The 136,904-nt window shown below is 44.4% G+C and overlaps 2 protein-coding genes, 1 long non-coding RNA gene and 1 pseudogene across 5 annotated transcripts; 3 read left to right on the top strand and 1 right to left on the bottom strand.

The window, feature by feature from the left end:
* Positions 1–20,158: 20,158 nt before the first annotated feature.
* LOC110343760 lies at positions 20,159–23,826 on the bottom strand. 2 transcript variants are annotated; one of them, XR_005881713.1, is made up of 4 exons: positions 22,789–23,826; positions 21,404–22,712; positions 21,181–21,274; positions 20,159–20,671 (listed from the first exon to the last, which is right to left on the bottom strand). It is a non-coding gene; the product is annotated as an uncharacterized LOC110343760 (long non-coding RNA). The 2 variants fall into 2 exon arrangements; XR_002386087.2 differs by having other exon boundaries at positions 21,404–23,826.
* Positions 23,827–39,885: 16,059 nt separating this feature from the next.
* Marchf6 (membrane associated ring-CH-type finger 6) lies at positions 39,886–107,886 on the top strand. 2 transcript variants are annotated; one of them, XM_040757692.1, is made up of 26 exons: positions 39,886–40,124; positions 63,521–63,617; positions 64,422–64,495; positions 66,802–66,945; positions 69,629–69,701; positions 71,959–72,127; positions 73,699–73,888; positions 75,631–75,692; positions 76,441–76,473; positions 78,115–78,166; positions 79,486–79,544; positions 81,263–81,343; positions 81,633–81,701; positions 81,783–81,857; positions 82,905–83,039; positions 84,025–84,144; positions 84,493–84,593; positions 85,496–85,633; positions 87,620–87,821; positions 90,713–90,782; positions 94,196–94,392; positions 96,259–96,393; positions 97,860–97,949; positions 100,108–100,240; positions 102,008–102,143; positions 104,612–107,886. In XM_040757692.1, exons 1-26 carry the CDS (start codon positions 40,106–40,108, stop codon positions 104,700–104,702), a joined length of 2,745 nt encoding a protein of 914 aa, XP_040613626.1. In that variant the 5' UTR covers positions 39,886–40,105; the 3' UTR covers positions 104,703–107,886. The 2 variants fall into 2 exon arrangements, with proteins under 2 accessions (XP_040613626.1, XP_040613627.1); XM_040757693.1 differs by having other exon boundaries at positions 39,887–40,124; positions 94,211–94,392.
* A 1,939-nt stretch (positions 107,887–109,825) lies between these two features.
* Ropn1l (rhophilin associated tail protein 1 like) lies at positions 109,826–118,815 on the top strand. The gene is made up of 5 exons (XM_005065470.4): positions 109,826–110,103; positions 111,983–112,106; positions 113,353–113,514; positions 116,774–116,949; positions 118,644–118,815. Exons 1-5 carry the CDS (start codon positions 109,973–109,975, stop codon positions 118,705–118,707), a joined length of 657 nt encoding a protein of 218 aa, XP_005065527.2. The 5' UTR covers positions 109,826–109,972; the 3' UTR covers positions 118,708–118,815.
* Positions 118,816–136,613: 17,798 nt separating this feature from the next.
* On the top strand, positions 136,614–136,845 carry LOC101840327 (annotated as a pseudogene).
* Positions 136,846–136,904: the final 59 nt, after the last annotated feature.

Here is a 136,904-nt window from a genome sequence, read left to right as displayed (position 1 = left end):
GGGTATCCAACACCCTCACACAGACATACATGCAAGCAAAACATCAATGTACATAAAATACAAATAAATAATTTAGAAAAAAGAAGATGGAGTGGTAGAGGCTTCCTTTCGCCCCAGTCTCCCTTCAACACCCCCAGGCATGGGCGATGAGACCTTAACTTTCCCATACTGTCACAAAGACGTTGTGGGTGCAGGCTCAAGGACATGGTTCTGGGCAGCCCTTATTTTGAAGACAAGCGCGACAAAAATACAAAATGACCCGAGGAGCATGTGTCTCTGCTAAGAGAGATGGATGGCATCAGAGGCCCATGAGCTCCATTCAGCATCTCAGATGGGGCAATAGTTCCTCTGTTATGAAACTGTCAAGAGATACACACAATGGAGGGGGGAGAGGTGCCCTCCATCATTTTTACACTGAAACAAACAAAAAATTCTGTTAAGATTGAGGGTGTATGTGTTGGGGGGTGTTAACTTGGTTTGTTTTCTTTTATGTACTTTTAAAATTTTGTGTACAGGTATTTTGCCTGCATGTATCTCCATGCCTGGCACCCCTAGAGACCAGAAGAGTGCAATGGACCCCTGGGATTGGAGTAATAGACAGTTGTGAGCGCTCAGACCAAGCCTGTGTCCTCTGGAAGAACCACAAGCTCTTGCCTGCTGAACCATCTTTGCAACTTCTATTTGTTTGTTTGTTTGTTTGTTTGTTTTGAGGCAGAGTCTCCCCATGCAATCCAGGTTGGCCTTGAATTTGTTCCTCTTGATGCTCCTGTCACTGACTCCAAATGCTGGGCTAGAGTGTAGTTGTGTCACCACACAAACTTTGACTTTTTTTCTCTATTTTCTTTCCTTTAAACTATGTATGTATGTATGTATGTATGTGTGAGTGTTTTGCCTGCATGCTGAACGAAATGAGGACACAACTACACCATGGTATGGATGAAGAGGTTTTTTATTGTAGAGATGAAGGAGATTATCCCCAGAGGCACCTGGAAGAGTCTGGAATGAACATTGCCGGCAGAATAGACCAGGCCGTGAGAGAGGCGAGAGAAGGCGGGGGGGGGGGGGGCGCGGAAGAATGGAAGAGAAGGGGGGGAAGCAAAGGGGAGGGTGACAAGAGAGGAAGACGCCAAGATGAGCTAAGAGAGAGTGAAAGACCAAGAGAGCACATGGCTGAAATCACAGGGTTGTATAGGAAGGGGAAACTGCGAGAAGAGAAAGGGAGGAGAGGGAAGGGAGGGGAGAAAGAAAGAGGAGGGAGGGGAGGGAGTCCCTGGGCTGGAGAGGTTTAGGGGAGGGGGCATGGAGAGGAGACTTGAGAGGTGACACGGGTACTGGATGAGCCTGGAGGCCTGTGTGTGCTTTGATACGCTCCTAGGCACCACAGATAGCCATTTGTCCTGAGTTTCTTCCCCATCGCACGTGTGCGTGAGGTCAGCTTGGTCTACACAGTAGTTCTAGGACAACCAGAGCTACACAGTGTGTCCCTGTCTCTAAATAAATATAAAATAAGAGGAATGCACTTCTAAGAATGGGAGTGGATTAGTATTCGGGGAACAGAATGGACTCAGAAGCTGTAAGAGTATTTTCAGGGACTAAGATTGTAGCTCAGTTGGTAGAGTGTCTGACATGCAAAAACCTGGGTTGGATTTTCCAATACTGCATAATAAAACCAGGAACGCTGGTATACTGCCTTGGTCCTTGCACTAGGGTTGGAGGCCAAGAAAAGAAAATGTTCTAAGTCCTCCTTGGCTACATGGAAGATTTGAGACTAGCCTGGGTTACATGAGACACCATAGCATTAAAAACAAAACAACTCAAACTGTTTTCAAGTATCCTTCAACATCTTTGAAACTCTGTCAACAAGGAAATAATAGATATGACTAATTACATATCATTTTTCTCTATTTGCTAAATTTAGCTCCTCAAGCATCAGTTATAATCTCTGATTTAATAACACTGTTATTAATAGATGGGATTTTATATTCTAAGGACTTTGCCTTGATAGCCTGTGGTGAGCCCGGCTTGGGGGCTGAGGAGAGTGCGGTAATGGAGAGAGGCTGTATCCTGTAACTGGGCCACTGCATCACAGACCATCTTCTGGTTGAGGAAAGCCTGCTCGTCACATGAGTCATCCCTGCTCCCACCCTGGGCCACCCAAAGAAATGCCTCTGCTCTTCGCATAGTCCCCTGAACAGCAAAGTCGGGGGATTACACTGGATTTGGCCCTACTGCTCTTCCGAGGGGAGGCTGGCTAAAATGCAGGGCTAAGACCTGACCACACAGATTCTCATCCAGGGGGTCAGACACATATGCACACACCACACACCTTCATTGCAAGGGTTCCGCTTGTTTATACAAGCTGGCTGTGAAGTGTTGCTAGGTAACCACATCCCTCCTTAAAGGCCAAGGATGACACCGGAGGTGGAGAGGTGGTAAGAAAAGATCGTGAGTCAGCAACGCCTGATGAACAAAAACCCTTGTTCGTCCTTGCTGCTTCTCACCAGGATGGGGAGGGGGTGTCCTGCAAAAAAGCTGTTTGTTCTTCATGAAACTAAACTCATACACTTGGGCAAAGATGAAGCACCCTAGGAGAAAGCCAACAGATTGTTGACTCTGCGGCTGAGCAGTACCACCAGGGAGCGCTAGAGGAAGACTACAGCCTTCGTCAGCCCGCCTTTCCAGGGAGCACATTCCTTCCAGCTCACCCACACTGGAAACACAAGCAAAGGGAATTCTAGGAAATATATCTCAGTCTACGACTGGGAACACATTGCCAAACTGCCACATGACGGTGGATGCCTCACCTGACCTCTACTCGTTCCATTCAGATGCTGATCCTAACTCTCGCTGTGACGGGATTAAGAGAAGTCTCAGGGAGGAGCTGGGAATAGTGTTAAATGCCCTAGAAGGGACCAGAGTACAGACCCAGCAATAAGGTTAGACCTCTTCCTTCTATCCTGCCTCACCTCAGGCTCACAGCTGCCTGAGGGATGTTTGTTGGGTCACTTACCCAACTTGGGGTGGCTTTGTCATGACTGTTTATATAACTGTTCTATGCCTGGAGACACATTTCGCATGCACAAATGCTCTCTCCTGTGCAGCCGGTTCACCTGGAAACAGAATCCTTCATATTCTAGTCTGATATGTCTGCAGTGAAGTACCTACTGCCTTGAGACTTGCCTGGAATAAAGGATAGGTATATTTTAGGGTTTGCTTTGCTGTTGTTAGTGGTGGTGGTGGTGGTGGTGGTGTGTGTGTTTTCTTAACAAGCTCTCATTGCATAACCCTGGCTGTCATGGAACTCAATAATGTAGGCCAGTCTGGCCTCAAACTCACAGAGATCCTCCTGCCTCCCAAGTGCTGGGATTAAAAGTGTGTGCCACCACTGCCCGACTGTTTTTATTTATGTGTCTGAGTGAGTGTGTGCCATGTATGTGTAGATGTCCATAGAGAAAAGAGCATAGGATCTTTTGGAGCTGGATTTACAGGCAATTGGGAACCCCCGGAGTGGGTGTTGGGAATAGAACACGGGTCTTCTGGAGGAGTGGCGAATGCTTTTAACCACTGGGCCGTCTCTCCAAACCTGATGTCTTATTTTTAAACATCTGAATAATGAAGAGAAGCCACCAAGATGGTACCACCTAGAATGAATTGAGGACCAGCCGTGGTCACACATTCTTTCCATAGGGTGGGGAGTAGGGTATAGAGCAGGAGTGGAGGTGTGGGGGTTTAGGGTGGGATCAGCCAAAGTGGCAGCTTTCTGGCCTCAGTTGCTTCATTTCAGACTCCACTGGAAACTCATCCCACAGCGAATATTTAACAAAGGCTGTCAAAGTCGTGCGGGTTCCCTGATGAGATCTCCCAGCTGAGTGAGCACCAAGCTTCAGGGTCCAACTCAGCAGCTGCAATGTTGTTTTGATTTTTCATTAGGAAATAAGGAACCAGATTCCAGGGACTGATGAGTCCAAGCTGAGTTAACAAAGGAACAAGGGCAAAGTTAAACAAAACTGCTGACCGGGCCAGCCCCTGAGAACACTGCCGCCCTTGACCACGCACAACGGTGGGAAAAGAGTTCCCCCGGAACCATGTCTCCAAAGAAATCTGAAACCAATCAGAAGCAGCACCTTTGTGCTTCAGGGTATCTGGGGAAAGTTCCTGAGGAGAGCACCCTTCACCTCAGCTGTTCCCACTTACAGGCTGCAGATGAAGAGAAGCGGCTAGGAAGTACCCCTCCCCATGTGCAGGGCAGGCATGAGGTGCTTCTCTCTCTCTCTCTCTCTCTCTCTCTCTCTCTCTCTCTCTCTCTCTCTCTCTCTCTTTCTCTCTCTCTCTGTGTCTGTCTCTTTCTCTGTTTCTCTCTGTCTCTATCTCTCTCTGTTTCTCTCTGTCTCTCTCTGTCTGTCTCTGTCTCTCTCTGTCTCTGTCTCTTTCTCTGTTTCTCTCTGTCTCTCTCTCTCTGTCTGTCTCTGTCTCTCTCTCTGTCTGTCTGTCTCTGTCTCTTTCTGTGTTTCTCTCTGTCTCTCTCTGTCTGTCTCTGTCTCTTTCTCTGTTTCTCTCTGTCTCTCTCTCTGTCTGTCTCTGTCTCTCTCTCTGTCTGTCTCTGTCTCTCTCTCTGTCTGTCTCTGTCTCTCTCTCTGTCTGTCTCTGTCTCTCTCTCTGTCTGTCTCTGTCTCTTTCTCTGTTTCTCTCTGTCTCTCTCTCTCTGTCTATCTCTGTCTCTCTCTCTCTGTCTGTCTGTCTGTCTGTCTGTCTGTCTCTGTCTCTTTCTGTGTTTCTCTCTGTCTCTCTCTGTCTCTCTCTGTCTCTCTCTGTCTCTCTCTGTCTCTCTCTCTCTCCTGTCAAATCTCTATTCTAGGGAAGTTGCTACCATGCTTTCTTAGAGTGACCCTATGGAAGGGCTTATACGACATAGCATGGCTCTGACTGCAACCCCAGCTCACATCTTCCTGAGGGAAGCTGAGCCAGGCCACTCCCAGAAACCTGACAGTCAGTGTTTACTGTTTCACCCCTTGAAGGTTGTGGCTAAATTTAGCCATTATTAGTATCTGAAGCCAGGTACTGCTTTTCCAAAACCTCACCTGTGGAAGTGGCTTTGGAACTGGATGAGAGGCCTTGTTGAGAGTGACTGAGAGCCTTGGACAGCCTCAGTAGGCTTCCTGTGCTTGCAGGAAAGCCAGGCTGAGGCTGTTAGAAATGTAAGCATGGGACCTTCTGAAGCATGCCAAAATGCTGAGTAGTGCTGCCTGCCGCAGCCTTGGGGACAGAGGCAGATGCATTGCGTGATGTAGTGAGGGTGTTTCAAATCAGAATGCTGGGGTTGGCCTGTTTCCTCCAGTTGCTTTAAGTAAGATGCTGATGGGGCACTTCAGCAGAAAAAGCAGCTGGCACTGTGTCTGGGGAGACATGGAAAAGTGTCTCTTCACCCCAGAAAGCAACCCAATGACAGATCAAACTAAGGATACCACCAAGGTCCAACCTGGCAAGCTAATGAGTTTATTGGCTAAAAGGTTATTTATAGTATCACAAATAACTCAAAGGCAGCTTCGCCATCAAAAGCCCACCCCGGCATGAGTAACAGGTCATAAAAGCTGAGCTCCGGAGCTCACCACACCACATGGAGACAGCTCAACAGGTTGGAGAGTTTCTTCAGGCAGCTAGTCTACTCTTCAGCAGTCTTTACTGTTCATCAAACCCTGGGGTCCAATCAGTTGCGATATGGTCAGTTTCAGGGAGTTTTGAGTTGTTTACTTGAGACTAACTAGCCTTCTTTAGAAGTCATTGGGTCTTAACAGAGGAAACTGCTACATAGCAGGACCTGGGACTGGGTGGCTTTGGAAACTGTCCGCCTTCTCAGAAGCAAACTATGTACAAGTGTGAAATGGCTTCCACGCTGAGATCAAATACAGAGAGCTGGAGGCATAGCCAGAAAACATGCATTTTTAAGATTTCACAAGCAGGGGCTGGAGAGATGGCTCAGAGGTTAAGAGCACTGGCTGTTCTTCCAGAGGTCCTAAGTTCAATTCCCAGTAACCACATGGTGACTCACAATCACCTATAATAAGATCTGGTGGCATTCCTGCTTCAAGCAGAACACTGTACACATAATAAATCAATAATTTTTAAAAATAATAATTATTTTTTATTTAGGTTAGAAACAATCTTGTTTCACATGTCAATTCCGGCTCCCTCTCCTTCCCCTCCTCCCTTGCCCTTCCCACCAGGTTCCCCAGTCCCCCAGCCAATCTCCACTCTGATCCCCAGGGAGAGTGAAGCCCTCCATGGTGGATCTCCAGTAACTGTCATTTCATCGAGGGCAGGACTTAGGACCTCCCCCAAGAGTCCCTGCTGAGAGGGCCTCCCATATTGTGGCATGGGCACTCAAAGTTTATTTGTACGCCAGGGATAAATACTACCAAAGGTCCCATAGATTACTTAGGCCTCCTCACTGACACCAACATTCAGGGGGTCTGGATCAATCCCATGCTTTCTACACAGCCATCAGTCTGGAGTCCAAGAGCTCCCCCTTGTTCAGGTCAACTGTTTCTGTGGGTTAAACCAGCCCAGTCTTAATTCCTTTGCCCATCAGTTCTCTCTTTCTGACACTGGATTCCAGGAGTTCAGTTCAGTGTTTGTCTGTGGGTATCTGCCTCTGCTTTCATCAGTCGCTGGATGAAAGTTCTGTTTCCTAGACTATCTGGCAGTGGGATTGTATACTGGCACTCCCCTGACTCATGTCTAAAATCCATGAATGAGTGAGTACATACAATATTTCTCTTTTTGTGACTGGGTTACCTCACTCAATATGGTTTCTTCTAGTGCCATCCGTTTGCCTGCAAATTTCAAAATTCCATTGTTTTTTTCTGCTGAATAGTACTCCATTATGTAAATGTACCACATTTTCTCTATCCACTATTCAGTTGAGGGGCATCTAGGTTGCTTCCAAGTTCTGGCTATTACAAATAATGCTGTTATGAACTTAGTGGAACAGACATCCTTGCTGTATGAATGTGTATTTTTTGGGTATATGCCTAGGAATGGAATTGCTGGGTCTTGTGGTAGACTGATTCCCATTTTTCTGAGGAATCTCCATACTGATTTCTAAAGTGGCTGTACAAGTTGGCACTCCCACCAGCAGTGTAGGAGTGTTCCCCTTTGTCCACATCCTCTCTGCCATTGGAGTTTTTGATTTTAGCCATTCTGATAGAAGTGAGATGGAATCTCAGAGTGGTTTTGATTTGCATTTCCCTGATGGCGAGAGATGTTGAGCACTTTCTTAAGTGTCTCTCAGCCATTTTAGTCTCCTCTACTGAGAATTCTCTATTTAGTTCTGTACCCCACTTCTTAATTGGATCCTTTGGTGTTTTGGAGACTTGCTTCTTGAGTTCTTTGTAAATTTTGGAGATCAGCCCTCTGTCATATGTGGGGTTAGTAAATATCTTTTCCCAATCTGTGGGTTGCCTTTTTGTCTTGCTGAATGTGTCCTTTGCCTTACAGAAGTTTCTTGGTTTCAGAAGATCCCTTTTATGAATTATCGATCTTAGTGTCTATGCTACTGGAGTTATGTTCAGGAAGCAGTCTCCTGTACCAATTCGTTCAAGGGTGCCTCCCACTTTCTCTTCTAACAGGTTCAGTGTGGCTGGATTTATGCTGAGGTCTTTGATCCATTTGGACTTAAGTTTTGTGCATGGTGATAGACATGGATCTATCTGCATTCTTCTACATGCCAGCATCCAGTTATGCCATTTGTTTAAGATGCTTTCTTTTTTTCCATTGTATATTTTTAGTTTCTTTGTCAAAAATCAGATGTTCATACATGTATGGGTAAATATCAGGGTGTTCGATTCCATTGGTCTACCTGTCCATTTTTGTGCCAATGCCAAGCTGTTTCCAGGACTACAGCTCTATAATAGAGCTTGAAGTCAGGGATGGCACTGCCTCCAGATGTTGCTTTGTTGCATAATGTTGATTTGGCTACCTTGGGTCTTTTGTTTTTCCATACAACCTTGATTATTGTTCTTTCAAGTTCTGTGAAGAATTGTGCTGGGATTTTAATGGGGATTGCATTAAATCTGTATATTGCTTTCTGGAAGATTGCCATTTTTACTATGTTGATCCTACCTATCCAAGAGCATGGGAGATCTTTCCACCTTCTGGTATCTTCTTTGATTTCTTTCTTTAAAGACTCAAAGTTCTTGCTATATATGTCTTTCACTTGTTTGGTTAGCGTTACCCTAAGGTATTTTATGTTGTTTGTGGCTATTGTAAAGGGCAATGTTTCTCTGATTCTTTCTCAGCCCTTTTATCATTTGTACATAGTAGAGGTACTGATTTTTTTGAGTTGATCTTGTATCCAGCCACTTTGCTGAAAGTATTTATCAGCTGCAGGCGTTCCCTGGTGGAGTTTTTTGGGTCACTTATGTAAACTATCATATAATCTGCAAATAGTGAAAGTTTGACCTCTTCCTTTCCAATTTGTATCCCCTTGATCTCCTTTTTGTTGTCGTATTGCTCTAGCTAGAACTTCAAGTACAATACTGAAGAAGTATGGAGAGAGTGGACAGGCTTGTCTTGTCCCTGATCTTAGAGGAATTGCCTTGAGTTTCTGTCCATTTAGTTTGATGTTGGCTGTTGGTTTGATGTATATATACAGCTTTTATTATGTTGAGTAAGTTCCTGTTATCCCAGATCTCTCCAAGATCTTTATTGTGAAGGGGTGTTGGATTTTGTCAAAGGCTTTTTCAGCATCCAGTGAGATGATCATGTGATTTTTGTTTCTCAGCATGTTTATATGGTGGATTACATTGATGGATTTTTGTAGGTTGAACCAACCCTGCATGCCTGGGATGAAGCCTACTTGATCATGGTGGATGAGATTTCTGATGTGTTCTTGGATCCGATTTGCCAGTATTTTATTGAATATTTTTGCATCAATGTTCATGAGGGATATTGGTCTGAAGTTCTCTTTCTTAGTTGTGTCTTTGTGTGGCTTGGGTATCAAGGTTATTGAGGCCTCGTAGAAAGAGTTTGGCAAAGACCCTTCTGCTTCTATTGGATGGAATACTTTGAGAAGAATTGGTATAAGCTGTTCTTTGAATTTCTGGTAAAATTCTGCACTGAGGCCATCTAGCCCTGGGCTTTTTTTAGTTGGGAGACTTTGATGACTGCTTTCCTTAGAGGTTATAGGTCTATTTAAATTGCTTATCTGTTCTTGATTTAATTTTGGCAAGTGATATCTATCCAGAAAATTGTCCATTTCCTTTAGATTTTCAAATTGTATGGAGTACAGGTTTTCAAAGTATGACCTGATGATTCTCTGGATTTCCTCAGTGTCCATTGTTATGTCCTCCTTTTCATTTCTGATTCTGTTAATTTGCATGTTCACATTCTGTCATTTGGTAAGTTTGGATAAAGGTTTGTCTATCTTGTTGATTTTTTTCAGAGAACCAATTCTTCTTTGTTACATTGATTTTTTGTATTGTTTTCCTAGTTTCTGCTTTATTGATTTCAGCCCTCAATTTGATTATTTCCTGGCATCTACTCCTCCTAGGTGAATTTGCTTCTTTGTGTTCTAGAGCTTTCAGCTGTACTGTTAATTCTCTAGTGTAACTATTCTCCAGTTTCTTCATGTGGGCACTTAGTGCTATGAAATTTCCTCTTAGCACTGCTTTCAAAGTGTCCCATAAGTTTGGGTATATTGTGTCATCATTCTCATTAAATTCTAGGAAGTCTTTAATTTCTTTTTCTATTTCTTCATTGACCCAGGAATGGTGCAATTGTGCATTATTCAACTTCCATGAGTTTGTAGGGTTTCTGCAATTTGTATTGTTGCTGAATTCTAATTTTAACGCATGATCGTCTGATAAGGTGCATGGAGTTATTCCAAATTTTTTGTACCTGTTGAGATTTGATATGTTGCCAAGTATGTGGTTGATTTTTGGGAAGGTTCCATGTGGCACTGAGAAGAAGGTATATTCTTTTTTATTTGGGTGGAATGTTCTATATATGTCTGTTAATCCCAAATGGGTCATAACTTCTATTAGTTCCTTTACTTCTTTGTTAAGTTTCTGTCTGGTAGTCCTGTCTAGAGGTGAGAGTGGGGTGTTGAAGTTTCCCACTATATGTCTGTGGGGCTTTATATGTGATTTGAGTTTTAATAATGTTTCTTTTATGAATGTGGGTGCCTTTGTATATGGGGCATAGATGTTCAAAATTGAAACTTCATCTTGGTGGATTTCTCCTGTGATGAGTATGAAGTGCCCTCCTTCATCTCTTTTTATGATTTTATTTTAAAATCTAATTTGTTATATATTAAGATTGCCACCCCCGCTTGTTTCTTGGGTCCATTTGATTGGAAAATTTTTTCCCAATCCTTAACTCTGGAGTAATGTCTGTCTTTGAGACTGAGGTGTGTTTCCTGTATGCAGCAGAAGGCTGGGTTCTGTCTTCGAATCCATTCTGTTAGCCTGTGTCTCTTTATGCGTGAGTTAAGACCATTAATACTGAGGGATATTAATGACCATTGATTGCTCATTCTTGTTTGTTTTGGAATAGTTGTTGTTGTTGGAATTATATGTGGGTTTCCACCTCTTTTCTTTTGGCTGTTGGCAAGGTGGAATTATTATTGCCTATGTTTTTCTGGTTGTAGTTAACTCCCTTGGGTTGGGGTTTTCCTTCCAGAACTTTCGGTAGAGCTGGGTTAGTGGATACATATTGTTTAAATCTGGTTTTGTCATGGAATATCTTGTGTTCCCCATCTATAGTGATTGAAAGCTTTTCTGGGTATAGTAGTCTGGGCTGGCATCCGTGGTTTCCTGGTGTTGGTAGAATATCTATCCAGGACCTTCTGGCTTTCAGAGTTTCCATGGAGAACTCAGGTGTGATTCTCATAGGTTTGCCTTTGTATGTTACTTGGCCTTTTTCCTTTGCTGTTCTTAATATTCTTTCTTTATTCTGTATGTTCAGGGTTTTTACTATTATGTGGTGAGGGGATTTCCTTTTGTGGTCCACTCTATTTGGTGTTCTGTAGGCTTCTTGTACTTTTATTGGCATGTCTTTCTTTTAGTTTGGAAAGTTTTCTTCTATGATTTTGTTGAATATGTTTTCTTCCCCTTTGAGGTGGATTTCTTCACCTTCTTCTATACCTAACATTCTTTGGTTTGGTCTTTTCACAGTGTCCTATTTTTCCTGGATATTTTGTGTTAGGGATTCGTTGAACTTAAGATTTTCTTTGGTTAATGAATATATTTCCCCTAGTGTATCTTCAACACCTGAGATTCTGTCTTCCATCTCTTGTATTCTGTTGGTTATGCTTGCATCTGTTGTACCTGACCGTTTGCCCAGCTTTTCTATTTCCAGCATTCCTTCAGACTGTTTTTTTTATTATCTCTATTTCAGCTTTCAACCCTTGCACTTTTTAAATTGTTTCTTGTAATTTTTTGCTTTGTCTTTTCCTCTCTTTCTTGCATTTGTTGAAGTTTTTGGTTTTCCTTTTCTTCCATTTCTTGCAATTCTTGCATTTTTTGGATTGTTTTTCCCTCCATTTCTTGTATTTTTTTATTTTTTTTTCTTCCATGTCTTTAAGGGATTTTCTCATATCGTCTTTGAGGGCCTCTATCATTTTCATGAAGTTGCTTTTTAAGGTCTTTATCATCTGCTTCTTCTGCAATGGACTGTTCAGGTCTTGTGGGTGTAGATTCTCTAGTTTCTGGTGGTGTCATATTGGTTTTTCTGTTGGTGGGTGTGTTCTTGTATTGTCTCCTTCTCATCATTTCTTCCTGTGGGTGCAGAAGGAGTCTCTTCCTCCCCTGGTGGGTATGTGACCATGGTTCCTTTCCAGTGGGTGGAAGCAGGTCCAATACCCTGGTGGCTTTCCTCTTGCGTGGATGGAGGCTGTCCTAGTATCAGGACCTTAGCAAACTCTTGGTAGGCTGGACCCTCACCTCTCCTGTCCCATGGGTGGAGAATGGGACTTGGAAGCTGGCAGTCTCTGAGTGGGCTGAATCCCATTGGGATCCAGATCTGCTGTGCTCAGTCCTCAGGTCTCCGGTGGATCTGCTCAGGCCACTGGAAGTTAGGCTTGCCTCACTTCCCCTGCCCCGTGGGTGGAGACTGGGACTTGGAAGCTGGCAGTCTCGGTGGACTGAATCCAGTCGGGCTGGGATCTGGATCTGCTGTGCTCAGTCCTCCCAATGAATATTTTTTTAAAAAAAGAATTTCACAAGTAAGGGAGATAGCTCAGTAAGTAAAGTGGCTACTTTGCAATTCAAAGACCTGAGTCTAGATCTGAAAAACCCAGATAGAGATCTGGGCATGACAAGAGGCAGCTGTAACCCCAGCCTTGTGGGAAGGGGAGCAGAGCCCGCAGAGCTGAACTAATGAGTTTCTCAAATCTCAAAAAATAAAGGTAGAGAGTGATTAAGGAAAGACACCCAACATTGACGTGGAGCCCCAACATGCATGTGCACATTCATACATGCACAGCTCACATGCACTTCAGAAATATAGATGGCATCACCTCAGACAACGCCATTCAAACAAATGGTCCTTCACTGAGATTAAGCAGTGCCCCCGGTGGGGGACTCCTCCCCAATGCCTTCAGGGCTGATGCCACGCTCAGCACACAACTGTTTCCAGAACTGGAACCTAACTAAGGGAGGCAGATGGGTGGCACTCCTAACAGTCATTTGATTTTTGTAAACGTGAAATGTAACTTTCACCTTGATGCGTGGGTGCCATTTTCCCTCTCTCCATCTGGTTTTCCCTCCTTTGTCAATCCACTTGCTTTAGGAGAGGCCAGTACCAAGAGGCCTCATGATGAAGAACTAAGGCTGCCAGCAAAGGCCAGCACAGAACTGAGAATTCTCTCCAACTGCCCACGTGGCTGTCCATTTGGAAAACAGATCCTTGAACCCCAGTAAGGCACCAAATGATTGCATCCCTGGATATGTATTAAAACTAACTTCCTGAGAACCTCTGAGCAAGAGCCACTGAGACACAAAGCTCAGGTGCCTGACACTTAAAAGGTATATGAACTATTAAATGTTGGTGGGTAGCATTCATTTGTTGAGAACCAAGGTCTGTCCCCATGGAGTCCATGCTGACTTTGAACTTGCAACCTTCCTGCCTCACTCTCCTAAGGGCTGACCACAGTCATGTACCATCATACCTGGCAGTATTTGTGCTAAATTGTGTGTTTCTGATGCTTTGGCAGCTGGGTCCTGGACACCCTAGATGTGTCCCTCCAGGGCTGGCTGATTCCTAAAGATGGGATAACTTTCATCGGCAGAGTAACCGATTCTGAATCAGAACTCAGGGTTCATTTATGAGGCACTGGGCTCCCATACTCAGAACACTGACCATCAGAGTCAGATGCTGGACACCTAATGAACGCCTGTATGTCTGGAACTCTCAGACATCACTCAGGCTGGTCAGTCACACCCTACCTTGTCCACTTCTTCCCATGGAAAAGACAAGAAAGGCTTTCTTCAAGGAGACATTATATCAGATACCAAGTGTAAGGACTCTGTCAATACGCTGGCCCGCCCCTGTCACCTGGCAGAATGCACTCAGGCAGCCCAGAGTTCCATATTGTGTAGTCTGCACGCAGATGTAAAGGACCCCTTTAAAAGAAAGACCCTGCCCACTTATGCTTTCTTTTCCAGCTCTCTTCCCATTCCTTCTTTCCCGCAGTCCCCTGCGGCAGACAGGACTTTTCTTGTTTCCCTCCTCTTCTCTTCTGTCTTCTCTTTGTGTCTCTGTGTCTTTTTACCTCTTTTCTCTTTCCTTTTCCCTCCCTCCCCTTTCTATAAAACTTACTCAAGCTCTGTCTGCCTGGCATGTGTGTGTGTGTGTGTGTCACCCCCCATCCCGTGTGTGTGTGTGTGTGTGTGTGTGTGTGTGTGTGTGTGTGTGTGTGTGTGTGTGTGGTCATCTCCCCCCCCATTCCTCCCCTTCAGTCACCGTCACCTATCATGGAATCCACCAAGGTCTCCCACACAATATCCCCTCCAGCTTTATCATAACACCAAGGACATTCAGAAATTTAGTAAGATATACTTTAAAAACTTACATTCTACTAAACTGGAAGAATGTTTAAAAATGCACAAATTTCTAGATTCATATAACCTATCTAAATCAAACCAAATGAGAAAAACAACTTATGTTTATGATAAGCAAGCAATGAGATCAGAGCAGTAATAAAAATTATCTTGGCTAAAAAAATACCCAGACTTTGGAGGACTGGCTGATCAATTCTACAGATTTTTGTTGTTGTTGTTTTTGTTTTTTGAGAAAGAGTTTTTCTGTGTAACAACTCTGGCTGTCCTGCACCTAGCTCTGTGGACCAGATCCTCTTGCTTCTGCCTCAGAGTGCTGGGATTAAAGGCATGTGCCACCACCACCCGGCCTGAGATCTGTAACTTGATCTTTAACAACTGACAAAAGAACAAAGATTTATGAATTTTATATATTGAAAATTAGTATCTGCACAGTTCAGTACTCAAAAAAAAACCCAACAAAACTAAACTGAACTCAAGGATACCGTAAGTCTTCTGTCAACAAATGCCGGTACCATCCCTGTCCCTCTCTAAACTAAACTGAACTCAAGAATACTGTAAGTCTCTATCAACAAATGCCGGCACCATCCCTGTCCCTCTCTAAACTAAACTGAACTCAAGGATACCGTAAGTCTCTGTCAACAAATGCCGGCACCATCCCTGTCCCTCTCTAAGGTCCAGCTAAGATGCATCAATTTACAATTCTCTTGACTCTGCAATGCTTCCCACAGGTCCACCTGTTGAAAACTTGGTCCTCAGTGTTGGGCACTCTTGTGCAGTTATAGAACTTGGCCAGCAATGGTAATTATTTGGGGGGTGGTTGTGCCCACTCCTGGTCCAACCTGCCTCCTAGTCCATCACAATGTGACTAGCCACTGCCTCACACCTGGCTATCATGGGGGGCATGATGGACTGAAACCTCTAGAAAAGTGACCCAAATAGACCTTGAAGTTGTTTCTGTCAGGCATGTTGGTGAAAAGAACACAAAGGAAGAAAACCACACGTTTTATATCCCCACATGATCTGTGCATAACTGTTGCACTCCAAACCACCGCCTGGCTTTATTTGTGTCTGTGGTATGGATATACATGACCTTGTGTTGTTCACAGAGGTGTGTTAAAGCAAAAGAATGGAGTGGCAGATCTCTGAGCTCTGGAGCTAGACTGAGTGCATCTCAGCTCTGCTCCTATGTTTAACTCAAGGCCTCTTTAGCTCATCCATAATTCCCATAGAAATGGTGCCCACACATGGAGACTTTTTGAGGACTAAATAATGTGATACAAAGTGCCTAGATCACTGCCTGGTTCTTGATAAGACTCCATAGATAATGGCAGTCCATGTGCTGTTTGCAAACCCCAGGGTCTCCGTGCTGCCCTCACTAGACGGTAAACTCACTGTGAAAGGCCCACCCACAATTTATCATTCTCTTTACCAAGGCTGCTTGGGGCTCAGCAGTGGACTGCGCTCCATGCTTGTTCAAACATCAGCTTTGGTGAACTGGCTGTGATAACAGCCCACTCCCTGTCCATTGGCTGAATTCCTTCCATATCTATGTAGTGAGAGGATGGCAATGCGGATGAAACTCTACGCTTCAAATGAGCTCCTTCCTAAAACCCATGACCAGTGTAAGAGTTACTGCAGTGTCAGTTTAAGCCATGCAGTCTACTTTGGTCAGACACTAGTCTACTGTGGTTGTGAAGCTACTTTGCATATGTGATAGCATTTGTTAAATTGGTTGACTTTAAATAAAGGAGATTAAGCTTGATAATGTGGATGAGGCTCATATTCTCAGTTGAAGGTAAGAGCACAAACTGAGGTTTTTCATAGTTGTATGACAGGGTGCCTTGAAGATTTCCAACTTGCCAGGCCACACAATTGCATAAATAAATTCAGGAAAATAAATCTAAATCTACCCACCTACAAAGCTTTATCTATCTACCAGGAGGACCATAGTTAAGTACTATGGATAGGGTGACTTCAACAATGGACATTTATTTTCTTAAAGTTATAGAGGCCAGAAGTTCAAGATCAAGTGCTATCATGGCTTGTGTCTGGTGAGGCTTCCTTCCTGCCTCTCACAGAGCTGTCTTCTCACATCCTCACCACAGGGCTTTTCTTCTGGGGACCTGAGGAAAAAGAGACACATTGTCTCTTTCTCTTCTTGTAGAGACACACTGTCTCTTTCTCTTCTTGTAGAGACACACTGTCTCAAAGGCCTCAGCTCAGGACCTCACTTCACCTTCCTGACTTCGCACAAGGCTCTACCTTCAAACTCAATCTCAGTGAGGGGAAATGCTTCAACATTTGAGTTCTGGGAAGGGGCATAATGCAGACAATCTCTATGTACCATCCTAGTGAACAGCGATGCTGAAGTGTAAGCCAAATGCACCCTTTCCTCCCCGGTTTGCTTTTGGTCATGGCGTTTCATCACAGCAAAAGAAACCCTAAGACAAGTTGGTAGCAGGATTGTGGGGTATTGCTGTGACAGATCTAGCCATGTTTTAAGGTGGATTGTGTAAGGACTTTGGAACTTTGATCTAGAAAAGCCATTGAATGTTGAGAGTTCAGTGAGCTTGGAAGATAAGAATGCTGAAAGCAAGGTAGAAGATGGAGGCCGGGCTTGTGAAGTTTCAGAGGGAAGTTTAAAGACTATGCAGGGCCTGGTGGTGGTGGCACACGCCTTTAATCCCAGCACTCAAGAGGCAAAGGCAGTCAGATCAAGACAAGCCTGGTCTACAAGAGTTCCAGGACAGTCTCCAAAACCACAGAGAAACCCTGCCTCGAAAAACCAAAAAAAAAGTCTTCTGGGTGTTTTGTCTATTTTGAATTAAGAGTCAGTTGTTCTGGTCAGCTGGGGCTAAAGAGCCAGTGTGATTAACAAAAGACTAGCCACACTGAAGCATTACTGGGACAATTGATGCTGGTTAGCTAGAGCTAGGAAATTAGTGGTGATTGAGAAGAAGTGAAATCTTCTAGGAAGGCTTTTCTCAGGGTCAGCATACACAAGCTGTGTTCCAGAAAGCAGCTGAAGTTGTACTTCGTGCTGGCAGCCGAACTTGGTAGTGTAAGTCACCCAGGTAGTGCTGGTTTGGAAGGCATGAAGGGATCATGGAGGACAGCTGAGGCTTGGTGCTGTGAGCGTCCAGGAGAAGCCCCTGGTGAAAGTGCAGCTCAGCTGCAGCAAGGGACCTCGGCATTTTGGAGATGCCAGTACCATGGATGACCACTACGAACAGCAACATTAGTGGGATGGAGCCAGCTGGAGCCTAGGAGACACCTGTGTGTGCTGCAGAGGACAGAGCTGGAGAAGTACACAAGCCCCTTGGAGGAGCTCAGAAGATCATGAGTGGATCCCAGATAATCAGACACTGACTTAGTTACACTGGTGGAGTTCGGTTTTGCTTGGTTCAGATTGTGACTTACGCCCTGGTTCTTCCCTCTTGAAGAAGATATTTAATTATGATTTTTATAGGAGCCCACAGCTGAAGGACTTTGGACTTTTAAAAGAGATTTTGGATTTTTTGAGAGATTGGATATTTTAAAGAGACTGAAATTTTAATATGTTTGAATTTGTGAAGGCTGTGGGACTTTCAGTTATTTATGTTTTAGTGTGAGATCTTGTGGATGAATAAGAAAGGAAAGGTGTGGCTTAATAGTGATGTGTCAAGTTGAGAGGGGTCAGTTGCACTGGCTAGTCTTATGTCAACTTGACACACAACTAGAGTTATCTGAAAAGAGACCAACTTAGAAAATGCCTCCATAAGATTCAGCTGTAAGGCACTTTCTTAATTAGTGATCAATGGGGGTAGGGTCCAGCCCATTATGGGTGGTGCCATCCCTGGACTGGTGGTCCTGGGTATGGTGATAAATTACTTATGATTTATTAGAGCTTGCTTGAGGATTCAGAAAGCAAAGTCAGCCCCGAGCAATAGAAGCCAGGCACACACCTTCAATCCCAGCAGCCAGTAGCTAGGAGGTGGTGATACACACCTTAAATCCTAGGATTTAGGATTAAGAGGTAGATGAGTCTCTGTGAGACCAAGGCCACACAGATCTACACAAGAGTGAATCAGTCTAAAAGAGAATTATAACTCACACATTTAATCCCATCATTAGGGAAGTATATAAGACAGAAGCAAAGGTCTCAGAGAGACATTCGTTTTTCAGCCATGGTGAGGAGAGGTTACAGTCTGAGGTTTGGTGAGAGCTAATGGAGACAGGATCAGCCCATTCAGCCTGAGGGAGAGGTAAGAGCTAGTGGCCTGCTGCTTTGCTTTTCTGATATTCAGCTTGAAGTTTGAAACCTAATACCAGTCTCTGGGCCTTTTATTTTTTCATGTTATACCTGGGTTCTATAAGAGAGCAGGCTGAGCAAGTCAGGGGAATCAAGGCAATAATTCCTCCATGGCCTCTGCATCAACTCCTGCCTCCAGGATCCTGCCCTGTTTGAGTTCCTGTCCTGACTTTCTTCAGTGATGAACAATGACCAAACAAACCCTTTCTTCCCCAACTAGCTTTGTGGTTATGGTGTTTTGTTGTAGCAACAGAACCCTAAAACAGTGCTTTTTTTCTGGAAAGCCCCTAATTGATAGACAGAATGGAACTGGATACTGTATCATACACAGCTGACCCCAGCTTTATAGTCTGTTGCCACACCGCAGTCTGTTTAGTACAAGTGGTCACACATAGCTATTTTTCAAGTGATAAAGCTAAGGACTGCTTTTTTTTCTTTCATATGTAGACTCTAGAAAAACAGATTATGCAACAGAAAGGGAACTGTTAATAAGGGATAAGCAGAAAGAGGACTGGAAGGTTGGAGGAAGACTGTCATGTGTAGGTGAATATGATGAAACATATCAGTATGAAAATGTCATAAGGAAAACCAGGCATCGTGGCACATACCTGTAATCCCAGCACTTGGGAGGTGACTACAAGGTCATCCTTAGCTACATAATGAGTTGGAGGTAGGTCAGCCTGGGCTATGTGACAACATGTCTCAAAACAAATGTAATAATGAAAATCATCAATATTTTTATAATTAATATACACTAAAAAGACATAATACTAAGGGCATAGTTATTTAACACTCCTAAAACCAGGAAGGTAAAGTTTTGACATGCAAAGTCAGACATTATAAGTGGCTGCTTAATATTTCTGCTGATAGTTTTGAAAAAACACTAGCTTTATGAGTTAAAATGAAGAGAGGTTTATAATAGCTCTATTTATAATTCATGTCAAATCAGAACCAACCTTAACACCTATTGAATGGATCAACAAGCTGTCGTACATTTGCACAATGAAATACTCCTCAAACAGAAAAGGAAACAAATTATTCACATAGCCTGGCATGAGCAGCTGAGCCAGCTGAGTGATCTTCAGAAAGTTTTACCTGACTTATCCCCCTACAGAGCTCTGAAAGCTGAGACTGCAGGGAGCGCTGATGAGGTGTATCAGTTCCAACAGTGTAATGTATGAATGATGCCCTGGGTTTGATTCCCCAACTGCTAAGTAGGCACAACTGCACACACCTGTAATCCCAGCCTTCAGGCGGTGGATGCAGGAGCCTCAGAAGTTTAAGGTCATCCTCCATCATGAGTTTGAGGTCAGACTGAGCTACATGAGACCTTGTCTCAAAAAACAAAAACAAAATCCAAGCAAGCCCTATGAAAGAAACACTGCCTGATTATGTTTTTCTGTAGGTTTTCTTTTTGAAATATGTATTTGTTCTTCAAGATAGAATTTCCCTGTGTAACAGTCCTGGCTGTCCTAGAACTCCCTTTGTAGACCAGATTGGCCTTGAACTCACTGAGATCTGCCTGCCTCTGTTTCCCGAGTGCTGGGATCCAAGGTGTATGCCACTGTGCCTGGCTATGTGTTTCTCTTTCCTTAAAGAATCAAGGTTTATCCTGCAGCTCTGACTTAGAAGAGGACTTGTAATTTAAATTCCTGCAGGAAATGTCATGCTATCAGGGAGGGAAGAGGGTTAGGGCCTGGCCACACCGCCTGGAGTACAGGTAAAAGCAGAAATGAAGGGCAAGCATGCAGTTCCTTTAACCGCTTTTCCTCCCCCCCCCATTTCGTTCAGTGATAAAATTCCACACGGAACACGTTGTTGTATTTATAGGCTTTCTCAGTCACTTCAATGGTGGGAACCCTACTTCACTGTACTGGAAAGCCAGGAGACATCTTTTGGTTTGGGTTTGGGTTTGGGACCTGGGCCTCACACACACCAGACAAGTGCTCCACTATTGTGCATTGTCTTCAGGCCATAAGGTCTTCTATGAGCAAAGGACCCCATTCCGGCACTGGCAGGACACCAGCTGTATTGGTCGTTTATTGCCGAAGTCTGAAAGTCCTAAAACAACACTGTATGGTGTCTGAGGTTTCTACTGCTCTCCCCGTTCAGTCAGCCCTGGGATGACTGGAGCTGGAGGGATAGGTCTGGGTCCTTGGTGTGACGTCAGCAGAGTTCATCTTGCTAGGAGGTCATTGCTTGTCTTCTGGGATTGAAAAGCTTCACATCGTCTCTCAAGGCCTGAACTCAGAGCTTGTGCAGTGCTGGGCTGCTTCTGCAACACTGTGTTTAAAGTGGGTTACAGGCCAACAGCAGAATGGCCCTGTATACAATGAGGTGATATATTGCAAAGGAGTAAAACATACAGGCACAGCATTCATTAGGCCCTAACTGTAACCTCCATTTGGAAAGAATGAGCTCAATTAGCTCTTTTGGTTTGTTTGTTTTATTTTTTTTTAAGACAGGGTTTCTCTATCAAATAGTTCTGGCTGTCCTGGAACTTGCTATGTAGACCATGAGGCTGGCCTCCAATTCACAGAGATCACCTGCTTCTGCCTGTCCGGTGCTGAGATTAAAGGTGTGTGTATTTAGTTGGGTTTCCTTAGCGCCTTCCTCCATTCCCCATCTCTGTGTCCCCTTCTGTCCCTTTCCACCTTCCTGTCAGTTAACCTCCCTCCCAGCTCCTTTTACTTTAGCCTTTTTCTTTCTCCTCTCAGGCCCCTGCCTGCCTTCCTGATCTCTGCCCACAATCCCTCCCACATAAATACACACTTGTAATTAGAGCCATATATGAGAGAGCACATTGATGTCTTCCCAACTTACCCTACTTACCACAACATTTTCCGGTCATATTCATTTTCCTGCAAAGTTCATGCTTCTTTACAGCTGAATAAAATTCCATAGTGACTGTGCACATTTTCATTGGCTGATGGACATAAAATGGGATTTTTCATTATGAAGTAATAGAAAATACTACAGAATCCATTCACTATTTTAAAATGGACTATTATTATATAATTGTGGGTCTACTCTCTTGGGTTTCCTGATATCTTACCATTCCCCAGTGTTGTAGAACCAATGAAAGGATCCAATTCCAAAAAGGATGTGGTCAAACTTGAACTTCTTGTGGGCTGGAGCTCTGCTACAGTAGGGCCCTGGTAGGCAGCACAGAGACAGACCTGCATGATCTTTCCAATTGTGTTCAGACTTATTGTCTCACACACCCCTATGTCCTGACAAGCCTTGCCAGACCAGAGCTCTAGCAATAAGGAGGCATGCTTGGATGGAGAGCAGCTCCACATTGACACTCAATCACCTCTGCAGCCTGGCTCATTCCAAGAAATCCCTGGAAGAAGGTACCATGCAGAAATACCAGTTAGGAAACCAAAGGCCAGCCTGCGCAATGGTTCATCCTTGCCAACTTCCTCCTTCCACAGCCTTTGTACTAACAGTTCTCTTTGACCATGAACTTGGCCCTCAAAAACATTTAATGAAAATCAAGATCAAGGTTTTGGAATTTTGTATTCTCTGGCCTCCCATTCAAGCCCAAATTTTAGATATATCCATCCATGGGATTTTTTTCTTAAACCTCTGACTTTCTGGGTTAGGATCCCTTTCTAGAACCCTGATCCTTAGCCTGAGCCCAGAGCCTGAATGTTAGAGGAGACATGATGTCACCCTGAGATGCCAATCTTTCGGGAGCTTTGGGCAGGTGGAGAGCAAAGGGACATGAAAGAGAAAAGAGGAAGAAAAAGGCGCAGGGCTCCTGTCCCCATGGCAGCTGAACTTGAGGTGCAGAGCCTGGAGGGTTGGCAAGTCCACTGCTGCACAGGGTCAGGGTGAGGGTGTGTTATAGAAGGAGCTCTCTGGAGCAGCTCTCAGCAAGGCAGATAGATGGGAAAGGTTCTTCCCCAAACTGAGAGCCTTGAGACCTCCCTCCAAGCTCCAAGCCTCCTCCTGGTGCTCACTTCTTGGCACCCTAGCTCACTGATGCTCTTAAAGCTGTACATTCATGACTCCTCGTCACCAGCATCAAATGACCCAAGGAAGCAACCTGAAGAAGGAAGAGTTTGTTCTGGCTCACAGTTTGAGACTAGAGTTCTTCCTGGAGGGGAAGGCATGGCAGCAGCCTGCTCTGTGGCACGAGGCACCGACTGTAGATCAGGAAGAGGAGAGCAGGATGCCGTTACCACCTGTTAAGGAGCCTAACAGCCCCCCCCCCAGGGTTCCCACAACCTCCCAAGTAGAGACCAAGTTTTCAAACACATGATCCCACGGGGACATTTTACACTGCAAACACAGCAAGCAGTTAGGGACCATACATGTTCCAAGAGCTGGGCCCATCAGACCAGGTTGTTCTTTCTCTGGAAAATAGAAACAAAAGCTTAACAAACCAATGTGACTCTCCTCATTTACTACCCTTTGCAGTTATGCACTTACCTCCTCCCCTTCCTTGTCTCCCAGACAGCAGCCTGGAGACACTTGCACCTCAGACTCCCTGGCTCTCTTCCTACCTCCAAGACCACCTGGATATGAGCCGACCACCTGCCCAGGGAAAATACACAGTACCAGGGCCTCTAGGTTCCAGTCTGAACTTCCTGGTGTGTCACAGACTTTGTGGCTCAGTTTACCCTCTTCTCACTACTGCTATATGCATAAAATACTTAGACATGGCTTAGTATTAATGCACTGTGGTCTTCTTTCCCAGAAGCCGCTTTTGTGAGTTTCTGCCTCTTTGGGAGGTCAAGGCAAATATTATCTCAGCTGCTGAGCTCCTCCCCAGAGCTGGCAGATGCCCCTGCAGAGCTGACCTCTGTTGGGTGTCCCCGTGGATTGCTCACTTCTAGCTAAAACATCTGGTATGGGTTATGGCTACAAGGTGGGGTGTCTGTCTCCCTCCTACCCTGGAAGAGGAGGGGATGCTCATTCCCTTGGCGTCCTTCCGCTCCATCTCCTCTTTCTAGAACATCTCCTTTCTCTTGTATTCTGGGATATCTATAGAGTGGCTCTTCTTAAATCCCCAGGAAGGAAGTTATCGGTGCTGTGCAGATCTGTTGTTTCCTCGTAGGTTACATTTAATTTTATTCAGTGTGTGTATGTGTATGTATGTGTGTACATGCATGTCATGGTCAAAGCATGGAGGAACTTGTGGAAGTTGGTTTTCTCTTCCACCTCAGGGATCCTGGGGATCAAACTTAGGTTATCAGGGGTCACACTTATCTGTTGAGTCATCTCACCACCTTTGTTTGCTTTTGAAATTGCCTCCTGTTCCCCAGGTATCTATAATTAGGTTTAGACGGTCCCTCAAAATCAGTCACTACTTGACCTCAGCAACTTTATTTCAAAGGTTAAAGCTAAAAGAACTAAGACATATCTACATCATTCAACCATGACTGCTATGATTATTCATAAGATGGATTGTGTCAGACTATGTAAGTGAATAAACTAAACCGTAGAACTGTATGCTTGCAAGGGAAGAGTGAGTCAGACCCAAGGGGGGGCTGTGAATGTTTGTAACTTATTGTCTAAATTAGGAGATCACCCAGGGAGACAGCTCCAGGCTTTTCCTCCATCACGTCCTCTTTACTCAGTGATTCCTGCTTTCTCATCTCAGTGGGGGGCAGTAGGGAGCTTAGAAAAGAGCTCCTGTGACCACTGAATTCCTTGGGGGGTGGGGAGGGGGCAAAGCCAGTAGAGGCCAGGACCTGCAACTCTGCCATGTTCCCAGGTCCATGGTCTTCAACATTTAAGAAGCTGTTTTCAAATTCTTGGTACCAGCAAATCAGACTCTGACACCTAGATTCCAACCCTGCTAATCTTGGTGGGAGTTCAAGGCTTGCCTGATCTACAAAGTGAGAGTTCTAAGCTAGCCAGGGCTACATAGTGAGACTGTGCTTAAAAAAAAAAAAAAGGTGAAGACACTAGTTGCCAAGGCTGAGACCTACATGGTGGAAGGAGAGAGACAACTCCTACAATTTGTCCTCTGACCTCTGCCTGTGATCTGCAGCATGATGCTCCCCACTCCCACATTCAAACAAATACATATATATATATATATATATTTCAAACAAATGAATATAAATATAATAAAAACCACACACACACACACACACACACCACTGGGGACTGGCTCAGCAGTTAACTATTACTGCTGCAGAGGACCCAAGTTCCATTTCCAGTACCCACATTGGGTATCTCACAACTGTAAGCATTTTGATAGATCAGATGGATGGACGGGAATGGATGGAAAGGTATTCTGGCAATCAGGAGCCAAGGACTACCACAGGTCACAGTAGGGCACAGCAGCTCACAGCCCTGCTTCAGGGAGAGGCTTCCCGGGTTTATCAGCTCTGCTCCAGCGGAGAGGGTTTCCCTGGCGAAGTTGTTACAGTTCAGCTCCAGTCCCCCAGGGAGTATAACAAGTTTGCTTTGCCAGGGGAAGGTTTCCCTGGGCGAAAACTGTTACAGCCCTGCTCCCCTCTACTCTGGGTCGTCTCTGCTACGGCGAAAGAAGGTCTCACCCAAACCTCATTCAAGAGATTTATTGGGAGGGAAGAATCCAGGAGAGTGGCTGCCCCCTGCCTCGGTGGCAGTGAATGGCCTGACAGTCCCAACAGCAAGCTGAACAGACACAGGGTTATATAGGGATTCCTAGGGGGTGGAGTTTTTCAGGGTGAGGATGGGTCAGATTTCAGTCCCCAAGTTTAGGATGGATAGATCTCCTGCTCAGGGACTGGTTAGTTTTCTGCACATGGTTACATTCAGATTTGGCTCTGGTTTCAGGGCCAAAGTGTATTTCTTTCTCTGGTCCTTTGTAGCCTTTTGGCTCTAGTTTTAGGGCAAGGGTGTATTTCTTTCACTGACTGATTCCAGGAACAAGTGTGTTTCTTTGGCACTGGTTTCAGGGTCAGGGTGCATTTCTTTGGTTCTGGTTGCAGGGCCAAAGTGTGTTTCTTTGGCTCTGCTAAAGGTGTGTCTCTTTGGCTGGACCCTTTCCCCTACAACAACCACTGGTAACGCCGGCTCCAGGGGGATCAAACACCTCTGGCCTCTGTGCACACCTGCACTCACATGTACAAACCCCTCACCACTACATAATTAAAAATAAAGTAATCCTTAAAAATATGTATATATACATTGAAGTATTTAGAGGTAAGAGTTTATATTTATAATCTTTAAACTTCTTTTTTCAATGACTTGATATGTTATTCAGATACTGAGAGAAACATTGGTAAAGAAAATATAAAATTTGGCCGGGCGTTGGTGGCGCAGGCCTTTAATCCCAGCACTCGGGAGGCAGAGGCAGGCGGATCTCTGTGAGTTCGAGACCAGCCTGGACTACCAATCGAGTTCCAGGACAGCCTCCAAAGCCACAGAGAAACCCTGTCTCGAAAAACCAAAAAAAAAAAAAAAAGTAAAATTTGGCTACTGTGGGTGAAAGGTCTAGAATCTGGACTACAGGCTTCAGTGTCCCTGTTAAGCTGGGAATTATTTCAAATGCAGAAGAGGATCAACTAGTGAATAGGATAGTCTCCTTGCTGAGGTGAAAGGAACTTGGCTCAGCAAGGTGTTTGTGTGAACACACACACACACACCCTACTGCAAACATATGGGGAATCTCACTGTTACAGTGCCCATGAGTTAAGTCAGATACAAAAGGTCTACAGTCTCCTTCTAGCCATGTAAGTTTCAAACCTGATGCAGCAGCAGGGTGGTAGTGGGAATCATATCCATGTTGAAGAGGTGGGAACTGAAGAAGGAAGGAGGCAACTCCTTGGGGACCCAGAAAGATGCTTCATTTCTCTACCTGGATCTGAATGTTGGTTGTAAATTGTCAGGGTGTGCACTCATGCTGTGCACTGTCTCTGTTCTTGTTGAGAAGGCTTAGACTGCCCTACACCCATCTTAGCACGGATCCACACCCTCTTGAAAAAATTGAGGTATTCATACACATTCAATGGAGATTGCATTTATCTTGTTATTTCGTTGCCAAGCAACACAGTTTAAGCTGCACAACCCAGTGAGGACAACCATTAAGAACCGACGTGGGGGGGCATGCTAAAGCCAGGCTCTAAGAATGATGGACTTTGAGGATTCCCGCTCTCTGCCCCCCCTTGTACTCTCAGAGGTGGGGGATGGGTTGGGTACATTGAGCAACAAAGGCCATACAGAAGGCTTGGCCCCTCCTGGCATGGGCTGCCTGTAGCCAGCCACTCTGCAGTGAGCCTGCCTGCTGCATCTATCACCATGGCAACTGCCTCCCTAGCACGGGGGCTAAAATGAGGCTCTGTGGGTGTCCAACAGTGATTGGATTCTCCTCTGACACAATGAACAAACTGATGAGTCACTGAAGGGAAGGGCTAATTCTCAGGCACTATCATTCCTAATGAAATGAGACAGAATGGAGACTGGTGGAGAGCCCTCAGAGAGAGGGAGAGAGAGATCATCAGAAGCCATAATACCTCAGAATGAATCACTAAAATTAGGTAAAAATAAACAAAGGCTACCTAAATGAGAGCAAGCAAAGGCTATTCTGTAGAGAAGGAATCCACCATTGGCAGAGACTGAAGGCAAGCAGAAAAGTGAAAAAACCTTTGTAACGAAAAAGAGGGAGGCTGGGGCGTGTAGGGAGGAGACTTGGCTAGAAGCCAGTGATGTGAGTGAGGTACAGCCGGGCTAACTAGAGTCAGGGCATTCCCTGTGACTGGAATGGGAACACATTTGCCTTTCTCTGGCTGGTCCTGAAGCAGCAGCAGCAGCAACAACAGCAAACACATACGGAGTCAGTGCTGTGGACTAAATCTTGACCTGGCTCCCTGCTGCAGAGGACGGAACACGGCTTTCTGAACTGGCTGCTACAGACTGTGGGACAGAGTTCTGTCATTACAGATGGTCTGGCCACCATCTGCTTGTTACATAAGCAGTGTCTCAGGGAGAGCTCCAGAGACTGCTCACAATGCAGTTAACAAAGAAGTGGGCCATGTGGGAGGAGGGTACAGGGAAAGTTTGAGGACTGTCCTACTCAGAGACTCATGGGAAAGTGATGAAAGAGGACAGGTAGGGAGGAGGAAGGCTCTTCTGACGTTAAAGGCGAGGTCCTTAATCCTCTGACAGGACAGGATGGACATGAACTAGATGGGGCCAGTTGGGCAGGACCTACAGGGCTCAGGTGCTCATGGCTTGCCTCAAGCTCCTTTCTTTTGTTCCCCAGACGTCTCAGGCATCTGAGTACCCGGCTCCCCTAGCTGGTGGCTATCTGGGGATGATTAGGAAGTGTGGCCTTGCTAAAGAAAGTATGTCATTGAGGGCAGACTTTGGGGTTTCAAAAAACCTGGTGCCATTTTGAGTTAGCTCTGCTTGCCGTTTGCAGACTGGGACATGAGCTCTCAACTGCTGTTATGGCTGCCAACCTGCTGCCAAACTCCCTACTCAATGGTGGTGTGCTCCTAGGAAACCCAACTGAACACTTCCTTCTGTTGCCTTGGCCACAGTGTTTTATCACAACAGCTCTAGCTAAGACAGGTAATTCTCAAGTGATCTTTGAGCTTCTGAACTACAAGTTAAAGAATTTAAAAGAGCACATATTGTTAAAATTATGAGCTAAGGAAATTATCAGAGGTTTGAACTCGGCATGGGAATTGTACCAGGTGACGGGTAACTGAACAGATCACAGTAGATACCTAAAATTGTGTGCAGGGAGGCATGCCAATTCATTCTGGGTGAGACTGTGTGTCTTTCCAGTGATGGGGGGAGGTCCATGGGGTGATTTCTATTATCTGGTGTGTGTGTTATTTCTTACTTATGTAGTTTATACACACACACACACACACACACACACACACACACACACACACACACACAAATCCACAAAGGAACTCACAAGGTCAGTGAGTACAACATAGGTACATTCATCCAGAAAGAATTTGTGATTACTCTTGTCAGGAGCCTAGGGACCTCACAACCCAAGCTCCTGTAATAAGATGTTTTTCCTCTTTTGGGGGCCCATCACCCAGCTTCTAAATAATTAACACTCACATGATGAAGGCTTATTATTACTTATGAATGCCCAGCCTTCGCTTGTTTCTTGCCAGCTTTACTTAACTTAAATTATCCCATCTACCTTTTCCCTCTGGGCTTTTATCTTTCTTATTTCTGTGTATCTTATTTTCCTTCTTACTCCGTGGCTGGCTGGGTGGCTGGCTGGGTGGCTGGTCCCTGATGCCCTCCTCTCCTGTTCTCTTTCTGCTCCACCTCTCAGTTCTTCTATTTATTCTCTCTGCCTGCCAGACCCTTCTACTTGTGCTCCCGCCTCACTATTGGCCGTTCAGCTCTTTATTAGGACCACCAGGTGTTTTAGACAGACACAGTAACACAGCTTCACAGAGTTAAACAAATGCAGCATAAACAAAGTCACATACATTAAAATAATATTCTGCCACAAGCTCATCTTCTTCTTTAGACAGGGTTTCATGACTGTCTGGAACTCACTATAGACCAGGCCGGCCTCAAACTCAGAGATCAGCTTATCCCTCTCAAGGTGTGTGCCACTATGCTTGGGCCCAAGCTTGTTCCTACAAACTCATTGCCTGAGATTATTTGATCACCAATGGCTGAGTCTGAGCTGTGGTGCATGCCAGGAGTGACTCATGAATTGGATTTGTCAGGACTATTTCTAACCTTCCCTCTTTCTACATCTTCATTCTCTCAAATGGAAATTGGGCCATTTTGCTCTTAACATCTCTAGTTGTTCAGTATAATAGACTGTCTAACCCCACCAGGCTTCTCTCGTGTACCTGCATGCTTTTCTTGCCCACGTTGCTTTTGGGTCTCACCTCAAGGAAGAGGAATGGTAAGGAAGACAGAAAGGAAGGGAAGATAGGAATGATGGAAGTGAGAAGAGGAAGACAGGGAGAGGAAGTGGGAAGGAAAGAGTTTCAGTTGCCCTCAGTAATTTGTTACTGTCAATGATTTCAAGGTTGTGGTAAGCCTCTTGGCTTAGTTACTGTACCTCTGCTTCTTCAGGAGAGTTCTGTGCAACTGCTGTAAGGTGATGGGTTGGAGACATACTTAGACTCATAGCAAAAAAAAAAAAAAAAAAGAGTTGAAGACTTAATGACAGTAAGAAGTTGCTAGTGCTAAACCTACAAGGTTTAAAATATGGAGCCCTAGAGTCAGGCAGATCTGTGTCTTAATGCTGCTTCCTTTTTTTCTTCGTGTTAGTTACCTGCTGTGAACCTGATGGTTCACTCATCTGTGAAACGGGTGTATTTACTTTGCAGAACTGCTATTGATATTCATTGGGCATAATAGGGACTTTGGTTAATTACTGTTATTATTCGTTTGCTATTGTCATAGTTCTTGCTCATAAAAATTATAGTGTATCCTCCCACTTGTCTCCTCTGAGTCATCTGCTCATCGCATAACAAAATACCCGACTCAAGCTACTTACAAAGAAAAAGGCTCTGGGCTGGCCAAGGCCACACAGTGAGACCATGTCCCAGAGAGAGGGATGAGGCCAGAAAAAAGAGGCTTACCTAGTTCAGTTCTGTAGGTTCAAGACCATGGTATCCTGCATAACTTTATGTCAGGAGAAGAACTCACGGTGAGTAGTTTGTCTGTGAGTGTGTGAGGGGGAGGGGGACAAGGAAGCCCTGAGTGAATACTTCAGGAGTGAATGAAGTCCTGAGTGAATGTGTATTGTTGACGTGAGCACAGCTGTGTTAAGGATCCCAATGCCTCAGCCCCATAGGAACTGACAAAGTCTTCCTGTCGGTGAGGCCCAAAGACATAGCAAAGACTTCCTCTGGTCCAGATGTTTTTAGGAGCAACTGATCAGGGTGTGCAAAAACTAGTAACTGCAGCTTCTTCCTCCAGATGACTGCAATGTGAGACAGCTTTGCTATTGATACCCCCATGAAGACTAGCCCACTCCTCCTTCCTGTGTTCGCAGTAAACACACCGAGGTTCTGGTCTAGAGATACCAGTTAATGGGTGAGCATGGCCCGCAGGATCCCTGCTTTTCTGCATGTCACCTGTCCTTTCTTCATTCCTGGTGTCCCACTCTGTGTGGGATCTGGCAAAGGAGGAAGACGCAGTGCGTGCAGGCGTGAGTGACTGCATCTGGAATCAGGAGCTGAAAGTGTGGTAGGGTTTTTCGTTGAGAACACCCAAAGAACAAACCGATATGGGCTATCTTCTGGTGGCACCCCAGTTACTTAGGCACCTGATGTTAGGCCCTGCCTCCCAAAGTTTCCAGCGCTTTCCAAACGTGAAACCTCCAGGTCCAATGACAGCATCCTTTTACACCACTAAGAGTAGTAAAATACCCTCAGAGCACAGTGAACAGTGTATTTCCACACACACACTTGGCAGTACCTCGGCCATGTTTGTGTCCACATCGTTATACACAGGTCCTACTTCATCAGCACAGTCATTAGGTTCAGGGAGGGGCAGTTTGCTCGACAAATTAATTGTTCTTCCCTGAGAGTTTTAAATTTGGGAATGGAGAACCTCATGCTCAAGTTGTGTAATGGTAAGGCAGAAGCTTTACAGCTGAGGACTAGCAATGGCCTTGTGTCCAGTCTCGTGGAAGAAGCTGGCTGGACAAGATGAACCCTGGGCCCCAAGGAGTCCTATCCTTGAAGTGCACACCAAGAGTGCTTTCCTCTTTTTAGCCTAAAGGTAACTAAGCTTCTGTCAGAGGCACCTGGGGAGGTCTGACTGGTTTACACAATTCAGCTGGCTGTGAAGACTGCCTGGCACACAGTAGGGGCTAAACAAACATTGCCCAATTCCTTCTAGTTTAATTAGCTGCACAATGTATTGCTATGTGGAAGGGAGACCTGGTGAAAAGTTCTTTCCCTGGAGTTCCCAAGAGAAAACAGATAATCAAAAGGAGAAAGCCCTCCACTCCGCCACCCAACCGTCATCCACGGTCAAGATGTTTACATACCTGCCCTGAATGCTATTAATAGGATTCCTTCAGCAAAACTTTCCTTCCCAGAATCCTTCCTCCTACCCTGACAGGCTTGAGTTCTGTGTCTCTGGTCTCAGCTGGTTCAAAGTATGCTGCTACAGGCCTTCTAGTGACTGAATTCTTATTGGAATCATGTGGGAAGGGTAGGGCTGGGGAAGGAGCTGCCTGTGAATATGGTTTTGCATTTTTTTGACAGTTTTTACCCAATGGCAGCACAATTCTCAAGGTCTCCATCACCGTGGCAGTACGTTTGCCTCGGGTAATACCGAGGACGCACAAATCAATGACTTTATTTAAGGGTTGCTGTCTTTTTGGAGGGCTCCTTCCCATTATTTTAAGCCTTACTCAGATTGAAAGACCCCGGCCCAGCACAGGTGGCTGAGGCCTATGGAAAATTCCTTTCCCCCACAGATCAGCCGAATAGTCATTTTTTTGATCAGAAGGAAGCTCAGCTCAAGGTCTTTACAGCTGCATAGTCACTACTATCTCTGTCCAGATAGGGGCCCAGGTGTCTATGGTCTGCACAGCCAGCCCAGAAAGATTGGGCAGGCACAGAAACCTTTGTTCTTCAGATAGGGCCAAGGCCGAGAATTGAGTTATGAGAGAAACCTTAATTGCCTCTCTGTCCAGATGAGAGAAACCTCGTTCTGAGCCCCCGCCTCATTTAAATTACCCAATCAGGGTCCTGTAACTAGGCTTCTCGCTTCTGTACTGCGCTTTTTGCTATAAAAGAACCCCTGAGTCCCCAGCTCGGGGCTCTCAGTTCCCGAGACTGAGACGCCCCGGGTACCCGTGTATTATCAATAAAGCCTCTTGCTGTTTGCATCCAAGCTCGTGGCCTCGGTGTTCCTTGGGTTCGGGTCTCCCTCCCGTGAAAGTCCCCCGCCTGGGGTCTTTCATTTGGTGCATTGGCCGGGAATTGAGACCCTGCCCAGGGACCACCGACCCACTTCTGGGAGGTAAGAATTGTCCGGACTAAATTTCTGTTGTTTCTGTTGTCTGCTGTCTGTCTGTCTATGCCTGTTGTTTTATTGCGCCTGCGTCTGTAATATACAGCTGTATACATCTGTATCTGGTGGCACCGACCGCAGCTCTAGGACACGATCTGCCTCGTCTGTTTGGGGCCCCGTCTGTTTGGGGCAGATGTCCATCTGCCCCGTCTGGAGTTCTTAGGGAACTCGTCTGTTTGGGGCCCCGTCTGTTTGGGGCAGATGTCCATCTGCCCCGTCTGGAGTTCTTAGGGAACTCGTCTGTTTGGGGCCCCGTCTGTTTGGGGCAGATGTCCATCTGCCCCGTCTGGAGTTCTTAGGGAACTCGTCTGTTTGGGGCCCCGTCTGTTTGGGGCAGATGTCCATCTGCCCCGTCTGGAGTTCTTAGGGAACTCGTCTGTTTGGGGCCCCGTCTGTTTGGGGCAGATGTCCATCTGCCCCGTCTGGAGTTCTTAGGGAACTCGTCTGTTTGGGGCCCCGTCTGTTTGGGGCAGATGTCCATCTGCCCCGTCTGGAGTTCTTAGGGAACTCGTCTGTTTGGGGCCCCGTCTGTTTGGGGCAGATGTCCATCTGCTCCCGTCTGGAGTTCTTAGGGAACTCGTCTGTTTGGGGCAGGTCTGTATCTGGAGCTGGAGTTCTTAGGGACTCGGTTGTTTGGGGTAGATGCCTAGGAATCTGCCCCGTCTGTTTGGGGAAGTCCCGCTGGCCGAGGGAGTTTCCATCCTGATAGGGGACAAGGACGGGAGCACAAGGCCCCCGTCCCCGATCTGAATTTGCTTTTGACTTTCGTCAAAGCCGCGCAGCGAAAATCTGTTTGTTTTTGTTTCTTATCTGTTCGTCCGTCTGAATGTCGTTTGTCATCGCTCTCGAGATGCTCGTAACCGGACTGTCGCGCGCAAGAAGCATGGATCATCCTTTGCTCTTCTGAATGGCCAACTTTTGATGTTGGCTGGCCACGAGATGGCACCTTTAACCCTCAAATTATTTTCCAGGTGAAAGAGAAAGTCATGGATCCTGGACCCCAGGGCCACCCGGACCAAGTACCCTATATAGTTACCTGGGAAGTGCCGGTCTATGACCCTCCCTCCCCCTCCTCTTCCCTAACCCCCGCCGCCGCCGCTGCGGCACCGCTCGGGCTGCGGCCCATTTCCGGTTCGAGTTCAGCGTCCCGGCCGCTGCGCGAAGGGCGCCCTGAATGTGACCGGCGACAATGCGAGGGGAGCTGTGTCTGCCTCCCTGCGGCCCGCGATGGACCGGGTCAGAGAGCGGCCGCCACGCCCCTCGGCCCCGCTCCCCGGCAGACGCTCCGGCCCTTCCGGGCGGCGCCGTAGCCTCAGCCCGCTCCGGATTAAACCGCCCTGCCTCCGGACGGGCCATGATGGCCAGTTGCAGTACTGGCCGTTCTCTGCCTCAGATCTTTATAACTGGAAAAAATAACCCCCTCCTTTTCAGCAGATCCTGTGAGAATGACTGATCTATTGGAGTCGGTTCTTACTACCCATCACCCCACCTGGGGCAAATGGACAACCTACGCAGCTTCCAAATGAAATTGATGCTGCCCAGACTGGGACTTCACCACTGAGGCAGGTAGGACCCATCTAATGTCTTTAATGCCAGTTGCTTGTAGCGAGTCTCCGAAAGACGGATAAGCAATCTATAAATTTGGCCCAGGTAAGACAGATAGTTCAGAAGGCAGAGGAATCGCCAGCCGCATTTTTTGAAAGACTTAAGGAAGCTTACAGAATGTATAACCCATATGACAGGGGTATACACTACCAGATGTATTGAGGGAGACAGAACGCATTTTTTATGAAAAGAGAAGCTCAGACAGAGAGAGAAAAGATGGAGACAGAATGTCAGAGACAGGAAATGAGAGAGACAGGATAGCAAGGGACAAGAAGCGTAACAGAGAAATGACTAAACTGTTGGCCACAGTAGTCGCAGAGACAGGATAGGTAGAGAGAGGGACAAAGGGGGCCTCACTTAGAAAGAAGGACCTTTCAGAGACCCAAACCCCTGCCGGTCCCCCTGGAACACTCCCCTGTTGCCAGTCAAGAAGCCAGGAACCAATGACTATAGGCCGGTCCAGGACCTCCGGGAAGTCAATAAGCGGGTTGAGGACATACACCCCATGGTCCCCAATCCCTATAACCTCCTGGGTGGACTGCCACCTGACTATGTTTGATACTCAGTCCTGGATTTGAAGGATGCCTTCTTCTGCCTGCGGTTACACAAAGACAGTCAGCCACTGTTTGCCTTTGAATGGCAGGATGCAGACCTGGGAATCTTGGGACAACTTTGACTGAGGGGAGAGCCAGGAGAAAGCCTTCATGGACATCAAGAAGGCTCTGCTCAGCTCCCCAGCTCTGGGGTTACCTGATCTGACTGAACCCTTTGACAAATTGACGTTGGGGCAGCCTTTGACTATCTATGCTCAGGCAGCCACCGGGCCGCTGGCTCACCAATGCCAGGATGACCCATTACCAGACTCTGTTGCTGGACAAGGACCGAATTCACTCCGGGGCTCCGGTGACCCTAGACCCCACCTCGCTACTCCCCCTCCCGGGGAAGCAGAGACTCATAACTGCTTGCAGGTCCTGGCTGAGGTCCATGGGACGAGAGCTGACCTCACGGATCAACCCCTTCCCAACCCTGACCTTGTCTGGTTCACGGACGGAAGCAGCTTTGTACATCAAGGAGAGTGGAAAGCCGGTGCTGCATTGACAACTGAGTCAGAAACAATTTGGGCCGAGGCCTTGCCGCCAGGAACATCAGCCCAACGAGCAGAACTGATTGCCTTGACACAGGCCCTGAGACTGGCAGAAGGTAAGAAACTCACTGTCTACACAGACAGCCGCTATGCTTTTGCCACCGCTCACATCCATGGTGAAATTTATAGGCGAAGGGGGCTATTGACCTCAGAGGGCAGAGACATTAAAAACAAAAAGGAAATCCTGGCCCTCTTAGAGGCTCTGCACCTCCCAACCGCCCTCAGTATCATACATTGCCCAGGGCATCAGAAAGGCGACAGCCCCGTTGCCCGGGGAAACCGGAGGGCCGACCTGGCCGCCCGGGAGGCTGCCTTGACCTTGGAAAGCAACAGTCACCTCCTCCAGGCGGCTGTAGCCCCTGTAACTAATGAGGCTTCCGAGAAGACCTCCCCGTCATGGGACTATGAAATAAAAGACATCAAAGCCATGAAAAGACTGGGGGCGACCCGAGTACATGATGGTCTCTGGACCTATCAAGGAAAGACTGTCCTTCCCCGCCTAATGACTAGATATCTGGTTAACAGCCTACACAAACTCACTCATTTGAGCTCCAGGAAAATGAGAGAACTGTTAGCCCGGGAAGAAAATACCCGCCACCTGTTGGGAATAGAAGAAATAATAAAACAAGTGACTGAGCAATGTGACGCCTGCGCCCACGTCAATATGACCAGGCTAAAGCTACCCATGGGGACCCGAGCTCGGGGGCACTGGCCTGGGGTGCACTGGGAAATAGATTTCACAGATCTCCTGGTTTTTGTTAACACCTTCTCGGGATGGACTGAAGCCTACCCCACCAAGCACGAGACAACAAAGGTGGTCACCAAGAAACTTCTTGAAGAAATCTTCCCCGTTACGGAATGCCACAGGTATTGGGGACAGACAACGGGCCTGCCTTTGTTTCTCAGGTAAGTCAGTCTGTGGCCACCTTGTTGGGGATTGATTGGAAATTACATTGTGCTTATCGACCCCAAAGCTCAGGACAGGTAGAGCGTATGAATAGAACCATTAAGGAGACTATAACTAAATTATCGCTTGCAGCTGGCACTAAAGACTGGGTCCTCTTGCTCCCCCTTGCCCTCTATCGTGCCCGGAATACACCGGGCCCCCATGGCCTCACCCCTTTTGAAATTCTGTATGGAACCACCGTTCCCTTTGTTCAGTTCTTTGACCAAGATATTTCTGACTATGCCAATTCCTCCTCTCTTCAAGCTCACCTGCAGGCACTCCAGCTGGTTCAGCAGGAAGTCTGGAAGCCTCTGGCCCAAGCCTACCGAGACCAGAGGAAACACCCTATCGTCCCTCACTCCTACAAAGTGGGAGACAACGTTTGGGTCCGGCGCCACCAGGCTAAGAACCTTGAACCCCGCTGGAAGGGACCATACACAGTCCTGTTGACCACCCCTACTGCTCTCAAGGTGGATGGGATTGCTGCTTGGATACACGCCTCGCACGTAAAAGCTGCCCTCCCTGAGGATTCGGACTCAGGATGGAAAGCTCAACGCACTCAAAATCCTTTGAAAATAAAACTTACCCGCTCCCCTCCCTCCTGCTAATAGCCCTCCTCATAAAATCAAGCACTGGTGTGGCCTCCAGTCCCCACACCGTTTATAAATTAACCTGGGAGGTTCTATCCCAAATGGGGGAGGTCATTTATGCTGTCACGGAACCACATGCACTTGGGACATGGTGGCCTACTCTACGGCCTGAATTTTGTGATTTAGTAGCAGGGTTGAACACTTGGGACATTCCCCATTGCCACCCAAAGGCATGCGCCAGTGGTTCCCACCTTTACAGACGCCGACGTACATTCATATTCGTGGACTCCAGAGAAACCACCCCCGGGTGTGTTAGTCGCAGAGCCAGAGAGCAGCTAAATTCATTGGACTTCTACGTCTGCCCCCGAGATGGACGTACCTGGCAACAGGCCCAGAAATGTGGGGGATATAATTCCTTTTTCTGTGCAGCTTGGGGGTGCGAGACTACAGGGGACGCATATTGGAGGCCATCCTCATCCTGGGATAAAATACAAGTACGTAGAGGCTGGGACAAAGGACAATCTGGAAAGATAGGTATGCCCCTTGCCATTTCTTTCACTGCACAGGGAAAGCAAGCCCCGGACTGGCAGACTGGGTATACCTGGGGTTTGCGTTGGTATCTACACGGACCAGACAGGGGAGTAATCTTTACAATCAGATGCAAGGTGGCTCCCGTCAATCCACAGGCCATAGGCCCTAACCAGGTCCTTACTGATCAAAAGCAGCCTAGCCTATTCGTGCCCAAGGCTGATACCAGGCCCCTGACCCTGCCTAAAACCACAGCCGCTCCCGCGCCTCCAGAAAGCACTCCCAAACCCCCCTCCTCGGGTCCCCCCCTTGAAGGCACGGGAGATAGAATATTAGCCCTAATCAAAGGGACATATGCCACTCTGAATTTAACTCGCCCAGATAAGACTAAGGAATGCTGGCTTTGTCTGACTCCGCAACCTCCCTATTATGAAGGCTTAGCGGTTATGGGCGAGTATACAAATCAGGCCACAGCCGAGGCTCTTTGTGGGACAGCCACGCAACATAAATTGACCATCTCAGAAGTATCTGGAAAGGGGCTATGTATAGGTAACGTCCCCACCACACATCAAGGACTATGCAATGCCACTGAGCCTTTGCCCCAAAGTGGCCGCTACTTGATAGCCCCCAATGGGACATATTGGGCATGCAACACTGGATTAACCCCTTGTGTCTCCACCACGGTACTAGGTGCCACCGTTGACTATTGTGTTCTGATTGAATTATGGCCTAAGGTAATTTACCACCCCTCTGACTATGACATGATAAGTACTGGCCGCATTAAGAGGGAACCTATCTCCATCACTACTGCCATCCTACTAGGAGGACTAACCATGGGAGGCATAGCAGCAGGAATAGGAACCGGTACTGCCGCACTGCAGGAAACTAAACAGTTCCAACTCCTACAACAAGTAATGCGTGCAGATATTCGGTCTTTAGAGGAGTCTGTCGCTGCCCTGGAGAAGTCTCTGTCCTCCCTGGCAGAAGTAGCCCTCCAAAACAGAAGGGGACTAGACCTCTTATTTTTACAGCAAGGGGGAATTTGTGCGGCCCTTAAAGAAGAATGCTGCTTTTACGCAGACCATACCGGAGTGGTAAGAGATAACCTGGCTAAAATAAAAGAAAGACGCCAAAAGTACCACCAATTAATTAAGTCCCAACAGGGATGGTTTCAGAATTGGTATAACAGGTCCCCTTGGTATTCGACTCTCATATCCACTATTATGGGACCCCTGATCATTATATTTCTGATTCTGATGATTGGGCCATGCATCTTAAACAGATTGATCCAGTTCATAAAGGAAAGGTTATCAATTGTACAATCACTGGTTTTGACTCAACAATACCAGCAGCTAAAGCAAAGGGATTTCGAGATGGCAGAAACCTCTGAATGAAAGATTTCATTCAGTTACAAGAGCAATGGGGGAATGAAAGACCCCGGCCCAGCACAGGTGGCTGAGGCCTATGGAAAATTCCTTTCCCCCACAGATCAGCCGAATAGTCATTTTTTTGATCAGAAGGAAGCTCAGCTCAAGGTCTTTACAGCTGCATAGTCACTACTATCTCTGTCCAGATAGGGGCCCAGGTGTCTATGGTCTGCACAGCCAGCCCAGAAAGATTGGGCAGGCACAGAAACCTTTGTTCTTCAGATAGGGCCAAGGCCGAGAATTGAGTTATGAGAGAAACCTTAATTGCCTCTCTGTCCAGATGAGAGAAACCTCGTTCTGAGCCCCCGCCTCATTTAAATTACCCAATCAGGGTCCTGTAACTAGGCTTCTCGCTTCTGTACTGCGCTTTTTGCTATAAAAGAACCCCTGAGTCCCCAGCTCGGGGCTCTCAGTTCCCGAGACTGAGACGCCCCGGGTACCCGTGTATTATCAATAAAGCCTCTTGCTGTTTGCATCCAAGCTCGTGGCCTCGGTGTTCCTTGGGTTCGGGTCTCCCTCCCGTGAAAGTCCCCCGCCTGGGGTCTTTCAAGATGAGAAGCGAAAGAAGGGTCTTTCGAATTCCTACTCACACACAAAGTTATGTTTCTTGAATCTATTTTTCGTCACCTTAATTTTAAGTGTCGAGGTCGGAGAGACTTCTTCGCTTCTAATCTGTACTATCTTATGTATTTAGAGAAAACTCTAAGGCTCGTGTGAGGATGGGCGGCCAACTGATGCCAGTAGAGCACACAGTCTTTCATCATTCATCAGCCATTTAGTTTTCTGGCCAGGTAAGCGTATGTAAGTGTGTCGCCATCCGGGCTAATTTCCCTTAGAGCTTCCAGCTGCCTAATGTACTTTCCAACCAATTGCATAAGCCTCCCCAGGAGAAATTGCGAAAACCTGGGTGCCCGTCCTTTTACGTTTCAGAGTTGCTTTTGTACAGACTATTAAACCGAGCGTCAGAGCCACGCTGGTGATGAACCAAAATGTTCGTTCCGGGGCCCATTCTGAATGCCCAGGGAGTCACGGTCCAGTACCCCACGCTGGGGCCTTTGTCCCGCACGCACACCCATTCGGGCGCGCGCCCGCCTGCCCGCTCCCGCTGCTCCGCGCTCCTTTGTCCCGGAACACGCCGCCTCCTCCGCGAGACGCCGCCTCGGCTCTCACTCCCCGTCCAGCGGAGCCCTCCGCCAACGGGACCGCCGGGCTCCCGCGCCGCCGGCGCGCGCCGGAAGTGACGCGAGGGCGCCGGCGCCCCGCCTCTTCCGGCGCGCGCCCCGCCCAGGCCCGTCTCTCGGCCGCGCGCCCCTCCCCCTCCCCGGCGCTCTCTTTTCTGTCAGCCGCTGTCCCCGTCCCCCTCGCCCGCGTCTGGCTTTTCCTCTCGCACCTGAGCGCACGCACCTGCCCGGCCCGCGTCCTCGTCCTCCTCCCCTCCTCCCCCCCCTCCCCCGCCTTTCCCCTCCGGGCCTGGAGGCTCTGCCCGGTCGCGGGCGCCTCGCGGCTGCGTCACCGCCGCCCCCCAGACAAGATGGACACCGCCGAGGAAGGTGAGGCGGCGGCGCCCGCGCCCTTGCAGCGGCGCCCGCGCTCCGGTCGGGCCGGGGAGCTCGCGGCGGCGCCCGGGGGGGGGGCAGTTTGCTGGCCTGGCCGGCGGGCGCGCGGGTTCAGTGGGTCCTCCCGCGGGCTGGGCTCGGAAGGTGACCCTCTGCGCGCCCCCCGCCGGTCCCCTCGGGCGACGACCCAGCCTCGGTTGGGACACTGGAGTGCCTGGACTTCGGTGTTCGGGACGTGGGGTGCCGGGGACGTGGGGTGCCGGGACACTGGAGTGCCTGAACTTCGGTGTTCAGGACATGGGGTGCCCGGGACGTGGGGTGCCGGGACTTGCCGGTGCCGAGGATCGGGGCACCAGCCTCCGCCATCCCTCGGTCCGCAGAGGAGGGGGCCGCGGAGCGAAGGCCGGGGGACCTTTTTCCATTCCCCTCCCCCACTCTTCTTTTTTTTTTTTTTTTTCTGTGTTCGGGTCTGTTTGCCGATTGTCCTGTAGGCCCTACCTCTTTGCCACAGAACTTCTTTGTTGACTTTGAAAGTTGGCGGAAAATATCAGGGTCAGGTGATGACTGAACTGACCTGGCCCTCTGTGGAAACCTTGCCCTCTCCTTACCTTACCCTAAGGGCATCGATCAGACCCCAGACAGTCTATTGGAGGGACGGACAGAGGCTGATATTTCCGTTTCTCTTTAAATACTTGACACCTGCAAGCGAGGGTTGGTTTGTTTTGTGTATGAACGAGTATTTTGGAAATAACCAGATAACACGAGACGAAAGTGAATACAGAAAGCAGAAGCTTCCCTGACGGTCTCTCGGTGTTTGAAAGAAGTTTAATGTTTTTATTTATAGTCGCTGATTGATTAGTGAGTCTGTAGAGGAAATTATTGATCGTATACTTACCAGTGTGGATACTTAACACTTCGGATATATTTTAGAATGAACTTCTTTTCCTGCCTAATGGTTTATTTTGACGATTTTAAATGCAGTTGAACCAAGAACTATATTGAAGTCATTAGAGTAATAAAAAGTTTTATGTGATGAATTGATAAAACTTGATTTTTAAGAGAAGTCTTCCCTTAATAAAAACCGTGTAGTTTACAAAACATATTCAGGTGCATTTACTTTGAAGTTCCGACTTCAAAGTGATTGCGTGTGTTACCTTTTCACGGCTGTGAATATTTAGGCTTATATTATAGCTTGTTTAAGGTTCACACAGGTAGGAGACAGTTGACCCTATTTTCATTGCTTGTCGCTTCCAGTTCATTAGGCTACAGCGTGGTTATTATATGTAGTGAGTAGTTGCCATTGGAGACCACTTTTTAGAAAGACAGTAAAAATGAAACTGTTGAAGATTAACAATCACACAGGTTGAACTTGTAAGTGGGCATCTCTGTAGGTTCCGCATCCTTCTAGTGAATAGTCAAGTGTTTGTCCCTTTGTTTTTGTCTTTTAAGAAAGTTCCTCCCTATTCCTCTTTCAGCCTCTTGCACTATCATGACAGGCTTTGAAGATTTTTTTAAAGTAAGGTTTATGTGTACATGTTTTGCTCACATGTATGGACGGCTGTAAGCTGCCGTGTGGGTGCTGGGACTGAAACCCTGTTCTCTGCAAGAACAAGTGCTCTTAACTGCTGAGCTGTCTCTCTTGCTCCTTTAAGTTTTAGTTTAATTAATAAATCTAGTAAGCCATGTGTATAGTACTTTCTTTGTGCAGGCATAGTATATGAAATCCTGATGCTTCTCACGTGGGCACTTAGTGCTTGTATAGACTATGGTATGGCCATAGTTACTAGTAACTCAGGAATTGAGAAACTCAGTGTCTGTGGTAGTGTGAGGGAAATGGTACTTCTAGTGCTTAAGGATAACTTTTTTTTTAAATATTGGGATAAGATAGAAGTGATTTTTAAAATAGACTTGGATATTGTACTCAAAGTAACTAATATTTATTGAGGAAGTCTCTGTGCTTCTCCTTACTAAATGCTTTATATTACATCTCGATTCTGTCAACATGTTTGGGAAGGCAACAACCTGCCATTATAGAGGTGAAGAAGGCACTAAAGTTTAGTTTGACTGAGTAACTTATCCAGGTTCACTCAGGTTGTAAATGGAAGGAGAAAGATTCACACTTATGTCACACTTACTTTGGGGAACAGTAGATGCTCACTTATAAATAACAGTGAGATAACTCGTTTTTGTCATTTCCTTTATAAGATGAATCATTAATGTACGTTAACAAGACCTTAACTTTCAGCTGTTCTATGTAACTACTATTTGTGAAAGTGAATTTTGATATTTATTTATTTATTTGTACATATGTGGGGGTCATAGGGCAACCAATGGGAGTCAGTGTTCTCCTTCCACCAAGTGGGTTCCAGGAGTTTGAACATCAGGTCACTTTACCTGTTGAGCCATCTCTCCAGGCATATGAAAGTGAAATTAATAGTTTCTCATGTCCACTTTTGTAAAGTTTTGAATTGGAAGCCTTCTTGAATTTTTAAATTTGACTTGAAATAACACAAAGAGATAGTTTCATGACAAATATAAAGTGAAGGTGGCAAAAAGTTTGTAAACAACTGTTCTCCTTGATTGGTTACTACAGGGTTTTTTTTTTTAAAGATTTACTTATTTATTATGTATACAGTGCATGTCAGTTTGCAGGTCAGAAGAGGGCATCAGTTCTCATAGATGGTTGTGAGCTATCATGTGGCTGTTGGGAATTGAACTTGGGACCTCTGGAACAGCCAGTGAGTGCTCTTAACTGCTGAGCCACCTCTCCAGCCCCAGGATATGTTTTTTTAAAGATTTACTTTTGTGTATATGAGTATTTTGACTGTATGCATGTATGTGTGTGTACCGTGTGTGCTATGCTGTAGAGGCCAGAGGACATTGGATCTCCTGGAACTGGAGTTATCCATGGCTGTAAGCTTCCTTGTGGGTGCTGAGAACTGAACCCAGGTCCTCTGCCCCAACAGCCAAGTACTCTTAACTACTGACTCCTCTGTCCAGTTCCTGTAGGTTATTTCCTAAATTAAAAGAAATGCAGCTTGTTTCGTTTGATTACAAAGGAAATAGACATTTGTTGTTGTTGTTTTTTTTTTTTTTGGTTTGGAAAGTATAACTTAACAGCTAATTAAATTTTGTTTTACTACATTTATTTAGAGTGTATGTATGCATGTATATGTGTGCTGGTTTCACGGTGCAATTATGGAGGTCAGGGGACAGTTTGTGGCAGTTGGTTCTCTATTTCAACCATGTGGGTCCTGTGTACCAAACTCAGGTTGTTAGCTTTAGTGACAAGCACCCTTACCTGTTTAGCCAACTCCGTGACTTCACAAATTTTAAGTGTCTGTTAATAGAAGTGCATATTATAGGCCTGGAGAGATGATTCAGTAGTTAAGATTGCATACTGTAGGGCTGGAAAGATGGCTCAATAGTTAAGGCTACTAGTTGCTCTTCCAGAGGACCCAAGATCTAGTCCCAGCACCCACATGTCAGCTCACAACTGTTTGTGACTTCAGTTTCAGGGAATCAATTGCTGTATCATGGCCTCCAAGGGCACCAGATATATATGCATTGCACAGACATAACAGGCAAAATACCTATACACATTAAAAAAATTTTAAGTACACTCATTTCTTCTCTTCTACTCTTCTAGAGTACCCTAGTTTACTTCCCAGAATCCATGTCAGGTGTTTTCACAACTGCCTTTAGTTTCAGTTTCAGGGGATCCAACATACTCTCCTGGCCTCTGAGGGCAACCCACCCTCTTGTGTGCCAACACACATAGCTGACACAAATGCACACACATACATGTGAAGAAAAGAATAAAAATCTTTTAAAAATTGTTAATACAGGGCTGGAGAGATGGCTCAGCAGTTAAGAGCACTGGTTGCTCATCCAGAGGTCCTGAGTTCAGTTTCCAGCAACCACTTGGTAGCTCACAGCCATCTGTAATGAGATCTGATGCCCTCTTCTGATGTGCAGACATACATGGAGGTAGAACTCTGTATACATAATAAATAAATCTTAAAGTATTCTATGAAAAATGATTGTTAGTAAATTACCCACCACAGAAGCTGGATGTTACTCTTTAAAATGTTGCGGCTGGGCGGTGGTGGGACACACCTTTAATCCCAGCACCCAGGAGGCAGAGGCAGGGGCATCTCTGAATTGAGGCCAGCCTGGTCTACAAAGCAAATTCAGGACAGGTTCCAAAGCTGCAGAGAAATCTTGTCTTGAAAAACAAAACAAAAACAAAAAAAAAAATCAAAACAAACACAATTTCATTCTTTTGATAGACCATCTACAGTACTGTAATGCTTGGAATGTTTTATTTGCAGTAAAGCATTCATTTTATAATTTCTTCATGTTCATAGTAAATAATTACCAAATTTTAAAAATTGCTAAAGTGCTAAGTAGTGTATTGAATTATATTTTTGTCAAATCAGCAAGTTTGTGATTATTTTTTATTTGGTAGATGACTGATTGTACAGTTTATATGAGTACAGGTGTGTTATATAAACTACTGGCATTTCTCTTTAATCTTCAGAGCCAGAGGAGACCTTTGGCATCTAGCCTCTTCATTTTATGGGTCAGGAGTTCAATCCGGCAATGCGCTGAGATTTTTCAGTTTCAGAAAAAAAAAATCTATACTGTGTTCAAAGATACAATTTTTTTCTTTAAAGGAAAAGTGCTACAATGTTGGAATAGATGTTGCTATCAAGAACTCATGTCTGAAGATCTCATAAAAAATATTAAGTATTTTGCTACAGTAGAATGCTAAAATTTTAACTCAGTAATACATAAGCAGTCTCTTTTGTTTTCCATTTTGCTAAATAGCTACTAGGAGACATAACACAAATTTTCATCAGTATCTTTGTGAGATATTAAAAGTCCTATTTTGTGTCTTATGATGGACAATATTTTTTTTGTATGTATGCATATATTTAGGGTCTCTTCTCTATATCCTGGCTGCCCTAAAACTCACTGTGTAGACCAGGCTGGCCTTGAACTGTGTCCCAAGTGCTGGCTGGGATCATTGGCATTCACCACCATGCCTGGACCTAGAAAATACCCACTTTTAAAAGTATGAAACTGAACTGTATTGTGACTGATCACATTGTTTAACATTATGGCAAAAACTTAAAAGTAGTTTAAATTTAGGAGGAAGGTGTTAAAAGATGGGTAGATGTCTGAGTCAGACAGCGGTCTTCCTTATTTTTTAGAGCGTTTTAGAAATTAGTGTTTTACCTACTTCCAGACATGCCCATTTCATCCTGACTACAGACCTGTAAACAAAACATGCCTGCATTCATCTGTTAGGTGTAATGTGTATTGAACATCTAGACAGTTGGTGTGCTTGAATTAGGAAGGAAATAGAGAAATTTTCCCCCTCCCCCATAGTGCTTAAAATCCAGTTAATTTGGTAGGTGAGGAAGGGAAAACAAATTAAACATCAAATAAACTATGCGGCATGCATAAATAATAGAAGGTGTTATGTGTTGTGCAGAAAAGCAAGTATGAGAGCAGAGCCAACAATTTTAACAGCAGAAGACATAACAGAGAGGACATGGGTGGAGTTGTCCCTGCAAATGCTTTGTGGGTAGAGTTGCAATAATCTCTAAGGTACAAGCGTGCTGGGAATGCTAAGAAACTACTAGGAAGGCGTGCCACTGGGGAGTGAATGAGCTTGGGGCAACAGGTACACCATGAAGACATTTGGGGACGGTTGTCTAGGGGAAGTTCAGAGTGGGAAGGGCCTCTAGAACAGTTCTCTCTAGCAAGAGTAGCGGTGACACACAAACTTTCCTGCCACTTTGTCACTGGCTACTTTCTCTTCATAGAGCTGTTAACTACTAGGTGCTAACTCCAAATTTCTTGGAGCTAGAATATGACTAGCTCATTTTGATCCAAGAAGCATGGTGATAGTGGGAAAGGTAATGGAAAGAAACAAAACTGTGGCTGCATTGTCTTTTCTTCTGTTGGTCATACAATCAAAAAGATGCCTGCCACACGGCTGAAGTGGAGTACATAGGATTGAAATGCTGCAATGAGCGCTGTGCTACCCAGAGACTGTTGTTAACTTTATCCCATTTCTTCCCGTCTAGACTGATATTCCCCCCTCTTGTTTCTGTAAGGACATGAAGGTCACTCATTTTTAGTGTAATGAAGAATGAGGTCTTAAAAGGGAATAAGAAGTCAGCCAACAAGGGAAGCGTCTTGGGAATGTCCATTGTATTTTACTGGAAGTTTAAGACAGTGGGAATGAAATGTGCATAAAGCAGATCAGTATAAACCTATAAGAACTTAATAGCCGAGATGGCCTAGGGAGTAGAAGTTAAAAAGAAACGATTTCTGGTACAATTTTATCAGACAACAATGGGAAAAGTTGAGATTTGATGATGGTTTTAAATTTCAAGGACTGCTGTGACAGAGTCCCATAGGCTATGTTAATTGAACACAGTCCTATCTGACAAAAGCTTTGAATTGAAGTGTTGACAGGTGTCTTCTGAGGGATTAAGGATGTTTTCTTCTATGTGTGTTAACGCTGTCTTTCATCTGCACAGGTCTGTATCTCTTTCTCTTACAAGAAACAATCATACTGCATAGGTCCTACTCTAACAACTACACTGTGATGTAACTACCTCTGCAAACATAGCCATCTGACAAGTGTTTCTGGTGGAGGGATGGGGCATGCATGCATGCTCGGTTCTTGAAGGCTCAGAAGTCAGTGAAGGATTTCCCCTACTTGTTATTTGTCTTGAGACAGGATTTCTCTGTGTAGCCCCAGCTGTCCTAGAACTTTCTGTAGACTAGGCTGGCCTTGAACTCACAGAGATCCGCCTGCCTGTGCCTCCTGAGTGCTGGGATTAAAGGCATGGGCTACCACTGTCTGGCCACATTTCATCTACTTTTATTATTTTCTAACCTCAGTATTGTAGCCTTTCATTTTTTTTTTGAACTTCCTTTACTTCTACTTCATGGTGTGTTCTGTAAAGATGGAAATAGGCGAGTAAAGTACAACTTGAACCTGGTGAAATATACGTTTTTGGTGTACCATTCTGCTGGAATATGTTTGAGATGGGGGATTTGGAGACACCATGCCTTTAAAATAAAATTTTGTCTGTAGTCACTGAATATTGAACACCTACGGTGTACTTTGAACCTTTGCTAACTAGGAAAATAAATTTCATTTCTTCCTTCCTCAGACATTGTATAGGGCTTAAGGCATTGTATTGAGCGGAACATTTTGAAGGTTGTCATACTTAGTCTGCTTCCAAAATGTCCCTTATAGGATAATGTGCGTGATGGGAGGGTGTGGAACCTTTAACAGGTGAGGCCTCACTCACTGGAGGGAAGTGGGCTATGGAGCAGTGGGCCTGGAGGATCAGCATCAGCCTTTGGGTCTGAGCTCCCTGCTTCCCTGTACTCTGAGTCTCACTGCAGCTGTCACAGAAGAGCCCTGCTGGCTACACTTCTCTGGCACTTTGGGCTCATTGCTACCTTCAGTATCCCCACATGTCTTCTTCTGTCAGCTCTTCTGTCACTTTTACAAGAGAAGTGATACAAAGGATACTGATACAAAGGAATGGTTCTCCAAGTTTATTCAGAATACTTTGTACTCTTCATGGTTCCTTTGTCCATTTGGAGACGGGGTCCTTATTTGTCCTTTCTGGTCTCCTAGGCTGGCTTCCTACCTGTAGTCCCGTGTCAGTGTCTAAGTGCTGAAGTCTGATCTAGAACCCAAGCACTTGAGTTTCTGTGGGTTGCACATACAGATATTTACCCTATTAGAAAGGAAGCCCAGTCTTGTAAAACTGTGTTTTATGTTGTTCTGTGTGAGTGGGTGTGAGTATGCAGTCCAAGGACAGTTTAGAGCAGTTGGTTCTTTACTTCCACCATATGGGTTTCTGGTGATGACAGATGCCCTTACCTGCTTAGCTGTCTCACTAGCCTTGATAAAAAAAAAAAAAAACTTTTTAAAGTAATGATGGAGCTGGAGAGAAGGCTTAGCTGTTGGGAGCATTTACTGTTCTGGTAGAGGACCCGAATGTGATTCCCAGCACCCACACAGTGGCTCACAACTACCGGTAACTCTGGTTGTAGGGAATCCAGTGCCCTCTTCTCAGCTAAAATAAATACAATTTAAAAGCAATAAACTCAGCGCATGCTAACAAAAATAGCTTTATGACAAATATATTTTCCCAGGGTGAAAATCTCGACTGTAATCTAGTATTTTAAATTTTTAAAGATGTTTTATGTCACTGTTTACATGTTTTGGTTAAATGAAAACTTGGGATTGAAAAGGGAGGAGTATTTTCACCGGGCATTGGTGGCCCAAGCCTTTAATCCCAGCGCTTGGGAGGCAGAGGCAGGTGGATCTCTGCGAGTGCAAGACCAGCCTGGTCTACAGAAAGAGTTCCAGGACAGCCTTCAAAACAATACAGAGAAACCATGTCTTGAAAAACCAGAAAAAAGAAAAGAAAAGAAAAAAAGAACAGGGAGGAGTGAGTGTTTTTAGATGTTTTTGTCTGTTACTGTGTCAAAGTGATAATGTATCAGAGAATGTTTGTTTTTAAATTACAAGATTTAAGGCAGCTGTTAAAATGTTTGGCCCAGCGCTGGAGAGACAGCTCAGCGATTAAGAGCACTTGTTCTTGCGGAAGACCCAGTTCATTTCCCAGCACCCATATGGGGATGCACAACAGTCCACAACTCCGATTCCAGGGAGTATGCAGCAAAACACCCATAAACATAAAATTAGTAAATCTGTATTTTTAAAAATTTATATTGTAAAATGTATATGGGAAGCTGATTTTTGACAAAAATGAAAAAGCAATTCTATAGAGTATAGTTATTTTTTTTAAATAAATGGTGCTGGAAAAACTGAATATCCACAGAAAAGTGAACTTGAAGCCATGATTTCTTCAGTAAACCAAGATTAATTCAAAAGAATGTTAGACCCAGTTGCCCAAAACTAACTGTAGGAGGTTTTTCTTATGGGTTTTTTGTTTTTGTTTTGTGTTGTGTTGGGTTGGGTTGAAACTTCTGGAAGCTTCATCCCCCAAAGAAGGATATTGGATGGCTTCGGTAGATTTTCATAAAGGCACTGAAAAACCATATACTTCAGGCAGTTCTGTTCCTAGGTATATACCCAGTAAAATCCAAAGTACGTGATACTCAAACAGTGTATCATTTCATAGATAAATGTGTCCTGTGTATGAATGGGCACTGTTCACTAGCACTTGGAAACAAGGGACACCTGGAATGGACTTCATAAACATTATGCTAAGTGAAGAAAGCCAGTTGCAGAAGACCTCATCTTATGGGATCCAGTTTGTGTGGAATGTCCGCGGTAGACAAGTCTCTATAGAGAAGTAGATTGGTGGTTGCTTGAAGTGGGGAGGCCTGGTAGAACCGCTGTTAGTTACAAGGTTTCTTCTTGGGAGGATGATGTTGTAAAAGTAGTGATCATGGTGTACAACTGTAAAAAACTCAGCTGTTGACTTGCATGCTTTTCCATTTAACTTCATGGTATATGAAGTACATTGCACTTTAAAAAGTTAAATTGTATTTGTGACATTCTAAACAGGGTGACTAAAGAGAGCTGATGAAATGACCAAATCAAGTGTTTCCCTGTGTGTGTGCCTGTGTAAGGTTGGAAGTGGTTCAGGTCTTTATCAGTAGAACTGTGGAAAAATGATGGTTAAACCCACTGACAGTGTAGCAGGAGTAAGAAAGCATCATTCCCTTTATATGCCCGCCAGCACTGTGTACTGGCAAAGCTGGACTGGAGGCAGAAAGGGTGGTGGAGGAGCTTAAACATTGAAGCGAGAAGAGGGGTAACTTGAGGCTGACAGTGGCTTTGCTTCCTCTGCTGAATCTTTTCCCCAAGCTGCTGGCAGAATCCCCACCTAATCTGTTAACAGATTGGAGTGCTGTTGTCTCTGCCAGTTATTAGGACCAGTAAAGGTTATTGGTTTGTAATGGCAGTAATCAGGAAAGGTATGCATACATAGGCAATCAGAAGTTCACTGCTTATTGTAGAATGCATGCTGTGTATATGTGAATGTGGAGTGAGAGGACAGGTTTGTAGTCATTTCTTGTCCTCCAGCTTTTTATGGCTTTGGGGGTTTGACTCCACTGGTCAGGCTTATGTTTCAAATATGAATACCCTTACTGAGTTGCTTGCAGGCCTGGGGATTGGAATTTTGAGCATTGTGTAGGGCCTGCTTCCCAAATTCACATAAAAATTGTATTTTCATAGACAAAGAATTTGGGATCAGAGCTGAGCTTGAGACAGGGTGTCACAGGCTTAGGTTGACCTTGAAGTTTCTGTGGGGATGAGGATGATTGATTGCCTCCACTTCCCAGGTGCTAGGAGTTTTGTGCTACTGTACCTAGCAAAAATGATTTTTTTTTTTTGTTTTTGTTTTTTTCGAGACAGGGTTTCTCTGTGGCTTTGGAGGCTGTCCTGGAACTCGCTTGGTAGTCGAGGCTGGTCTCGAACTTACAGAGATCCGCCTGCCTCTGCCTCCCAAGTGCTGGGATTAAAGGCGTGCACCACCAACGCCCGGCAAAATGATTTTTTTTAAAAACAGGGTTTCTCTATGTAACCGTCCTGGTTGTCCTGTAACTTGCTCTGTAGACCAGACTGGCCTCAGACTCGCAGAGATCTGCCTGCCTTTGCCTCCTGAGTGCTGGGATTAAAGATGTGCGCCACTACCACTTGGTGCAGAAATGAATTTTTAAAAATAAAATTTGAGCAGCTAAAATATTTTATTCTGTTATAATTGTAAAGTAGCAACAAAACACTAGCTACTTTATCTGTTTATGTATTTATTTATTTTTTTGAGACAGGGTTTCTCTGTATTGCTTTGGAGCCTGTCCTGGAACTAGTTCTTGTAGATCAGGCTGACTTCAAACTCACAGAGATCCACTTGCCTCTGCCTCCTGAGTGCTGGGATTAAAGGCGTGCACCACCAACGCCCGGCAAAATGATTTTTTTTAAAAACAGGGTTTCTCTATGTAACCGTCCTGGTTGTCCTGTAACTTGCTCTGTAGACCAGACTGGCCTCAGACTCGCAGAGATCTGCCTGCCTTTGCCTCCTGAGTGCTGGGATTAAAGATGTGCGCCACTACCACTTGGTGCAGAAATGAATTTTTAAAAATAAAATTTGAGCAGCTAAAATATTTTATTCTGTTATAATTGTAAAGTAGCAACAAAACACTAGCTACTTTATCTGTTTATGTATTTATTTATTTTTTTGAGACAGGGTTTCTCTGTATTGCTTTGGAGCCTGTCCTGGAACTAGTTCTTGTAGATCAGGCTGACTTCAAACTCACAGAGATCCACTTGCCTCTGCCTCCTGAGTGCTGGGATTAAAGGTGTGCGCCACCAACACCTGACTTTTTTCTTTCTATCTATCTATTTATTTTTAAGATTTTATTTATTATGTATACAGTGTTGTAGAAGGCACCAGATCTCATTACAGATATTTGTGAGCCACCATGTAGTGGCTGGGAATTGAACTTAGGACCTCTGGAAGAACAGCCAGTGCTCTTAACCTCTGAGTCATCTCTCCAGCCTTGTCCCGCGCTACCGTCTCGCCAGCAAGAACGACGCAGGACACTCGGATCCTTCTGCAGTAAAGCTTTAATACATCTTGAGAGATAGATGATCAGCTTCTGAGAGGGAGACCCCAAGCTAAGAAACCCAGCCCCTTATATAAGCCTAGGAGCTCCGAGTGAGATGTGTAGAGCCGGGATTGGTGGTTTGCTCATCATCCCAGATGACGCCACGGGAGAGGCACAGCTTAAACGGTGAACTCCAACTGACAGCGGATGTCAGCGCCATCTTCTAATGGCGATAGCGAGGGCGGCTCCTCACATCTCCCCCTATTCATTTATTTTTGAAGCCATAGGACACCCACAACTTTGGAGTGGAGATAGAGGTCAAATCCCCATGTGCAAATTTGAAACATGTACAAAGCTCCTCTCCAGGGTCTTATCCCCAGAGGGAGCCCTGACCAGTCCCGATGTCGTTTTTCTGGGGGAAGGAGATCATGACATAGAACCTTCATGCAAGATGACTTATCTCCCAGGAGAAAGTCGTTATACCGCAGACCTCTCCTGTGCAGTGCTTAGCCTTGCAACTCCTTGGGCTGCTGAAGCCTACCCACTCTATCCCGTGCAATGAGACTAGCCTCGTGGGGTGCAAGAGCCGGGAGGCCAGCAACCTATTGCTTTAACATGGTTAACCAAATGTCAGGGGAGGCTCCGTGTTCTAAGGCAGCAAGTGCTTGTGCCACCATCACTTTGTCTCTTTTGTTTGGGCTCTGAGCTTACACACCATCCAAAGCATCAACACTATTCCACAGCAGAGAACTAGGCTAAATGATCCCATCCCCACCCATTCCTTAAAATAAGAAAATGCAGATGAAATCCAGGAGGAGAGGCCTTCCATCAGAGAAAGATCCAGACGCGTCGAATTCACTTGCAGGATTGCCACTCTCAACTCACGGAGTGTTTGCTCAAACTCAAAAATCCAATTCTGTAATAAATGTTGAGACAGAGCTTTTGACAGGTTAGCTGCTCTTGTAAAATTCTCATATTGTACTGAAGTGACACAAAGGCCAGGCAACTTTTGTTCACATCCCAATTGGGCCATCTGCCACAATATATCCAATTGTTCCTGAACCAAATTAATCTGTTGGTTTACCAACATCAGGCCTCCTTGTATCTGAGAATTGGCAGTGCCCTGTTTATCTAGGGCCATGGTCACAGTGGCCGATAGTTCATTAATGGTTTGAGTTGTCTGCACAGTGGCGGAAAGTGCAAGGGCCGAGGCGGTAACCGAAGCAGTAACCGCGGCGGCGGCTATCAGGCCCACAATAATAGCAGAGATCCCAAAAATCTCGCTTTTCCCTAAACAAACTCAAACTACTTGGCACCTCAACAGGAACTGGAACAAATCGAGGCATGCGCATTACCAAAGCAAAAGGGTGCTTAATAGCATCCCAGCATAATGCATAAAAACAATTCTAAGCAGAGCAATTTATTTCTTTCTGATTCTTACCTAAGGTATCATTACTCACAACCCAAATAAAGGGCAGCCAAACACAAATTGGAGCAGCTGAATAATTAGTTCTCTTAAAAGGGGTATACTTAACATTGGAGGAGGACCAATCAGATGATCCAGAGCTCTGTCCCTCACTCAGACTGTTGCCTAATGCCCCTTTCCAATCAAAAGTAATCTGTCCCTTCTCACTATATCCTCCAGCATTCATTGCCATAGGAGAAAGATCAGTACAGCTTCCACTAATTCAAAAGGATTAGCATTAGATCTTTCTGGATCCATATGAATAAAATTATCCTTTAATGAAGAAATCACAGTAAAGCACAAGCTTCCTACCAATGACAAGGTTCTCTCATCCTGAAAACTCTGTATCTGAGGATCTAAAGGCAAAAAGGCAAGCCCCAACTCTCTATTAGTTGTGAAAAATCTAGGGAACTCCTGGGCATTATGCATCACTGGCATCGGTAGGGGGAAGGTAGACATGATGGCCCACCGTAACTCTCCCATCATACTAGGAACCATCATCCCGAGTAGGAGAGTCTTCATCACCCACTTGGCCTCCATCCTTCTTATTCTGGAGTTGTGAAGGAGCTCTTCGAGTGAGTCTTTCAGGGATCCACAGGGGGTTTTCTTCCTCCTGTGGAAAAACACACACAGCTCCCCTGGATCTTATAAGAATAGGATCCGGGCCTTTCCAGAGATCAGTCAAGACATCTTTCCATTTTACCATTTCTTTTGGCCTATCAGGCTCTAAACTGTGGCGATCGGCCGCAGTGTGGCCTTGGGCATCAGAGTCCAAGAAATTAAGGGTAAAAAGTGCCATGGACACAGCAACTCTTGGTACCGAGGGTAGAACATCCTCAATACTCCCCTTTTGTTTAATCAGATATGATTTGAGTGTACGATGGGCACGTTCCACAATGCCCTGTCCTTGAGGGTTATAAGGTAGGCCAGTTAGATGGGTAACATCCATTTGCCGACAAAACTGTTGGAATTTTTGAGAGGTATATGCTAGTCCATTGTCTGTTTTTAAAATTCTGGGTTTTCCCCAAGCACTCCAGGCCTCAAGGCAATGTGAGGCCTTTTCCCCTGTTAGGGGCGTGGCAAACATTACGCCAGAACAGGTGTCAACAGAAACATGAACATATTGAAGCCTTCCAAAAGAGGGAATATGAGTAACATCCATCTGCCACATCTGCAATGGTCTAATGCCACGTGGGTTTATTCCCACGTGGGGAGCAGGTAAGAATTCGCAGCAATTCTGGCATTGAGTAACAATTTCCCTAGCCTCTTTCCTGGATAGAGCAAAACGACGGCGCAAGGTCTCAGCCGTCACACGAAAGCGCTGATGGAACTCTTTTGCTGCTTGTGCGTGGGTAGACAAGGCAGCGGCCACCAGCTTTGTAGCCTTGTCCGCTAAGTCATTCCCTAAGGACGTGGGACCTGGGAGTCCAGAATGTGCTCGGACATGGGTAATGAAAACAGGAAATCTCCTATTTAACAAGGCAGCTTGTATCTTCTGAAAGATGTTAGCAACTCTGCTGGAGGATCTTATTATTCCAGCTATCTCAAGGAGATTAACTGCATTAACCACATAAGAGGAATCTGATACAATATTGAGGGGTCCTGGAAAAGCCTCAAGAACCTCCAGTACTATCAGACATTCTACAACTTGAGGTGAAGTTTCATTATATTGTTTAGATATAACCCTATCCTTGAGCACATAAGCTCCCATACCAGTTTTCGATCCATCAGTGTACACCACAGTCCCATCTGGGAGTGGGTCTTTAGCTGTCACTTGTGGAAACACTATAGCCTGGTTTAGGGCAAACTGTAAAATTGGATGCTTTGGAAAATGATTATCAATTTGTCCTGAAAAGGAAGTAACTAAAACTGCCCAATCACTAGATGTGGCTGCCAAGGTCTGAACTTGTGCAGCAGTATAAGGCACAATCAAGGAATCAGGATCCCTGCCAAAATGCGTAACAGCTGCTTTTATTCCGCGAAGCGCGAGCTGTGCAACAGCATCAGGGTACCAGTCAATAATCTTAGCAGGGGAAGCATTTGGATGAATCCAAAGTAATGGTCCATGTTGCCACAGGACTGCAGTTGGCAATTGAGCTGTCTTAAAAACACACATTAAAAGGTAGTGACTCCTCAATACGTTGTAATTGTGCTTCCTGTAAGGCCTCTTCCACCATCTGTAAGGCTCGGTGGGCGGCAGGGGTAAATTTTCTGGGTGAGGAGATATGAGGCTCACCCTCCAGGAGATCGAAGAGGGGTTTTAGATCAGCAGATGGAATTTTTAAAAAGGGCCTCAACCAATTTATATCTCCCAGAAGTTTCTGAAAATCATTTAATGTTTGTAAGTGGTCTTTGCGAATTTCTATTTTCTGAGGAACTATATTTTTGGGAGTAATCATTGAGCCCAAAAAGAGGCCTGTATCTGCAATTTGAACCTTTTCTGAGGCAATCTCTAATCCCCACTGTTTTAATTCAGCCACCAGCATGGGAAAAGCCTTTGTAAAACATCTAACTCTTTGTGACAAATAAGAATATCGTCCATATAATGGATCATGATTAAAGATGTAAATTGCTTCCTAATTGGCTCCAAAGCCTCCTGCACATACAGCTGACATATTGTTGGGCTATTGGCCATGCCTTGCGGCAGTACCTTCCACTGAAATCTCTTGTCTGGTTCCATATGACTAAGAGAAGGGATAGTGAAGGCAAACCTTGGTCTATCCCGTGGGTAAAGTGGAATAGAGAAGAAACAATCCTTAATATCTATAATAATAAGCTTCCAATCTTGAGGAAGTGCAGAAAGCAAAGGAAGTCCTTTTTGAACAGGGCCAAAAAGATGCATCTGATTGTTAATGGCCCGCAGGTCATGGAGTAATCTCCACTTCCCAGATTTCTTCTTAATAACAAAAATTGGTGTATTCCATGGGGAGGTAGAAGGCTCTAGATGCCCCAGCCGTTCCTGTTCTTGCACTAATCTTGTGACAGCCTCTAATTTTTCAGAGGATAGAGGCCATTGAGAGACCCATAACGGCTCCTCTGTTTTCCACGGTATGGGTCGTGAAGCCTCAACGGCCTCTAAATAAAACCCAGTCCTTTTCTACCCCAATTTCCGTGTTGCGTAATGGGTTTTATTCTGCCTTGTTCTTGCCTACCCAAGCCTCTACCCTTTGTATACCCCATCTTTGCCATAATGGCTGATGCCTGGGGGGAGTATTCATTAGTTAGGGTCATGCCCATGGCTTGTAACACATCCCGTCCCCATAAATTTACAGGGAGTGGCAACACATAGGGGGTAAAACATCCCTGTTTGCCCTCAGTGTTCCGCCAGGTTAAGGCTGAGGCACTGATGGCAGGAGAGGACTGGTATCCAAGACCTTGTAGAGAATGAGATGAAACAACAGTGGGCCAAGACTTCGGCCACCAATGGAGTGAAAGGAATGCTTTTGTCTGCTCCCGTATCCATTATCCCTTCAAATTCTTTTCCATTAATTAACAATTTTATTGTAGGTCTCTCATTTAGGGGTATAGCCAGATAGGCTGAATCACTTCCAGAAGATCCCATAGCCCTTTTTTGTAAAGTGTAGGTTTCTCCATCCCCGAGGGAGGGCAGCAACACCAGTTGTGCAATTCTATCTCCCTGCTTTATAGAAAACACACCCCGAGGGCTAGAACACAGAACTTGAATCTCCTCTTTATGATACGGGTCAACAATCCCAGGATATATAATGAGTCCCTGTAAAGTTAAGGAGCCACGGCCCAGAATAAGCCCAATGGTGGCAGGGGGCAAAGGTCCAGGGGAATGGACTGGGACCGGTTGAACATTCATTTGGGGCATGAGTAAGAAGTCGGAGGCGGCACGCAAGTCCATTCCGGGGGTTCCTCGGAAGTCTCTACTTCCTCTTGATTGCTTTTCTGAAATCGGTTCCCATATTTCTGAGGGCCCTGGGACCATGGGCCCCGTGACCCGTTTTTGATTGGGGTACCTTGGGTTCTTCAATAGGGGGCAGAAGCCTCCCTTTCATATCCCGGACTGACCTGCATTCACTAGCCCTATGATAACCTTTACCACAACGACGGCAAAGCTCCAGTTCTCTTGTTCTTTCAGGGGCTTGACAATCTTTCTTAAGGTGCCCCATTTTCCCACAATTAAAACAAGCTTTTCGACTAGATAAATCTCTACGCCTGTGCGTTTGTAAAATGGCGGCAGCTAGTCCTGCATTGGTTAGGGGTCCCCCAGCTCCCTGCACACTCTGAGCCAATCTTGTAAACCTTTGCTTTTGCGAGGGGCGATAGCCGCTCGACATTCCTGGGTTGCTTGTTCATAGACAAGTTGCTCAATTAGGGGCATAGCTTGTTCTGAATCACCAAAGATGCGACCGGCGGCCTCGGTCATTCTGGCCACAAAGTCTGAAAATGGCTCTTGGGGTCCTTGGACAATCTTTGTAAGGTGTCCACTGGATTCTCCCCTTTTTGTGAGGGCCTTCCATGCTTTAATAGCGGCGGCCGACACCTGACCATAGACGCCCCAGATGTAGTTGGTTTGATTAAGGGCATGTTGACCCTGACCTGTCAGCATTTCAAATGTCCACTGCCTCTGATTCTCATCTTCAGCTGTGGCATTAACTCTAGCTTGCGCCTGGGCTGCATCATACCAGAGAGCCTTCCATTCCATGTATTGTCCCATGTTGGGAAGCACTGCTTTCACTGTCGTCTGCCAGTCAGTGGGAGTCATGGCAAAATTAGCAAGCCTTTCCACCTGTATTGTGGTAAAGTTAGCATTGACCCCATAATTACGAACGGATTCGGCCAATTCTTTGATTTGATTGTAATCTACGGGGGTATGTACTCTTCTGCCTTCCGCATTCTCGAATACTGGAAAAGCCATTTGTATTTTTCTCCGTTCCTCTAAAGATAAAAAGGAGTTAGTACCAGTATTCAGCCGAAGCTCATACGGTGGAGGCGCCGAGGGGCGTGAGCCCGCCGGATTTATAGGCGGTGGCCTCACATTCATTTTTGTTTTCAGCGGCCGGTGTCTATCAGGGTGATATCTTTCTTCCTCATACCGTGCCACCTCCTCCTCTAGACCACCTTCTTCGCTAGAATCCAGAGTGTCAGAATCGGAATTATCTAGCTCCAAGGCTTCTAGCTCTACCGTAGGGTATAGGCTAGATTCTGGCTTTTTCTTTTTCTTAGATTTGTTAGGGGGTGAATGATCACTCCCTTCTTTCTCTCCCCCTTTCTTAACTTCTTGGGGAGGGCCTTTTTTCTTAGACATGTCTTTCCTTTTGCGAGCTCCCATTCTCTCACTCCGTTCAGTTTCTGACATGCTATCCTGAACTTCCTCTAAGGTTCCCTGACTTTCTACTATAGCAGGGTGACAGGCCTCATCCTCCAAGCAGTTTTTAACTAGCTTCCAAATGGCTTTGGTACCTAAGTGGAGATCTCCTTCTGCATGCTTCCTGTCTAGTTCTTTACCTAGCTTGTTCCATGAGGCCACAGTGAGGGACCCGGAACAAGCATACCATGGTGCCACTCTATCTACCTCCTTCACAAAATTTTGAAGTGTTCGTGGTGCAATTTTGAGATCTCTTTGTTTTAGCACAGTCTGTAGGGCAGTAACCACTGACTGTGACATCCCCATCGCGCTAGCGGCTTATCTAAAAAACGGCGCTCGACTCCTTTACCAGACTGACAGCACCGTTCTGTCAGCACCAGCCACGATGAAGAAGGACAAACAGGACTAGCACCAAAGCCTCCACTGACCCGTCCCACGGTGATGACAAACTAAGGCCAAAGTCGAGAAAAGGGGTGTTCAGGATCAAGCATACCTCTCTGAACTTACGTCCCTGCAGTTCTGAATCCGCCCCGTCTTCCGAGGGGTCTCCCGCGGCGCCGGCGATGTTGAAGAGTTCTCGGGTTTCGGCACCAGATGTCCCGCGCTACCGTCTCGCCAGCAAGAACGACGCAGGACACTCGGATCCTTCTGCAGTAAAGCTTTAATACATCTTGAGAGATAGATGATCAGCTTCTGAGAGGGAGACCCCAAGCTAAGAAACCCAGCCCCTTATATAAGCCTAGGAGCTCCGAGTGAGACGTGTAGAGCCGGGATTGGTGGTTTGCTCATCATCCCAGATGACGCCACGGGAGAGGCACAGCTTAAACGGTGAACTCCAACTGACAGCGGATGTCAGCGCCATCTTCTAATGGCGATAGCGATAGCGAGGGCGGCTCCTCACACAGCCTTATTTTTTTTTTTTTAAGATTTTTTATTTTGTATTGTGTTCTGTCTGCATGTATCCCTGCAGGCCAGAAGAGGGCGTCATGTCTCATTACAGATGGTTGTGAGCTACCATGTGGTTCCTGGGAATTGAATTTAGGATCTCTGGAAGGGTAGCCAGTGCTCTTAACCTCTGAGTTATCTCTCCAGCCCCTGAAAATAGCTTTTTTTTTTTTTAATACAGTATTCTGACTACTGTTTCCCCAACTTCTCCCAGTTCCTCCCCAAGTCCCCTCTCTTCCAGATCCATACCCTTTCTGTCTCTCTTTAGAAGAACAAACAGGCATTCCAGGCCTCTTTTTGCATGTATAGGTTAACTAAAAACATCCAGAGTAATATTTTCAGTCATATATTTTTAATATTTGCCTATTATGATTGAAACTATGAATTGAAAACATTTTACCGACAGATAAGAAACCGTTTGCATTCTGTTGCTGCTGTATACACAGGACAGGATGTGATAAGAGTGACAGTGCTTTGTGGTCTCCTGCTCCAGACCGTTAAGTGACGAGACCGTTTCCAGTGTAGGGTTTTGAACAGTAGCCTCCATCAGTGCTTTAAAAGTCAAGGTCATCAAAATCAGGAAAGTGAGAAACCCTCAGAATCTAAGGAAACCTAAGGAGACTTGACCACTAAGTATGTATGCAGTGTACAGGGTAGGAACTGTGGGATTCTGAATCAACGATGGACTTCAATGATAATGTATTAGTACTAAGTTTAAGAAGGTATAACAAATCCTAATAAGACATTAATAATAAGAGATACTGTGTGCTGTAAGTCTTGTTCCATAAAATGAAGAATATTTGTAATAACAGTAAATTCTGAAGTCATCACATTTATCATCAACAGGAAAACTGATCTTTAGATCATCTTACATAAAATAATTTTCAAATTAAAAAAACAGGGCTGGAGAGATGCCTCTGTAGGTAACGTGCTTGCCATGCAAGTGTGAGGACCTGACTCTGGACTCCTAGAACCAAGTAAAGCTGGGCACAGTGGCATGTCTAATCCCATTGCTTCTGTGGCAAGACAGCTGTGAGGTGGGAGAATCCCCAGCAATACCCCAATCCTGAGGGATTCCTCTGGCCACTATGCTTGAATGTATATACACTTTTTATACTCTTACGTAGCCTCCAATAAAAAAGTGGAACAAAGAATTCAAGTATAATTTGCAGAGAATGGGAACTTGGCACGGTATTTGAAAATGTTAAACTTGATTAGTAATAAATCTTTTTGATTAGCTGCTGTACTAGATAGTTATTTTTAGGTCTGTATTCAGTGATGTGTTTCACCGTAGGGAAACATGCTGTATAAGTGGGAAAGCATAATAAAGTTGAAGTAATAGATGGTAAAGATACCATCTTAGTGTGTTGTGTAAAATACGAGGTAAAACATGTGCCAGGGCAGGAGAGATGGCTCAGTGGTTAAGAGTGCTGCTGCTCTTCAGAGGAACAGTTCACGATCACTTGTTACTCCATCTCCAGGGCATGCAATGCCCTCCTCTGCTCTGGTTGAGTACCTCTGCATGAATGTGCCCACACACACTCACACAAATAGATAGTATATTAAAAGGGGTGCCCAGTACTCAGGAGGTGGAGGCAGGAGGATCAACAATTCAATAACAGCTTGAACTATGTAGTGAATTTGAGGCCAGCCTGGGTTGCATGACACTTTATCTCAAAACAATAGCAGCATTCCCCTGCTCTTCCCCCCAAATATACCTGAGATCAAAAGGCAATTAATTTCTTAAGGTAGACCTTGAGGATAATAAAACATGTTTGGATTTATTTTTAGAAGTCCCATGACAAGGCAAATAAGATGATACTGCAGATAAAGGCACATGCCTCCAAAGCTGATAACCTGGACCTGATTCCAGGATCGACATGATGGGAGGGGAGACTGACTGTTCCAAGTTGTTCTCTGCCCTAGGAGGTCCATAGTGCATGCACGAATTCTTGCACACACATAAACAGATTTGTGAAAAGTCTTCTTGAACCTTCAGAGTGGGATTGGAGAGTTTGCTCAGTGGTTAAGAGTGCTCGCACTCTATGGGTGCTGAGAACCAAATGTGTCTTCTGGAAGAGCAGTACCCGTGGAGCATTGTCAAAGGAGGACTGTTGATGCAGGATCCATATCTGGTACTGAGCAACCTGTATAACTCACACCATCCAGTCCCCTTGGTTGATCTACAGTAACGAATGCCTGTGTCAGTACTCAGTGTGGTGATGGGTGTGACAATTGGGCAGTGTCCATCTCCTGCCTGAATAATTGGTAATTTAAAAGCTATTGGCACTGGTACTTGTAGATAGCATAGTTCAGCTATAAGCTCCCATGGCCTTGCCACCTTTGTGTTTGGTGCACTTTCTACAGTGGGGGTGACTAACCTGGATCACAGGTGGTGGGGAATCTTGGTTCATTTTCACAGAGGGGCTTGCTAAACTTAACTCTCTCAAAGGCAGGCAAGGGCATGCATATCACTACTAACTCCAAGCAGGAAAGGGCAGTGAGTGCAACTTCACTAAACTCTGCCACAGAGACTGAGCTGTGAGAAAGCTCTTCTGTGGGCAGGAGAGTGCGACTTTTTCATATTGGTCAAAAGACTAGTCTGGTTGCTTGGTAACCAGGGAGAGTAGTGGAATAACCAGTTAGATTTTCCTGACTGTTTGGTGTCCCTTGGCTTGAATAAGCAGGATTTTGTCACTCGAGAATGAGCAGCCAGAAAATCTATAATGATCCCAAGTGACTAGGACTGGTATACCACCATGCTCAGTTTGTGTGTCTTCAAATCCAAAGGGTATCACAGACCCTCTAAGTTCCTTAGTTAAGCAAGGGTCAGAGTTGCAGCTATTTTCCATTGGGTGAGGAACTCCATGTAAGAGAAGGAAGTCAGACGCAAACGTTATGCCTTTTCCCCTTTGAACATTGACAATTGCCCTTGGGATTAATTGGCTGTGAGGGATGGCTGGAAAGACGAAGTAGGAGAAATGAGCAAGAGAGCACAGAAGATCTCCTGACCACAGCAGCAGCAGGGCAGGAGATGTGGGCCTGGAGCCCTTTGGTGCCAGGGTAGGGAATGCCGTCTATAGTTGCTGACTCTTCAGCCCTGGGCAGGATCCTAGAGCTTCTCTTTCTCTGGCAGAGTCTGCCAGGTCCTGCCTGAGGTGCCTTCTTTGGGTCCCAGTTATGTTAGTGCCTGTTTCCAGTTTCCTTCCTTGTACATGAGACAAGAAAAAGGCATCTACTGTACGTTCCTCTGCTGTTGCAGTCTTAAGTCCTCAGACATGGCTTTAAAAAAATACAACTACTTTAAAAATTGTTTTTCCTTTAATGTGTATGGGTATTTTGCCTGCATGTACCATACACATGCAGTGCCTGCAGAGGACAGAAGAGGGCGTACCCTGAAACTGGAGTTACAGACAGTTGTGAGCCACCAGGTGAATACTAGAAATCAAACCCGAGTCCCCGGAAAGATCAGCTGATGTGCCCTTAACCAATGAGCTGTTTCTCCTCCCTGAAACTAATTTTAGAAATAATTTTGAGATTGGCATACAAGGCAGTGGGCTTCATTGATGCATTTTCATGTAGGCCATTATATCTTGATCTCATTTTTTCCTTCCCTCTCAGATGTTCTTGTGATGTTTTATAACCCTTAGGACTGGATTTAGGTATTTAAAAAGTTATACTGTTGGGACACTAATATTTGTGGCTAGGTGACCTGATTCTGCTTATTTGGTTCTTTGTTATAGGGCACTGCAAGTGTAGATAAATTAAACTGTTTCTGTTATTTTCAGCTTTATTTACAGAACTTTCTAAGGAACAGCTCATCTTTATGCATTCTGAAGGAATGCACTTAGATTCTGACATAACCTTAATAAAAATTTCATCACAGTTTTCAAGTCTCCATCCTGGTGATTGATGTGATAGATTGTACCTTTAGCACAAATTCTTTTTTGGTTGGTGTTTTTGTATAAAAGTCATAACCAAAGGTAATTCCATTTTTTTCTCCTTTGTTATCAGACATATGTAGAGTGTGTCGGTCAGAAGGAACACCCGAGAAACCTCTTTACCATCCTTGTGTATGTACTGGCAGTATTAAGTTTATTCATCAAGAATGGTAAGTCATTTGGAAAATTGTGTAATTCTTAAATTCAGTTTTATCATCTCTGTAATAAAAATGACCATCTCAGTGAACTTGGCCCATAATACGTTATTTTTAAAACTTTGTTATAAAGATGTATTACAAAATGTATAGTTTGACTAGGCAATTACCCATAGTTAATACAAACATGTAGTTTTGGTATATTGCAGATATGCTAATGATAGCCCATTATTTATTTCTAGTATTGAGAACTTGTTTGTGGGAAAAATTACGATTTTCCCACATAATTATAGTTTATGTTTACTAAATATTCTGTGCCAAAAACTGTCTTCTGTGTCTTACACATCTTAACTCATTTTACTCCTTGCAAGAAAAGTCTGGAACATTATTATATGGATGGAGAAATGGAGCATGAACAGGTTGAATGACTTGTCCTAAGTACATAACTTGCCAGGGTCAGAACAAGAATTCAGAGCTGGTTACCAACTGTGAGCGTTGTGAGGCCAGTATCAAAACTGATATTGAAAAAAAAAAACCCAAAAACAAACAAACAAAAAAACTGATGTTGGCCCCTGGATTATTTACTATTATTCGGTATTGATTTAGCTCTGAAGAGATTAGAATTTTGGTTAATTCAGTTTTTATTGATATAATGTATACTGGTTTACATTTATCTGTTAGGTTTTATACATGTGTAAAAAGTTAAAATATTCCACATTTGAAATATTGAAAACTATAAAAGTTCTATGACACAAAATTTTTAATAAAAACGTGGCTCTATTTTAAGTACTGTGTTCATGTATGTCTTTGTAATTACAGCTTAGTTCAGTGGTTGAAACACAGTCGAAAAGAATACTGTGAATTATGCAAGCACAGATTTGCTTTCACACCAAGTAAGTTCGTTTGACATTTTTCACTACAGTTTTCTTTTATTTCTGGCAACAAAAGATGCTTAAAGAGTTTGAAAGCAATAATTTTCAACTTCATTGTCTTTAATAGTAATAGAAACTGCTCCATGTAGAAGGATATTTTTAAAATGGTTATCTTTTAGTTTAATGCACCCGTGCATGCTTTATAGGCTCTTTTCTTTGTGTTTTTGCTGAGTTGAGACAAGCTTAAGCATACACAGAGGTATAGTGCTTGTGAAAACCCATCACTTAATGGTACTTGTTTTCCTGTCTCTTTTTATCTGTGCTCTCATTTCTTACTGCATTCTTTAATTTTTCTTTTTAGGCTATCCTTTTTTAAAAGAAATCCTGTCAGTTTTAATGTGTCACCATTCGTTCCTTCCTTTTAAGAAACACGATCTCTGTAAAAAGTGATGCTTTGATTTCATCAGAATCTGGTGCTGTTCGGTTTGAACTCCCTTCTGAGTTAAAGCTGTGAGAGTGAAACAGTAGCTGTAAAAAGCAAGTCCTAGAGCACTTTTCTTTCTGAAACCAACAGTCTGTGTGTATTTGACATGTGGGTGCAAGTGTGTGTGTGGGAGGGGTATGTGCTTGGGTGTGTGTATGTGATTGTGTTTGAGTGTGCCAGAGATGGATATAGGTCCCCTCCCCCCCTTTTTTTGAGACAGAGCTCTTCTGTGTAACAACAGCCTTGGCTGGAATTCACTATGTAGAACATGCTAGGCTCAAACTCAGCAGAGATAGGCCTGCTTCTGCCTTCTCAGTGCCAGAAGTAAAGGCATGTGCCATCATACCTGGCTGGGGTATCCCTGATTTTTTTTCCCCCTTCTACCTTATATATTGTTGAATCTCATTTGAATTCTGAACTCCTCACCTCAACAAGTCTAGCCAGCCAGATTGCCCTGGCATCTCCTGTTCCCACCTTTGAATACTGGAATTGCAGGCAGGCCATGGCTCCCATGCCCACCCAGCATAGTGTGGATGTTGGAGATGCTAGCACTGCTCTTCATGCTTGCATACCATCTCCCCAGCCCTGGGAAACAAACTTTTAAGCTTATGTGTTGTAAGGCTTCAGTAACTATTTTTCAGATGCCTATACTTTTATAATACTTGTGCCTGGAGGCAGGCAGATCTCTGTGAGTTCGAGGCCAGCCTGGTCTACCGAGCGAGTTCCAGGACAGCCTCCAAAACAATACAGAGAAACCTTGTCTCAAAAAGCCAAAAAAAAAAAAAAAGATAATACTTGTGCCTGTTGATTAATACTGTTAGATCAAATAAATGACTATACAGGTGAATTATTAAAATCTGAAGCACAGGTTTTCATGCTGGGATCCTTGTACATTGCACCTGTTTTTTTTTTTTTTTTAAGACTCTTGTGCTTCTTGGTACAGCTACTGTAACTGATTAGTTTTACTTGATATCTGACAAGCATGAATAAAGTTACTGTGTTTTGTTTATTCATTGCCAGCAAAAATGCCATAGTCCTTATTTTCTCACGTGCATAAGCTTATTACTACTTGTGAAGATTTATAGCAAACTAGGACTAAATTCTTGATAGCTTCATGAAGTTTGACTGGTAGAAAATATCCGGTGAACTTTTACTTTGAGGCCAATAAAAACTTACTTTGTGTGCTTACTTTTCTCCTGACATTTGTGCAGTGTTTCCTGTGGGTCTTTCTCAGGAAGCTTTACTGTCCTTTCCACCAAGTTTGGCTGGTGATCTGTGGTGTATGTAGACTTGCCATTTGTTACGGCTCATTCCTGGAGTTTGTGAATGAATAGTTTTGTGATACTGCTCTTGTTTTGTTTTTGTTATTCTTTGACTGCTTAGGATTAATTCTAGCATGTTGTCCATGCTAAGCAAACACTCTGCATCTAGGATACACCCCAGCATTGCCTTCTAGTCTGTTGTTTTAGTTATTTTTTCTCCTCCCCCAACTGTGTTTTTATAAAATTTCGATCATTGATTCTGTAAAACAATGTCTTGTCTTGCCGCCTTTGGAGAAATAGGCACTTAAAATACAGTGTATATGTGTAAACTGGCACTGCTAGAGATTCAAGGCTGTGAGCAGGGGAGGCAGATTTCTTTCTCTTGACGTTTTTTCTCTTCTCAGTGTCCTTTTTTTTGTTCATTTCCATATTTTAGTTGTAGTTAAATAACTTGTATAAATATAGTATTATTGTAACAATTTAACACCCAGTGGCATATAGGAAAAATATTTAAGCACAATATCTCTGCTTTGTGTTTATGAATTAAGTCATCTAAGAGTCCTCATGAAATCCTCTTACAGTTTATTCTCCAGATATGCCTTCACGGTTACCAATACAAGACATATTTGCTGGACTGGTTACAAGTATTGGCACCGCAATACGATACTGGTTTCATTATACACTTGTAGCCTTTGCATGGTTGGGAGTTGTTCCTCTTACAGCATGTAAGTACTCATTCCTCTTCTGGATTCATTTAAATGTTTTATAATTATTTAATGCTTTAATTGTGTTGCTCTATACTGTGGATGATGTTTAATTATTTGATTTATATTATATATTAGGAAAGCCTTATTTAGAGAACAGCTTTACTGAGTTGTTTCTGGAGGAGGGAAAGGTATCTTTGTTAAAGACATGGAGCAGTATTGATAATACATAAATGGCAGAGTATATAGACATGATTCTATGGACTTTAAAACAAGCAAGGGTTTTAAATATATGTGATTCACACCCTCACGTCTACTTAAGACAAACTAGCTCGACCACCTATGGAAATGAAAACCATAAGCACTAATAGAGAGTGAGCTAGGTGGAGCTGGTGAGTTCTCGATACAATTCAGAGAGACAAAATAGTTCAGGTAGGAGACAAACAAGGAGGTACAGGAGCTAGAGATGCCACCTTCAATAACTGCTTAGCAGGTTGTTCTACAAGGTAAGGTTATTGGAGATGAGGAATTGATACTTCTGTTAGAAAGGAGACACAAACTGAAATAGGCTCAAGTTTTCCAGAGCCAGGCAGGGTGGTGATGGTGACCAGTGTGTGGTGATGTTATACTCCCAGAGTGTCCAACAACATGGGAAAAATCAGATATAAAGTCATCTTGTTGAATGCTAGAAGACAGTGGCAAGTTCTATACAACAGTTTTTTAATGTCAATTCCTCATCCCCAGAAATACTCAGAAGAACAAAATACAGACACTTTCTTAGACTTAAGTGTTTAGAATGGTTGCCACCTTAGACTTTTAAATGATACATACCTTGATCCTATTACTCTGGAGAATGAAGCAGGAGGATCCCCAGTTGGAGGCCAGATTGGTCTATGTGGTGCATAAATGAAAAAGAAATCAGTTAAAGTGGAAGATGGTATGCCTTTCTAAAATCAGCAGATCAAAACTATTGAGCAGAAGTGAACATTTGGGCAACCTAACAAGATTGATTTTTGTCTGACTTTGCATACACACACATGCGCATCATATAATATATACTCTTACAAACTCTTTTTCTAATTTTTAAAATTTATGTATGAGTGCTTTATCTACATGTACAACTTTATGCCAGAAGAGGGCATCAGATCCCACTGTAGATGGCTGTGAACCATCATGTGGTTGCTGGGAATTGAACTCGGGACTTCTGGATGAGCAGCCAGTTCTCTTAACTTCTGGTCCATCTCTCCAGTCCCAGACTCTTCCTTTTAATTGTGTTTCCCATCCCTCTTTCCTAGTACACACCAGAGTTTTAAGGAGCCTTAATGCTTCCCAGCCCATTTGCCTATTGACTAATGGTTGCTTTGTTAGTTTCACTTACTGTAAGCATGTTTGCCTCCTTTTATATAGCTATGTAAGTAATTTCCATTATGAACACTCTTTCCTGTTCTGCCCCTTTGATTTGACCTTTGAAAGAAGCCATTGAACTCATTGAAAATGTTTGATGTAAGACTAAGGACAATGCTTAAGTTAATGTGCAAGACATGTTGAGAAGGAAAACCTCAGCATTTCCTTAGTCCAACTCTGTTGTCTTGTTACCACATTTTCTCTAGAGTTCTGCCTTTCTCACTAAGAACCATTCTACCTTCTGAATAGGAAGGTAAGGGATGACAGTGAACTCTTATGCTTGTGTTTTCCCTTCAAGGCCATAATTTAAGATATTCTTTGAGACCTTTTGAAACTTTTAAAGATGTTTCTTAAAAAGAGTTTTCTCATCTTGTGCCATGATGAGTGTGGAGGTCAGAACAACTTTGTGGAATGTTTGTCTTCTCCAGCTTTACATGGTTTCCTGGGGTTGAACAGAGGTTGCTGGGGCCAGCCATCTCACTGGTCCCTGAAGGTCATAGGATTATACACTGTGCTGAAGAAACTTCTCAATTCAAAGACGCCCGTTTCCCAAACTGAAATCCCATTTTTATGAATGGTTACTGAACTTTGTAGTTATCTGCATGTTATGATTTGTCATTAATCTACCGACACCCCCATTTCTAAACTCATGTAAATCTAAGATACTGAGAGCTCAGGGAGGCCCTAGTTTTAATCTGATCCTGCAGAAACCAGCCAGCATTGTCATGGAGAATTTACTGTTCACTCAGTATTTTTGTGCTCTTAAAAAATAGGTTTTAGTTTTTTGGGGGGGTCTCCCCTCTTGAAACAGAATTTCTCTGTGTAGTCTTGGATGTCCTAGAACTCATTCTGTAGACCTAGCTAGCCTTAAACTCAGAGATCACCTGCCTCTGCCTCCCAAGCGCTGGGATTAAAGGCATGTGCCATCACTGCCTGGCTAAGAAGTAGTATATTGAGGCCAGTGAGATACCTCAACAGGTGAATACATTTGTCACACAAGCTCCTGAGTTTCATCCCTGGAACCCACAGTAGTAGAGTATAAAATCCCATTCCATAAAGTTGTCTTCTGACTTCCACACATACACACCATGGTATGTGGGTGCTCATACTCAGACAACCATGCACACCACACAAATAAAAAACAACAAAAACTAAAACCCAATGTGAGACTCAGGCCTACAAAGAATAAGAGCGCTTGTTTTTTTGGCATCTGTAATGTTGAGCCTTACCTCTGCTTCCTTGAGTCAGCTGTGCGTGTATGACAATAGTTGTGACTATGCATTTGTCCCCTTGTTTGTAGGCCGCATCTACAAGTGCTTGTTTACTGGCTCCGTGAGCTCACTACTGACACTGCCACTAGACATGCTGTCAACGTGAGTATTGACTATGAGAGTGAAATTTGGGCAATGTAAATGTTTTTCCTCTTGTGTTTATTCGTTTTGTTTGTTTGTATGTTTGTTTGTTTTTTGAGACAGGGCTTCTCTGTGGAACAGCTCTGCCTGTCCTGGAACTTGCTCTGTAGACCGGGCTGGCCTCAAACTCACTGAGATCCACTTGCTTCTTTGCTTCACAAGTGCTGGTACTATACGTGCACCACCACACCTATTTATTTTTATTACTTGAAAATTCATCTAAGAACGGCAATTAATTTTTTTCCCCTTCTGACAATTGTAGCTTCAGTAGAACATTTTCTCCCCTTCTAACAGTTGTAGCTTCAGTAGAAATTGGCATGTGTAAGTTCTGTTTCTTTAAAACAGAAGGATTTAAACAACCTGTTTGTCATGTTGGGAAGACATGTAAAAGTAAAACATTTTGTGCAGTTAGAGTTGTATGTGACTGGATTTGTGTGTTTAGCAGAAAAGATTAAAAATGTGTTCGCTGTTGCTTTTCTTTTCCCGTGACATTAGCACTTTGCCCAGCCTGTGTTGTCATGTCAGTTGACTTGCTTGTGAACTGCCTCCTTCATTAGACTACTCACAGAAGAATGCTAGGGGGCAGGGAGAGTATTACATGTTCTCTGTCAAGAAACAACTTTGAGATGGCTCAGAGGTTAACAGCATTGGCTGTTCTTCCAGAAGTCATGAGTTCAATTCCCAGCAGCCACATGGTGGTTCACAACCATCTATAATGAGATCTGGTATCTTCTTGTGGCATGCAGGCAAACATGTAGGTAGAACACTGTAAACATAATAAATCTTTAAAAAAAAAGAAAACAACTTTTCCTGAAAATTCTGTAGATGTACCACATGTGGCTGCAGTGTTGTGTGTGTAGATGAGTTAGCTCATCTTCAGGCAAAGCATCTCATTTGCACAAAACAGTTCTGAGTCATCACAGTGCTAGATAGCTGCCATTTTATTTGTTTGTAATTCTGGAGGGCAGTTCATCTCTGAGCTTGCCTGAGTCACACATGTCTTTTTCCTGGAGCTGGATTATCTAAAATCAGTCTGTCTGAGGTGCTGTCATTATCCACACGGCCTTTTGTCTTCAGAGGCTAATGGAGGCTTCTCCATAAGAGGGACATGGGGCAGCATCCTAAAACTGGGATAGTGGGAGCCCTCAGCCCATTCCTAGGCTCTGGAATGTGGGCATCCTCACCTCAGGTCTATGCAAACATGAAGCTAGTTCAGATGGAAGGCATTAGAGAAAAGGGTTCCATTTAGAATCTGCAAGAAGCAGTTCATTGTTTGGCAAGGAAGAAATGGAGAGGGAATATTTCAGCCCCAACTCACCCTGATTTTGATGTTATAGGAGGTCCTTTTTAGTAAAACATAGTTTGGAGATACTTTAGACAGGAACTCCTATGGCCTGGGGCTGTTAGTCTGAAGTCTCTCAGACTAACCTTTCCCTACATTTACCATGGACAAAAATGCAGTCAACTTTCTAACATCTACCAGTATTTTTGAGATATTCTTGAATTATTCTGAAATCATAGGCATTGATAGTGAACGATAAGTTTCTTCAGAAAAGAAGGAACAAAGGCTCCCAAGTGTGAACAACCATCACATTTCCATGTATGGTTACTAAAGGAACTCTGCCTCTTTGGATTTATTTTGGTATTTTTGCAGGCAGCATTGAAACTAGGTTTGCCATGTAAAGAGTTTCTGTGCTGTGTATTGTGAATCTCTGTCTGTCCACAGTGTACTGAGAGTCTTTCAGCCTCTTCCTCTTTATGTTGCCTCTTTTCCAGTCACTGGGGCTTCCCACCTTTCATACTGAATGTGTTCACTTAAGTACTTCGTGTCGAGTAAGCTTTAAATTTGTGTCAGAAAGATGGAGCAGAGTTGCCCTACTAATTAATACATTATATAAATGCAATGTTTGGTTTTGAGTGTTTTGCTGGATTTTTTTTTTTTCTTCTTGCACTCCTGTCTCTCATCCATGCTAAAAGGATAGGCTGGATAGTTAATAGTTGTATGTTCTTGATATTATTTTATATCTACTTAATAATAAGTATATAAAGTATATAAATGAATAAACACATTAACTAGCTTATAAGACAGAATGTCCATATCATCATAAATAACTCTTTAGAAGCAACTGAATTTTTCTGAAAAATTAAGATTTTTGTGGTTGTTTTGCAAGCATTCTTTGGAGTTAATTGTGTCTAATTTTCTTTTTTTTTTAAATAGGGAAAATTTGTTGGCAGATTGCTTGCAGGGCTGTTTTGTGGTGACATGCACACTTTGTGCATTCATCAGCCTGGTGTGGTTACGAGAGCAGATAGTCCATGGGGGGGCACCAATATGGCTTGAGCATGCTGCTCCACCCTTCAATGCTGCTGGACACCACCAAAATGAGGTAAGCCCTCACCTGAAGTATATGTTACTTGGGCAGTATCTAAAGTCATTTTCACTCTCTACGATCCAAACCCTTGACTTTCATATGCCTCATAAATGTACTTATGTCATAGAAGAGGACAGTGGGAAGGTTTGGGGGATTAAGAAGCCTGTGCAAGTCAAAAAGAATGTTTCTCTGCCTCTTAATGTTCTTGCTAGATTGGGAACAGTGTCATAGGGAAATACTGAAATACTCTTCCATTCTCTGTGCTTGGATCAGCAGCTTAATTTGGGCCTGGATGGTTAGAAACAACTTCCTGCATATAGCTGAGTGGTGGCCACACTGTAATTCAGCACAGGAGGCAGAGGCAGGTGGAGCTCAGTGGGTACCAAGATAGCCAGGGCTACATAGCACAGATACTCAGTCTCCACATGTTTGAGGGCATGTACGCATGCACGCCTGCCTACAAGACAACTTCCTAGTTAGAGGTTTCTGACATGTTGCACAACATTTAGGAGTGTTGTACACCTATCCCAGCCTTTTTCTTCATATATGAAATTCCTTGTCTTTTCTGCCGTGGAGGAAGAACTTTATCAAAGGTAAGAAACTTGACCAGTCAGACAGTGCAATAGGAAGGCATGCTTCCCCTCAAGCCTGATAATCTTAGTTTGGAGTTCCCAGAACTCACAGTGCACAGAGAAAAGTTGTCCTGTCACCTCCACACATGCACCATGGCATGTGTAGACAGATCTGTGTATGTGGGCATGTGTACACACAACACACAATTATATGAGTGATGATAACCTGCTCACATACAAGGGTACTTGGAGTCTGTTAACTGGAAAGCATAGCAAGAGGTTTTTAGTATCTTAGCTCACATTAACTGCTAAGTGAAGTGAAAAGTTCACAGCTTTACATAGGCTCTGGGAATTCAAAATCAGGTTCTCACACCTCACCTGTGTGTCATTTGCTTTGCCCACAGAAACCACCTCCCCAACCCTATACTGTAGATGGAAGTTATTGTCCTGTGTGGTCTTGCAGCCTTTCAATCCCAAATAAACACACAGAGGCTTATATAAATTATAAGCTGTTCGGCCTATTGCTCAGGCTTATTACTAACACTGCTCTTAAATTAACCCATAATTCTTAACTATGTTTACCCATGTGGCTTGGTACCTTTTCTCAGTAAGGCATTCTCATCTTTCTTCCTCTGTGTCTGGCTGGCGACTGTGTCTCTGCCTTCCTATTCCCAGAATTCTCCTAGTCGGATAGCCCCGTCTATACTCCTTGCCTGGTTACTGGCCAATCAGCATTTTATTAAACCAATATGAGTACAGTGTATAAGAGCATTGTCCCATGTAACTGTAGTGTTATCTGAAATGTGTACATTGAAAAGTGAGTTCATATTCTTATGTACTAGGTTGGTCCTAAATGAGATATATTCTAGAGATGACTCTGAAAGACACTTCTTTTTTTAACTTTAGCAGCATTGTCTTTGTTGGTTTTGTTTTTCTTGCAGGGTAAAGTATGATTTGGAATTAGAGTAAAGCTGTCTTAAGTAGGTGAATTCCTGGGCTTTTCTTTCATTTTAGGCTCCTGTAGGAGGAAATGGTGCAGAAAACCCTGCTGCTGATCAGCCAGCTCACCCAGCGGGTGAGAACGCAGTGCTGGGTGAGAACCCTGATGCCCAGGATGGTCAAGCAGAAGAGGAGGAGGAGGACAATGAGGAGGAAGATGATGCGGGTGTGGAGGATGCTGCTGATGCCAACAATGGAGCCCAAGGTAGTGGCTGCTTCGTGCCCTTGCTCACTCTTCAGGACTGTCAGTCATTCATAGAGAGTAGTGTTTTCATGATTTTTTATGTGTCTGAGTTCTGTTTGTGACCTGTTTCTATTTTGACAAGTTAGCAGTTATGAATATGTATGGGTAAATATGCCTTTTATGAAACAGGGAATGTTTTGTGTATTACGCCCTTTACATAGGACCTCCCTCCCTCCCTCCCTCCCTCCCTCCCTCCTTCCCTCCTTCCCTCCCTCCCTCCCTCCCTCCCTCCCTCCCTCCCTCCCTCCCTCCCTCCCTCCCTATTAGATGGTTGGGGAAGAAAATGGTTACATGTGACCAGGTCCATGTTTTGAGAAAGGAACTTGGTATAGAATTTCCTGTTTGTGGTTTTGTTTTTGTGTGTTTTTCTTTCTGCTTCCATGGAGTTGCTGTGCTTTTCAAATGAGAAAAGAACCCCTGAAGTAGTGTATACTACAGGCCAGGTGCCACCTCTGGAAACTATCTTTTCGTTTTCTGTCACTGGGAACTCTGGAATGTCAAGTGAGATGCAGATAGCTGTTCCATTGTCAGAGCCTGTCCGCTGTGTTACCATTGAGTCCACTTCCTAGTGTCTGTTGACAGGGCCAGACACTTGAGACAAAGTATTCAGCTGGGAACAGAAGGTAGGCTTGCCTTCCTGGAAGGTTCTAGTTCTGTTCTAAGGAAGAAAGAAGTAGGACATACCCCTTGTGTCAAGTGTATATGGAGGCTCAGAGCAAGTGGCTTTCTGAGAGCTGTCAGATAAGAAGAAACAAAAGTCACGATGGGAACAGTCGGCTTTCTCAGGGAAAGATCAGTGGCTCTGAGAAAACCACTCTTGCTGCTGCTGCCCTAGTGTTTGGTGGTCACCTACTGTCTCTCGGTTGGTGCAGTAGCTCCCGAGTAGTCTCCGTTCCTGTTATTGCCCTGTCTGGTGTTCATAGCGTTCTGCTTTTATTTAAGTCCTGAGTAAAACTCAGCCCAGACTGCATACTCCTCCTCATTTGTTATTTAATCCCTGTCTGCCTTGCATACTGCCTTGCATACACCACCCCAACCTTTGCATTTGTGACAGGATCTCACTGGTATAGTCCAGGTTGACCTAGAACTTGCAGAGCATCTGTCTCAGCCTCTTGAGTGGTAGGATTATAAGCTTTGTACCACCCAATCCAGCTGTTACATTTTAAATATATATATATTTCTAATTATGTATGTTATGTGTATGTTTGTGTATGTTTGTGTTTGTATGTTCTGTGCCCATGGAGGCCAGAAAGAGGGTGATCCCCCAGAACTGGAGTTCCAGACAGTTGTGAGCCACCCGATATGAGTGATGATGGGAACTAAATTGAGTTAATTCGAAGAACAGTCTGAGTTCTTAACCACTAACTGACCTCTGAGTTTTATACTTTGGTCTTCTGCTTATTTACTAATTCATCAGAAAGTTAATTTTTAATTTCCTTCTTTTTCCTCAAATCTACCAGATTCATTTCTGACCCACAGCAATTAGATTGTCTTTCACATAATCCCATTTATTAACTTCCTAGTGCATACCACAGTCTAGAATTGCCTTATCTTATGTGTTATTTAGGTATTACAACCTAGTAAGTAAATTATGTGTGATAAAATTTTAAGTGTGGTTTTACTTTTCAACAGGTTAAAAGTGGCTTTTATTAGTTGTAGTTTGCTATCTGTCAGTCTTCTTGATTTTGCAATTATATTTTCAGATGACATGAACTGGAATGCTTTAGAGTGGGACCGAGCTGCAGAAGAGCTCACTTGGGAAAGAGTAAGAACATTCACTGTCACATGTCCTTGTGTTTTAACCCTAAGGCGTATTTTGAAGTTTGGCAAATTTAGCTATGAAGACAAATTTCATAGTTAAATTTGATGAAAATAGTTAACCAGGGCTTAATATCTACAATAACAACAAACCCCAAAATCAAAGCGCTGTGGTAAAGATGATGACAGTGAGGTCTGTTTTTCTGCCTTTAATACAACCCTTGCTCCGTGGAGGCAGTTTGACCTGAAATTGTGGACTTGGGGAAAATTAAGTAGAATTTAACACTGTAAAAAAAAAAAAAGAATTTAACACTGTAATTAAAGAAAATAAATGTAATCCTATAGTGAATTCATGAGTGGTTCTCTTTAATGTAAGGAACTCAGAATGGGCATGTTGTTCTTTTTACAGTGTTGGGCATACAAACCATGACCTTGGGCACTCTAGGCAAGCACTCTTTCACTGAGCTCCACCCGACAGCTCTTAGACATAGTCCACTCTGTCTCAGTAGCTGCCTTAGCTTCCCTAGAGTTGGGAAAACAGACATATGCCTCTGCCAGCTCAGGGTGCAGCCATGTGACTTAGGGTAAAAGGAGACCCAAAGTGTCTTAATACTCAAATACACAGATTTATTTATTTATTAACATTCTGGGAATGATAGTTTCAGAAAGTAGTGATTGGAAACCATGCTTAATCATACTGATAGGAAAGAAGGTTCTACTGCATCTTATATTAATACTCATTATTTCTATTTTAGATGCTTGGACTTGATGGATCACTAGTTTTTCTGGTAAGTGGAAGTATTTTGATAGAATTGAGTTGTCTTTGTTGTCCAGTAACTCCAAATTCTTTTTTTTTTAAAGGCATGTACTACTACTGCCCTGCCTACCGAGTCATTTTTTTTTAAGATTTATTACATATGCTGTGTCCTGTCTGCATATATGCCTGCACGACAGAAGAGGACACCAGATCTCATTACAGGTGGTTGTGAGCTACCACGTGGTTGCTGGGAATTGAACTCAGAACTTGTGGAAGAGCAGTCAGTGCTCCTAAACCTCTGAGCCACCTCACCAGCCCAATTCCAAATTCTTGGTGTGCTTCTTTTATAGTAAAACCATTTGGCTTTTAATTACTTGATATCTGAAAGTATATTTTGTATGTTGACAGTACTAGGAATATTTGAAGGAATGTTATCTATAAAAAAAGCCACTAAATATTTGAAAAAAAGTCCGAAGTTAATAGTACTTAAAAGAACTTGCTGTTTGAAGATGGGTCTTACCTGTTTATTGCCTGCACCATTGAGAACAAGGCAGCCTTGCTTATTTCACAGTCTAATCTGGAAGTCTGCCGTAGCAGTAAAGTTTTTTTATTTACTAGTGTATGTGGAGGCCAGATTTTGTTATCTCTTACCTCCTTCCACTGAGGGAGCTGGGGTCAAACTCAGGTCGTCAGGTTTCACAGCAAGCACTTTTACTTGGTGAAACGTTTCAGTACCCAAGAGCTACAACCTAAAAGTAGGTGGGTAGAGCTGGAGACATGCTAGGAATACACACTGCTCTTTCCAAGGACCCACATTTGGTTCTTAGCTCCAGGGTCAGGTGACTCAACTTCCTGTAACTCCAGTACTAGGGGATCCAACACTAACAGTTTGGGGCTCCATTGTACCTGTACTCATGTGCATATACTCAGACACAGACGTAGACAGACAAGCAGATAGACACACATACACACACATAGTTAAAAGATAATGAAGGCCTGTCTTTAAATGAGTAGTCATTCTTTCAAGAAGTTTATTCTTTAAAGGAAAAATGGTGTTCTCAGGTCATGTAATGCAAACTTGCTTGTTATTTGGGATTTTTCAGTAGATGAAAAATTTTTCAGTAGGGCTTGTCTACAGGAGCAGAACTGCCACAGATGGAGACAGCATTAACCGGAAGCCCAGGGGAAGCATAGGCTTGAGGGTTGCATGATCCAGTGGCCCAAGAATGTTATAAAAACCCAGATAATATGTCTTTACCCAGATACATCCTTTACCTCATTGGTGTTTCATAAAATTGACAGAAGTTGTTGAGGTCATATAGGAAATCATTTACAACTTGACTTACACAGTTCCCAGGTGTGGAGGTGGGGTGTCAGAGGATGAGGTGAATGAATAGGATTCTGTTTTCAACATTTTAAAGTTAATAGTTAAAGATAGGAAAATGTGCTAGGTGTAGTGGTGAGTGCTTTTAATCCCAGAACTTGTGAGGCAGAGGCAGGCGAATCTCTGGGAGTTCAAAGTCAGCCTGGTGAATTTCAAGACAGCTAGGGTTACCTGGAGAAATCCTGTCTTGGGAAAAAAAATCAGTTCTAGATAATTTTAGGACTTATGACTAAGTGAAATTGTTCAATTAAGCATATCATTGACTCTTACTAATTCTTTTTCTTGTAGGAACATGTGTTCTGGGTGGTGTCTTTAAATACATTGTTCATTCTTGTTTTTGGTAAGTTGTACCTATGCTTTTAGATTTTGTGATATCATGATAGCAGTTTGGCTTTCTAGGAGTCTTATTGCCGGCTTTTGTTTTCATTTGTGCTCCAGGAACATCAAGGAACACATGGTATGGGTTTAGAAGTCAGACCCCTAGTACATCCCCTGACTTTTACTCAGTAATTGAATCATCCTCTGCCCTGTTTATATATTAGGATGTTTATTGTTACCATGGAGAAACAAGAATACTAAGAACAAGAAAAAGAGAAGCATAAACATTTTTAATGAGAAAATTTATACTTTCTGTTTTAACTATAATGTTTTTTTTTGCCAATTCATTTTTTGCCAATAATCCATCATAATTACAATCTCTAAGTTGTCCCTTAAATACCATTTTGTAGTTGGTTTGTTTGAAGTAAGATCCAAATAATGTACACACATTACTGGGCAGTTGAAATATTCTTCTCTTTGCTTCTTTCTTACTGTACTCTGTTACAATATTGTGTGTTGGTGCACGTGGGACTACTTTACTGTCCTCTACCTCATCTTCTGTCCACCATGTCAGGTTAAAGGCCTGATCAGGTCAGGGTCAGCCCTCTTTGTCAAGGTTGGGCATGCATTTTGATTTCGAATGTGACTTAGGAAGAGTCACCTGATTTTATCCATTTTTACCCTCTGGATTTTTTCATCTTCTGCTACACCAAGAAAGAAATCTGGAATCATATTTTAGTGTCATGGGGCTAGTGGGCCATTATCTTTCCATCCATTGATGATGTCAGTCCTCTTTAGGTGTTGCAAAAATGCCGAATGTTGTGGCATTTTAAAGCTATTTCTTGGCTAGCTTTTCTATAAAGAAGAGTTCATTTTTTATCAACAGGAGTAGTCCAGTTAATGTGAAGTTGGTTCTCAAGAGATGACAGATAGTTCTTAGTCTAGAGTGAGGAGTTTGAGCATGATCCACTTCCCAGACATGAGGTGTTTCTTTTCATGTTACTGCCCTTTTGCTTTGTGGTTGTTATTTGGAGCTTTGCGTATTAAGAAGAGCTCACGGGTTTGATTTGTGTGTGTTCCATCAATTTTGATCACTGGGTGGTTGTCTTTAATCTTTTATGTTCATGTCATCTCTTTAAAAATGCCAGTGATACCATACCCTCTTCAGAATGGTTCCCGTATCATTTTGACAGCGTCCTATTAGACCCTGATGTTTATTGTGCCAGGTGCAATTTTGGCTTTTCCTCCAAATTTCCCATTTCTTAAAAAGTCTTGGCTTCCTTCAGTGGAGATTATATAAAGGGTGCTCATTGTTCTAATATGTTTTCTCCTCCCTTTTAGCATTTTGTCCTTACCACATTGGTCATTTCTCCCTCGTTGGTTTGGGATTTGAGGAACATGTGAGTACGATACCTTCAGAACCTTATTTCTGCTAATTATCCCCAAGTTTGATATTTTCTAAGGAATATTTTATTTACACACACACACACACACACACACACACACACACACACACACACACACACACACACGTATTTTGAGACAGGGTTTCTCTGAGTAGCCCTGAGCTGTCCTGGAACTCACTTTGTAGACCAGGCTGACCTTGAACTTACAGAGATCCTCCTGTAAGTGTGCCACCACTGGCTGGCTAGGAATATTTCTTTTTATTTTATGTGTATAAATGCTTTGCTGGCATGTATGTGCACCATGCGTCTTGATGAATCGTGTGGACCTGAGATTATGGATACTTGAGAGCCACCATACGGGTCTTCTGCAAGAACAACAAGTGCCTTGAACTCTGCTGTGCATGTCTCCAGCCCACCAAGGAAGATTTATTTCTCAGTGTGTCTTGTGCAAAGGAACAGTTAGCCAGCACAGTCTTGTTCGTTTTTGTTTAAAGCTCAACAGTTGGGAAGTAGCATGTCATATGCCAGCTATTACAGGTGCACTGTGGAGCCTCACAGTGTGGTGGGCCTGAGGCATACCGCGGGAGGTTTCCCATAGGTTTCTTTTCTCCCACTTGATGAACTTGTGTGTCCTCTGTCTCTTTCCCCGGGGCGGTCCAAAGTGAATTTTGGAAAATATCAGTATGCTTATCAATTTTAAAAAAGGGAATAGAAGACTGGTTTGGGGTAACGGACTATAGTGTTTTCTCAAGAATTTGCTTATATTTTATATTTTGTCATTTCCTAAAGATGGATAAATATTTGGATAGATTTTTGCTGGTTTTTTTTCTAAAATATTTTAATAGCTTAGACAAACACTCCAGTAGCCTGGAGTCCTCCAGCTCCTTAGCAGAAAAGAGTGTTTGAACATGTCTAACTCTTATAGCAATTAAATGGTGATGGTGTTTTCTGTGAACAAGACTGCCTTTAGTGCTAAGGGACTACCACAGTTGGAGGTCCAAAAGATCCGAGGAGTAGGGCTACTTTTATGGGCTCTGTGAGGATTTCTCTTCTAAGGAGTTGCTGACTAGGATCTATATTTTCCTTTGTGTTCTGAGGTCACTTTTGGGAACGTTCCATTATCTGCTACTGCTCTGATACCTCTTATTGTTTGCTTGTAAGAACCTCGAAGGCTAACTTTCTGAACTGTTGCTGCTTATTGTCCATAACTCAGGAGATGAAAAAATAGGAATGAGAGATATTTGCTATTCTCCAAACATCTGCTTTCTGCAAGTCCCTAGAACAGTTACAGAGAGTTACAGAAACTTAAACAATTACTTCTAAGGGTATGAGATGATGTGGTCAGGTTGTTCCAGTTGTGAGGGCAGCTTGGGCAGTGTGCTAGCGGTCAGCCCTTAGCTAAATGAAGTGCACCTTTAGTGGGAATAAGGGCTGGCTGTTGAGATTGTCCTATTGGGAAATGTCACTCACTTCTTATCTTGATTCTGGCTAAAATGTTGGTCTTTACTATTCTTCCAGTCTCCAGTAATATTTAGCAGTCTAAAATGAAGAGAGTCTGGTTTGCAGATACCTTATAAAGGGGAGCTCAGTTTTAAATTACAACTATCTTAAATCAAGTTTACCTTCTGTCATTCAGATCACCTACTATTCTTATAAACCAGGTTATCAACCATGAGGGAAAGTTTTATTTTATTTATTTGTTTTATTTTCAGGTCCAAGCATCTCATTTTGAAGGTCTAATAACGACGATTGTTGGATATATACTTTTAGCAATCACACTGATAATTTGTCATGTATCCTTTAATGATTCAGCGTGGAGGTATAAAGCCATTCATACCAAAGAGTGCTCATTAATAACATTCATTTATAATGAATCAGTGTGGAGGTGCAAAGCCATTTATTTATACCAGAGTTCTCATTAATAACAGAGCTGCTTTCCCTTATTTCTCCATAAAAGTTAGTGTTTGTGAAGGGATTTGTGTAGGAAGAATTCGAATTAAATTTATTACATTCAGTATAACCTGAAGAGTTTCTTCTCTCCCACTCCTAAGTGTTCAGTGTCTCCTTGACTAGATGCTGCAGGCCTTGGCAACTCTTGTTAAGTTCCATAGGTCTCGACGCTTGCTGGGAGTCTGCTATATTGTAGTGAAGGTAATCCAGTTGTGAATTTAAGCTCAATGTGCTTTGTCTCCTCCATTTGGCTTATACTGATGACCTTTATTTCTGTTTAAGGTTTCTTTGTTAGTTGTGGTAGAAATTGGAGTGTTCCCTCTCATTTGTGGCTGGTGGCTGGATATTTGTTCTCTGGTGAGTTGTACCCATTTTCATACAATTTCAGTTCAAAGTTTCAAAAAATCATTAGAAAACATTCCTTTTAAAGAAAAGTATTTGGTGATTTACTTGTTCTTGGAATGAAACATTATTGAGTCTAAATGTCATTAATTTGCCTTGAGTAGTAATTATATAATGTTTTGTATATATTTGAATGTCAGAGTATTTTGATGGGAGTTTTTATAACTGTTGGAGAATTTTGTCACTCATTTTCCCTCCTAAATTTTATACTAATGTTGGCCAGTTTTTAAAACCATGTTACTAAATTTCAATGGCTCTTAGTTTTGATTTTTCAAATGTGTGTAGAAAAGCTGTTCTTGGTTCTGACGTTGATATTTGTTTTTATTATTTAAAACCTTTTGTGAATGCAAACTAATGCATAACTAAGAAATCAAGATCTTATATAGTTAAAAAGAATAGTTTTTACTAGTAAAAGGCTGAAAGCACAAGTCAGTTGATAGACTGCTTGCCTAGAATGCATGAAATCCTGGGTTCAATCGCCAGCACCACTTAAACTAAGTGTGATAGCATGTGTCTGTAATTGTAGCACTGACGAGGAAGAGCCCGGAAGGGTCAGAACTTCTAGGTTTCCTTTAGCTGCATAGCAAGTTCTAAACTGGCGTAAGATATATGAGACCCTGTCACAGAAAAGAAATGAACTAGCAAAACTAATTATTTATGCTTCTTGATTTTTAATTGCATTATTTATTTTGAGTATTTGCTCATGTGATGGTGAGAGCACAACTTGCAGGAGTCTACTCTCTCTGCCATGTGAGACCCAGGGATCGAACAGCTTGGTAACAAGAGCCTTTACCCACTGAGCCACCTTGCCTGCCCGTGCTTTAAGATTTTAAAGTACTATATACTCTTACATAGTTCTGTGGCACTGTGAAATGGCATTAAGAGAACTGAAAACCAAAAACATTGTTATTACATACATTTGGTGATCTTCTTAATAGCGAAAGTACTAAGTGTAGCAAGTGTATGTGGCACAGATCTCTAACTTGTTCTGTTTTGACTTAGGAAATGTTTGATGCTACTCTGAAAGATCGAGAACTGAGCTTTCAGTCGGCTCCAGGAACTACGATGTTTCTGCACTGGCTGGTAGGAATGGTGTATGTGTTCTACTTTGCCTCCTTCATCCTGTTGCTGAGAGAGGTAGGTTCTATAGGGAAGTGTTGGTGCTCTGCATGTTTTAGAAGTGCTTTGCTTTGACCAGCAGTCATCCCTCAAAGGCTAGGATGTTTTCCTCACTAAACTGTGTTCTCTACTATTTTAAGAGAGGGAGTAACTAATAGTAGAGTTTGGTTTGATTATTTTAAATTGATGTTTATGTCCAAAAATGACAATGTTTTAAAAACAACCAAGGCTAATTAAAAACCAAAGTTCTTACTTGATATACATCATACTTACCCTCTGTTGTAAACTCCTAAAGGTGGTTGTGATAATAAATTGTCCTTTAAACTTCATCCCCAAGAGAGGTTTTATAGAATTGAAAATACTGAGGAACTGACATTTGAAATACAGAATTACAGTGAGACTTTTTATGATCCCAGTTCATTTGCCAGATGGGTACCTTCACAGATCCTGTTGTAACTGGTTTAAAAGTGAGGGAAGATTAGTATTTCCTCAATATACATTCGGAACTCCAGATTCTGTGCTTATGCTGCAGTAGAAACAAAGGCATGATTCCTGTTCTCCTTTGTCCTTGGGAATGAATAAATCCTTTAAACAAATTAGCTTAACTCTCCTGAGATGGTGATGGAGGAGAAAGCCTGCAAAGCCAGTGGGACTGGAATGTGAATTCAGAGGCTGAATGCCATTTCTGCTATACTCTGAAAAATTTGAGGAGGATGGGGGTGTGTCTGAATTCTTCCCATAAATTATGCAGTGTGCAGTAATACTTATATGGTTTTTTTTTACCTCAGTGATCCAGATTTCTTGATAAATTGTTCTCAGTGTGTTTTCCAGTTTACAATTAAAAGCACTAGAGGCCATTACAAGCACAGAAGTTTGATAGAATTTCTAAGGAATTTCTTGTTCCATGGCAGTTGTAAATTCTTTAGGACCTTATTGTTCTGCTTATGTTCATATGCAAAGCAGAAGGATGTTATTGAGTATCACACTTTAAATATATTTCCAGGTACTTCGACCTGGTGTCTTATGGTTTCTAAGGAATTTGAATGATCCAGATTTTAATCCAGTACAGGAAATGATCCACTTGCCCATTTACAGGCATCTCCGAAGATTTATTTTGTCAGTGGTGAGCAGGTCTTTTTTTTTTCTCTTCTTTCCTTCTTTCCTTCTTTCCTTCTTTCCTTCTTTCCTTCTTTCCTTCCTTCCTTCCTTCCTTCCCTCCTTCCTTCCCTCCTTCCTCCCTCCTTCCCTCCCTCCTTCCCTCCCTCCTTCTCTCCCTCCCTCCCTCCCTCCCTCCCTCCCTCCCTCCCTCCCTCCCTCCCTCCCTCCCTCTCTCCCTCATACAGTGTTTTTTTTGTATTCTTTTAGATTGGGAGGGCGGGGAAGCATACTGACTGTTTTCCTAAGCCTGAGGAATGTACTTACCAAGTCTTTTGCTGAAGTCACAGTGGGTTGTGCCTGTTTCTTACTGCAGATTGTCTTTGGCTCCATTGTACTTCTGATGCTCTGGCTTCCTATACGTATAATTAAGAGTCTGCTGCCTAATTTTCTTCCCTACAATGTCATGCTCTACAGGTAAGGATTTTGTTGTTATTTTGGTGGTTTTGGGAATTGAACTCAGTGCTAGTATGTTAAGCAAGTACTATACCACTGAGTTGCATCCCCAACCCTCTAGATACATTTGTAAAACTTAGAAAAGCTGTAAGGATGTATCACTGTTGGGAATCTATGTTTAAATCATATTTAAGTATTTTATGTAATAGTTTCATTTTGCCATAGTCTCAGTCATATATGTTAGTAGTTACATTTTCAAAGGAAAACTTATTTTTGCATTTGTTTAGATAGTTTCACCACACTTCATGAGAATTAATAGCGTTGTTTTCCTTTGTGTACACCTTTAACTATCAATTAAAAGTAAGACTCAACGCTTTCACCCTTTTGAATTTAAGCTTTTCAGTAATCTCATTACCCCATAGTTCTCCTCAAGCTATGCAGAATGAGATTGCTTCCTCAAATTTACTTCCGGCCTTTTAAGTCTTGTCAGTTCCGAGTCCTTAAGATTTGCACTAAACCAACTCATTTACCGTTCAGTAGCTTAGTTTCTGCCAGGCAAGTCACAGTTACCCACGGGATAAGTAGTTAAGAGGCAGAACTCATGCTTCTAGACTAGGAAAGCGAAGGGGAAACAGCTGGTTTGGAAGCTGTTGAGGGAGACATAGGAGGAAGGGTGAGCAGCTCTGTGAACATGCTGCTCTCACAGTGCAGGTGAGCACCATGGCATGGCCATTGGTGGACACCAAGGGACCAGAAATAGCTTCAGTGGAGTTTGGGAGGGCAGCCTCACTGACTTGAAGAGAGAGCAGGAGAAAGGCAATAAAGACAGACAATAGGTTCATTTGGCTTGTAGATTCGTTTAATCTGATTAGATTAGTTATAATGGAACTAGGACTCACATCATGAACCTGTGACTGTTGTAGTGATGCTCCTGTGAGTGAGCTGTCCCTTGAGCTGCTCCTGCTGCAGGTCGTCTTGCCAGCATTGCTGGAACAGGGGCACACGAGACAGTGGTTGAAGGGCCTTGTGCGTGCGTGGACAGTTACTGCTGGATACTTACTGTGAGTATGGCAGCTGACTCCCTGGGTGTCTGTGCCGTCTGTGCATAACTTTCCTTTTTCCCTTTTTTTGATACTGGGGATTGAAGGACCTCATATGTACTATACAAATGCTATTCCACTGAGTGACATCTCCAACCCCATATTTCATTTTAATTTTCAGACAGTCTTGGCCAAGCTATAACCCTAGAGTCCTCATGCCCCAGTCTTAGTATTCAGAGTACAGACATGTGCCACCATGGCCCGTCTTGTTTTATAATCTTTCTGAAAGAAGTGTGTTCTGTAAAAAGTAGTTTTAGAGGCTGGAGAGATGGCTCAGCAGTAAGAGTTCTTGCTATTCTTCCAGAGGACCCAGTACCTTTCCTAGAATTAATGTTAGGCCACTCACAACTGTCTGTGAGTCCAGCTCTGGGTATCTGACACCTTTTCTGGCTCTGGGGGCACCTACACACATGTGGCACAGATACACACATGCAGACATATAAATAAAAACTCTTGGGAAACCCTAGGCTTAGTAAGAGATAGTTGAGTGCTGTCTGCGGGTTGCTCTTTCAAAGAGGGTGTGTGCACACTGGCCCTCTTGTGCATCCTCCCTGCTGCACCTTCTTTGCTGTCAGATGTGGCAAACAGTTAGACTATGTGGTGTGCTTATATAGGAATGTGACAGTTCCATCAATGCACATTAACCTAGGAGTTAAAACAGCGCAGTGCGTTTAAAGATAAACGAACTTACCTTTATTTTAGGAATTCTGACCAGGTAAAGAAAGTTTTCTAAGGTTTGATTTCTTGTTTGTCTTAGTTACTTTTCGTGTTGCTGTGATAAAATAGCCCACAGAAGCAGCTGAAGAGGGAGTGTTTGCTTTGACTTACATTTTGAAGCAGGAGCTTTAGGCATGTGCTCACATTGCATTTGCATTCAGGAAGCAGAGAGGGGGGGAGGGGGACGGGGAGAGGGAGAGGGAGAGATATTTTCTGTTCAGGGTCCTTGGCCTGCCCAGTAAATGCTATCACCCACTTTTGAATGGGTCTTTCCACTTTAACCTAAGTTAGACATTCTCTCACTGGCATTCCAGAGGCCTGTCTCCTAGGTTCTGTCTTAGGATTTCCATTGCTGTACTAAAACACCATGATCAAAAGCAACTTTGGGAGGAGAGGGTTTATTTCAGCTTACACTTCAGGTAGCAATCCATCGCCGAGGGCAATCAGGGCAAGGACTCAAGGAAAGAACCTGTAGGCAAGAAGGATGCAGAATCCATAAAGAAATGCTTTTTTATTGGTTTGATTCTTATGGCTATATCATCCTGTTTCTTATACCCCACCCACTCCCAAGCCATTCTCCCAGGGATGGCACCCACTACCTCTGGTATGGGTCCTCCCACACCAATCACTAATCAAGAAATGGCTTGATTATATAGGCTTACCCACAGGCCAGTCTGGTGGGGGCGTATTCTTAATTTATTGTGCTCCCTCTTCCCAGATGACTGTAGCCTGTGTCAAGTTGACATAAAACTGGCCAGCACTGTGACTCTAGATCTTGTCAGATTGGTGATGAGGATTAACTCCCACAGTCATTTGTATTTTTGAGTCCATAAGATAGGGGAGTTTCTGTGAAATATTTGGCATACTGTGGTAAATTACTATGTGATGTAGACTTGGTTATATTTGATTAAACACCGCTCTTCTCCCCAGTGCTACTCTCATCTGAATTGATTTGTAGTTTATTAGGGAAGAAGATGAAGGCTTTCACTCTGGAACCTGATGCCAGCTGTCTGTGCTTTCCTCTAAATGACTGACTTCTTCCCAGATGCTGGGTGAAGAACAAAATAGGTTGAGTTTGTGGAGTGTCCCACAAGCTAGCTAACACAGTTGAAGCAGACATTTAGTCTAGATCGCAGGAGTAATACTCTATATAGAATCCACATACACGTTTGTCTTTGTCCCTCTGACCTGAAATAAGACCGGTGTAACTAACTGGTAACTTTTGTGTAGGGATCTTCATTCCTACTTACTGGGAGACCAGGAGGAAAACGAGAACAGTGCAAACCAGCAGGCGAACAATAACCAGCCTGCTCGAAACAACAATGCTGTTCCTGCTGGAGAGGGCCTGCATGCGGCCCACCAAGCCATACTCCAGCAGGGAGGCCCTGTCGGCTTTCAGCCTTACCGCCGGCCTTTCAATTTCCCACTCAGGGTAAGTCTGTACAGCCTGATTTGTGTAAGTTAGTTCTTTACTTTCAATTTTTCTATTGAGAATAAATGCTATTAAGAATTGGTGCTAGCCGGGCGATGGTGGCGCACGCCTTTAATCCCAGCACTCGGGAGGCATAGGCAGGCGGATCTCTGTGAGTTTGAGGCCAGGCTGGACCGACAGCCTCGAAAACAATACAGAGAAACCCTGTCTCGAAAAACCAAAAAAAAAAAAAAAAGAATTGGTGCTAGCCAGGTGTTAGTGGCACACGTCTTTAGTCCCAGCACTCAGGAGACAGAGGCAGGTGGATCTCTGTGAGTTTGAGGCCATCCTGGTCTATGGAGTGAGTTCCAGGACAGCCTCCAAAACAATACAGAGAAACCCTATCTCAAAAAACAAAACAAACAAAAAGAGAATTGGTGCTATGTAGCTATGTCCTACAATTCCTGGAAACAAACCTGTTTTATTACTTATTATGCAGCGTAGATGTTCAAAATAAGTTTATTAGATTTTGGAGATGGATACTGTGTAGAATTAGGATTCTATGGACTTTATCTCTTGTTTGAGAAAAAAAGATTGTAAATTAGAAACTAGCATGATGAGTAACATTTAGACTATGTGTCAGGAATTGTAATGACATGTTAGTGTTTGCCTCTGATTTCATCCCTACTTAACAGCTATTGGATCAGAACAGAACTGTGTTCCTCAGTAGGGCAAAGAACCATGAAGTAAAATACAGTGAGTCTGGAGTACTGCACGTGTCTGCATATGACATCTCCTAAATATATTCAGTTAATTGTAGTTCCAAGTATACCATTTCTAGTGTATAGTTAAGAACCTGGCATACGCCAGATGCTGGTAGCTAATGAAATTGAAGACCAGCTTGGCTAAAATATGCCTGTTTTCATGGTCTTGAAGCTAGCAGTCACTGTGATTCAGAATCTTGTCAGAAGTTTATCCTGATGATTAGTGCCATTTCCTTGCAGTTTGTTATATTTCAAATCCCTGTTTATAATGGTTTGAGGTTGTGAGTCTGATCATTTTGAAACTTGGGTAGATTTTTTTTTTTAACCTCTCATTCTCACCTTTTCTTTCTGGAAAAATAGTCATCATATTTCGATTACCTGTGGGTTATACGTAGCCATTGTCTAAGCATGCCTTGAGTGTTTGTGATATTTTTGATTTGTGTTAGGGCTATAGAGATCATGCATGTAGCCTTCTCCCCGAAACCACTTTCAGACTACTTTGGGAGATTAAAAAACAAAACCAAACATTAGCAGATTTGGGTTCTCAGATGTTTACTGAGGGCACTGTCACTACTTTTGGTCAGGGGCCACTTGTTTGTAGTACAATTGCATGGAGATCTTCATGGAGGATGTGGTCTCTAAGCTGTCTTTAATGCTGACAGGGCAAGCAGATTAAGAAATGGGAAGTAGGAATGCCATTCCAGGCATATGCCAGGAAATGGCACAATGGGATTCGGTAAGCTTGGAACTGCACGTAACTGAATGTAATTTAGAGGATGTAGCCGTATGCAGAGGGGAGATGAGGGACAATGGAAGCTGTGGCAGACAGGACTCGTGGATGAGCAGAGTTGAACATCATGTGTGTGTGTACATATCTATCCTGATGCAGCAACTTATTCTAGAAAATGTTGTTTATAATGGTGAAGGAAACCGGAAGGTATTTCTTCAGTTCCCTTTGTGAATCCTAAAATCAGACCTCATAGTTAATACTTGTTTCACTTTCTTTTGGTTTTCACTCAGCCCTCCTGCTGAGTGAGGGGGGGGCGGGAAAGGCCATCAGAGACAGAATCACTATGGCTTTTGAGGCAGGCAAAGCTGTAGTTAGTTAAGTTTTTCTCGTCAAGAACTCTGCCCTCTGATCTTGGGCGAAGGTGGACCTGGCAAAGTAGAAAATGAACTACAATATGCTGTCTTGCAGCCCGGGAAAGGGGTTCCCTATGTGCTATTGTTCTATCATTACTTCCCAGTACATTAGCCACTGACTATGTGTATTTATTTATAGATAAGATTAATGAAAATAAAATTTAAAATTCTAGCATTGCACATTGTTCATATGTCAGGAGCTCCATAGTCACACGTGGCCTATGACTGCTGTGTTAGGCAGTGTAGAACTAGATGTTTCTATCACCATACAGAACATCTAATTGAATAGCATTGTTACTGAGTTAAGAAGGATGAATATTTTTAAATTGTTATACTAAATTTTGGGTGAGTTTGTTTTGCTGAACATAATGTGCTTGCTTCTTTCTTGTGGGTATATCTGATTGTGTGAAACCACTTATTTTCTACAGGCTGCCTCCCTTCCCTGAAAGTATAGCTGCAGGCTTTCTTCCTTCCCCTAAAAGTGCAGGTGCAGGCTGCCTCCCTCCCCTGAAAGCACAAGTACAGGCTTTCTTGCCTCCCCTAAAAGTACAGGTGCAGACTTTCTTCCCTCCCCTGAAAGTACAGGTGCAGGCCGCCCCCTCCCCTGAAAGTGCAGGTGCAGGCTCTCTCCCTCCCCTTAAAGTGCAGGTGCAGGCTGCCCCTCCCCTGAAAGTGCAGGTGCAAGCTCTCTCCCTCCCCTTAAAGTACAGGTGCAGGCTGCCCCCTCCCCTGAAAGCACAGTACAGGCTGCCTCCCTCCCTTGAAAGCACAGGTACAGCATGCTCGCTCTCTCCCCTGAAAGTACAGGTGCAGGCTCTATCCCTCCCCTGAAGGTAAAGGCACAGGCTCCCTCCCTCCCCTCTTTCTCTCCTCAGTGCTGGGATTCTAGGCACATGCCCCTGTGCCCAGGGTCAGGCTTTTACAGTGGGATTGTTATTTGGATTCTTGGAGGAGTATCACAATACAGAGGACATGTGAACCGCTTACAAACTGTTTTTCTTGCAGATATTTTTGCTGATTGTCTTCATGTGCATAACATTACTAATTGCCAGCCTCATCTGCCTTACTTTACCAGGTATGAATTTATCCCAGCATTCAACTCTTCAGTGTTAAGATTCTTTTCTCAAAACAGATTGTATCTTACGAAGAGGAGATTTGTCATCAAATAGAAACTAGAATTAGTCCTAATGTTTGGTTCATAGGCTATTGATCCTTTAAGGGTATTTCATCCTGTTGCACTCTGTAGATCATAGGTTCATTAGTTCCAGAAACACTTAGGGTTTTTCCAGAGCATTGCACTACAGGCTCTGTTTTCATAGTGGATCACACTGGGAATTTTCAAAGTCATTTGTAAGATTTAAGACATTTTTACAGTCAGTATGTACAAAACTTTATACAGTTAAGACTGTTTCCTCAAATCTGGGATTCACAAATATTGATCCTCTCTGGCATTGACTTTGTTTGAAATTTCAACCAAATAATATTACTTCATCTAACAAGTAAGCTGCTCTAGATGGATACAGTAGCTTGCTGTCCTCTCCAAAGGTCAGCCCTCAGTGGGATGGAATATAAAAAGCCAGTGACAAATCAGAGTAACTTGTCCTGTTGTTTATGTCCAATCAAGACATTCCAAATCATGCTGATAGTTGTTAACCACTAAATGGTGTATTGAGTAATTTTTTATTATACTAAGTCAATAATTTTATAATTCAAATTTGTATTAAAATTTGTCCCACAGAGTTGTTGTAAGGCTGGGAAAGAACAACTAGGGACATTAAAATTAAGGAGATGTTTCTTAAACTTTTTTAATTTGAAGAATTAGTGATTTTTACCTTCATTTGGTTAAAAATGAAGTTTTGAGAATGTTATTTTGTTTTTTTGAGACGGGTTTCTCTGGGTAGCTCTAGCTGTCCTAGAACTTGCTCTGTAGACCAGACTGGCCTCTGCCTCCAAAGTGCTGGGATTAAAAGCATGTGCCACCACCACCCAGCACTACCCAGTGTTCAACCAATCAGGAGCCACTACCCTTAAAGAAACCAGATTTCTTCTCTAGTAGCCATTAACTGTTCCTTAGTTAAGGCTAGGGCTCATGGGCTCCTTCCTACTTCACGCTAGAAGCAGATTTACTTGATCTTGTTGAGATCGTGTACCTGTGTGGCGCCTGCGCCACGACTAAGTCTAATATATTGGGTGAAAGCCTGGAGATTGAACAAGACATCTGGTTATTTGTGCTAAGAGGTCTCTTCCTTATTGTAGAGAGGGAGCAGCCTAATATACAGGCTTACAGCACAGTGGAAAAACCCCAGGGTGGAAGAGATCATGTTTTCCTCATGCTAGATGTTGATGTCAGTGGGGCAAGGCCAGGGCAGTAAGCCAGGACTAGAAAACAGGATGCACTTGTTGGCTGACCAGCGGCTCACAGAGTCGCTGTGGGGGTTGGGATCCAACATGCCAGTAAACACAGCTGCTGTGAGTGTGAGTGCAGTGGTCCTGTTTTGCTGTTTGATGTTTTCTAGTCCCTCTTCCTCATTGATCTCTGAGTCATGGGAAATGGGATTATGTGTGATACAGATGTCCTCTAGGCTAAACACCCTATGTGAAGACTTCTGACCTTGTAAGACTTGAAGCTTCCTTGTCCTTCTTACATCACAGCTGGCCAACTACCATGTGAACATGTACATATTTTTTATATTCCACTTTCATGTTTTTAACCAGTATTTTAAAAATCAATAGAAGAAACTTGTTTTTATTTTTTTTTGTTTTTTCGAGGCAGGGTTTCTCTGTATTGTTTTGGAGTCTGTCCTGAAACCTGCTTGGTAGACCAGGCTGGTCTCAAACTCACAGAGATCCACCTGCCTCTACCTCCCAAGTGCTGGGATTAAAGGCATGTGCCACCAACACCTGGCTGAAACTGGTTTTTTGTTTGAATTTAATGCTGTTATTTAAACATTTCCCTGTAATCTAATCCTACATGGTAGAAAGAGAAGTTTTAGTTCATTACAGAAGAACTTGGACATGGCATACATTTGAGGCTAATAGAACCTTGTTTCTTCCCGTAGGTTACCTACTTTATGGTTTGAAAGCTACCCTTGTCTTCTCAGAAGCAGAGGGCATGGAGGGGGAGAACAGAAGGAAGAGAGAAGCACTATACATTGGCTATTAAATGTAAAACTAATAAAAACATTTCAGAGACAGACCCTAGAGTGGACATTTACATAGAGCACTAAACACTTTTGCAGTGGTGATTTAGGTGTCTTAGGATAAATATACATGTTTACTTATTTCATAGAACAAATATATTCATCCTCTTTTTTTGTTGTGGGTTGAACCTCAGGGCTTATGAATTCATGATTGTACTACCAGTGCAGTGTTTGTCTTTAAAAGAGCTATTTCCATATTCAGACTATTTTGAGAGTTGATTTAAAAAAATCTGATTATGGTTATAGCTTGTAGTGTTTGACTGTTGAACTAACTTAGTTTGACTGGGAGGTAGTATACAGTTTATCAGCCAGAAACATGAGCTTTATCATGTAGATCTACATGCAGGTATATAGTCTACTATGTAACTGATGGGTCAAGGCCTGTGGCTGAGCCTTGTCATGTGTGTGTTGGATGATCCGTTAACTGTTGGAGAACGAATGAGATGACAGGTGGAAAATGTTCAGCACACTGACCAACTCTGTTTAGTATTCAGACAGCATTAGGAAGGCAGTCCATAGTAGAACACTAGAGATTTTAGTCATCTCTCAAGCCTTGTTGAGAGTCAGTTATGTACGGAAAGTTTAAAAATATAACTGATAAACTTGAGCAGTTAACTGAACCATAGTTTATTCCCAACATTCTTCACTGTGTTTGTGACTCACACTTGAGAGCCTCAGCAGGCAGGAAGCTGAAGTAGGAAGATTGCTTTTGAGTTTGAAAACACATCCAAATGTAGTGCTAAACCCTGTTTTAGACAAAAGACAAAGAACAAAACTAACAACCTTTAGGAAGATCTCAGATCTGTGTCTTGTTCTATTTTGGTGTTGATTTTTTAAATGAAAGTTTATATGGCAATCCTTGATACTGTGTTTTGAAATGTTATTGTACCCACTCCTTTGTTTTAAAAAGCTGTTTTTCTGTGTAAATGAATGGATCATTTGGAAGAAAATTAGCCTATATTGTTTGCAAGGTTCCTAGATAAAGTATTGGCAGTGCAAACAATAGAAAATTTCTACCTTTGTCCTACTAGCATAATAATTTCAGTTGGTAATAAAAATAATGAAAGCATCAGTGCTCATAACTTCCTAGACTAGGAGAAATTAGTAATTTGCATGACACATCAGGGCCATATTCTGGGAGAGTCAGTTTATTGACTGTGTTTGGGGTGTTTCCAAATCAAGCAATTCTGTTTTCTAGAAAATTGTATTTGTTTGTTCTGATGTGAAAATATTTATAAAATATCAAGATTACAGTTCTCTTTACCTAGCCACATGTCTCATTTGTCAGCTTTTCTATTTTCAGTATTTGCTGGCCGTTGGTTAATGTCATTTTGGACGGGGACTGCCAAAATCCATGAGCTGTACACGGCTGCTTGTGGTCTTTATGTATGTTGGCTAACCATAAGGGCGGTGACGGTGCTGGTAGCCTGGATGCCCCAGGGACGCAGAGTGATTTTCCAGAAGGTTAAAGAGTGGTCCCTCATGGTAGGTTTCTGTAATAAGATATATTGATCCTATCTGATGGTAATAAATACTTTAACAGCTGTTTCCCATTTATCTTCTTATGTGTCACTTGTTTTCAGAAGTTTATCTTTTGATCAGAAAGGAATACTCCTTTAAGTAGTAACCTTCCATTTCACTTGAAAATCACAGTTCTGTACACAGACGCACTTGAGTTAACAGAAGAATGTGTTGCTAAGTGTTCTTGTGAAATCATTAACAACTGCAGTAAATGCTTTTGGAGGTGTGAAAACATGAGTAATGGAAGTCATTCTCAAAACCCTGATTTCACACAGAATCAAAGACAGTTAGATCCTTATCTAAGTGTGGAGATGAACACCTGTACACACTGATGCCTGGGCTGGTAAACACAGAGGCCACTTCTTTGCCTAGTCATTTGGGTCATCAGCTCTAATTTCTGTATCTGTATTCTGTATTTGCTTTCCCTTAAAGTCTGTATATTTTCATGCTGAAACCCTTTTTAATGTTTTATAATTTTACTTATTATTTGCACATACTATTTGATACCACAGGTTAATAACTCAGTAATACCTGTATATATGAGTTCTGTTCTAACCAGACTAGCATATTTCACTTTTCCATCATTGTACAATTACTGTGTGTTGATACAATCCACGTATATAGTGAGAGATTTATTGTACATGATGAATGGAGGGAGTTAATTGCTACTTAGTCCTTAGGGTAATGAGCAACTTAACAATATTTAATAGAGACCATCTAATTTTAATTTTATTTGGTAGTCTATCATATCTTCATAAATGTCATAGAAAGAGGTAGTTTTGTATTCTACCAATACCATGTTTGGTCATATATTAGAATAGTTGTATCTACTGAAGCCATCTTATAAAGAGGACACCAGAACCCAAGGTTACTTTAAGACTGCTCTCATTGTAAATATTTTGTAGTTCCTTTTACTTTTATCATTCTTTTCTTATTTTGCCACTAAATCCAAATTCTAAACTATTGTGAATATACCAGGTGTAGTCGCTAATGTATTGACCAGATAAGCATCTTTTCTTGTCAGAAAACCAGACTGTTCTAGTGGGGTCCGTCTAATTGGCCTGATGCAGTACTTGAACTAGAGTTAGTATGAACCACCACTTAACCCAGGAGCTCTCAGATCTGCTTATGAGTTAGGTAGCTGTTGGATCAGTATTTGGTAAATCGGTAGGTTTTTGCAGGTAGAGAGAAGTCAAGTAATGAGAAGGATATTTTGAGGAAAACATCAGTTACCTTGTTAATTGTATATATAGTAAATGAAATTTTGGGGGAAAATCTGTTTTATAGCAACAATCCTTAGTAGTAATAGGTTTTGTTGCAGCTACAGCTCTGCATTCAAGCATTCTAACAAATTCATTTGATGGGTTTGGGGATGACTAGACTGATAAACTCTTGCCTAAGAAGCTGGAGGGCCCAGATTCAGTCCTCAGGACCCACATAACATTCTGGGTGTGGTGATGTGTTCTTGCAATCAGTGACAAAGGGGCAGAAACTGGAGGACTTGCTGGCTGGGTTTGCTGGCTGAGCAGTCTAGCCTAATTGAGTTCTGTTTCAGTGAGACACTATTTCTCAAAGGAGGACGATGACATTAGAGATTGTCTTTTGGCTTCCATTTGCATATGTGCGTATGGTGTGCAGGTTCACACAGCATATGCCCATATATGCATTAAAAAAAACTCCACTGAAATATCTAACATTAAAAACATACATTGTTTAAAATAGTATGGTTGCCCCGTTGGGCATCAGGCCAAAGAGGAAACAGCCTGACAGTGGACTAGAGTTTGTCAGGATGGAATTTCTGTAGTGACGAGGTGTCCTGTTTCCTATTAGATAATGAAGACTCTGATAGTTGCTGTGCTGCTAGCTGGAGTTGTCCCGCTGCTCCTGGGCCTCCTGTTTGAGCTGGTGATTGTTGCTCCTCTGCGGGTCCCTCTTGATCAGACTCCCCTCTTCTACCCTTGGCAGGTATGCATGTCTTATCTTCGTGATTGCTGCTAATGGTTTGGGATCAGAAATAAAAAAACAAAACTTTGATTATTTAGTTTACTTTATGCAGTTGGTTTAGAAAGATGGTTTTTCTGTTCTTGGAACCTTTTTAAAATTGTTGAAAGAATGCCCTTTGCTCTTGTTTTTAAAATGAAAAGGCCATGTAAAACCCTTCCTTCCTCAGAATACTTTATGGATTGAAGTGTTGCTCTTCACTGAGTTTGCTGTGTAGGACTCATAAGAAAGAACTGACCCACATATATGCCATGGGACGCACTTGTTCCCAGTCTCCCTAAAGTAAATAATGAAATTAAGAAAAACTTAAGTGGGTATTTCACGCTGTGGTGAGGATTTAGGGTTCTAAGTAGGTTCTAGTGCATTGTTTAAAATGTCTCGGTGGGATGGGAGGGGCCAGTAATCACTGGCTAGCTGAAGGGGAGAGGGTGGAGGCAGGTACCATGGAGACCTGGGTTTCAGTGGTGCTAGGAATGTGAAACAGTCCATATCTATCTGGTACAGTTCAGGAAAACCATAAATGCCTAAGCTTGCGAGTCTTTGGAGTAATTTCTTAGGCCCAAAATGACTTATTACAGCATAAGTTAGTTCAGTCTGTACCAGTAACACAGGACAAGCAACAAACTTGGTTGATAAAATAATAGTTTCATATTATTTGCTTACTGGGGTCTCATTAATGCCCAGATTTTTTATATTTTCTCAAGAAAATATTGTAGGTTTCTAAAAGATAATGAGTATGTTATTTAACTTGAACTTTTACATCTTAATCCCTGTCCTTTGTTTTTTGAGAGTTTTTTATACAGTATATTTTGGTATATTTTGATCATATTCATTCCTTCCCTCCACTTTTCCCAGATTCATTCCTCCTTCCCTAACTGGTTCCTTTGGAGAGATGGATTTTTTAAAATTATTTGTTTATGGTGACACACTTATTAGAAGAGGACACGAGGATTTCATTAAAGATGGTTGTGAGCCACCATGTGGTTGCTGGGAATTGAATTCAGGACCTCTGGAAGAGCAGCCAGTGCTCTCAACCTCTGAGCCAGCTCTCTAGCCCCGGGGAGATGGATTTTTAATCTATCAAATATGTGCTGCCCATATACTCATGGGTATGTGGCCTTCACCCACCAGCATAGAACACCCACCCTCTTGGCCCCCAGTGTTTCTCTGTGTAACAGTTCTGGCCGTCCTGGAACTCACTCTGTAGACCAGGCTGGCCTTGAACTCACAGAGATCCACCTGCCTTGGGCTTCCCTCCCGGTCACCATAGAACTCTTAAAGAAAACTGACTCTTTCCCAGAAGCGGTCAATTGCTTAAGTGAGTGATCCCAGTCCTGTGCAGCTTCTGTTCTGAAACTGAACAGCATTGTGTGGGCTTTAACAAAGTCAGTGAAGATGTGGAAAGTGTTCTTGGTTTTCTCTAACCATAGGATTGGGCACTGGGAGTGCTGCATGCCAAAATTATCGCAGCCATAACTCTGATGGGTCCTCAGTGGTGGTTGAAAACTGTCATCGAACAGGTAAGAAGCCAGTTTCAGAGAAACATATTCTGAAATGGGTTGTGATTGTATTTAGCTAATAGAATTTTAGTTTTAATGTTTCTGCTTTTCTGAACTCTCTATTTTCATTAATGTTCGCATACAGTTTTTTCTTTGTGTGTGTGTGTCCGCACGCGTGTGCACATGCATATGGTTTTACTCACTTTGCCAGCTTGCTGGCCTCTTTTGTTTTAAAGAGGAGACAGTTTTTTCTCATATTATGGCTGTTAAAATAATTTATGCCTTGAGAATGAGTAGCCATTAAAGAGGTAGCTTTGAATTCTAGCTGATACAATGCTTTTAAAGAAAGACTAAAAAAATCTAGGTAGCTGGTAAGCCAAAGTAAAGGGATTTTGAAACGGCAGACAGCGTATTAGGAGATGAGGGAAAACTGATAAAGGGCTAATTAATACCCCATGGTGGTGCCTTCCTTCCTGCATTTGCAGCACTTGAGATGTGAGAGACAGGAGGATCACGTGCTCAAGATCATCCTCAGTTATGTAGCAAGTTCAGGGACAGCACTTGCCACACGAGACCCTGTTTTAAAAAGAGTGTATAATGAGGTGTATCAGTGTTGGTTCCTGTGACCCTTTCTAGGCTTGTCAAGGTTCAAGTTGTCTCTAACATTTGCTCTTCTTAGTAGGGTTAGGAGAGTGAACCACCATTGTACCTGCTTTTATGTAAAGAGAGAGGAAGGATTGAGTGCTTCCTACAAGTGCTGCTTCCAGTTGCCTTCTGCTTAAAACCATGCTTATGCCAAGGATGTCAAGGCCCTTCAGTGTTCCTTCCAGTTTCACACATCATGGTGGCTTTTTGTCAGTTACCCATAACTTACCTGAAGGTTAGCTAGTAAACAAAAATACCCACAACTTTCTCTAAAGGGAAGATGTAGCTGATGCTTGTCATTTTTCCACTGTAGACTGTTCTGATGAAACTTTGTAATTCATACTTCTAAACCTGTACCAGAAAGAAGTTACTACTCACATAACAGGGCAGGGTTGCTTAGGAATACCCTGATTACATAGTGTCTAAGACTGTTGCTGTATTATAGGGAGTTATCAGGTAACTTGGCTATCATGGTACTAACCTTGAAAAAGTAGATTGTGCTTTTGAGTGTTAATCAGTAGGAAGTCAGTAATTAACTTCAGAAAGATTTCTATCCGCATAGCCTAAGTAGAGATTTTAGTACTTACATATTTAAACTTTAGTTACTAGGAAATGTACTCAAGGATAGCTCAGATTTTTTATTCTTAGGAAATTGCTAGACAGATAAGAGTCTTACAGGTCTGTAGCAGTTAAGACCCTTTTCCTGATGTATAGAAAGTAAAGTAGTTCTATCTGCCCCGCCTCCATGGGAAAATCATTGGGAGTAGTCCTAGACCCTCAAGCTGTTGATTCTTAGACCGGGAGTGGGGCCAGGAAACAGTACATCAGAAGGCCAGTATGCTTATGCCTCTGGCAGCACATCCCTTCAAATAGAAGTCAGAGCCTGTTCACTGGAGTGTTTCCCGGTTAAAACTCTGACCTCTGCAAAGATGTCTGGAAATGGGTTCATTTGTAGCTGGGAGCTACAAAATGTTGTTTGTGTGGTTCCTTTTTCTGTTGCATTTTAGAGTTTGGGGGAGGGGCGCAGGACGAGGGGGCACAAGATGAGAAACAGCAGTGAAGGCTAACTGAGAGGCACTGTGGTGCCTGCTCCTTAGTGATGGTGCATGTGGGTTGCTTTGATGGGAGGTGCACCATGTCTCCAGAGGCTTGATCCTGCTTGTTCCTTAGATCTCGGAGTAAGGAAGGCCTTGAGTTAGTTCACATCCTAGCTTCTAAGAAGCTGTGAAGCCAAGAGAAGAAAATAAAGACAGTTCTGTTTCATCTCTGTGTCTACAACAGTGTTTTCCATTTTCAACTTTCATCCACTTTTTTCCCCTGCAGAACTACATAGTAGTGTTTTTCTAAGGTAGTTAGGGTTTCCTAGGTGCCGCAGCGCTCACATGAAGGTTAGAGGACAAGTTGGACAAGTCAGTTCTCTCCTGCTGTCAGGAGTGTTGGAGATCAAACTCAGGCTTTTTGATTGATGGCAATCACTTTATTCTCTGAACATTTCGGTGTTCCACACTCTAACCATTACTTGTCACTGTTTCAGGTTTATGCAAATGGCATTCGGAACATCGACCTGCATTATATCATTCGTAAGCTGGCAGCTCCAGTGATCTCTGTGCTCTTACTTTCTCTGTGTGTACCATATGTAATAGCTTCTGGTGTGGTTCCTTTACTAGGTGGGTAATGTTTTTATTAGAACACTAAAAAAATACTAACATTATACAAAGGCTAGTTTGTTGCCATCTTGGCTGTTTCGAATAGCCTACTGACTTTTTTATATTATGTTTATTGAGATATACTACAGTTTCCCCATTAATACGTATACTTAAGAATTACTATTTGAAGCCGGGCTGTGGCAGTGCATGCCTTTAATCCCAGCAGTTGGGAGGTAGGGCCAGGTAGATCTCTCTAAGGTTGAGACCAGCCTGGTCTATAGAGTGAACTCTAGGACAATCAGCTACATAGTGAGACCCTGTCTTGAAACACGCATGCGTGCATGCACACACATGATTACTATTTGATTTCCACACCTACACCTTTTCATATGTGTGTTACAAATATCATTTTGAAGACATAGGATGGGTACTTTATAATCCAAGCACTTGGGAAGCCAAAGCTTGGAAGATCTTAAGTGTGTCTAGTTTGCACTACATATCAAGTCCTGTCTCAATGAAAAAGGGAAAAGTAAATTTGATTATACCTCTTGGGAAACTCTTAATAAAAGAGGTAACAATAGTAAATTAATAATAAGGCACTTATTGGCCCTGTCTTGGTACTTTACATAGTTACTGTTATTCTTTAGGGTGTGTATTGTGTTATTTTGAAACAGGGTCTTTCATTGGTGTGGAGCTCACTTATTTGGCAAGGTTGGCTAGCCATTGAACCCCAAGGATCTGTCCGTTTCTGCCTCTGCAGCAATGTTATTACAAGTGTGACCATCATGCCAAAATTTCTTTTGGGGGGTTCAGAGGTCAGACCCAGGCCCTCCACCACTGTCTAGCCCGTCTCCCCACCCCTTCTGTTGTTCTTAGAAGGCCTCTTGAAGGTTTCATCAGCTCAGTTTAGAGATGAGGACCCTGAAGTCCATAGAGACTGAGCATCGTCCCCAGTTGCAGATTTCGAGGAGACAGAGATTCGAGCTGCACTGGGCTCCAGTGTGCATGGTCGTTCACCACAGTAAATGAGTGATGTTTAGGGTAAACCAGTTGTGAGACTTCTTCAGAGTACATCTGTTTTTAAAGCCTCCCTATTCCAAAGGAGAGTGAAAACTCACGTGCTTGGGTTTTATAAAAATGAATACATGTTTGATTATGTACTGTTTGTGATTGTGGGGAGGCAGGGTCTCAGCTAGTCCAGACTACCTTTGAACTTGCTGTGTAGGTGAGGAGGACCTGGGATTGCTGATATTGTTTCTGTCTCCCTATTGCTGGGATTATATGTGTGTTCCCTAACCCTATGTTTATATAGTGTTGCTGGGTATTGAACCCAGCTGGCCACTACTGTACCAACTGGCATCCCTAGTCAGATCTTCCATCTTACGGGCACAGTTTTTGTTTGTTGTTTTCAGTGCTGGGAATTGAACTTACTAAGGCCTCACTCATGCTAGGCAAGTACTCTAACAGTGAGCCCTATTTCCTGCTCTATATAAGCACAGTTTTCAGTTTTTAAATGGTGATATAGCTGAAATGCACAAATGACACCAGGATGTTTGCATTTGATGAAACTTGTGCAGCACCTACCTTCATTCAAGTTGTTTCACAGAAGAGAAGCAGATGTTAGTGTGTGACACACTGCCTGTGTGTCCTCAAGTCTGTCAGAGCATTTGTGAAGCGCCTCTGCTACACCCAGACCCCTCTTCTAGGGAACGGCCAGACCTTATCTTAGTTCACAGGTCTGTTAGTCCATTTTCTTTTGCTTTAATAAAATTGTCTTTGGTTTGCCAGGTGTTACAACTGAAATGCAGAACTTAGTTCACCGGCGGATTTACCCGTTTTTACTGATGGTCGTTGTGTTGATGGGGATCCTGTCCTTCCAGGTCCGCCAGTTTAAGCGCCTTTATGAGCACATTAAAAATGACAAGTAAGTCTAGCATTCTGTTCATCTAGCCACTCTTAAGGTGGTATCCTTTTGTGGGTTTTGTGCTTGATATTACTAATCATACGAGAAAAGTGAAGCGTAGCATTAGCAGGGTTTCCTAACAGTTCGAGTGCATGGAGTGTTTATGGCTGGAGAAAAGGACATCCTGGGAAGGATAGAACTGAGGAACTTGCAGGCTTCAGAGAAGTCTGAGTCCTATGCTCTTATGTGTCTTACAAAGAAAGCAAGTTTATGTGGTGGCCACGCCTTTAATCCCAGCACTCGGGAGGCAGAGGCAGGCGGATCTCTATGAGTTCAAGGCCAGTCTGGTCTACAGAGAGAGTTCTAGGACAGCCTCCAAAACAATGCAGAGAAACCCTGTCTCGAGAAAAAAAACAAAAACAAAAACAAAAAACAAAAGCAAAGAAAGCAAGTTTTTAACTTCCCGTGCTGTTTGCCCGGGAGCCATCACGTCAGTGTTAGCAGCACTGCCCCTCATCTGTGCGTGAGACACGTTCCACAGCCACCTTCCTTGTTCTGAGCAGACCTGCGAGGGGTGTTCTCAAGAAGGAAATTTAAGTTGTTCATGCCTTCTGAAAAAACGTAAGTACTGACAGGCAAAGTGTAAAGGACAACCCTTTGCAGGATCGAAGAGGAGGATTCTCAGTATGGTCAGTTCTTAATCCTGGCTTGGTAGAGGAAGGAGCATTGCTGTTTTCCCTGCCTCTCCCTTTTTCACTCTGGAGACACCCCTCCCCATGCTTACTTACCCTTTCAGTCTCCTCCAGCTTTGTGCCCGCTGTCTCTTACTTTTATTATTTCTAATCAGCATCGTTTTTGTTTCTCTCCCCACCCCCTCAGTCATCCTTTTCTCCCTCCTATAACCACCTTTCTGTTTTCGTGTCACAGAGAGGAAAAGAGGCTTGGGTTCCTAGTTCCCAGTCTTTCTTTTCTAGTACATGGCCCAGTGCACTCTTTAGCATGTGCTGTTTGTGTATGTACCATTTAGCGTAGCTTGATCTATGTGTAGGAGGTACAGAGAGGGGGACATGGACTTAGGGTACAGGAGGGAGGTTGAAAGAGTGGAACATGAGTTCATCAGAATCTTGCTTCTGTCATTAAATCAGTTTGGGTCTTGGGCAAATTACCATCACTTAGTCTGTCTATCTTTGTATTTCTTTGCTTTTTCGTTGCCATGGCACTGCTCATATTCATTACATATCCTGATACATGTGATAGTGTGTGTTGGGTAGGGCTCCATGTATTCCCTCAGATAGCACCATCATTTAAGACATTTCTAAAATCCTCCATTTCAAAAAACACTTGTTGGGGAGTAGTGGGATAAGAAATGGTTAACTTCAAGAAAAGAACTAAGCATGAGAAAAGGAATTAAGATGCTGAGGTTATGGATACAGAAGCAGTAAGACTTGTGGGCCTTATAAACAGTGATGTAGGCAGAAGCTGAGTGGTGTCTTGACCGTGTGCATGGTCAGAAGTGATGGGTGAAACAGTTAGAAGGTGAGCATGAGAATCTAAAGCTAACTGCATTGAGCCTCTCAACATGCGCTTTTCTACCCTCAAAATAATCATGTGGCATGACATTGTGTCACCGAGAAATAAAACTGGGGTCCCAGCACTCTGTTCCTGAGAGCTCATTACATGCGGGCTCCACTTTTCTCTAGTCTCAGCACGTACATGTGTGGCTTTCCTGGCCCACCACAGGTCTGTTTTGGAGCCTCCTAGGGGGGCCTCCACATACATGTGCCCAGCTCTGACACCTTGCTGCCCTGAGACTTGGCTTTGTCACCTTCCATCTTCCAGGAGTGGGTGCCCAGGACATCTCCTTACTCGGCACTATTGCAGCTTCTCCTCTGCCCTGCTAGGGGGTGGGGAGGTGTTAGTCTCCTTATGGAGGCTCTCCAGCCTCAGCGCCATTACCTCACTGTTACAGCCCCCCCCCCTGTTTGCCATTGCCGCTTCCCTCTTCACAGCATGGCCGTCAGCACGTTCTTCTGTTCATCCACATGACTCAGTCTCACCAGCTGCCTTTGACTGTGCTGAAATCTGCCCTTCACTGCTGCTGGGCACTAGAGCCAGAGTTTTTCAGGTCCTGCTGTTTTCCTTCCCCAGCCCTTTGCCCGTCACATATGTAGTCTGCTTCCTAAAATCTGAACACTAAGGTGGCTCACAAATTGGAAAAAGAGAATGCCCCTCTCCTGTTTGCTGTATGCACTGTGGAGCGAGTGTCTGCAGTCTGAGGCCCTCGAGCTTCCGCCTCTGCACATCACGTGCAGACCCCACTGCTCGGCACTCTTTCCCACAACCGCCTTGCTCCTCGCTGGCCTACCTTGTGAAAGAATGCTAGTAAGTGGATCTGAACACACTTACCAAGGCATCCCTGACTGCTCCCTGGAAGAATGGTGTATGTGTGAGTCCTACAGGAAAGTAACCACCCTGTTTTTGCACACTAGGTACCTTGTGGGGCAGCGCCTGGTGAACTATGAGCGCAAATCTGGCAAGCAAGGCCCGTCCACGCCACCTCCACAGTCGTCCCAAGAATAAAGTGCTTGTCTCAGCTCCTTGACCTCCTCCTTGCCTTTCCGTGTCCTTCTTTGTGGACTCTCACTTTGGAGATTCTCCCGTGATCTCTCAGCGCTGTTCTTAAGTTAAACGTACTTGACTTGTCCTCCAGCGTTCAGAGGGCAGCGCGTCCGGCACTGCTGCCCCTCCCTGCATCTGCCGACATCACTGCTGTCTGAGATCTGTACATGTGTAAATAGGAGTTCCTCGATGCCCTAAAACCTTGGATTAAACAGAATGTGCATTGTACATCTTTAACAAATGTATATTAATTTATTAAATCTAGTTGTCACTTTATTTTGGACCTGCTGTGATCTCAACAGGAAATGTGCCACAGAGCAGTAGTGCATAGGCAAGACTTTGAGTGACAGCTTGTGGAGCACAATTCATGGTGTTGCCAGCAGTTCTCACCAGATAACTAACTGCGTCCTGTTCTTGGCCGGTCAGTCCTTACCAGGAGCCGAATGAGCAGTGGACAGAGTGCCTCACAAACAATCGTGTTCGGAAGTTATTCCATGTAACACCAAAGCTGTTGTACATTTTCTACTGCCCGATTGTCTTCATGTGTCCGTGTTTGTAATATTGTATAGTATGTTGTGCTAGATGAGGAAATTATTTTTAATTTTGATAATTTAATATTCCTAGTGGTCAGCATTGGGAGTTGGGGTTTTGTGCTTGTTAGGGCATGTCTATACTTAGAAAAGATACACTAGCAGTGAAGGTTTTCATTAGTCTCCTCCCTTTCCATACAGCTCTTCCTTCTGTCAGCAGTGGCCAAAAGTGTCATGCCAGCCGAGAAATCTTAGGGGATAACATCAAATAATACACTTTGTGACGGGTTGGAGGCTAACATCAGGCTGTGGTGTGGGGCTTGGAACACCTACCGTGCTGTCAGTGCACTGCAGCTGAGACTCAGTGACTACAGCAGGAAATAGCACAAATAAAAGTAGGTTTTATTTGTTGAAAGGAACCAGATTGAGCTGGTCTCATACCACAGGAAGGAGTTGCATTGGAGAAGTGCTGTGAGGTCTTAGAGAACTGAACACTCATGCCTAGTTCCCGTAGCCAAAGTTTGAAATTTCAAAGAATAGGATGGTTGCTCTGTCATCCAAGTGTTTAATGGTAAAGGTGTATTGTAAGGGTAGTGTTCCTAGACTATAAAAGAATTCCACGGAGTATTAAAACCCATAGGTGGAAAGGCCTGAATTTTTGTCCCCCCCCCCAAGTACAAAAGCCAGACATAAGCTACCAAAACTAAGAGCAATGTGTTCTGCTTTTGTTTTTTATTCACTAAGGGATAAGCAAATATTATAAAACAACAGTATATTTAAAACAAAAACAGTCCTTGCCATGGGATCCAGTGTTAACACTGTCATTTTGTAACAGTTCTTTCTCTTGTGTGTAAAGTACAGTCCTAGCAAACCCACCTTCACTCACAGACTTAGTTATAAAGAATTAGCGTTTTAAGATGTAGTGCTACCTGCCATGGATATGTCTGTAAAAAACTAATCTTTTGGGGAGAAACGTGTCAGTGAATTGGGAATATAACATTTTTTGCATTTCATTTTTAAAAAAATTATGGACCTACTACAAAAAGTAAAAAATTATTAATGCTGCAAATTTTTAAATGAACCTTGTTTTGTTGAAAAACAAACAATACAGGTTACCAAAATTTGCCCCCATTTTATTGGCAGGAGGCTCTGTGCTGTCTTACTGCAGGGTTTTCTCAGTTAGATACATCCTCATAAGATTTGATTGTGTGTGAAGTTGCTAGGGTGACATACAGGCTTTATTTACCAATACCCTAAACATTTACAGCCCTCAGTTCAGAAACTTCGTTTGTGTTTGCTGCCTGTTCTTACAGGGATTTTAAAGAGTTCTTCATCATTTTAAGTTGGGCTAATCCAGTCTTCAAGGAAGTTTACTAGGAAAGACCTTAGTGCTTTATTACTTGTAATTTGAAGACAAATCACCATTTGGGATTAGTTTTACATGACCAGTTATCAGACGGTCAGTTTGAAATGTGTAGTTGTTCATTATTAACGAATTATGGTTTGATTTTTTAAGCTACAAGGTACTAATAGTTTAGATGAAAACTGAAGAAAATGCCAATGTAAAATTTGTGTGTAGCTAGCCTTAAAGTAATGTGTTAAAGTAAGTTGTGGTCCCCTCACCCTCCATGCCCATGCTCTTGGGGAAAGGAGGAGATAGGACATCTCTATTCCAGATGTGAACAAGTGATTTTTACTTCAATATTTGGTTTAATTATTATTCCTGTGAAGTCTTAGATTGTCCATCCCCTCACACAAGTAGTAGAGTAACGGCTCTGATGAATTTATCTACTAGGTGTGTCATCTGTGTTGCACAGATGCCCCATTAAAGTATATTCTTAAATTTAGGTTGCACTGATGAATTTTTAAGACAAATACAAAAGATGCATTTGGATATTTCTACACTGTTGTGTTTACAGCTGGTGCCCTTATTCAAGAACTCTGGCACTTGTCATGGTGCTACGAAGTAGCTCCTTCCATTACTCTTCAGGGTGGGGACTTCCCGGCTAGTTACTGTGATGCCTCGCTTTTACATGTGACTTTCAAAGTTGTTTAAAACAATCCTAGAATCGTAACTGTTCAGTCATTATTGAGGGATAAGATGAAAGCAGAGTACCACTGAAGTGTTGCTAAAGACCTCACTTGGGAAGGGTCTCTTTGCTTAAGCTGCCCTGTATCCACACACTTAATTTGCCCTGTCAGTCAAATGTTTGTTTTCAGCATATCGCTGCTATGTTAAATCTTGAAACAGCTGTCATGAGTAAGGGCTTCTTTCAAATACTCTCCAACAATAGCTCTGGCATTAGTATAAAGATAGACAGTGTACATGGATATGTGTGTTTCCATTCCTGTCTGTTTGTATGAGTGCCTCATTTTGTAATCATGACAGTCCTGTTGTACCTTAGGTGGAGATGAACGACTAAGTCTGCAGAGTGTCTGTTGTAGGAGTGAAATAGAGCACTTAGTGATGTGGACGTCAGTTTTCTATTGCTGTAAACACCTATATCCAGATCAATTTTGTGTATATATCTTCAAAAATGCTCCCTTTTTTATGTGGTCATCTGTTGCCTTCTGAGTTAAGAGAACAGAATTGAATAAAGTGAATGTTAGTTGTAGCCTCTTCTTATTTTTGGTTACCTGTTTTTACTTTGACGTAAGATTGCTTTGAATTTACAAAGGTATGAGGAGGCTAGTTACTGTGGTACGTACACATGCTGTGGCTTGCCTGGGTAACAAAAGACCCCACCTCTAAAGGAATTAATACAATTCATAAATACCTAGATGTTTGATTGTAGGAAAAACAGTTAATTGAGAGTGCATAGTTCCCTGTCTTCTTTCTTTGACTGGGTGGCAAATGTAGCTTCAGAGGACACTGCTATCCCTGCTCCTGCACTTGAGTGGAGAGTATTCTACTGGAATTAGTGAAACCTGTCAACTTGTCCTGAAGGCTGAAGCTGTCCACTTCCATGTCTTGGGACTTCTCTTTGGAATGGAGACCGACAAGGGCGTGTCAGAAACCATTGTATGTCATTGCCCGTATACTAAAGAAGGACAGGATTACATGAGCTCTGGCTGTCCTAGAACTCACTCTGTAGACTAGGCTGGATCATAGAGATCCACCTGCCTCTGCCTCCCTAGTGTTGGGAGTAAAGGTATGTGCCTCCACTACGGGGCTAATTTTTCTCAGTTTTTTTTCTCAAAAGCATTAAACATTTTTCTTATCTCCACTCATTTAAATACATTGTTACTTAACGTGAGAATGGTGAGAAAATGCTCTTTGAATCAGAGATATCTTTTAATCTGTGATGTTAAGTCTTCATCAAAGCAAATCGATACTCAAACAATTGGCCATTAATTCTCCTTATCCACTCATTGCAAAGACAGTGATTAGGAGACTCAGTGTATCAAGGGACTGATGAATTAGTCTCTACGGGAAGATGTCTGCCTTCTAGGACCACAGTGAACAGTGACCAGAAGATGGGAGGGGTAAGTCAGACACCTGGACCAACACGCAGGGCTCCCAGGGAGACTGCTGTCACCTAACTGCTGCTTAGGAGGATCAATAGCTCCTCACACATACACACCTGGTTCCTCCATCACTCTCCTGCTCCCTGTGCTACTTGGCACTCACCTTTAAAACCATAGGTAAACCCTCCGTTGTCATCAGTTTAATTGTTTAGTCATTTGTGAACTTTTCCCCTTTGTCTAAGTTTCTGCTTGGCTTCTATTGGTTGTTTGGGACACCCTTGGAGGAGGAGCGGCTTGCTCAGGAGCCACACACCTGTGCTTTGAGTAGGTACTTGGGTTGTTCTGTGGTATTTCCGGCTTTAATGTGCCTAGTTTTTTGTGGTGGTGATGTGGGGCGGGGACAGAGTTGGTTACTTACTGAAATTAAACGTTGCCCAGGCTGGTCTCCCAACTCTGAGGTCGAATGAACCTCAGCCTCGCTCCAGCCCGAGCACAGCACTGAAACGACGCTGTGTGCCAGCCCCGGCCATCAGCTTCAACAGTGTCGATTTTACCCACATCATGTTTCATCCCTTTGAATAGAGACCATGATTTAGGTGTTAAAGTTAACCTACTTAACTAGATAAGGGACTTTACTCTTTATACCCACGCTTAAGTTTGTCCGTAGGATAAATCGTTTGTATTAGCTTCATTAGTAATACAGCTAAGGCATCAGAAAATTCTGTAGTCCCCAGATAGGTGAGCACTTCGGTCAACAGTGTCTGAGAGTTCTTAACCATTTTATCAAAGCTGCTTTGGTTGGAAACGTGTGTGCATATGGAGAAAGCCGGGGTGTGGATTAAACGGAGCCTAGTCCACAGCTAGAGGCGCCAGGCCAAGGCCCTGTTCTCATTAGAAGACAGCTGGCGACCTCCTGGGGTTCCAGACTGGCTTGTTTTAGGAAAACAAGCGCATTTCCAGCGCTCTCCCCTGGGCGGGGTAAATCACTGGTCACGCGACCAGTGCCCAAATCCGCCCTTAGCTCGCCAAGGCAGTGCGCCTGCGTAGCTCAGGTTGCCTTGGATACCGCACGCCACAATCGCGCGCTCTCGGGCAGAGGGCGGTTGGGTCTCAGTTCCCCAGGAGCCGGGAGCCGGTAAGAAGCAGAGACCGGCCGCTGCGCTGACCTCTGCCACTCCTCCCCGCAGCACACCGGATCGGATCGTCGCTGACCGCCGCGCTCTGCCCGGAGCAATGCCGCTGCCCGACACCATGTTCTGCGCGCAGCAGATCCACATCCCCCCGGAGCTGCCGGATATCCTGAAGCAGTTCACCAAGGCTGCCATCCGCACGCAGCCGGTGGACGTGCTGCAGTGGTCGGCGGGGTAAGCGCCCGGCCCAGAACCTCACTCGGTTCAGACACCTCAGCTGTGAAACTTACGGGACAACCTTGGGCAAAAAGTGGCCCCATTGAGTTAAAAAAGAAATCAGTCACAGGGACGTTTATAAATGAAACCGCCTAAAACAATGAGCTTGTGCCGCCTCCTCCCCGGGTTCCAGGGAAATTGGACAGCTCGGCTCACAGCTAGCAAACCTTCACACATGAACATGAAAAACATGAACCCTCTCCGGGACCATACCATTATAATCTTACCACTGGTCCTTTCAGTTTTACAAAGAGAGCTCTTTGCCACTTTTAAATCATGAGAATTAACTACCTTTAGCCAAATTTTGCTAACTTTCTCAGAACTATATAAAGCGGATTCGTTTCTTTTTGACTGTTTAACAACTTGACTTGCTTTAAAACAATAGACATTTATCTTTACGGTTCTGGAGGCGAAATGCCCCATATCAGTTGAAGCTGGCAACAGGCAATTGGGATGGCTATGGGGAGACCAGCTGCTTATCAGAGCCGTGTTCTAATGGTCCATCTACATCTATGGGTTCTTCCTCTTCCGAGGATCCCTGTGATACATTTGGGAGCCACCAGTTTGTTAAGGATAATTTCCCTATCTCAAGTCCTTAATTATGCAAAGGGACTTGCCAAGTAGAGTACCGTATGCAGTTTCCAGGGGATGGGTCCCTGGCTTCAAGCATGGTAGAAGCCTTAGGAAAGACAAGGGTTTTTGTCTTTTGTTTTTTGCTTTTTTAAATAAAAGTATGTACAGCACTCCAAGACCCTGCTCCCACCCTGGCCCATGTGGTAACACTTCATGACCTGAAGGTCTTACTCAAGGACCTCATGGTTCCTTTGTTTGGTGAGAGACCAACTATAACCTTTAGCCTTTAGCCATTTAGGTTCAGAGTTCTGTATTTCTCTCATTTCTGTCCTCAGCACTCCTTATCGGGTAGATGGAGTTGACCCTAAGGGGTAAGGGGAGAGAGTTTCTTTTGGTCTACTCTCTCTGCTGCTTAATTTCATGTGTCTCACCCCCCCCACACACACACACAAGTTCTTTGGTTTGGTTCACAACTGTACCCTGAGATCCTGCCTGGCGCACACCCCTCTTGTGGCCAAATCTGTTGTGAGTCCCCTCTTGACTAGTTGTGTTGAATTGTTGTCACAAGGAGTCATTTCTGTGTTTGCCTCTAACTTAAGAATTGTCAGTGTCCTTGAGAGGAACAATTAAGGGGGAAGCACCTGACCATATTTGGGGGGGTGTCGAAAATGGAATGTAGGTGATCTCTGTAACCTACGTGTTTAATGTCAAATACCTCAGAAAGCAGTTGTCAAAAAAATGAGTAACCACAGGCATGGGGCCCTGGAAAGATGAATCAACGTTAAGAGTATTTGGAGTATTTGCTTGCTTTTCCAAAAGACCTGAGTTAGACTTCTAGTGCCCATGTCACACAGCTCACATTGGTGTGTAGCTCTGGCTCTAACTCCCTGCGTTTGGCACCTGTGGACTCCAAGGACATCTGTACTCATGTGCACCTACCTGCATGCAGAAACTATATATACTAAAAATGCTAAAAATAAAGTTTTTAAAGTGATGTAGCACAGCATTGGGTTCTGGTCCCTTTGTCCACATTTTCAAAGCTCTTGGAGGAAGGGGGCAGAGGCCAACAATGAGAAGAGCACAGTTCAGTGAGGTCCTCCTGGCTCCCAACCGAGTTCTCGGTCACCTGGAGCTTCCGGGAGACTCAGATGTCAATCATCGTGTCTGGCCCTGGGCGCTCCCACCACATTTGCTGGGGTGTCAGACTGCGTGCCTTGGGAGCTGCCTGTGTGCTGATGCTCTTCAGTGCTGTCTCTCATTGCAGGTATTTTTCAGCCCTGTCCAGAGGAGACCCACTCCCTGTGAAGGACAGAATTGAAATGCCCGTGGCCACGCAGAAGACTGACACAGGCCTGACCCAGGGACTCCTCAAAGTCCTGCACAAGCAGGTGGGTCTTCTGTCACCATGCTGTGCCCTCTCAGCACTGGGACACTTGCCCTGTCCCCAGGCCTGCCCTGCCACATTTAGAGATGACTTTCTTGGAAAGAACCCCAGTAGCTAGCTTTTCTTGTATTGTGTGTATGGATATGTTTGAGTGTAGGCAGGGTACATTGGGTACATTTGGTGTGTGTGTGTGTGTGTGTGTGTGTGTGTGTGTGTGTGTGTGTCTACACCAGAGACCAACAAGCCCCACAAATACGTTTCATGTTTTAGTTTTTTATATAATGTACACTGGGGTTTTGCCTGCATGTATGTCTGTGTGAGGATGCCAGATCCCCTGGACCTGGAGTTATGAACCACCATGTGGGTGCTGGGATTGAACCAGGGTCCTTTGGAAGAGCAGTCAGAATGGCCAGTGCTCTTAACTGATGAGCCATCCCTCCAGCTCCCATACTTTAGTTTTTCGAGACAGGAACTTAACTTGCAATCTAGTCCACAGTATCCACAAACTCAGCTTCCCGAGTGCTAGGATTACGGATGTGCATAGTGCTCTGGTTTTGAAGTTAGTTTTGCACTGGGAAGTATTCTGGACTATAGGAAACATGTCTGGATGTTCACTTCAGGAGGCCAGGAGAACATATTTTCTTCATTGTCTCTCACCTCTTCTCTCCTTCCTCTCTTCTCTCCTTCCTTCCTTCCTTCCTTCCCTCCTCCTCCTCCTTCTCCCCCTGCTGTGCTTCCCCTTAATTCCTTCCTTCCTTTCTTCTTCCTCCTCCTTCTCCCCCCCCGTGTGTGTGTGTGTGTGTGTGTGTGTGTGTGTGTGTGTGTGTGTGTCTCCCCGCCCGCCCGCGTGCTTGGTTGCCTGTACATGTGTGTGCAAGAGCATGTGGTGTGTATGTGTGTGTATCTTCCTGTATTATTCTCCCCCTTATTCTTTGAGACAGGGTCTCTCACTAAACCCAGAGCACAATGTTTCAGGCCAGCAAAGCCTGCAGCTTTTAGGTGGGCATTTGAGTACTTTCCCCATTGAGCCTTCCCTCTAGTCGTTTCTCTCTTTAAATGTTGCTAATATCCGTCTAGCCGCCCCTCCCTGCTTCTGTGCCCTCCCAGCTTTCATCACGGGGTGGACACAATCCTCCATCATACAACCTGTACATCCCATGCACATGGTGTAAGTCTTCAGAAGCAGCATTTTAGTTTCACATGGTTTTTTTTACTTATACTGAGAGTGTCATATTGTGTTTTCTAAACAGTGTAGCCACAAGCAATTTGTGGAATTAAAAGATCTTGAGAAGAAGTGGAAAAATTTGTGCCTGCCGGTAGAAAAGTTCAGAGCTATCCTGGAACTGGACCCATGTGATGACAAAATGGAGTGGATAAAATTTTTAGCACTTGGATGTAGCTCCTTGGGTGGGGTATGTACCTATAAATAGCATCTCAATATAAATATCTCATAATCTGTAGAACTATATGCCTGACTTAAAAAAATAACTAGGGTTAAACAATAATTTGGGTTTAAATAACTACAGAAAACACTGTGATTACTTTAAACTTACTCTTGGGAAAAATTTATTTTCTTCTGGAGGCAGTTTTTCTAGACTCCAGTTATGTGATGAAACCGCAACTTGAAAGACAGTAAGAACAGAGCAAACATACGGCTACTCTTGGAATATATTCAGGTTTTCAAAGGGGACACACCAATGAGTTATCTTAATGGACAGTATAATTTTGAAAGCTGGTAACAGTTTTCTGCATCCCATTGCATTTGACGTAATGTCCAGTATTAATGTCTAGTAGATTCAGTGGAACTTTGCTGCCATTACACTATAACTCCAACAATTTAGGAATAAGACAGCAAGATGATTGATTGGATGTTCCTCACTTGAGGACCAATGGCATTTGTGAGCCTGGGGACTGGGCGTGAGTTGGGCGGGGACTGGGGTGGGTAGGTGTGGTTGGAGCTTCCTCTGGAGGCCAGGGTGATGAGCCTGAGCCTAAGCCTGAAGGCCAGGTGAGTGGATATGCTGCAGCTTGGGCTCCAGTAGGAAGCTCTGTCCCTTGAGAGAAGGCAGGTGCCATACTGGTGGCCACATGCTCAGCAGTGGGTGGGTATATGGTTTCTGGTCAGGCCTTGGGTCCTTTGTGCTGAGGCCTGGACACTGACAAAGCAAGTGTCCTCACGAGGGCAGTTCTGCCCAGTGGGGTATTCCCTGGAAAAGACAAAGTCAAATGTGATTAGTTATTAGAGAAACTGTGTCACTGTGCTCATCAGGAACTCTGAAATTAGCATTTTCATAGCATGGAATTAATATATAACACTTGGAATTAATGTTGATGGCATGAAAGTTTGATAATAGCAATGAGAGAGAACAGATAGCTCATTAGTTATGAATTATTCTGTGCTACCTCTCCAGTCATGAAAACAAGTCTGAGATGCATACGTTGTGTGACACTAGGTGGCGCTAGTTTGTAAAGAATGGAGTACTTCATCTTCGACCATGCCAAGTTCTAACAACCAAGTTTTGTTTTCTTTTGTACACTATTACCCTTAGGAAGTGAATTTGTATCAAAAAGCAAACTGGGGCCCGGCATTGGTGGCGCACACCTTTAATCCCAGCACCTGGGAGGCAGAGGCAGGTGGATCTCTGTGAGTTCGAGGCCAGCCTGGTCTACAGAGTGATTTCCATGACAGGCTCCAAAACAATACAGAGAAACCCTGCCTCGAAAAACAAAAACAAACAAACAAACAAAAAAAAAAAAACAAACTAGTAACAGAGGGTTCCTTCCTGTCCCCTAACCTAGATCATTTTTGGGCAGTGACCTTGCTGCTTGCCTTTAATTCTCTTAGGTGTCAGATACCACAGAGGATCTTGAGTCTAACTTGGGACAAGTACAGCTGGGAGTACCAGGCCTTTCCTTCTGTGGTCCCTGGACCGGGGTCTGCTGAGCCCTGCCTCACCCCACTGTGTGGAGAGTGAGCTCTGTCTCAGTGTGGGCTGTGTGCTCCCAGGGAATCTGATAGCTCCGCAGCTGCGGGTGCGGGCCCCACGCACAAAGGACACATCAGGGACGGCAGCAGTACATATCATTTTCTGCTTTTTGAACGCTACAGTCCAAAAGGAGACACGAAGAAGTGATGTTAGTGTGGTAGTGTTATTATTGCTATGCCAGTGTCTGCCAAGAAGCAACTAAAGGGAGGAAGGACAGACACTGCTCTTGCCCTGAAATGCTGTTCTGTCGTGGAAGGCAAGGCGCCGTGGCCCCGCAGGGGAAGGAAGGCCAGTGGCGAGTGCTCACACAGCCTAGGATCGGAAAGCTGTAACATCAGGCTCCACTGAACTCAGGAACCCACTTCCTCTAGCTCAGTCCCACCACTTAAAGGCCCCGCAAGTTCCAGAGATGGCACCAGCAGTCGGGGATCCGGTGCCATACAAGAAATGAGTGGTAGAGCCGGGCGGTGGTGGCGCACGCCTTTAGTCCCAGCACTCTGGAGGCAGAGGCAGGCAGAACTCTCTGAGTTCGAGACCAGCCTGGTCTACAGAGTGAGTTCCATGACAGCCTCCAAAACAATACAGAGAAACCCTGTCTCGAAAACCAAAACAAAAAAGAAAGTAAAGAGTGGTGGCATACTGCTTGCCCACGTGTGTCCCTTCAGATGCTGCGGAACTGGCACCGAGACCCTTCTAAGTTCTGTGTTTACTGGCTTCTGCCTGGCGTGTACTCTGTGCCCATAAGCTTCTCCTAGGAGCATTAAAGTCCAACTAACTGAGGTTCTCTGAAGGAACAGAGGCCTGAAGCCTTCTGTGTGAGTGAGGGCACTGGTGGACACTCGGGGCCCTCTGCCCTGCTGGCCACGTCCTCTTCAGGACAGCTCTGCTGGGCGCTGGTTCTTTCGTCCCTTGCCTTGGTGCACAGTATGTTTCTGGACCTGGTGGAGCTGCGGTGACTATAAAGCTCATGGTGAAATGATGCGAGACTCCAAACCCGGAACCACATGGAGGAAGTTCACGGTTAAAAATGATAGGCTTATTGTCTTAGGGTTTCTATTGCTGTGAGGAAACACCAGGACCAAAAACCAAGTTGGGGAGGAGAGGGTTTATTTAGCTTACACTTCAGCTGTTCACTATTGATGGAAGTCTGGACAGGGACACAAACAGGGCAGGAACATGGAGGCAGGAGCTGATGCAGAGGCCATGGAGGGGAGCTGAAGTTTGCTCCCCATGGCTTGCTCAGCCAGCTTTCTTATAGAACCCAGGACAGCACCCAGGATGGCACCACCCACCATGGGCTGGGCCCTCCACCACTGATCACTAAATGAGGAAATGCCTTACAGCTGGATCTCGTGGAGGCATTTCCTCAGCTGAGGCTCCTTCCTCTCTGATGACTCTAGTTTGTGTCAGGATGGCACACAAAACCAGCCAGTACACTTATCTTGTCTATGGTAATCATTCCCATTTTGGCATATAATGCATGAATGTCTGGTCAGTTGCATCCTGGTCAAACCTTACTTCTTTATGTTGTGGAAGCTAACATCCACCTGGATCTTCTCTGAGATGGAGAAGATTCTCTGAACAATGTTTACAGAGCACACTTGCATTTCTGTCGCTGGTGTTGTCTGTAAATCTCTGACTCCAAGAGTGACTGTGCCCCATGCTTGTCCTGTTCCCTGCCTAGACGCTGAACACTGCCATGAAGAATGTCTGTGAGATCCTCACTGCTGACCCAGAGGGAGGGCCTGCTCGGATTCCCTTTGATACTTTCTCCCTCATCTACCAGTACTTGGCTTCACTGGACCCAGAGATCTCGGCTTCGGAGACCGAGACCTATCTTGCCACTTTAAGAGAGAAGTCGTAAGTACCGCTCTCTGTGAGAATCTCTGTCCTCCACCTCTCTTTACTGAGAACTTGCCCCGGGTGGAAGGCAAACAGTGTCAAAGGCCTGTCAGGAACCATCAGCAGAAGAGCTGCAGCCCCTCAGCGTCAGATAGGGCGGGGGACATAGATTCCATCTCCTAGACTTTAGGTGGAGGGACTGTCCTGTCGTGGGAAGAGCTAAATTCCAGCATGCACTGTCAGATAGTTTTAAACTATAGCTTGTGAAAAAGTGACATTGCTGGAATTAAACTCACCAACACATGAAGTTTGGAGAGATTGCCACCAGTAGGCATCCCAACGGTAGCCCACGGATGCCGCGTTACCCACAGGGCTACTGATGTTACTGGCACAGTTGTAGATTGAGCTGGCACATGGCATCTGCACTGTATTTCCATGCCGTTGGTATTGACAGAATGTAGAGAGTGAGCAGAGGTGCTTTTTCATTCATAGCTGCCTAGGGCTGCTGTCTGCTCTCTGTAGTAGCTGGCTGGAGGTACCCTCCTCTAGGACAGTTCTGCCCCTGTGCTCTACAGATGTGGGAGCACTGTTGTCTTGGTCTAGGGGGCTGTGGCTTCTGTATGGGGAGCTCATAGGGTCTTTAGGCTAGGTTCTTTCCTGATGTCAGGGTTACCCCTGATAGTGACTCCATGACAGTGTATGGGTTTGTGGAAGGGGCTGCTGATAGCAAGGCCAAATAAGGCAGCCGAGGAGAGTGCTGACAGAAGCCAGACTGCAGTGGTGACTAGGAGATAAAAGTGCAGTCTGTGGCTTTCCATGTGTGTCTGCAGGGTAGGGGTGGGGAGTTGGCCAGGGTGCATGAGTAGAGATGGGTTAGTACCCGGAGGGAGGGGCTGCAGATAAGGGCACTAAATGGCCAAATGGGAGAGTTCAGCTTGTCTCACTAGGTCCTCATTTGCACCCACCCTGGAAAACCCAACTGTTCTGGTTCAGGGAAGCCTAAAGGGCCTCGCTGCCCAGATAACCATATGCAGGGGCTAAACAAGGCATGGTCTGGGCATATTGTGATCTCCCCGCTGGCTCTCTCCAGTGCTTAGAATGCACCAATACTGGGCAGCATGGCCTGTTCCTCCCTCATCAGCTGGTTAATTAGGCTTTTTTTTTTAACAGAAGGAGCCATTGCTCACATCTGCCAACTAGGAGTTCATTGCCCTATCCCACAATGCATCCATCCACTCATTTGCCATCTGCTTGGTTCTGACAGCATCTGATAACTCTTGACACCCACACTTGTGTGGATAGTGATGCTATCTGTTATCTGTCTTAGCTGTTGAGTCACAGCAAGCCATGCAGGCTATGCAGTCCTGGGTCCCTCTGGCCTGTGGGTTGGGGTGGGCAGCAGAGCACTGTGGGAGGCATGGGAAGGTTAGAGTGGTCACTGGCTGTCAGGACAAGTGTGGTGTGGCATATCATGGGCCACTTTCGCCCACTTCCTAATGCAAGGGTGGCTCCCCAACACTGGTGTTCTACCTGGAAATAAACATTCATTGTTGCACAAGCAAATAGAGCTCTTCTTCTCAGAACTGTTGCTGGTTGGCAGGAGTCTGGTGAGGTATCATATCCCAGTGTTTGGGATAGCCTTATCGGCTAAATGGCACCCTGTAAAAATTAAGTTACATTTCTGATAGCATTTCTGTCTGTTTCCCATCCAGAGAATCTAGAAAGAATGGCATGATAGGACTTTCAGACTTCTACACTGGAAAGACGTCAGGATAGGAAGCCTTGAAGAGAAGCTCTGAAGAGTAGATCATTAATACAGAGAGGAACACATTTAATGGAGTGCGTTTGAAAACCTTGGCACCAAATACAGCTTGTCATTAACGACTTCCATGTGGTGTGTGAGTTTTTCCTCCGTGGAACCAGAGTGTGGCAGGCGCCCACTTAGTTGCTGCTTCTCACTGTGTCTTGGAAGAACCATAAAGCTGGCCATCTCAGAGTGGTACAAGAATCAGTCTTAGTAAACATATCTCGAGAGTTCAGGGAAGGAAGTGTGTGGGAGCTTTTAGTGTCCAGAGCAGAAATACACAGACACTTGGTTCTTCAGTGCCAACTCCCCTGTCAGAGTGGGGCTGGGGTGGAAAAAGGGAGAAACAACAGTTTAGTTTGGGGATGTAAACTCTTGGCAGAATGCTGAGCCACAAAGACCTGGGTCTCAGGGTCCCACCCTGCCCCTGAGAAGGCAACACTGGACATGCCGGAGAATCCACCTCTGAAGCTCAGCATTACACAAAGAGCACTAGCCCACAGCCTAAAAACAAGTCTTCTCGGTTGATAGAGGGTTGTCTTAAAAATGTGTGTGTGTGGGGGGGAGTGCTCTCTGTGGACAGAAGAGAGGGCATCTGGTCCCCTGGAGCTGGAGTCAGGTGACTGAGACACTCACTGTGGCGCTGGGAGTCATAGTCCTCTAAAAGCAGTGCTTCTCTTAATCCCTGAGCCATGCCTCCAGCCTAGCACGGCTTTTTTTTTTTTTTTGTTTTTTTCGAAACAGGGTTTCTCTCTGGTTTTGGAGACTGTCCTGGAACTAGCTCTTGTAGACCAGGCTGGTCTCGAACTCACAGAGATCCGCCTGCCTCTGCCTCCCGAGTGCTGGGACTAAAGGCGTGCGCCACCACCGCCCGGCTTTAGCACGGCTTTTTAATAACTCTCACATGATAGAAAGAGCCATCCCTCCCTGCTCACTCTGTACAGCCAACAGATCAAAGCCAAAGACTGGGCTTGTTTGTGTTTGAGTCTGGGTCAAATGCATCCCAGACGGGCCTCAAACTGATCTTGGTTCTGTGTCTACACGGTTGTGAGGTGTGCTCTGTGGAGGGCTTGGGTGCTACGGCTCGAGCCGGCTTCCATGTGGTGGCGGCACATGTAAGAGGGGGGACCCCGAGGTGACAGGAGTCTGAAGCAGCAGCCACGTCACAGTCCAAGCAGAGAGGAGATGGCTGTACGCACACTTCCTCAGGTCCCTTTCTCCCTTCCTCCCTCTTCACACAGTCCATGCCTCAAACCCAGTTAATGCAATCAAGACATTTCCCACACCAGCTGGAACTAGATGGTCCTGCATGGAGACCCTTTGCAGGTGATGCTTGGCTATGTCAATCTGTGAGAACTAACCAACCATCACAGGTGGCTGCACAGAGTCACTCTTCAGAATTCCGGGGCTACGTCATAGCACAGGCTGACCGCAAACTCAGTATCCTTTTGTGTCAGCTACCCTGGTGCTGGGATTGCAGGTGTGCTGAGAGCATTACCATAAAATGAAGCGACAATGTTGGCTTCTCTTGTGCCTCCCCATGCTGAGACACAGCCAGGGGACCCGTGGTCCAGAACCAGAAAACAAGCAACAGGAGATGGCAAAGTGGGAGTCAGCCACTGAGCAGAAGCTGAATTTCAGGCAGCAGACACTGGAAAGCTACTGGTGGGGGACATACTATCAGCCGACTGGAAAGGCTGTGTGCCTGGCTATCTCTTCCTTCAAGGTTCCCCTTCTGGCTACCGGTTTCCTATGGTTACTGCATCAAATTAACACTTCAACATTTCGGTTGGAAATAAGAGGAATTTATTTTCACACTATTTGAGGCCTATGTTCAGAATCAAGCCGTTGGTGATTGTATTCCCTGTGAAGGAGGTGAGGACATGTGTTTGTGTGGTGTGTGTGTGTGTGTTCCTGAGTGTGTGTGTGTGTGTGTGTGTGTGTGTGTGTGTGTGTCCATGTGGGGACAGCAAAGGATAAACAGCATGAATCAGTTCTCTTCTGTCTGTGTCCTGGGGATGGAACTCAGGTCATCAGGTTTGGTAGCAAGAGCCATTACCCACTGAGTCATCTCTCTGTCATCTCTTGATCCCACAGTCATGGGATCCACAGGTCAGGATACATACCCATCTCTGTGGGGATGCTCTTCAATACACCATGCTCCTCCTTGACTGCACTTAAACCTTTCAAATGGCTAACTTCCTCCTTTCCTCCAGCCTGGAAACATCAGACCTCTCATAAGCCCTGCCTATTGGAGATTCCTTTGACAGCATGCCAATAGGCATGGTGTCTGGGTGCACTATACCACTCTAACTTCTCCTTTCACTTCTAAAACAGGCTCCTTTCTGAAGGTCTCTGCTTCAGGGAATGTGCTAAAATATAGCCAGGGTTGACGTTAGTCAGGTGAGTAAGATAGCAAAAGAAATGATTGTATGAAGAGACAAGTCTCTAAATACGGGAGGCACATCACCCACGCAGCTCCACAAGCATCCGGAGGAAGCAGAAGAGGGGAGAATAGAGCTGCGATCTGGACCAGTAGGTCTTTCCTCAGTGACTGGTTCCTGAGAGAGAGATGGCCAGGGGATGAGAAGATGGAGAAGACTGGAAAGTTTTGGGTCAAGAGGTCTTGCGTAAGTTGATGGCTCATGCAAGCAAGTTTATTAAGAAATGCAGCATCTTTTTTAAAATTATTTATTATGCATACAGGGTTTTAAAATCTGTGTACGCGCTTATACCCCAGGAGAAGGCATCAGACCTCATTATAGATGGTTGTGAGCCACCATGTGGTTGCTGGGAATTGAACTCAGGACTTCTGGAAGAACATGCAGTGCTCTTAACCTCTGAGCCATCTCTCCAGCCCCGAAATGCGGCATTTTGTGTACAGTTTTCCTGAAAGAAATGGGACAGTGTCAGCAAAAGCTATTATACAAAGGTTCAAAGTCAGCAAAAGGCTAATCAAACTGTCACACAAAAGAGAACAGGATACCTCAAGGGCATAGAGATCAAACACACAGCAGCCTCGGCACTGAGAGGCATAGCACCTTTGGGTGGAAGAGGTGGGTACTCAGGATCCAAAGCCACAGCTTTCCCAGGGCTCTGGCCCCAGGCCATTACTGACCTTACCAAGCATATTCTTGGTCTTAGACAAGGAGCAAGATAGAGCTAGGGTGATTGAAAGACTTGAGTGGGCTCTGGGGTTCGAGCGTGGTCCCTGGAGCTGGGGTGGTAGAAGGCAGAGAATGTGGGCTAGTTATCTTCAAGTACCTGATGAGCAAAGTACAGAAGATAGAGGGCATGTGCCACACGCCCGTGACCACAGCACTTGGAGGCAGAGGCTGGAGAACTGTGAGTTCCAGGCCCGCTGGGCTACATGCTGAGACCTGGGTGGGGAGGAGGAGGTATCAGAAAGTGAGGCAGTAGAGACTGTGCAGGAAGGAGATAGTCTTTATGTATGATGGCTTCCTAGGAGCCTGGAGTTCCTTCTTGCTGGGCTCTGATCATGCCTGTGAGACCTTGTAACCCGGCCCGTTAGAGAGCTGCACTTCTGGGCAAGAGTAGTCAGCAGAAGTGACCTCATTCAGTGGCTCTAAGGGGCTGGAGGACCAATTGGGCACCTCTGGAGCCAGGGGCCACAGGACCTGCTTGTGAATAGTCTGCTTGGCAGAATTTGGAATGATACTTGCTTCAATCTGTCTCGTCTGGAGCTGATAGTGTGAGAAACAGAAACCCCCTTCCTCTCCTTGCTGAAGCTGCCCACAGATCCCAGAACTGTTGGCCTGCCAGGCTGACTCAGGTCCACTTGTAGCACAGTATCTCTGGGACTGGGTTGGGGAGGCAGATTTAGACAGGAGCTTTGTAGACCCAAGTGCAAACCAGCCAATAGCCTCCGAGATGAAATTCTGGACAAGGAGGTACTATTTAAAGAAAAATAAAGCAAAACCCAGCAAACTATGGCAGGGCATGGTGGTGCATGCGTTTAATCCCAGCAGATCTCTGTAAAATTTAGGCTAGCCTGATCTACATTGTAAGGCCCTGTCTCAAAAGTAAATGAAAAGAAAAAAGAGAGTGGTTCTTAGTATTGAGGCACCTGTACTGGCCTGCCCTTGGGGTTCTGACAGGATACACCCTCAGCTGCAGCCACTAAGAGCACCACCTGTGCACATTCACTATGTTCCCTTTTAAAAGGGTCCTGCCCACCTCCCATCTTATTCTTTCTTTCCCTCTCTTTGTGTGTTGCCCCCTTTCTCTTCCTCTCTCTCCCTCCCTTTCCTTTCTCCTCCCTCCTGCTGCTTCTGTCCCTGGAGGCCAATCTCCCCCCTGCCCTTTCTCCTTATAGTGACCCCTTTCCCTAATTAAAAAAAAAACCTCTGCTTGTACCCTGTCTCATGGCATCTTTCTCTTTTGTGCTGCTTTTCTTAAATTACAACAATGGTATTTGTTGAGTGAAGCCTTTTCCTTGCCAGCCACTTTGGTTTTTCCCCACCAGTCACCTGGGCTCTGCCGAGTTGTAGTCCCCAAATAACACACAAGACTCTGTATTAATTATGAAGCTGTTGGCAGTTTGTTTGGTTTCTTACTGGCTAGCTTTGACTTAAGTATTTACTCCATAATTGTTAATCTAAGTATTTCTCTTACCAGAGAAAAGGGTCCAGACTTCTTACCCCTATGGCAGCTACATGGTGACTCCCTGTGTTTTTCCTCCCCAGAGTCCTCCTGGACTCCTAGTCCCACCTATCTGGCTACCCTATTGGCCAACAGTGATTTATTGACATACACACAGGATTTCCCCATCAGGTATTGAGTAATAAGATACAAACAACCATGTTAGGACTTGGTGTTCCTGAAATATGAATTGCACACTTTAGAAGGATAAGGGTGACTATTTATTGTGGGAGGCACTTACAAGAGAAATCAGCAACCCAAGTTGGTCTCAGCAGCTTCCAAGACCCGTTACAAATCCCCAGCAAGAGAGCCCAAACGTCTCTCCTCCCAGTCCTTTATTCCTTACTTCCCCCACCTACCTGTGACCTTGCCCATTTGGGTCTGTGAGCTCTCTCCCTACAACTTAGTATGGTTAAGCCAGCACCCGGTGATTCTGTTTCTTAACAGCATTTGCCTGTGAAGATGGATCTTAGCAATGGTGTGCTTAGAGCTAGAAATTGCATTCTGTGACCATTTGCTTGGGCAGCCATAGAAAAGTACCACAGCCTGAGTAGTACAGACAACAGAAACTTGTTCCTCCTTTCTAGAGGCCAGGAAGTCCCTAAAGATGGGCAGGACTAGTTTTCATGGTGTTGTGGCTTTTCCTGGGGCAATTGAAACAAATGTCTCCCCACCCCCAGATAAGCCGTGAGCTGACAACAGACTGGAGCTTGATTCCATGCAAGTCTGGCTTGGAGTACCAGTGAGTTTGCTGGGTTACTTCGGGGAGCGTGGGTGACGAGTCACTGAAGCTGCATTGCTGGAGCTTGGTGCCTGACTTCCAGGCTGCATGGCCAACTGGAGTCTCCTATCCCCGGCAATCACTATTACTTACATAACTCAGAGGAGGGGCCTCTTGAGTCTTGTAAGTTTCAGGAGCTCTGTACTTTGTCTCTCTGGGGGTCTTAGGACCCTCTCACGTTTTGATTCCACCACCTTGGCTTCTCCCTGTTTCTTCTGCACACTCTGCCCTGATTTTCTTTTAACAAGAGTCATACTGGATCAAGGATCTGTCACGATGACTTCTTTTGAATATCATACCCTTTAATACCCTCCTGTGAACATATGGTTACACTCTAAGATATTGGGGGTTAGGATTTTCAACACATGAATTTGAAAAGGAACACAAATGAGCCAACATTACATTTTGTTTTTGACGCTTCCAAATTGCTTTGGTCTACTTTAGCTAGTTAGGTCATAAATTGTTAATGAAAAGGAAGACATAACACTGGTGTCTTAGTTAGGGTTTCTATCATTGTGAAGAGACAGCCAAAACCAGATGGCTTCCTCTTAGTGTACCTGGCTTCCAGTTCCACAATGCTCAGCTTCCCCTCATTACAGAGAGTGCTTTCCCTTCAAATTCTGGCTTCATCTCGGCTGTGACAAGCCGAGGCATCTGTATCCCCATCCACGCCTGCAATCACTTCTTGTTAAACAGTCATAGGAAGCTGGGCTTTCAGTCAGATTAGTAACCACCCAGGGGAAGTGTGTGTGCACTCAAAAACGGTTTAGTAACCAGCACCTATGCTGCAGCCTTCATAGCTCACTCAACAGTTGGACAGAACTGGCTGAGCGACTAGTACGTTTGGATAAAGCTTCTCTAGACTCCCAAGTCCCATATTTGCTGCAGGAGGCGGGGATCTGTGAGGACCCTGACAGGGTCCACTGATGTCCTGCTCTGAGGAGAGAAGCCAAGATCTTCTCACATGTGGGAAAGGAGGCAGATGCCCCTCAGGACTTAGCATCTTGGGAGGCAAAGGGAGATTTTTTCCAGTTGAAGTCTGATGATGAATCTCTACGACAGAATAACCCAGCCCTGGCGTTTGAAAGGCATGGAGCCAAGGCTTACACATGGCTTGTGTTTGTTCCCCGAGGGTAATGTGTTGGAAGCTGGGTTCTCTGAGTCCTAGTGTTGGGAGATGTTAGAGTTTAAGAGGTGGTGCCTAGAGGGTGGTGGGGAGATGACTCGGGGATTAAGGACACTTGCTGCTTTTGCAGAAACCCAAGTTCAGATTCCAGCACCCACGCCGAGCATCTGCCCACTTTCTGTAACTGCAGTTCCAGGCACTGAGAAGTCCTCTTCTGGACTCTGAGGGCACCTGCACTGACGCAAGCATGTATCCCCCTACCTCACATATACACAGAATTAAAAAACATGGTTTTAAGTCAGAACCTACCTGAAGGACATTGGGTCACTGGGGACTCCCCTCTCAGAAGGGATTATGGTAATTATTCTGAGGCCATGTGTTAGTTTTCACAAGAGTGAGTAGCTCACACACACACATGTGCATGTGCTGTAAAAGAATCTGTGTGCACTATAAATGTGCATTACTCTCATTGGTTAATAAAGAGCTGGCTGGCCTATACCTGGGCAGGAAGAGATTGGGTGGGAAAGCCAGACTAGGAAGATGCTGGGAAGAAGGTAGAGTCTCAGGAGTCTCTAGCCAGAGGAAGAGGAAGCAGGATGTGTACAAAATAAGGTAACAAGCCATGAGCCAGGTAGCAGCAAGTAAAGGAATAGAAATGGGTTAATTTAAAATGTAGGATCTAGTTAGTAACAAGCATTTATAGTTAATAATAAGTCTCCATGTGGTTATTTGGGAACTGGCTGGTAGGACAGAAAGGTCCACCTTATGGGGAGGGGGGCGGTTCTCTGCAAACACCATGGCTAGCACAGCGTTGCTCCATGAGAGGCAAGAAGGAAGTCTGGTTCAGCATGGCTCAGTAGCAGATGTTAGTTCAAACTTGGAGAGTCTGATACCTGGTAGTTTATTTTAGGCATGTTTAAGCACAGTACAATTTGGAAAAAAACTTTTCTGGTGATAATTAATTCAATCCCTTGTATACAATAAAGCTTAGGCATGACTACATAGAAACTCTTTGTAAAGAACACGTGACATCTTCCATAAAGATGGGTACTATAGACTGACAAGCTCATGATAAGGGTCTGGGGGAAGATCTGGTGTGGTCTCAGTCACACAGATAGTGCAAAAGGTCACCGAGCTATTAACTATGTCCGCTCCCAGCCTCCTGGGCAGAAAATGAAGGCTATACATCTCTCTCCCTCTGAAGAGACAGCCCTGCATGCTTAACTTTCCTGGTTCCCCTAGTGCTTAACCTTGAGTAAGGACCTCTGTGTCTCCTACTCTCTGCTCATCTGGTGATGGGACCTCTCCCTCTCCCTCTCCCATGGGCTCCTACCTTTACATCCTTACCAGAGTCAGAGCTGTGCCAGGGTCACCATGCCCTTGAACTTGTGAGCTAAAGAAACCCTTTCTTTATAAAAGTTATCCCACTTCGGATAGTTTACGGTAGCAACAACAAAATGGACAAATGTAGCTTTGAAAAAATATCTGGTTAACATCTCTAAGTTGCAGTTGGGGCTGGGGAATTGGAAAAGTCAGAAGTAATGTTGGTGTGGGGGTGGTGACGGTGGTGGTATGCGTGTGCATATATGTGTATGCTTGTCCTTGCAGACACATGTAGATGACAGAGGTTTATGTCAGGTGTCTTCTGAAAGTCTTCTCCACCTTAGTTTTCAAACTTTCCTCTGAACACTGGAAGCTCACTGTTTTGGCTGGGCTGGGAACCTAACCCCTGGGATTTCTGTCTCCATCTGCTTTTTTCTTAACATTGGGGCTACAGGCATGTCTATGAGCTCGGGCATGCTCAGCTGTGGGCTAAAGGATTCAAACTGGGGTTCTCATGTTTGCATAGCAAATACTTTACACCCTGAGCCATCTCCCCAGCCCTCTTTTTGTGTTTCTGAGACAGGGTCTTACTGTAATCCAAGCTGCACTTAGAATGCAGGCACCCCTTTCCTGCTGAGTGCAGGTGTATGGCACTGCACCCAATGCAGATCCTTTAGGGTTTCCGTCTTAATGCCTTTAGTCATTTGTCCTTTCAAAATCTGCTTCAGACATCTTTTACCCTGTAGTGGGAAATAGATTTTTTTTGTTTCAACGTGACACTGTAGTTGGCATCTCTGTCTGTCTGTGTCTCTCTTCATATCTATGTATCTATGTATGTATATATTGTCTATCAATCGTCTTTATTATCTATTTATTATCTATCTGTCTGGTTTTTAAAGAAACACTGGGTGTCATTTTTTCCCTCCTATAGGTGTTTATGACATGTAAAAAAAAGAAAAGACCAAAGAAGGGATGACTAGAAGCATGTGATCACCTGGTGTGTAGGTGTGGTAGTTTGGATGTAATTGACCCCCACAATCTCATAGGTATCAGCACTATTAGGAAGTGTGGCCTTGTTGGAGGAAGTGTGTTACTGTGAAGGTGGGCCTTGAGGTCTCCTATGCTCAAGACACCACCCACTGTCCAGTCCACTTCTGTTGCCTTCCGACCAAGGTGTAGCCAGCATCCTGTCTGCAAATGCTGCCATGCTCCCCACCATGATGATAACAGACCGAGCTTCTGTAACTGCAAGCCTCCACCTCAATTACATGTTTCCTTTATAAGAGTTGCCATGGTCATGGTGTCTCTTCACAGCAATAGAAACCCTAACTAGTATAGAAGGAGCACTGAGGAGGAGCAGACACGCGATCACCTTGTGAGGAGCACTGAGGAGGAGGAGGAGGGGCAGACACGAGATCACCTGGTGTGAGGAGCACTGAGGAGGAGGAGGAGCAGACTCGAGATCACCTGGTGTGAGGAGCACTGAGGAGGAGGAACAGACACGAGATTACCTGGTGTGAGGAGCACTGAGGAGGAGGAGGAGGAGCAGCAGACATGAGATCACCTGGTGTGAGGAGCACTGAGGAGGAGGAGGAGCAGACACAAGATCACCTGGTGTGAGGAGCACCGAGGAGGAGGAGCAGACACGAGATCACCTGGTGTGAGGAGCACTGAGGAGGAGGAGGAGGAGCAGCAGCAGACACGAGATCACCTTGTGAGGAGCACTGAGGAGGGGGCAGGCCCAAGCATTTGCTATGTACAATCACTCATTTAATTCCCAATCAGCTGTTATTTCCTGTCACTTGTGATTTCTTGTAAAGTGAGAAAAATGTGACTTACAAATGCTTTTCAGATGTACTCAGATTTTTATCACAATTTCGCAATTAATGGAGATGAATGCATAAATCAATCATTCGAGTAGAGCGACTCTGCGTCTTCAGTGAGTTGCACTCCATCATCCTTTTCTAGAGTCCAATTTCCACGGGCCCTTGAGACACGTGCAGGTCTAAACCCCTGCCCTGGAGTCTGGAAACTGAGCTGGGCTCGGAGCCCTTCAACCGGAACCCCAACCTTCTCATCTGCTCTGCACGGCTGCCTCTCCTCCTGACAGATCTTCCAGGGGCAAACCTAGAACATCTCTCCAGGGAAGGAGGGGCACAGCCGGGTTCCTGCCCCAGATTCGGGCCCACCCCCTACCCCACACATCTGTCCCTCTCTAGTCTCCCCACTAGCTGGCATCTCTGGTATCTGCCCTCCTGCTGCCTTTCCTTGAAACCAAAAGACCCAATAGGGAAAATACATCAAGCAATGTGACATCTTGATGCCAGTCTTCCTAGGGATCTCTAGAGGGTGACTGTGGCCGGTCCACGCGAAGGGACCAGGGGCCTTTGCTATCCTTATCCTGTGCGAGCTGGAGCCAGCTGACCTCAGATGGAGAAAGAGCTGCTTCCAGGCCAGTCAGCTACACGCCCCACCCCAAGCCCCACCCCAAACCCCACCCCCAAGCCCCAGCCCTAACTTCAAGTTCAGATCAGCATAGAGTGGAGTAGCAGGGACATGACCGGGGAGGGGGGCAAGAGCGTGTATACCCGGGGCCTGACAGATGCTCTTGAGGGAAGCCTGGAGGCTGGAAAGACATTCGGGTCAGAGTAGCACTTGGGCTTGGGTGAAGATGCATTTCCCTAGCATCCGTTATGGGCTGGATCCTGAGTCAAGTAAGAGCCTCGCATCCCACTGAGTTCTCACACTCAGAAAGAGGCTCCCAGCACCCACATTTTATGGACATAGACCCAGCTATATCGCCCAAGGTCATTTAGTTAAAACGGGGATGGGGGTGGTATGACTATGAACCTGGCGAGCCTGCTTTCAAAATCAAAGGTGAAGAGAAATGTGGCTCCTGGGAAGGGGACAAGGGCAGGATGCGGTAGGAGTTAATTTCTTGGTTCCCATTTGGAAGCGTATGCAGAACAGGCTGCCTGTGAGGGACACATAAATAGAATGTGAGAGGAAGGTTTCATGGAAGACAGATCACCAAGTGTGGGGGAGGTGCCTTGGTCCGTTTTTATTGCACTAACAATCCTGTAGACCAGACTGCTTACAAAGCATGTAGATTTATTCTTCTCATGGTTCTGGGGCCCAAGGTAGGGCCTGCCTTACTGACGGGGGCCTCTCCTGGGTCCCAAGACTGCACAAGAAGGTCACCTAGCAAAGGGCCTCAAAAGTCCCCACAGCCCCCACCAGCTTCCACTACAGTTTCTGAGCTGGGCCCTCAGCTCCGCTTTCTCCTTGTCTCGTTTTCATGATCCGTGTTATGTATATGGGTTTGTGCTTTGCATAGAATCACACATCGGTCTAAAAAAGTTCAGAACATCTCAAGAAAACATAGGCAGAGGCACAAAAGTTGATCACTGGTTACGCAAAACTGTCTATAGAAATAGCATGCTCGCGCCTGTGTGAACAGAGCTGCTGGATCAGCATCACAGGGGGTTTTGTAGCCGCAGACTTTACAGAGAGGTCTACTCATGGGCAGCTTTCTCTGGCATCCTAGAGGGCAGGTTTCTAGACGATGAAGCCACATCTGAAGACTTTCCACAGGACCAGGGCTGTAGGCTCCTCCCTCCCAGCCACCAAGACCGACATTTTGCATCTTTCTTTCAGTCTTTGGGGCGATGGCTCTTCCTTATATGAAGGCTGCAGGATTCCCTTGTCTTCTGCCTGCCAAACTTTCATATTCCAACCCTATTACAGTTACTGAGTCTATGTTGAATATACCTTGTTCAAATCACTGTGTAGCCTCTTTCTCCTCACTGGGTTCACACAGACAGGCTGCCTGCCAGCACGAGGTATGTGGGCGGAGCCCAGGCCTTCAAGGTAGGAAACGGCCTTTAAAAGTAAGTATGGATTTAGTAAGTGGGAACCTCTCAATCTTTGCCCTCATCTGTAGTCTGTAGAAGATAATGGGACACATGACACACGGCCTTTGTGTAGACAGAGCAAACAAGCTAAGCCACTGTTTCAAAGTCATGTTGGGGCTCACAGCACGCAGCTGATTCTCTCTAGAGACCCTTGGGCGAGGATTTCTTCATGATAGCGCTTCTGTTCCTTCAGAGAAGCAGGTACCCCCATCCTCTTATGTAGCTGGTGTTTTTTTTACTCTTTGGTGGCCCACTACCCAGCTTCCAAATAAATACATGTATGCTTATTCTTACTTATGAATGCCCAGCCTTAGCTTGGCTTGTTGCTGGCCACCTTTTCTAGCTTAAATTATCCCCATTCTCTTTAACTATGTTTTGCCTCTGGACTTTTAATCCTTTTTTATTCTAAATGTTTCTTTCCTTCTTATTCTTTCGCTGGCTGTGTGGCTGACCCCCGGTGTCCTTCTCTCTCTCCTTTCCTCTTCTCCTCCCTCTTCTTTCAATTCTAGATTTCTCCTCCTATTTATTCTCTCTGCTTGGAAGCTCTGCCTATTTCTTTCTCCTGCCTTGCTATTGGCCGTTGAGCTCTTTATCAGGCCAGTCAAGTGTTACAGACAGGCAAAGAAACACAGCTTCACAGAGTTAAACAAATGCAACATGAAATAATGCAACACATCTTCGCATCATTAAACAAATGTTTCATAGCGTAAACAAATGTAACACATTTTAAACTAGTATTCTATAATGCTCTTGCTGTGCCCTCTGAGACTATCTCTTCTCTGTCAGTCCACAGAAAGAAGGAGGAGCTGCAAGAGGAAGACTCAGGTCTTGAGACTCAGACTCAGAAATGCTGCCTGTCACCTCCATTTGCCTTCCAGTGGGGGCTGAGGTGGAGTGCACTTCATCGCGTGACCATGCTAACACGCCCAGCCTACTTGGGCAGTGGAGTCTCCCACAGAGCAGCCCTGTGCCAGCCCTGCTCTACCAGGCAACGCCATTCCATCTCTTCCTCCCGTATCACAGAGCAAGGGTCCAGGTGCACACCCCACAGCCAGCTCGGTAAGAGCTTCTTTGACTTGGTGGGAAACCCATGCCCCATCATCTTTTTTTTTAACATTTTAGAATTAAGACCAATAGAGCTTGAAAAAAAACTTTCCATGCTGAAAAGTCGGAAGTGGTGATGAGATGAATAAAACAGTCCCCGTACATCTGCTAGGGAATACAGAGTTTTCCTCCCACATAACAAATTAGAAACCATCTGAGACTTGAGAAAGCCGAGCTCAGGTTTCCTGAGTCTGTTTGCATATGCAGCCGTGGTGGAAAGTTTGGAAAATGATGAGTCAGTTTTGAAGAACTTCAGTGCTTCAAGTGGAGAGGCAGATGGAGGTTTTCAGTGCTTATCTGGACGACCAGGATTTAGGAGAATGAGGACCCAAATAATGCCAGAGTATGGAGTATAAAGTCATATAGTCCATCAGCTGTACTCGGATCTGTGTTAATGTCTGTCCACAGGTACTGCTGGGAGATGATGAAACTTGGAAGAGGTCTGGGGGGGTATTCTTAGGTCACTGGGGTTGAAGCCACATCCTTGGTATCTTTTACTTCCTCCCTATGAAGTAAGCAGTCTTGCTTTGCCTCATGCTCTTGGATAATGTCTTCTGCTCCCAGGAAAAGCTTAAAAAACAAGAGGTCTGCTCAGTCATGGAGTAGAACCCCCAAACTATGAGCCGAAGCAAATCTTCTCACTTCGTAAGTTTGTTATTTCAGGTGTTTTGTCATAGTTACAGGAAGCTGACTGACACGTCATCTACAACAGTGTTTCAAGTACCATGGTAAGAGTTGGAAAATACTAATCTTCCTAAAACTGTTCTGACGTGAGACTGTCATGGCCATCTGGAGCTGGGAAACTGGGGGGTGGAATGTGAGGGATAATGGACCTAATGCTACAGATGCTGGTCAGAGTGGATTCAATATTCCAAGTCAGATAATTTGGTTCCTCAAGTGTTCTCTGTTAAACACCACCTAGAAAATAGTTTAGACTTTGCAGGTCACATGTCCCCTATCATGACCATTCATCAACAATGTGAAAATGAGGAGTGCATCTGTGCCCAGCAGAATTTCATCGTTGGGGCTGGGGCGGGGGCTCAGTGGTTAAGAGTGTACACGGCTCTTGCAGAAGTCCAGGGTTCAGTTCCCACTATGTACGTGGTGACTCACAACCATCTGTAACTTCAGTTCCAGATGACCCCAGGTTGCCCTCTGGCCTCCAGTGTCATCCAGTACCCATGTGGTGGTGCACTTATACACATGCAGGCAAAACACTAAAACACATGCCATAAAAATAAATCTAAGAAACCCTTTACTGTTCAACAGCAAAGTGACAAGTTCATACAAGTTTGCATCACTAAGTATCATGCTTCACCCTTCAGTTATTTAAATATGTATGAAATCAGTCTTAGCTCACGGTTCACACTTCCTCACACCCTGAGAACTTTAGGCAATTGACCCCGGTGCTCTTTCATTTTTTTGAGAGATATCTCCTAACATGATAACGTCTGAGCACCACTGGTCTCAGGTACCATGCTGGGGGCTCTCTGCACTTTCCTCTGGGAAGTAGGTCCTGCTACTGTCGTTAACACTAAATAGCACAACTGTGTGTAACATAAAGTCGGACAAGGTCATGCAGACATCAGGAAGGGAAGTAGGTTTGGGCACTCACGGGGCCTGAGGAGGTGGGATGATACTCAACTGATGGGTCTCCTAGAAGTGAAGGACAGAGGACATCCACCACTCTGCCCAGGCAAGAGGGTGCTTACTCTGGTACTCTGGGTACCAACCCCGAGAGATCCCACTGAGGAGGGATCCGTGGTCAGACAGGAGCTGCTCATGGTGTCTCCTCGCTGGGGTCTTCCGTTACCTGCTCAGGTGAGTCTCCTTCCAGAGCGAACATGGTCAACCATATGTGGCCGCCTGACCATGCAGGCTGGGGATGAACATAGAGGCCTGGGATATGACAGCCTCATGACTGTGCATTTCTGGGCCCCAGAACTCATGTTTCCTGGGATGGGACAGGTGGAAGTGGGTGGAGGGGACCTGACCGCTTACAGGAACCTGCATCCTCTGTAGAGTGAGCATTTTCGGGTCCCGCAGGCTCTGCCGTGACTGTGCACCAGCTGCTGCAGAGGGAAAGCAGCTGTCAGAACTGGGAAGATAAAAAGTAAAGCTATTAGTGTGACGGCTCAGTCCCAGCCCCTGGGGCTCCCTCTGAGCCTCTGACCTCAGTTCCTGCCTCCCTGGGCTGCACTACCCGAGTACCTCAGGCTGGCCATACGGCTCGGCTTTGAGACAGTGCTGAGGCTAGAAATCCAGATTTGGTGTTGGCTGGGTTCTCTTCCTCCCAAAGCCCCAGGGAAGATTCCTTTCCTGCCTCTTTTAGGTTCTTCTGGGCTCTGGCAAACCTTAGTAGTCCTTGGCTTATGGATGCATCCCTTAGATCCCTGCCTCCCTCATCACAGAGCCTTCATCTTTATCCAGCATCTCTCATTAGGATGCTCACCTCACCCATACAGCGTCACTTAACCATGCCAGCAAAGACTCTGTTTGCAAAGTGGGACCCTATGCAGGGGTTCTGGCTGGGTACAAATGTACAGAAGCCAAAGGGACACAGTGTGACCCAGTGTTAACCTCTGCACACATGTTGTGCCCCCCCCCACATCATAGTCTCACTGTATAGCCCTGCCTGGCCTGGAGCTCACCATGTAGACCAGGATGGCCTTGAACTCATTCACAGAGCTCCACATGCCTCTCGAGGGCTGGGATTAAAAGCATGCACTACCATGTCCTGTTGGGTTGTTGGATTTCTTTAAATTTTTTAATTAACTAATTTATTTATTTATGCATGAGTGTAGGTGAGAGGCCAGGTTTTTGGGAGATGGTTGTCTCCTGCCACCACGTGGGTTCTGGAAATTGAATTCAGGTTGCCAGACTTGTCAACAAGTCCTATTCCCAGTTGGACCACCGCCCCATCCCACATTGCTGGAGTCCTCAGGCTGAATGGTAATATAAATTAGAGACAATGAAAGCATCTTTGTATTCATCTCAGGAGAGAGAAGAGCAAAGGCAAGGTAGCTTCGTCAGTTCTGGGAAGAGCACACAGCACGGTGCAGAGATGAGCAGGGAGGTTGTCCTTAGCACCCAGGACAGCATGGACAACATCTGTTTCAGCCTCCTGTTCTTCCGGTGTCTGAGGTGGTTTGGATAATGACGGCAACAGCCGTGAGTACACACGGATGTGCCCCATAGCTATGGGTGTGAACCGCATCATAGGCAAACTGGTCACTGTGCAGACGTTAAAGTGTAAGTGTACAAGCCTGGACGGTGTAATTGCTTCCCCTTAGGTACACAGCTGCCCAGTACTGTTCTGTCTTGACTGCTGGGTGTGTAGTCATTGTGCAGTGGTATCCGTGTGTCCAAATGCAGAAAAACTTCAATAAAACAGTTGGAGACAGGAGTTCTCAGCTCTACTGTAATGTGATGTGCCAGTCGCCTTATAGATGGTGTGTTGACAGAAATGTCATTATGTGGTGAGTAACTGTATTGACAGACCTTCATGGTGTGGCTGAGAGTGTGGCTTACTTGCTAAGAGTGTTGGTCTAGCATGCATGAAGTTCCAGGTTCAGTTCCCAGCATGCATAAGCCCGGAGAGGTGCGTGCCTGTAATACCAGCATCAGAAGATAAAGGCAGGAGGCTCAAGGTCACCTCAGCTACATAGCAAGTTCTAGCTTAACCCTGGACTGCACAGTCTGTTTCAAAAACAAAGCAATGACCCAGCCTAAACTGGAAATCTCATAGACCACATCCTTAGACAAAGGACTATGAGTAAGTAATGACTGCTGAGAGAAGGAGGTAGTCTCCATACCAAGTGGTTAGCCCTGAAATAATATACACACATACAAGCAATACTGAGCATATATGTATGTATATATATATATATATACACACAACATAATAGATAATGTGTATATAGCTATGTATTATGCATAAATATGAGTAACACAAAACATACACACTTATAATAAAAAGAGGCTGAGTTTGAGAGGGAGCAAAGGGGATATGGGAAAGTTTGGAAGAACTTGGAGAAAGAAGAGGAATGGGGAAAGAATGTAATTGTATTTTTTTTGTCAAAGCTAGCTTTTTAATTAACTTCTAGTGGCATTTACTCTCTTTTGAAATGTATAACAGGAAAATTGTTTAAAATGTGATATATTAACTACTAAAATATGTTAGTTTAATAAGCATAAATATAGAATGTTGATATTAATTTCACCAAAATAATAAATATTACCATAAATTGACTGTGTCTAAGTGCAAATCTCTTTATAAAGGCATCTGTCCATATATCTTTTTGAACTGGTTATTGCCAGTGATTTCTTCACTGGTATGATAATTTAGTTTACATAGTACCCCAAAGACAGTATATATTTCTCTTAACTAAAGGTTTCTGTATATTGATTATATATTGAAAAGTAAAACAATGTTTGTCTATATATATATACAATGATAATTTTCTGTATTCATTAGTACAATAATACAAATGCATACATATAAACATTTATACATATGAAACTGAAGGACATGAAGATGTAATTGTATTTTAATTTCTTAAAAATTGCAGTCAGGAGGCAGAGGCTGGTGGATCTCTGTGGGTTTGAGGCCAGCCTGGTCTATAGAGCAAGCTCCTGGACAGGCTCCAAAGCAATATAGAAAACCCTGTTTTGAAAAAACAAAACAAAAAAATGCAGTCTGTGCCAAGAAACCAAAGTATAGGTTGTAGAGACAGAAGGAATAACATGCTGGGACACTACTGGGTAAGTCAAGAGCACATGGAAATACTTAGATTAATAGAAATGGGTTAATAATAAATAAAGAGAGATCTTATTGGCCAACAGTTAATAATATGTCTCCATGTGCTTATTTGCGACTAATTGGCTGTGGGACAAGGCAGAATAGAAACCTCTGGCCACAGTAGGTGACACTTCTGAGATATCTCTGGCAAGCTGGGCATGGGGGAGATGGCTGAGACAGACCCCAAGACCATGAAGGACATCACCTTGGTGGTGGAGACATTCTTGCGGTAGGTGCAAAGACAAGTTTCAGATCATGTCAGAGCAGATCATTGGAAGGATGGGTGACATGAGCAGTTGCATTGATGACCTGGAGAAAAATATCGATGGCTTTGTGACCCAGGCTGGAGTGGAAGAACTGGATGCTGAAACCAAGATTCCTGCTGCGCCGAAGAGTTGAAGGCCAAGTGGTGAATGCGGGGTTAAAATGAGTCCACCAGACCCAAGATGAATGATAAA

Source organism: Mesocricetus auratus, unplaced genomic scaffold (genome assembly GCF_017639785.1).
Source record: "Mesocricetus auratus isolate SY011 unplaced genomic scaffold, BCM_Maur_2.0 Super-Scaffold_100015, whole genome shotgun sequence".
Classification (NCBI taxonomy): Eukaryota; Metazoa; Chordata; class Mammalia; order Rodentia; family Cricetidae; genus Mesocricetus; species Mesocricetus auratus.
This window is presented reverse-complemented; position numbering and strand designations above follow the sequence as displayed.

Excerpts from the sequence above, each read along its gene's own strand:
- Marchf6 (XM_040757692.1), top strand. Across the intron at positions 84,145-84,492 it reads GAAGATTTATTTTGTCAGTG|ATTGTCTTTGGCTCCATTGT; the intron begins GTGAGCAGGTCT and ends TTCTTACTGCAG. Across the intron at positions 85,634-87,619 it reads GTTACTGCTGGATACTTACT|GGATCTTCATTCCTACTTAC; the intron begins GTGAGTATGGCA and ends ACTTTTGTGTAG.
- Ropn1l (XM_005065470.4), top strand. The coding sequence starts at position 109,973 with ATGCCGCTGCCCGACACCATGTTCTGCGCGCAGCAGATCCACATCCCC. Across the intron at positions 113,515-116,773 it reads GATGTAGCTCCTTGGGTGGG|ACGCTGAACACTGCCATGAA; the intron begins GTATGTACCTAT and ends TTCCCTGCCTAG. Across the intron at positions 116,950-118,643 it reads GCCACTTTAAGAGAGAAGTC|AGAATCTAGAAAGAATGGCA; the intron begins GTAAGTACCGCT and ends TTTCCCATCCAG.